This window comes from Mangifera indica, chromosome 4 (assembly GCF_011075055.1).
Source record: "Mangifera indica cultivar Alphonso chromosome 4, CATAS_Mindica_2.1, whole genome shotgun sequence".
Lineage (NCBI taxonomy): Eukaryota > Viridiplantae > Streptophyta > Magnoliopsida > Sapindales > Anacardiaceae > Mangifera > Mangifera indica.
Genome location: NC_058140.1, coordinates 11,063,672 through 11,200,122, shown reverse-complemented (window position 1 = coordinate 11,200,122; position 136,451 = coordinate 11,063,672). Strand labels below are relative to the sequence as shown.

General features: G+C 31.8%; 11 protein-coding genes and 1 non-coding gene across 16 annotated transcripts; 3 read left to right on the top strand and 9 right to left on the bottom strand.

Annotated features, from left to right (window-relative positions):
- The first annotated feature begins 18,895 nt into the window (after positions 1-18,895).
- Positions 18,896-25,814, top strand: LOC123214669 (RNA-binding protein 28). 3 transcript variants are annotated; one of them, XM_044634605.1, is made up of 18 exons: positions 18,896-19,024; positions 19,263-19,323; positions 19,767-19,803; positions 20,591-20,721; positions 20,848-20,928; positions 21,022-21,100; positions 21,387-21,520; positions 21,661-21,800; positions 21,986-22,036; positions 22,125-22,207; positions 22,304-22,358; positions 22,455-22,566; positions 23,039-23,516; positions 23,606-23,819; positions 23,954-24,024; positions 24,379-24,547; positions 24,644-24,773; positions 24,981-25,814. In XM_044634605.1, the coding sequence occupies exons 1-18, from the start codon at positions 18,923-18,925 to the stop codon at positions 25,658-25,660; spliced, it is 2,808 nt and encodes a 935-aa protein (XP_044490540.1). In that variant the 5' UTR covers positions 18,896-18,922; the 3' UTR covers positions 25,661-25,814. The 3 variants fall into 3 exon arrangements, with proteins under 3 accessions (XP_044490540.1, XP_044490538.1, XP_044490541.1); XM_044634603.1 differs by having other exon boundaries at positions 20,836-20,928; XM_044634606.1 differs by lacking the exon at positions 18,896-19,024 and having other exon boundaries at positions 20,844-20,928.
- Positions 25,815-36,374: 10,560 nt separating this feature from the next.
- Positions 36,375-40,225, top strand: LOC123212775 (chromatin remodeling protein SHL). Its single transcript, XM_044631966.1, has 5 exons — positions 36,375-36,539; positions 36,618-36,963; positions 37,389-37,457; positions 39,035-39,170; positions 39,860-40,225. The coding sequence occupies exons 1-5, from the start codon at positions 36,467-36,469 to the stop codon at positions 39,884-39,886; spliced, it is 651 nt and encodes a 216-aa protein (XP_044487901.1). The 5' UTR covers positions 36,375-36,466; the 3' UTR covers positions 39,887-40,225.
- Positions 40,226-40,701: 476 nt separating this feature from the next.
- On the bottom strand, positions 40,702-40,774 carry TRNAE-CUC. Its single transcript has one exon. It is a non-coding gene; the product is annotated as a tRNA-Glu (tRNA).
- A 141-nt stretch (positions 40,775-40,915) lies between these two features.
- LOC123212748 (WD repeat-containing protein 13) lies at positions 40,916-46,273 on the bottom strand. The gene is made up of 12 exons (XM_044631926.1): positions 45,699-46,273; positions 44,961-45,067; positions 44,325-44,394; positions 43,961-44,108; positions 43,723-43,860; positions 42,805-42,944; positions 42,527-42,571; positions 42,136-42,246; positions 41,866-42,047; positions 41,665-41,786; positions 41,346-41,422; positions 40,916-41,257 (listed from the first exon to the last, which is right to left on the bottom strand). The coding sequence occupies exons 1-12, from the start codon at positions 45,936-45,938 to the stop codon at positions 41,147-41,149; spliced, it is 1,491 nt and encodes a 496-aa protein (XP_044487861.1). The 5' UTR covers positions 45,939-46,273; the 3' UTR covers positions 40,916-41,146.
- Positions 46,274-49,833: 3,560 nt separating this feature from the next.
- On the bottom strand, positions 49,834-53,202 carry LOC123212737 (purple acid phosphatase-like). The gene is made up of 8 exons (XM_044631909.1): positions 52,634-53,202; positions 52,241-52,441; positions 51,955-52,066; positions 51,397-51,626; positions 51,132-51,270; positions 50,754-50,974; positions 50,396-50,517; positions 49,834-50,284 (listed from the first exon to the last, which is right to left on the bottom strand). The coding sequence occupies exons 1-8, from the start codon at positions 52,811-52,813 to the stop codon at positions 50,095-50,097; spliced, it is 1,395 nt and encodes a 464-aa protein (XP_044487844.1). The 5' UTR covers positions 52,814-53,202; the 3' UTR covers positions 49,834-50,094.
- Positions 53,203-60,362: 7,160 nt separating this feature from the next.
- Positions 60,363-62,972, top strand: LOC123213257 (cysteine protease RD19A-like). The gene is made up of 4 exons (XM_044632651.1): positions 60,363-60,851; positions 61,285-61,404; positions 62,065-62,311; positions 62,431-62,972. The coding sequence occupies exons 1-4, from the start codon at positions 60,405-60,407 to the stop codon at positions 62,709-62,711; spliced, it is 1,095 nt and encodes a 364-aa protein (XP_044488586.1). The 5' UTR covers positions 60,363-60,404; the 3' UTR covers positions 62,712-62,972.
- A 722-nt stretch (positions 62,973-63,694) lies between these two features.
- On the bottom strand, positions 63,695-71,792 carry LOC123213256 (V-type proton ATPase subunit a3-like). Its single transcript, XM_044632650.1, has 18 exons — positions 71,443-71,792; positions 71,096-71,140; positions 70,750-70,872; positions 70,551-70,658; positions 69,776-69,880; positions 69,508-69,669; positions 68,310-68,447; positions 67,824-67,931; positions 67,571-67,678; positions 67,289-67,437; positions 66,245-66,398; positions 65,968-66,128; positions 65,651-65,857; positions 65,345-65,528; positions 65,179-65,262; positions 64,884-65,080; positions 64,529-64,588; positions 63,695-64,201 (listed from the first exon to the last, which is right to left on the bottom strand). The coding sequence occupies exons 1-18, from the start codon at positions 71,593-71,595 to the stop codon at positions 63,997-63,999; spliced, it is 2,451 nt and encodes an 816-aa protein (XP_044488585.1). The 5' UTR covers positions 71,596-71,792; the 3' UTR covers positions 63,695-63,996.
- Positions 71,793-77,967: 6,175 nt separating this feature from the next.
- LOC123213113 (DNA replication licensing factor MCM4) lies at positions 77,968-83,263 on the bottom strand. Its single transcript, XM_044632474.1, has 18 exons — positions 83,124-83,263; positions 82,356-83,039; positions 82,141-82,269; positions 81,981-82,062; positions 81,529-81,661; positions 81,370-81,441; positions 81,160-81,282; positions 80,965-81,078; positions 80,601-80,813; positions 80,396-80,494; positions 79,871-80,031; positions 79,624-79,720; positions 79,372-79,533; positions 78,877-78,957; positions 78,712-78,790; positions 78,477-78,613; positions 78,340-78,393; positions 77,968-78,255 (listed from the first exon to the last, which is right to left on the bottom strand). The coding sequence occupies exons 1-18, from the start codon at positions 83,161-83,163 to the stop codon at positions 78,181-78,183; spliced, it is 2,535 nt and encodes an 844-aa protein (XP_044488409.1). The 5' UTR covers positions 83,164-83,263; the 3' UTR covers positions 77,968-78,180.
- Positions 83,264-91,779: 8,516 nt separating this feature from the next.
- LOC123215096 (protein SHI RELATED SEQUENCE 1-like) lies at positions 91,780-93,008 on the bottom strand. The gene is made up of 2 exons (XM_044635156.1): positions 92,623-93,008; positions 91,780-92,334 (listed from the first exon to the last, which is right to left on the bottom strand). Exons 1-2 carry the CDS (start codon positions 92,912-92,914, stop codon positions 91,967-91,969), a joined length of 660 nt encoding a protein of 219 aa, XP_044491091.1. The 5' UTR covers positions 92,915-93,008; the 3' UTR covers positions 91,780-91,966.
- A 12,208-nt stretch (positions 93,009-105,216) lies between these two features.
- LOC123213130 lies at positions 105,217-106,117 on the bottom strand. The gene has a single exon (XM_044632490.1). The coding sequence runs from the start codon at positions 106,046-106,048 to the stop codon at positions 105,440-105,442; it is 609 nt and encodes a 202-aa protein (XP_044488425.1). The 5' UTR covers positions 106,049-106,117; the 3' UTR covers positions 105,217-105,439.
- Positions 106,118-107,445: 1,328 nt separating this feature from the next.
- Positions 107,446-113,165, bottom strand: LOC123213317 (coatomer subunit alpha-1-like). Of its 2 annotated transcripts, XR_006501688.1 has the most exons (5): positions 112,938-113,165; positions 112,393-112,629; positions 111,116-111,610; positions 107,771-110,827; positions 107,446-107,600 (listed from the first exon to the last, which is right to left on the bottom strand). XR_006501688.1 is itself a non-coding variant. In XM_044632722.1 (4 exons), exons 2-4 carry the CDS (start codon positions 112,598-112,600, stop codon positions 107,874-107,876), a joined length of 3,657 nt encoding a protein of 1,218 aa, XP_044488657.1. In that variant the 5' UTR covers positions 112,601-112,629; positions 112,938-113,165; the 3' UTR covers positions 107,446-107,873. The 2 variants fall into 2 exon arrangements, 1 of the variants encoding a protein (XP_044488657.1); XM_044632722.1 differs by having other exon boundaries at positions 107,446-110,827.
- A 2,878-nt stretch (positions 113,166-116,043) lies between these two features.
- On the bottom strand, positions 116,044-120,091 carry LOC123213048. 2 transcript variants are annotated; one of them, XM_044632378.1, is made up of 11 exons: positions 119,956-120,091; positions 119,738-119,832; positions 119,523-119,631; positions 118,956-119,054; positions 118,777-118,842; positions 118,527-118,643; positions 117,922-117,996; positions 117,514-117,616; positions 117,022-117,069; positions 116,632-116,753; positions 116,044-116,529 (listed from the first exon to the last, which is right to left on the bottom strand). In XM_044632378.1, exons 1-11 carry the CDS (start codon positions 120,016-120,018, stop codon positions 116,428-116,430), a joined length of 999 nt encoding a protein of 332 aa, XP_044488313.1. In that variant the 5' UTR covers positions 120,019-120,091; the 3' UTR covers positions 116,044-116,427. The 2 variants fall into 2 exon arrangements, with proteins under 2 accessions (XP_044488313.1, XP_044488314.1); XM_044632379.1 differs by having other exon boundaries at positions 119,523-119,628.
- Positions 120,092-136,451: the final 16,360 nt, after the last annotated feature.

The window sequence follows — 136,451 nt, the reverse complement described above, 5'->3', positions numbered from 1 at the left end:
TTTCGTTATTTTATGGTATTAATTTATGCATCTGCACGACGGTCTCATATTTGTTTATTGTTAACTAGAAATATTGCATTTGTTAAACTGTTAATACAAATTATCAAATTAAAGACATATTTATCAGATTATCTGATTAAGTTAACATGACTATATAATAATGGTGAATTCACATCTAAGACATTTGATGACTATTGCATGTCTATAGGGATTGATGTTGAATATCGAGTCTCACATATTTACACTCAGAATAGATTAGTTGAATCTCTTATCAAACAACTTCAAGTAATTACACGAACTTTATTACTAAGAATTCAATTACCAACTTTTATATAGGGACATATTATATTACATATTGCGAAATTAATTTGCTTGTGACCTTTCTCTTATCATCAATATTCTTCACTACAATTGATTATTGGTTATCAACCTAATATATTTGGTTACGTTATATATATCTCTATTGCGTCTCCTCAATATACAAAAATGGGACCCTAACATCATTTAAGAATTTATGTTAGATATAATTTATCATTCATTATCAAGTATTTAAAACCATTAACAAATGATTTTTTTATTATATGATTTATAGATTGTGATAACATCATTAATTGTTATTATTTTGATTTCTAATTCTCTTATATTGTGTGGAAATTTAATTCAATCTAATAGAATTACTTATATTTTTGTATTTAAGAAGCTTTGAGTATTTTTGGAGTAAGTTGGGCCAAAAAGATGAAAAATTAGAGCAGGCCTGTGAATCTGCAAATTTCGTGATGCTAACTAGGCATAGGCACGTGAAATGACGAAAGCAGAATTTAGAAATTAAATCTGGACGTCCAGATCAGCAGCAAAGGTCTACAAAATATCAAGATTTGCTTCCTAAAAAATGGATAATTACTAGCTGGAAAAGAAGATTAATTGAGATTGATAAGGAAGGATATTTTAGGAGGAAGGATATACATTAAAATATATATCTTTTCCTTTCTTTTTGGGAAGATATGTATTACTTTTGTTTGGTTGGATTAAGAGATTAGGATTGACTTTTATTTTCCAGATTTTAGTAGAGAGAAAATATATATGCTTTTATTTTTATTTTGCTAAGGATTCATCATTGTAATTGGAGGATTAGAGAGCAAAATATGGTTTACAGTGGCTGAATATTTTCTCTTGGTTGGAGGGATCTGAAACCATAGAACTACAATGATTGTGAGATTTATTTTTGTTCTTTAATGCATTTTTTTAATTATTTGAGTATTGATTATCTTTCTGAATTATTTTTTATAATTGTGTTGGTTGATTTCTAAGGCGCGCGATTAGTTTATCAATTAATAGAATCTACTGCTAGTTTAGATGCTGAATCCATAATTGTTCAATTCATCTAATCAAAGTGGCGATTAGGTTTATCGTTTGCTGCGTTAGAAATTGTAAATCCTATGAAAGTAATCAATTGGATTAAATGCAACGTTATACGTTTGTGTTGTCTTGCTTCTTTGGTCTTTCTAATTGTAATGCTATTGTTTAATTAAATTCGAGATCATATCCGAATTTTAAATCAACAAAGGTTATTTGGAATACATGTTTTTGGTTAACTAATCATAAGAAATTACAGGTAAATTTAATACCACAATGAAAATTTGAATAATTAATTTGATATTTTTGGTTTCGATGATCAATCGTAGTTCCAGTGGTGGATGTGATCGTAGCCCAAAGTTTGTTTAATTGATTATTTGTTTTAGATTATTTCGCTGAATTTTTATTTATTATTTTTAATTAGAATTTGCATTCAATTCAAAACTCCTCTTATTTTCTTGTTTCGATTTATTTGTGACGATATACTAATCAAAGCTCTTCGAGTCAATGATCTTTACTTTCCTTTACTACATTTTTGTTGCAAAAATTTAAAATTTTAATTTGGGTGTCAACAACAGCACGTACCAGATTGTCACTTTAATGAGATGACATTCCCTCCTTTAGGGAAAAAGAAAATGTCTCTTGAAATTAGACATTAACTTATTGAGCACTTACCTATCATGTCTCATTTAAATTCTCGCATATTCAAAAATAAAATTGAAGTGCAAAGGATAGTACGTTTACAAATTATTGTCAACTAAATGTTGGATACATTTGTGGATACAACAAAAGTGACAAGATCACACATACCAACTGTCAACGTACCAGCGAGAATTGATATGACTGTTGAACAGTTTATTAGAGTCATAACTAATCAATCTACTGTATACCGGAAGCATAGTTGACCTATTTGATTGAAGGACATTGTTTGTTGAAACAGAAAAACAAAAAATCAAATAGATATAAATCATGATGATCCTAAAATAACTAAAGAGTCCACACTTGTTGACATTTCTCCAAAAGAGATTATTGTCCCTGAAGAGACTAAAACCCTTGAAGTAGAACAAACTCATCAAATACAAGAAAATAATAATACAAAAACCTCTATAAATTATATGCACACATGAGAGATATGAAATAGTGAAACAATTAAAATTGACGATGTATTCTTATTTATAATAGCTACTGAGATTATAAATGGTGATGATTTTGAACCACGTACTGTGACTAAATACGGACAAAGACATGATTAGCCTAAATAGGAAAAAAACTATTCAAACATAATGAGCTTCATTAGCAAAACGACAAATATTTGGGTTTGTAATCCCAACACCCAAAAACGTATAATCCGTTGGATATAAATAGGTATTTGTGAAAAAAATGAAATTATTAGATATAAAATAACGCTTATAGCCCAAGGTTTTTCCCAAATGTCAGGTATAGACTTTGATTATTATTAATTAATGTCTAAAATCCAATTAAATTTTAGGAAATTCATTGCTAATTATACATATATAGACAATTATATGTTTTTCTCATTCAGTCATTGCTAATTATACCTGACATATAATTGTTTTTAAATTATTAAATTATGATTTATGAATATTATTAATTAATATCTAAAATCAAATTAAATTTTGGAAATTGATTAAAATACAAAAATTAAGGGGTCTATGAGAAACCGATTAATACATGACACATAAATGAAAATACCTATATATAGACAAATTCATTTCCTTAATTGAAAACAAGTATAGTAAACCTGCGCGCTAAAAATAAATCATACATACTAAATTTCAATGAGATTTCTAATGATTTCAATCATTTTGTTGTGATAAAATTGAGGAAAATGTTAGTGTGTTGTTCCTTATCATGTTCTATTATTTATAATGAGATTTAGCAGTTTTTGTATAGATTTTATAGATTTCGAATAATAGTTTCTATGATTGCGTTTCTGCGTGAAATTACTTGAATTATTTGTAATTTTCATGAAATTTGTCAATGGTTTTGTGGGAAGGCTTTGGATTTTTTTCACCATGTGGCTCACACATGTTGGGGTTTTTTTCATACTTTTTTAGGCCAAAAGACTTGTTCCCACATAAGGTTTAGTCCATTTCTAAACTCTCATCCTTTAAGTTTTAAAATCTAATTACCCACTCATCATCTAACTTTTGTTAAAATTTTCTAGTATGATTAAGAGTAAAAACATTATTTAATTAATAATATTAAAAAATATAAAAATTTATATCATTTTCTCTTTTTGTTTTGAAATACTAACAATTTCTCCTTATGATTAAGTTTTAAAAAATTATATGTTCCCCTTAAGGTTCAAATTTTGTCGACGATTTTTCGACAAACGACGATCACTTTTTCCTTCTCGACAATGTCACTTCCTCTTTGATGCTTTCTCTCTCTCCGATGTTGTCTACCAATGAATGAATCATTCGTCTAGACAATGAAGACATCATCCAAATGATTTGTCTTCATCTGGACAATTTGTTGTTGTCTAGACGAAGACAAAAACTATTTTCAGATGAATCATTTTTGTTTGGACACCAATGAATCATCTAAACAAAGATGATTCATCTAGATGATTCATCTAGATGCAATAACCCACTTAGATTGGTAATTTCCAATCTAAGTGGGTTATTGCATTTTCTATTTGGGTGTATTTAGTCATTTTCATTTTAGGGTTTTTTTAATGTCTATTTTTCAAAGATGTGATACTTTTTTTTTTTTGCAATGAAATATGAAATTGTAAAGTACTATGAAAAAAATTTGATTATTTACCTTTTTGGTAAAGAATGTTGCTTTTGACCGTAAAACGAAACATGAAGCACCAATTAGGCATGAGAGACGTGTCCCAATGTATTCCATTTTATCACCATCTCTCCTCATTTATTCCCCACCATACCAAACTAAACCTATAACAAAACTACTTGTTGATCAACCTTATAATAATAATAATATATAATTTCATAACTAGATTAATTAAAAACTTCATAACTAAATATATAAATAAAATTTAAAAAATGTAATTATTGGAACAATTCCCATTTTTTATATTTGGCACGAATATTGAAAAATATTAATTTATTTTTCACATTAGAAAAATATTTAACCCCCACACATGTAAAATATCAATCTCAAACGTAAAAGATCGGTTACTCTTTAATGTTGTGATGTTGATTTATATAAAACATTATGGTTTATATAATAGGGGATGAGAGTATTTTAATATTAAAATTTGAATTATGATTATATTCGTGTATCCTTTAAATATCAGATCAATTTTGTCTAAACCCTCTTAATTTTGATAAATTTCATTAATTTCCCTTAAATTATAAATGCCTTTTTGACCCATGTATATTGTGATGAAATATAATAAAAAATAACTATAAATAATTAAATATAATATACATTTTTTGTTCTTAATAAAATTATAAGAATCAATTATACTGAATAATAAAATATATAAACTTTTAGAGAAAATCTTTCGGAGTAAAAGAATTGAAAGTCGTAAATTTTATTGCAAGAGTTATAAAAATGAAATTAATACCTTAGAAGTTATAAGATTTAAAACGTAAATAAATTTGTAATAAATTACCAAAATATGTTTAAAATTTTTAAATAATTCTACAGTTGGGCAAAAAGCTCGGGTCCTAGGGTGAGTCTACACCAATTTGGGCCCAAAAATGCGGGTGTTTGAGCCTAAAAATCGATTTCAAGGATCGGAATCGGGTCTAACGATCAAATGAATAAAAATTATAATTACAATTTTACTCTCAAATATCAAATATTATTAAAAACATATGTTTTATTTTTACTGTTAGTTTGACTATTAGACAACAATATACCTAATGTATGACAAATTACACGAAAAAAAAGTAGAAAAATTCATAGTTCTAAAGATTCTCTACTTTCTTTATCTGAATATGGTTTTTTTATTTTTTGGCTTACCCACAATATAAGCCTGATGGTAGAAATATAAGTATAAAAGGTATTATGAAACTTTATTGAAAATTATGTGTGAAACGGGAAAAAATCAAAAAATTTCCAAATATACCTATTACACTTTTCAATTGATAGGTATTAAATCACTGTATTCTAAAATAGTGCTGAAACTATTTACTTTATTGTTGTTGGAGTCCAACGATATTGTTTAGACCAAATGACTTACCCTTACCTAACCTCAATTATATTTTTAAATCAATATCTGTTCATTACAAAAAACTGAAACACTTAATCCGAACTATTAAAATTAACAAAACTAGTTAACATTATTTATTTTTCTCTTAAGTTTATAAGACTAATAATTTTTTTCAATGATTAAACTTTGAAATATTATATTTTTTCTCTTAAGGTTTTTTTTCTTTTTCTTTCTCTCTTTTTCGACATCATCATTGGTCGAATTCTTTCTCTCCCCTTTTTTGATATCAAAAATTGGATGAGAAGCTTCCTTGTCATTGGAGGAAGACATTGTCTTCAATAGAGACAAAGAGATGAAGACAATTTCTTCGTATATAGAGGAAGATGATTCGTTTTCCTCCAGTGACGAGGATACTTCTCATCTAGTTTTCGACATTGAAAAAGGAGAGAAAGAATTTAATTGGTGACGGTGTTGAAAAAGGGAGGGAGAAAAAGAAAGAAACTCTATATAGAAAATATAACATTTCAAAATTTAATCATAAAAAAAAAATTGTTATTATTTTTAATATATTAATAGTTAAATAATGATTTTACCTTTGAAACTTAAATAATTTTGTTAATTTTAATTGTTCATGGGTGGATGTTTGAGTTTTGAATAGTTAACAAATACCAATTTGGGAATGCAACAAACTCTGGGTGGGAATAAGTCCTTTGGCCTATTGTTTAATAAATGAGAGAGTTGTTGCACTAACGGTCGACAACACAATTGCTAACATAACAATAATTTATTATATTGAAAAGAATTGGATCCTAAAGACAAAACTTTCCATTGGAAATGTAGATGGTGCAAATGACTATCAAATTCATTGTCAGTAACAATGTAAGATAAGAGATGTATGTTGTTTATTGCAAACAAGATGATCGACCTATCAAACAATAAAAGCTATATTGCAACGTGCCCTTCCAATGGAATTGGAAAAAGGCTCTTTCAACTAATGTTGAGTTAATCTTGAGCTCAAGATTAAGAATGGTCATCTCAAGAGCTCATGAACTCAAGACTTACTTTGAGTAAGATATCAATAAGCTAAAAAAAAAGTTGTAAATATGACACTTGTATCTTTAAAATCTTATTTCTTTACTTTAAATATATTTGTGATAAATGACTACATTTTAAATTAAGTGGTTAAAATATAATTTTTGAGTCAAGCTTAAGTTGAGATCTCACAAGCTTGAAAAACCCGAGCTTAAGTGGAATCGAGCTTGAAAAACACATTGAAGATTGATAAAGATGTGCATTAAGTGGAATCGAGCATCATTTATGGAACTAAGTAGTGATAATAGATGTAGCAACTTCAATGTGTAAGGACATGGACCAATTAAGCTACCACGGTGTCTTTAAATAGACTTATTGTACAAGACCTAGAAGGAACAACAAGATATGGATGTGTTTTAATGGTAGAACGAAAGTGCAAGTTGATTCTCTATTGTAGCCTAAACAACATGCAACATTTTATTTATACTAGTTTCTATAATTGTGTCTGAATCAACATTTTCAATTAGTGACCACACTATGAAATATAGAAGATATTTAATAACTCATTAGATGGTTGAAGTTATTATGGGTTTACACAATTACCAACTTAAAGATTCTAAACTATTTAACTTCTTCATGAACACAAATTTAAAAGATATTATAGAGCGATCGGGTGATGATATATTGTTGGAATTTTATAAGAATTTCAATTATTATTTCATTTACTTATAGTTTGAAATTTGTGATTCGCACATTATATTTTTAATCATCTAACTCCAAATCAACAATACTTATATATTATTTAGTTACAACTTCTATTAATCATACTTATTATTTATAATTATTTTTAAAGTTTATATTATTGTTGATTTTTTATTTTAAAAAAAATGGTTAAATCAAAATATTAATAAATAAATTAATAAAAAAATATATGAATAAATTGAGGAAATAATATAAAATTTCATATCCAATGCCCTAGGCTTAGGCACGACTCGCTAAGCCCTTGTAAAAGGCTTCGTCCTAGGCCTGGTTTGGGTCTTGTATTTGGGGACAAGACCTAGGTCTGGTTATGATTGACTACCATTTGCCCAAATTTTAATAATACATTAAAAATACTCTAACTAGTCGTTAAAAGGGATTTACTCTCATTTAAAAGCAATCTAAAAGAGTTTCTTACAAGTTATACAATTCTATAACTTCTTGGTTATCTTTCCATAGCTGTGCTCATTAAAAAGAATAATTGAGAGCTTCTAGATTGAGTCTGACTTTTTGGTTTGAAGACAACTCATGTTTGTGAAATTGTCTCTAAACCCGTTTTTGTGTTCTTATTCATCATAATTTTAATTGATATAATATATATAATATTGTTTATAAATATTTGTTGAGTGAAAATTTGGTATTTTGATACTATTTTTTCAAAGAAATTCATTAATAATATTTGAATTTTTGACCATAATAATATGGTTTGTATGATTGAAAGAATGGTTAGTAAATATTCCAATAATTGGATTAGATTTGGGACACTATAGTCTAGAAGCTATACAATTCATACACATTTCATTTACTAAATTAATTAATTAATTAATTGTAGGGCATATAGTTGGTAACTAGCTTCCCTCCATCTCCATTTGAAATTCAATTATTTTAATCATCTTAAGTTGACAAAATCATGTCTAAAATTTGATTTTGTTACACATAAATCAATTATAAGATGAGGACTTCAACATTAGTCTTCTAAAAAAATTATTAAGACCTTAATCTAGAAGGTCAGATGCCATAATCTTGTAGGGTTTTCACACTAAGTTATATCTCAAGTTTCAACATATCAACATTAGTCAAAAATAATAATAATAAATAAAAATTATTTTCCCATCTAAAGAAAAAGATCTTCACAGAGAAATTTTTTTATACATCTTTAATTAACTTATAACATTTTACACCAAAAAAATTTACTCAAAAATACTAAAAATAAAATGCTAATATGGGTAAGATTATCCAAGTGAAATTGATCAAAGATCACTATATAAATATAAGTATTACATCGATTAATATCAACCTCGTTTTATTGTATGGTAAAAAAATTATACGTTATGTTAATTTTAAAATATTAAAATTTAATTCCCTTCTATGAGTTAGAGGGAAATTAAATCTTGAACCTAAATTACATGACTAAATTAGTGATAAATTTAGCTTTAAAACCCATGAACTTCTTTATAAACCAAAATTCTTGTACCATGATTCATGCCAGTAGATTTAATTGTCACCATATGATAAGTGTTATTATTGACTATTTGTTTTTCTTTTTTTAATATTCACAATTTATTATTTGATAGGGAGTGGAGCTTGGGTTGGTGGCTAAATAAAAAACAGTGGATTTTCATTGGTTGAGCCTTTTATACCAAACTCTAATTAATAAACAATATAAGCTAAGCCCGGGCCGGCACGTTGGACTTTTGATGCCAAAATAATAATATTAATAATAATTTTTTATTCAAAAAACCGATTATTAATTATTTATTATCAACTCTTCAAAATTAATGATTTTTATAAATTGGAATTTGCCAACTGTAATCTATTTATCTAGATGAGTTGGTATTGCATATTTAATTATTTGATTAATTTATTTCACAAATAAACTAACTTAAAAATTATTATTCTGTAATTTGTTTCACATGTAAACTAATTTATACATCGTAGCTCCATAAAAGCAGGATTTTCTAGATGACAAGTAAGCCGAATACTTTATAATAGCGTTGGTAGAACAATGGGATATCGACACGTTGCATTTGCAAATTACTGAAATAATTTGAATTTTAAATGTTTATTTATTCCGGTTAGCGAAGTGGGCCCTCTTCTAGTTTTATTTTTAAATGCAATAAATTCCCCAGTTCCAATTCCATGATTGATGATATAAGCGCTGACGTGTCTGGGTCCCATTGAATAATGTATGGGAGCCACAAGGGACTCATTAGTCTGGGAGAGCTTCTTGTTTTCCGTATGGTTGTGTAGAGAAGGGACGGTGGAGTGGGCCAGGTTGGGCTGGCTCTGGCCTAGTTTATCGGCCTATAGGTTAGGTTTGTTCAAGGTCTATAGAAAGTATCAGATTTACGGTTCGGTCCTATATATACAGGGACAAACTAAACCCTATAACACCGAACCGATCAGAAATTTTTTTAAAAAATTTTAATTATATTTTTAAACTATTTTTTAAATTATTAAAATTGAAAACAGTATTTTAAATATTTTATTGGTAATATTTTAGTTGTGACAGATGAATATCATGAATACATTATGGAAAATGTTATAACAAAATATAAATTAATTAATTTATATCTTGTACAATTATAAAAATAAATGCAATAATATATATACAATTTATTTACTCATCTTCAACATTAAGATTTTTGAATTCTTCAAAAATATTTTTAAAGACCTGATTTTATAATTTAAATTTAATTTTGACTCAATCTTTTATGTACATGATTATGTCAATCATATATATAATAATAGATATGGCAAAGGAATATTTCCCACCCAAACTATGCTAAATTCTTAAAGTTTCTCTCGTTAACTTTGAAAATCTCATTTACCCACCCATGACTGTTTAAATATATTAATGTTAAGGATAAAATCGTTATTTTATATTTAATATTAAAAATAAACTTAAATATAATTTCATTCCTCCCTTAAATTTAAAAAACTAACTTTTCTCCCCTACAACCAAGTTTGAAAAAATCACATTGGCCCCTTAGGGTTTTGTTTCAAAACGCGTTCAGTTTCTCCAGTGTCATCGCCGACCGTCTCTCCCTCCCGACAGTTTCCTTTCCTCCGACGACTCGTCTCAACTCTACCTCAACCCATCCGATGCCGAGAGACGTCGTCTAGGAAGAGAAATCATCTTTCTAGATAACGAAGACAAGATTGATTGATCTCGTCTTCCCAGATGAAGACAAGATAACTCGTCTCTCTCTGGGAAGACGATTGTCTTCTCAAACGATATCTCTCGGCATTAGATGAGTTGGGGTAGAGTTGAAGCGGGCCGTCGGAGGAAGGGAAACCATTGGGAGGGAGAGACGGCCAGTGATGGCTCTAGAGAAACTGAACGCGTTTTGAAACTAAACCTTATGGGGGAAATGTGATATTTTCAAACTTAGCTTAGGGGATAAAATGTTAGATTTTAAACTTTTAGGGGGGAAAAATGAGATTAAATTTTTAAGGATTAGAATTCCATTAAATTTAACCAATTATGAGTGGATAAATGATATTTTCAAAGTTAACAGGAAAAACTTTGAGAATTCAACATAGGTTGGGTGGGAGATAGTCCTTTGGCCTAATAGATAAATAGAAAAAAAATTAAATAAGCATTCTACTATGTGGCAGAGTTTTGCCTTTTCGCCACATATAGTTGACTTATGTCCTTAAATTTATTATTTTTTTAATATATAACTACGGTAATAGGTTGGATAAGGTTGGTCCACGGGCTTGCTATCTAAGCCCATGGCCCAAACCTCATAACCCATGGGTTGGGTCTAACTTGTTATAGTGTCGGGTCAAGCTTGGGTTGGCTCAGCTTATTTGACACCTCTAATTGTGTTCTGGTTTTTAGAATATTATTAACCTCCTAAGGTTTAACTAACTACAAATATTCCCCCAAAGGCAATGAGATAAATATTAGAGTTATTCAAAATTGGTTAGCCAAAATAAATTTTCGATTTAAAGAAGGCCATAAATTGAAATTGAACTAATTTAAAGATTAATTAATTTTGAATAGAACAAAAAATACAAATTAACTGAATCAAATTTTTTGTTAACCAGTTTTGAATCGAATTTCAAAGAACTGTTATATTTTATTATTATTTTTTAAAATATGTTTAATATGTTATTAATTTCTTATTCGATTTTTTAAAATTTGGTTCGACTTGATTTACTTAACCAGTTTAAAAAAATTAACAAACCAGTAACTAATTGAAAAACTAGTTTTTTTATATTATTGAACGGTATCCAAACTGATTTTTTAAATACCTTATTTTTTAGTTCAGTTTTTGGTTCAAAAATTGGTTCGATTTGGTTATGGATATTTTGTAACATCCTAGCGATAATTACTAACTCTTAAGGAGCATTTAGTTACGACAAATTTTATTATAAAAATAAAAAAATTATCATAATGATAATGATAGATAGATGAGTGAATTGGGCCAGATCGAATGAATGTTTGGCCTAAAACCTGGGAATAAGCCCCGACCCGTCATTGTAGCATATCAGGCCTGACCCATGGGCCTTCTAGGTCATGGGCCTAGGTGTTAGGCCCATGGGTTGACCAACCCGTTACTATTTATAATATTTTTAAAAATTGTAATATAATTAATTAATTAATAATTATAATATAAAATTATAAATATTTATAAGAAATAAAAATTTTAGACCTAAAAAAATAAGTTTGAGTTTTTTGATTCAATCTCAAATATATGAGATAATCAAAATTTTAGTTTGATTGGAACATGTTATTTAACCTTTATTTATAGTAGGTGAAAAAAGTGAGAGATTTTATTCTTTTAGATTTAGAACTTTTTGCAAAGTGCAAAAGTGTAAGTATAAAAATCTCACATCTAAAAGAATACAATCAGTCATTCATTTTATGCAGTATAAATAAAGGTTAAACAAAATAAAAGGTTCAACCAAACTCATATTTTAGATCCTACATTGATGTGATTGATCATGAGAACTCAACTTACCTATTATAAATAAATTTGTCTTCTTTTTAATCACAATTTAATTTTCTAACATATTTTCTATAATAGAAAACATAATTAAAAAAATTATTTAAGAAAAACATTTTATTAAAGTTAATGGGCTAGCTTGGTAGGGGCCCGTGGTCTGGCTCGTTATTTATAAGGTCGAGCTTCGGGCTTTAAAGTTATTATGGGCCTGCCCAGCCTGAAGGCTTGGCCCATGGGCTTGATCGGCTGAGTCAGAGTTGGTTTAGACTGACCCATCGTCATCTCTAAATAGATTATCTGGAAGGTTACTTGGTATAAATGATTAATATATTTGATAAAACTGATATTTATAAATAATTATTTTGTTTGATAATACTAAAAAAAATACTAAAATATTATTTTACTTAAATGTCCTTAAAAGATTAATGAGTTTAAATTAGTATTATGTTTAGTTAAATAAACATGTCTTATGTTGAATATATGTTTTGTGTATTTTCTAAAATATTTTTTATTATAATAATATATTAGTTGTTTTTATGTTATTAAATTGTGAAATTAATTAATTAAATTATTTTTTATATTGTTATCTTATTGTCAATATTCCGAAATATTATTCGTGTTATTTGTTATGTTGATTTAGAAAGAGAATATTTTTATCTTAAAATTAATAATTAAGGATCAAATTACAACAAAATTAAGATTATCTTAGACAATATTTTAATACTTAAGATAAAATTGGTAATTAGATTATTCTTATATGACCTATTACACCATATTTTATTATAAAAAATTATCAGAATGTTTTGTTACTTAACAATTATTAAAAATTATTGGAATATTTTATTACTTAACAAACTAAATAAAGTATTGTCAGTATTAAAAGATAAATTATCTCAAACCGAATGCCTCTTTACAAATATAAGTTTTAAAAATTAGTCAACAACAGAAAAGGCTTGTTCTTTTAGAAACCATCAAGGGATTTTTGCTATTACATCAAATCGCATGGGGTTGATGTTAATTCAAATTGAGTAATATTACATGTACAAACAAATCTTACTAACTTATTCATACAAAATGACATAATGGCATGTGACTGAGTAATTTGAAAGTGAGACAAAACATAAACAATCATATCACTCAATCATATATTATCATGCTAATTTGTATAGACGAGATAGTAAGATTTATTAGTACATATAGTTTTGTTCTTTCACATTATGAAGAGAATCATTTAACTATGAACACTTTTAACATAACCTTAATTTTGGGCTTTAATACTTTTACTTTAATGCATTAAAACCAAACATGATGCTCTTTTCTAAGAATCCGAAGTAATGGTGTGTTAATTTATATTAATGAGAAGCACAATGAATCTATAAGATTCGCATACAAGAATATGAAAACGTTGAGTATGAAAAGATGACATATGTGGTTTCACGTGATTTAACCATAAAGTTTTGTGGGGCCTATGTATATAGTGTTGTTATTGACTTGATTAAAATATATGATAATATAATGACAAAAGATGACTTATCTTTTTTTGATGTTATCTACATCTCTTTGATTCCTTACTCACTCACTACTTATATATATAGTGAGAGAGTTTGAGTAATTCATTGCTTATATATAGAGTGAAAGGATTACATTTGAGTAAATGTAGTAATTATGAGTAATAATATTGTAGTGGCTACCACAACAATATGTAGAATAAGTGTATTTCATCAGTTGTTGTTGAATTTAGAAAGTTGATTCGTGATAATAGGAATCTTCTCCTTAGTGTCAATTTATAATTGAGTTCGTGAAATACATTGCCTTGATTTTCTTAATGTGAGAATTCTAGAAGGTAAATAGTCTTCTTCAAGCATTGACCCTTGGATATATAGCTCGAAGTCGTTCTATACTAGTTACCATCTGCTAATAGCTATTTGTTAGATTGATTTTATAGGGTTAAATTCTAGTAGAGCTTTTTACTGCATTTTTATTGCCCCACAATTTTAGGAGTGCGCAAATAACAATGCTAAAACTCTTATGTTGCATAATTTGACTTTACATGGACGATTAAGATTTCAACTAGTTGAATGGTAATAATATAAGAGGTGGTGCTTTACAATCAATCTTCTTGATGATATAAATCCATGAAAAATCATAGTTGAATATCCAAGTGGCACTCTTTATTTGTAAGTGCATATGTTAACATGTATGCTTGAATAAATATCCTTAGGTTAGTATAACCATGACGAGAAGATCAACGAGTAGTTTGATTGTGAGAACCTTCTAAGCATGTATTGTAGTCAATCTAAAATCATCTATAACCTCAGAATTGTGATAACTAAGGGCACAAATAATATGGTAAAATTATCATAATGTTGAACAATTATACTAAAAGATAAAGAATTCTCATGTGTCGAGGTTTGTTGGTGTCAACTTGGCACAACAGATGGGTGTGGGTTGATGACATGTCTATTAGACTGATCTACTAAAAAGATTTTACATAGAGGGTAACCTTAGTTTTTGTGGAATAAATCCTCTAATGGAAGATGATGTATATGAATCTTAGACTTGATATCACCAAAACGTTTCATACACTAATTGACTTAGTTTGATGCTAATCTAACATAAAATTTTTTGAAAGGCTATGTTAAGAAGTGTAGCGAAACTATAGTGAATTAACAAATGATTCATCACTCTCAGGTATGAAAGTAGATATCTCAATGTGTTATTTAGTTATGACACAAACTAAAATTTATGGTCATAATAGGAATATGTTGGTGCCTTATTGAATGTTAACGTAGTCGTTTCTCGACTAATCAAATATTTATATCAAGTATAACATGAGATAAACACTATTTCTGTGTCTCAGTCTTGAAAAGATATTAATTGATAAAAGAATTTGAATGCATAATAGTTGTACCATTAAAAAGTTAACATTATTCTTCTGTTGATTATTTATCGGTTGAATAACTATGATATCTTGTTAGAGATTGCTCATGGTTTGTGAACAAGTTGACAATTAATGGTAGATTAATCACAAATTTATTCGCTGCTAATATGCTAGAGAACCTATGAGTCACACAAAATAGAAGATTTATAGGCAAGATTGAAAGATTAAGGATTTATCACATATAAAGTCAGTCACACCTTAACACGCTAAGTATGATGCGAAAGCATAATTCAAGCCATATAAGTATAGTAATATGGGCTTGAGCATGGTTAAGTAAAACATGAAAACATATTCAACTTGAAGCATGAGATTATTTAGTTGTGTGCATGTAACATGTTTCTCTAGAGCTTTTAGGCTGTTTCAATTTCATAAGAGACTTGTTCTTGTAGCCATGTGTCTAAGACTCAATCTCATGAGTTTTTGGTAGTTTGTACAAACACCTATGAAAACATGTTTTTCTCATGAGTAATTTATATGTTTTTATAATGGTTGTTTAGAGGAGACACTTGTGAGATTTGTTATGTACACATCTGTAGTAGGGCACATTTGTTATTGGGGTGTTATAATTAGCAATTCAATAATATTTGTGTGCATGGAAAAAGGGACTGGAACAACTTATGATATACTCACGTAGCCAGGGTGTCGAATCCCTGTCTCAACTTAGTCCAATCGACATAACAAGTAAAATAAAGCTTTTAGAAAATATTTTATAAATGCTCTCACAAGTTTTAAATGTTTTTTAACATTAATTGTATCTCATGTCATTGTAGTTAGAAATAACAACTTATATCCTAGATAAAAAAATGTATGAGGATACAATGTAAGTGATAAGATAAAGGAATGGTAAAGAAAGAAAGGTGAAGTGAAAAAGTTTAGTGATCATCTACTTACAAAGTGTCTAACACTCATTCATTTCCTTTCTTGTTTCTACAAGTAGATAGATGAACGATGACAATAGGAGGTGAGTCAGCTAAGCGGATGCATGAGTGAACACTTATTCTAATATGTTTTGCTATTTTTTTTATTACTGCACAATGCATTTTGAAACATGTTTTCTATGTTGTATTTTTGTAACAAACATCTTCTGTATTCTTTTACATATTTATGAATTTTGAACTTTTATTATTTCATAAATGTTAAACTCAAAATGCATACATGTTTAATATTAAGTCTATGCAGTGATAACTTCTTTCCAAATGCGCATTCTCCTTGGAGGGTAACCATCTGGAGAACAGTGTTGCACCTAAAGACGGTGAGGAGAATACAACTAGGTAGTTCAACTCCACAACATCTCCGAGATTACATTCTTATTCTATCTCAAGTTTGTATCGAAAAACTATCACTTCTTACTGAATCAAGATCATGCAATTATGTAATTATCTTATTTTTACATAGCTAAAATATGAATAAAATCTCTAAATTTATTGTTGTATCAATTATACTTCGATATCGTATTTATGTGCAACCTATCTTCTGTTATATAAATATAAAGATTGAACAAAGGTGACAGGTTCTCACTTTACATCTCTCTTCAAGAATCATTGTATCACTTATTGATACTTTGTTAGATTTTCTTGAAAACATAAATAACATAACTGTAAACGTATACCTCTATGCAAAGAGTCGAATCACATTGAAAATGTCTTATTTTCATTATCCACTCACTATCATTACTTTCATCACTCTTCACCCCATATAGTGGACATGAAATACATCACTAATTCTATCGCCATTATCATCTCATTCCACAAGGCCTAGGCTTCCATACCTCTCATTGGTGTATGCACTTTCACATTGACATCATTCATAAAATAAAAGATTTTTGTCATTCAAATTAACAGATATTGGCTGCGATAGATGAACATTAAGTTGTAAAGAAAGGCACGGGTGTATGGCAGGTTGCTAACATAAGCACATTTTTATTAGTTAGAATAACTGGACATATAATAAGTCAATAAGAATGTGCATGTATATCATATCCCATGACTTAACTTAATTGTTATAGTTATAATCTGATTATATAGGCATGCTCTGCATAAAAAATACCTTTTCATACATTCAAGATATATAAGAACTCCATACACTTGTAAGCACCATATGCAGAGTTCCTCAAAATGCCATCCCCTTTATTAATTTCTTTCACAAAGGACCATAGCACAGCACAATAAAAACTCATAATGATGGGCCTCGTATAAAGCTGCATTCACTCTACCCACCAACCATTTGACAAAACAAACAGGCCACAGAATTGAAGTCATTTCCCCAGTGTACTTAGAAACGCATAGACATTAGTTGATTCTTATCTTCTGTCAGTTCAAGGCTGACATTCATGCATTATCAATTTAACTTTGTACAAGTAAAACTATTTGTCACAGAATGTGATCATTTAAAAAAGGACATAATTTCAGCATTAACATGCTCAGCTTTCTCTTGGTGTATCAAATGATGTCCATCCTGAATTATGACTAGTTCATTATCAGGTACAAGGGCTTTAAATTCTTCTCCCTCTATGTAATCTTTTGTCCCAAATGATTGATCGCCCACATCTCTTTAGCCTTTCTTCTCCAAGACTGTAGTGGAGGCCTATCAAATCGCCAACTTGATGGAAAACTGCATAAGATTCAGGGTTCTGGGGACAATCTGAGTCGCCATAGCCTCGCATGTGTGGGGCAACAACATGAAAGCCATGTACAGGCAAATGATAAATCTGGTAATCCAGCAAGACCAGAGTTGAGGAAAGCCATGAATGAGAAGAACATGTGGTCCTTGCCCTTTCTCCGCTTTGTCAATCCATATTCCATTAATGTTGGATTAAAGTTTTCATTCAGTATTATTTTTCAATTATGAATGATTATCTTTTGTTCTTATGCCATGAAAATTCAACATATTTGAATTCATAGTCAAGAAGTTCATCTTATTTTGACCATGATTGTGAATTTATGAGCTTTCATTTTTTGGGATGCTGGATTTTCAAAGGTAAAAACTAGAATGGTTTTGCTTTTTCACAAGTTGGGACAATGCAAACATCAAGAAACAAAGTTATGATAATTTTGGACCACCTTTTTTGACAAATAAAGCATAAAGACTTCCCATTTTTCATAAGAATGTGTGTATAGTTGGTTGTTCATGCGCAAAACTACCGACTATAAGTGGCAAAAATTATGTTCAATAATGGATCAATGGTCCCCTTTAAGTTAACTTTTCTTTACACATTTTTTTTATTATATTCAAAAACTCCAACTATTTCTCTTTTAAAAATTTCCGTATTTTACTAGTTTAATAATATAACAACGTGACATGTATCCAGTTTTAAATATTTAATTGAATATTTAAAATGTCATTATATTATTAGATCTAAATTATTAAAGTATCTAATTAAATACTTAAAATTAGATGCACATATTTTATTGTTAATAATATTATCGTTTTAGTTTCAACAATATAATTTTATTTAAAATTTTTATGATATGTGGGCCTGTTTTAGATCATTTTTAGTGGGCCACAAACTAGCCCACTTATCAAAGATGATTGGTTATGTTTTAAGTTGAGAATCCCATGATAGTCTTGGACCAATTTAGTGGGCATGGGCTGAGGCACTTAGTAAGACAAATGGGCGGGTCGTTGATGGACCAAAACAAGCCCAGCTCGTAGCCCGAGTCCAACTTCGTATAAAATATGCGAGCTTTCTGAAATTTTAGGTTCTTCGCTTCTGGTTTTCCAAACTCAAGGATGGGAAAGAACAAGAAAAACAAAGAAGGAGGCGAAAAGAGCGAACACAGTGCTTCCACTGTGTTTGTGAACAACTTTCCTTATTCCTTTACCAATTCTCAGGTACTTTTTTTTTCAACATAATTATGGACCTGTTTGGTTCCCGAGAAAAAGCTCATAATAAGAAAACTCAAAGTTATCATCACTCTTATGTTACTCTTGTCTTAGTTAAGTTCATTTTGTTATACTTCAAAAACCTAAACATGGCATTGAATGTTGCGCATGAAGGAGCTCTGATAATTATTGTTTGTTATTATTATTTTTTTTTAACATTGTTGGTTTTGTTTATGTTGTTGTGTAGCTAGAAGAGACGTTCAGTGATGTTGGACCAATCAGGAGATGCTTTATGGTTACAAAGAAAGGTAAGCCGATGTAAAGCTGATAATTTTTTCGTGCTCTTATTATTTGGTTGTAATTTAGATCTGAAAGTGGGAGCTTAATGAGCTTGGATTTGCAAATATGAAGTGAAATATCTTGTTTTGGGAGCTTGCTAGTAGAGTATTTGAAATGATTGCGCTTTTGCACCATTAATTGTAGCCTTTTAGAGCTTCAGTTAGTTCAAAGTGTTACTTCTTTATATTTGTGTTTACATCAATGATAATTAAAGTTGCTTAGTAAATTTCAGTTATAAAATAAAAGGAGCTTTGTTGTTCTGGGGTGATTTTTTGAATCCTGCATTTGGCTTTATGATGGGGTGATAGATTTGGGGTTAAAAAGTGTTGTTTTCTAAAGTCTGTCAAATTCTTTTGGCCTTTGGTTGTTCGGCTGTTTAAATTAATCCATTTCTCCTTTTTGATGCTCACAGGGTCAAATGAACACCGAGGATTTGGTTATGTTCAATTGTGAGTTTATTGTACCTTTTCTTTTTGATTGAGATTAAGTGAATTTTTCTATTTGATACTCTTCTTTTAGATTAATCAGTAAATCCTATAAAGCTTCATAAATTGTTTTATCTAATTTATTTTTGGTTGTGAACCTTATTTTTCCTTTCTGAATTAGAAGCTTTAGTTTCATAATGATGTGTAGGGAGCAGTGTAGATTTTGTTAATTTTCTTTCATTAGAGTCTTCCATTGAGTACCTGATATCTATTTGGAGGAGATTTTTTTTTTTTTTAAAAAATTTATGAGTGCTTGGAGTGAGTTCATGATTTTTTATACCTTATGCAGTACACATATATATTGTACATGTGCAGTTTCTTGCTTCTGGTATTTACGTGAAAATTTACTTGGTTTCTATGGTACTGTTGCCTTGCCTGCATTTAGGGATTTTTTATTAAATAATGCAAACCTGATTTGATATTTCTGCTGTTGGATAAACAAATTTGACCACAAGGTGTTCACTTCTTTGTAAAGTGAGTAAAAGAACTGCTTATTTGTAAGGAACTTCTAGTCATTGACCTTTCAAACTTGATTGCAGATGAGCTTTAGTGAATATTAGTTTTATTCTGGATGGAAAATTAACAAGCCGTTTTCTGCCTGGGTGACATGGCATTTGTAGTTTTTAATGTTGTCAGTCATTCGTTTTTGCTATTAGTTGATGTGATTGGAAAATGTATGTATAAAGGTGATATCCTTTTAAGTCTTTCCCTTTAGCTTTTTTCTCACGTGTTGTAAATGATCCATTTGCAGTGCCGTTATGGAGGATGCTAACCGTGCCATTGAGATGAAGAATGGTTCATCTGTTGGAGGTCGTAAAATTGGAGTTAAACATGCCATGCATCGTGCTCCATTGGAGCAACGCCGCTCAAAGGCAGCTCAAGGTTGGTGTCATTTACGTTGGATTTGGACTTTCTTTGTTATATTTTATTTTTTCATATTTTACTAGGGGCAGTAAATTTGTTAGATTTATCCCACATTTTCCCTCAATGATTTAGTTATTCAGTCAGATGATATGGTGGATACAAAGACAGATAAGGATAGTTCAACCTCTGAGGCAGAGAAGCATTCTTCAAACTTGATGGATTCAGGTCTTAAGGCATTCACCTTTTATCATAGTATGTGGTTTGATTTTTCTGATTTAACTTTAACAATTTTATTTGATATTTTGAATGAAATTTCAGGCAAAAGCATGAGACCTAGAAAAGCAGCAAAACTTTCTATTGACCTAGCAGATAAGGAGAACTGTTCAGAGAAGCAGAGGTGATTGATTTTTTCTAAAAATTTTTTAATTCAAGGTCTGTGGCTTTATTGTTAGTAAATTGAATGATCATCAGTTCTGAAAAGTTTTAGTTGTTTCACCAATAGTTTTCTTCCAAAAAGTCATTTGCCATATAAACTTTTCTAAGAGGTAGGTTTTTTGTTTGGGGGTATGTCCAAAAGTTCTGCTCATGATGCAATTATATAAAGGAATGTCAAATAATTTTCAAGTTTTGAAAGATTGCTCCACAACTTATTTCCTTCTCGTCTTTCATGTGATTCTATGCAGGGTTGCTAGGACTGTTGTATTAGGGGGTCTTCTTAACAGTGATATGGCAGAGGCTGTCCACCATCTTGCCAGAAGTGTTGACACTGTTTGTTCTATAACTTATCCTCTTCCAAAGGAAGAACTTGAACAAAACGGTTGGCATTTCTTTATTTTTATGTTTGTTCTTAATTTGGGGGAACTTTTTCCTGTTTGAACATTACAAAATCAACTAGAATTTGTATGTTTTGTCTTTTTAGAATTCCTCTGATAAATGGGCTCCTTTGGACATTTCCAGGTCTTGCACAAGATGGATGCAGAATGGATGCTTCAGCAGTACTTTATATGAGTGTTAAATCAGCTTGTGCATCTGTTTCCAAGTTACACCAAAAAAAGATAGAGGGAGGAGTTGTTTGGGCACGTCAGCTTGGTGGAGAGGTAAAGAAATGAAATTTAGGTTGCTGCCAATGTAATATTGTTCTGATTCTCCAACTTTATTTCAATGGTGATTTTTAAAATTGCATTACCTTATATTTTGCCTAAGGTTTGGTTGATTTGCTATTCAATTATTTACATGAAAGAAAATTATAATAATTTTTGTTTTTCGTTTTGTTGTGGTTTAGGGCTCCAAGACTCAGAAGTGGAAAATTATTGTTAGAAATATCCCTTTTAAGGTTGTTCTTATTAATATTCTCTTTACTTTCTCAAATTTCTTACTAGATGTGCTTGGCTTCTTAGCTCATTTGCTGATAATCAATACAGGCTAAAGTGAATGAGATCAGAGAAAAGTTTTCATCAGTAGGGTTTGTCTGGGATGTTTTTATTCCTCAAAATCCTAAGACTGGGTATTCTACTTTTCCAGGATTTGTCTGCATATGTAAATAGCAGTGTCATATCATCTCACACTTTACATTTTTTTTTTTTTTTTTGCTTTTATACAGGTTATCTAAGGGTTTTGCATTTGTGAAATTCACATGTAAACAGGATGCCGAAAGTGTATGCTTCTGAACTATGCTTCATTTTTAGTATTGAAATATTAAGTTTATTGGAGTTTCAACATACCTCCAATCTTATTTCTGTTTGTGATATCAGGCCATTCAAAAGTTCAATGGGCAAATGTTTGGTAAAAGACCAATAGCTGTTGACTGGGCTGTTCCAAAGAAAATATACAGTAGTGGTGCAGTTACTGTTGCATCTGAAGATGGTAATTGTGGCCCTTGAATTCTTGGTTACTTTATTTTGCTTGTCTGCATCCATTAAACTTGAAGAATGGTTATTTTAAATTTATTTTTCATTTATGAAATGCTGAGTACTAGATAAAGGCCTTGAGTTGTCGTTTTGAAGGATGGAATAATGATGATAAGATTATTGGTTAAACCAGTAAGGTTTAGCTACCAGTGGCGTTTGCAATTAAATTCTGGATGAGAGATTCTGAGCCCAAAAAATAAAAAAAAATATCAAGAATGGAGTTTCATAACTGAAATAGATACACAAATATTGTCCTGATGATTTCATTAATATAGTTCTGTATTGGTTTCCATAACATGTGCATGAAATTGGGAATTGGGGAATTTGTTGATCTGTGTGATGAACTAGCAATGACTGGAAATTTTCAGCAATTTTGGCATTAATTGATAAGTTAGCAAATGACATGTAAGGTATCTATCCCCGCACAGGGCAACAGAATGGAGGAGTTGAGGATAGTGACACTGGTAGTGATGATGATTTGGAGGATGATGATTTGAATTCATCACAGAAAGAAGACAGGCCTTCTGAAGTTGATTTTGATGAGGAAGCAGATATTCTAAAGAAAGTACTTCAGAAGATCACTTCATCATCTGCAGTCTCTGTTCCTTCAGTTGGTGATGATTCTTCGCTACCTGAGGAAAATGAGGAGCCGGACTCTGATGAGCATATTCATGTGTCAAGTAAGTTATCAAATGAGTTGAAAAAGGTATCAGAGGTATCTGAACCTGAAAACTCGGGCAAAAGCGAATCAAAAACTGTTAAACAGACAGATGGGGAAGATGATTTACAGAGAACAATTTTCATAAGCAACCTTCCTTTTGATATTGAAAATGAAGAAGTGAAACAAAGGTTTTTGGCATTTGGGGAAGTGCAATCTTTTGTCCCAGTTCTTCATCAAGTCACTAAGTAAGGATTTAATTTTTAATTTGATGTGTTTCCATGTTTTATATGCTTTTAAGTTAAACCCTTGTGGTTTTTCCCTGGGCTTCCTGCAGGCGACCAAGGGGGACTGGTTTTCTCAAGTTTAAAACAATAGATGCTGCTACTGCTGCAGTTTCAGCAGCAAATGCCGATTCTGGCGTGGGAATTTTTCTTAAAGGCAGACAGCTGACTGTACTGAAAGCTTTAGATAAGAAATCAGCTCATGATAAACAGTTGGAGAAGACCAAAAGTGAGGATCATGACCACCGGAATCTTTACCTGGCAAAAGTTAGTATTCTTAATCCCTTTCCCTTTTAACCTGAATTACCAAATTCATGCTGCTTTTGCAGTATCAATCCTCTGATGCAGGGCTATCTCAACATTAAATGACTCTTTTTTAACCATTTTCCAAATTATAATAGGAAGGCTTAATCCTTGAGGGGACTCCAGCTGCTGAAGGTGTCTCAGCTAGTGATATGTCAAAACGGCAAAAGTAAGTCATTTCTCTGATAATTTAAAGCATGAGTTACATAAATTCAGTTAAATTTATTTGTTATATTTATATTTCCTTCTTCTCTTGTTTTGCTTTTGGTTTCTCTTAAAAGCAGTGTGTGTTTGTTTGAAGTCCTTTCCTATTGAAAATAAGTTTTTATCAAATCACTAAATTCTGAATAGAGAAAAATGTTACGGACGGTTGTTTATTTGGCAGACTTAGTTTTGCATTCTTAGTGCTGTGAAGCACAAAAACAAATCTATCATTCTTAGTCAACATTCCTGTCATTAAGTGGTGCTTATTATAATCAAATTCCCTCACAAAAATTGGAAATTATTTTTGTGAATGTTGTAGGTTGCACGAGAAAAAGATGACTAAGCTTCAATCTCCTAATTTTCATGCTTCAAGGACAAGACTGGTTATATACAATTTGCCAAAGTCAATGACTGAAAAAGTACTTAAAAAACTTTTTATTGAGGCTGTTATCTCACGAGCTACAAAGCAAAAACCTACAATTCAACAGGTTTGGTACATTCATCCCTTCCTGCCATACAGTTTATGCTTACTATTATATTTATGTACTACAAGATCTTTTTATCTTTTAAATACTGGCATGCAGCTTAAGTTCTTGAAAAATATGAAGAAGGGAATGGTCGATACAAAGAATTACTCACGAGGAGTTGCTTTTGTTGAGTTCACTGAGCATCAACATGCACTTGTGGCTTTGAGGGTTCTTAATAATAATCCAGGTAGTTTTTCATAATTATACTACATCCCAAATTCTTCTTATATATGATGACTGGTGGCCATTTTAACATATGCATTGTTCTATTTTCTGCTTGGTTTACCGTTCTTTTGGGGATGCTGTTACTGTGCGATTCAATGCTGGAAAGTGTTTATAGAAATGCAGGAATATCATTACATTTAATCTTAAAATGTTCTCTGGCAACATGTAGAAACTTTTGGTCCTGAACACCGTCCAATTGTGGAGTTTGCTGTTGATAATGTTCAAACATTGAAGCTACGGAAAGCTAAGATACTAGGTCAACAACAGCAAAATAATGAGTCATACTCTGTGGATGGCAACCCAAAAAAGATGGAGACATCTAGAAAACGGAAATCTAATTTTGACAATGGAGCAGTGAAGGATTCAAACCACGGTGAAGAGGATGAAGTGGCTAATTGCATTCCTCATGAATCTGCTACTGGAAAGCATAGAGCTCACAAGAATCGAAAACACAATCCAGGTAGTGGTAAGGCAGAAGTTCCTTTGAGAGAGAACTTGGGAGGGAAGACAACAGGCTCAAAAAGGAAACAAAATGATCGACATGATGGCAGAAAGCTTGATGCTGGAAATTCAGACAAAGGTCAAATGATAGGAAATGATCCTTCCGAGAAAGCAAATTTCCGCCAAGGTAAGAGGAAGCTGGAAGACCAAACTGAAAGACACAAAAGAGATAAATCAATGAAACAAAAAAGACCAAAAAAGAGTAAAGATCCGCCGGGGCGAGATGTAGTAGATAAACTTGACATGCTGATCGAACGATACAGGTCAAAGTTTTCACAGCAGAGTTCTAAAAAATCTGATGGTGATAAGCAAGGTTCAAAGCAACTTAGAAGATGGTTCCAGTCATAATTTCAAATAGGTTTTGTTGATTCGAATTTTGTTCTGAGTTTTGAATTGAAAATTTTTGAGAAGTTGAATCCTATAGCCTGTTGTATGTTGATTGTACTAATCTCTTGTTATCTAACATATATGGGATTTAAGGTCTTGCAAAGACATTTTATCATTGGCATTTATTATAATTTCAGATAGGCATTTATTCTTGTTTTTTAAAATAAGCAATATGAATTTTAAAGAATAGTGTAGCTTTTGAAAACAATAATTTAAAGTCCTTGCATGATTTTTTTTAATTTATAATTAGAAAACATTTTTGTTTGTTGTGATGATGAGTTATATGCCTACACTTGTCACCATTTCCCATGCGTTCTCTATCAAATCCATCACCCTGCGTTCTAGTTCTATTACACCCGGCATCCCCCCTAATGCTTTCTCTTCCTCTTTTACTCGAAATTCTCAATTTAAACTTAGCTACTTTTCTAGTCATGTTTCATAGACCGAATCATGCGTGGTCATAGGTTCCAAGCTAAGATAGCAACACTAAGAGTAAATATCGAACAACAGTAAAGAGTCAAAGGGTATTAACATGAGGTAATCCTCATAAAGTCTCACACAGTGAAGGAGTAAGGATTCATCCTTCCACTACTTTAACTGGTCGTCTTACTTATGCAGACATGGTATGAATCATGTGCTACAGTGTGTATTTTCTCAAATGTCATTTACAACACTGTACAGATCTTAGTTCAATCGCTACCTCGAACGCCTAACCTGAGTTCTTAATCATGTTCACACTTGCAGGTATTTATTTATATTAAGAACTCACATATGACATTCACAAGTTATTTGGACGTGGGGAATCCAAATCGATCATTTTCAAATGTAGGCCAAACGACTATTTCCCACCTAAGGTTTGATGTTTTCTCAAAAGTCCCCCCTTTAACTATAGAAACACCAAACACCCACCCATGGCCGGTTAGATTTAACCAAACCCTAACGTCTGAAAATTTTATCTCTTTTTGCCCCCCTAAACTTTAAAAACTAAAATTTTCCCCCAGCTTAAGTTTTAAAAAATGGCAGTTTCACCCTAGGGTTTGGTTTTGAAATCTCCTGCGATCGTTCCGGCTCCATTGCCGATGGCCTCTCCCTCCCGAAGCAACCTCTTCTTTCTGCGAATATTTTCCTCCCATTTGGAGGATCGATCGGCGTCGGCTTGGCCTTGGGAGACGAAAAACTTCGTCGGGGAAGACGAAGTTCTTCGTCTCCCCAGACGAAGCCGACGCCGTCGTCTTCGTCTGGGAAGACGAACGCAATGAAGCCGGAACGGTTGTCGGAGATTTCAAAACCAAACCCTAGGGTAAAACTGCCATTTTTTAAAACTTAAGCTGGGGGAAAATTTTAGTTTTTAAAGTTTAGGGGGGCAAAATTAGATTCTATTTTAGTTTATTTTTAATATTATAGCAAAAATGACGATTTTACCCCTACCACCGTTAGAGTTTGATTAAATCTAACCGGTCATGGGTGGGTGTTTGGTGTTTCCATAGTTAAAGGGGGGACTTTTGAGAGAACATCAAACCTTGGGTGGGAAATAGTCGTTTGGCCTCAAATGTATCTATTCATGACCTCATCTTGATCAATCATTAAGACGACATTTTTTTTTTATTTCAATAAATCTTTTCTTGAGAAATTTGTCCCTCATTGGTATAATCTCTCAGTATCACAATTCTCAAGAATAATGTCTCATCTTTACTCGCTCTTTCAGCGCCAAAGGCGATTGCTCGTGTGAGTGAGCCAATCTCTAACTTGTGTAACATTACAATCTTGTTGAGCTAAAAACGATGTGTATGCAGTGAAAACCCAAGAATTTCGAGACATAAGTTCAAAACATAAAATGAACTTAAATTCATGGTTTTTGACGTTGTGTCATCAGTACAATATATAAACTCAACACTCACCAATCATTGTCTACGCAATCCAAGAAATTAAACATATGCAAGATATACTTTTCTTAGAAGAATCTCAGTCAAAGGATCAGTGATTATATAATGCATAGAATTATATTGTACATTCATTTTCCTCTTGGAAATAAAGTCTCTTATTACGTTATGTCTAGTGTCGATATGTTTGGTTATCTTATAACAAATTCAGGATCTTTTATTTCAACAGACAACCATTGCTTCGACAATATCGTCTTGTTTACTTAGATTTACGAAGAATCTTCTTAACCAAACATTTTCTTGCACATTTACTAAATAGATTATATACTAGGCTTCCGATGTGGATACGGCTACGCATCTCTGTTTCTTATCACTCCAAGATATGAGCCCTTTTAAAGTAAGAAAACTTAGTCGTAATTTAATTTGCGTTGGTTTAAAAATGCTTCCCCAACTGGCACCTCAATAGCCAATCAAACGTAAGTTCGATCCTTAATCACATAATCAATCATCCACAAAGCCTTAAAAATATATCAAAATTCTACATACAGCCTTTCAGTTCTCTCTTTAATATTTACTTATATCGACTAACCAGCTCAATCAAAAATAAATATCTGGACATGTACGCACCATAACATACATAATACATTTGATGACATTTGAATAAGTAATCTTTGACATTTCTCTGCTTCTAGCTTAAGTTTTGGGACATTCTCTTTGGGCCCAATAATTAGTCATTTGACACAGGAATATCAACGGGTTCACAGTATACCATATTGGATTGTTCTAGAACCTTTTGAATATTACGTTCTTATGACAGAGTCAAAAGTTTCTTTAAGCAATTCCTCTAAATGTAAATTCACAATATGTATTCTGTTTTTCCATATCCTGCAAGTCAAAAATATGGACAACCATCCTTTGATGATTATCGCTTACTTCAAATCATTTCTAGCTATTTATGTATTATCATACACATTGATAGAATTCCAAATTTGTCATCAGACTTTGTCACATAGACATAATGGTCTTGATTAATCATTTCAAAGTTCAAGTACCATATCTAGATGACAGTTTTAGGTCATTCAATATCTTTGAAGCTCGCATACTCTGTGCTTCAGACCTATAACAACAAGATCTATATCTCATTTCATGCAGATTTCTTTGTCATGTTTTCCACTAAGAAAAATTATCTTGACATTCATCTGGTGTAATTCTAAATTCAAATATGTTATTACAACTAGAATCAAATATATTGAAGTAAATATCATAAATGACGAAAATATCTTTCTACACAATTTACACCTTCTCATTGGGTATAGTTTTTCGCTATTAAGCGAATTATATCTATTTATTAAGTCATCCGCCTTACAACTAATTCATGAAACTCATTCATTCCCAATGAATTTTCGATTTGGCGATAAGTCAACCAAAACCTAGAATTGGTTTGTTTTCTTAGTATTCTATCTCTTCTTCCAATGTATTTCAAAATTTTCTTATCAAAGGATGAGACATTTATTTCAAGTTCTTTATCATTTTGGGGAGTGGTTATGAAAACCTTGTTTTTACTTTAAAAACGTCACTTGAATACTTTTGGACGTCCACTCCAATGCAATTAAGAATTAATGCTCTCACTATCCAAAATAGATTAAAGCTTAATCTCAATGCTCCCACTAGGGTGAGATGAATGAAGCAAACAATTAAAGATCATTACTCTCACTATCTGAAATAGGCTGGAGCTCAATTACATTTGCTCTAATTAACCAGAACAAGTATAGGTCTTATATCTTAGGACTTAACCAATAGTTGTTAAGATATACCCATCTTCATTCTTTTCTCATCTCATTCAGATGAAACTTTTTATCAACATCATCCCTCTTAAGAAAAATATCCTCTATGAATGTAATATTTCTAATACAAGTTCAGTTAATCTTCCAACGAAATCCTCCCTAATGAACACATACCCTTTGGAGTGTTCAGCGTATCTGATAAAGATACATTCATTTCTTCTCAGTCCCAGTTATTTAAATTTATGGGAAAAGTTATAGATTGATATTGCTAACCACTAATGTTGCAATCAATTAACTCAGATTTTCTACCTGACCATAACTCATAGGAAGTGGAAGCAACTGAATTAGTAGGCAATCGGTTAAGTTCTCAAGCAATATTAAATATCATATCATCACAAAGTGACTTGACGTTTTGCTTGCGCTTTCATTGACTTAACCATTTCCAATAGAGTTTAATTACTCTTCTTCGCTACACTAGTTGTTGCAAAGTTTTGGAATTACTATTTACCATACTATTTCTTTCATTACTCAGTTCCTTGAACTTTTGGAACAAATGTTCAAGACTTTGGTGAGTTCATAAAACTCTTATCTATTTTGTCTAATTGATTCTCAACCTCAATTATATACAGTGTCTAAAGTAGTCCGATCTTTATGGATTTCGGCGCCATTGACGCCGGAATCCATCGAAATGGCGAGGAAGAAAAACAAGCCTTGGGTCTCAGATTTGGGTCTATTTCGATCGATTTCGACGTTAATTCGAGTCGTTTTTCAATTTAAAATATATAATATCATTCCTAGCATTCATCCAACATGTTTCCCAATACCAATTTCATGCAATTTCGATCTAATTAAATTCGTCCCCAAAAGCAAAATTTTAAACAAACTTTCATATACAGATTCTAATTGGCATAATATACACAATATCATTCACAGAAAACATAAAAAATATGTATCCTAGGCTCTGATACCAATGTTGGAAATAATTAAACATGTCAGGATCAAAATCTGTGAAATCTGTAAATACGAATTTGCATACCCGTTTCAATTTTCGATGAAGCGTCTTTGAATTCTACGCGACGTGTTGACGTTAGTCTGTTTCCACGATGCCATTTGCCCATGTACTGATTTCCATTTGGGAGACGAATTTATTGTGCATTAGTTTTGGCAAGAGGGGAGAGTTCATCTTCTGTAATGAGAAAAATAACATATCTTTCATAGGGAGGTTTGAACAATTTTATATATGTCCAACTGCCCTCAACTCCTTCTTATAACTAGCATTAGCAGTTATATTGAATCGGGCCGGGTCGACCCATCATAGGTGGATCTGGATCCAATATTACCACAATTCAATCAATTCATCGTGAATTATCATTTGCATGTGTCCCTAACAACTTCATCATTTTCATGAGGGTTTCTAGCACCTCCATATGGACAATTAAGAGTCTTATTGCCTTGTGAGGACTTGTGGAAGAATAGAATTCAAGTTCCTACATTGGCCAAGCTGTCAAACATTGGTAAGTCACAAAACTCATATCTTAATATGTATAAATTGATCCTGAGATTGCATTAGGATCTTGTTCTAAACTATTTTTGGCCTTTATATTCTGTTGCAAATTTATGATTTAGAGTTTATAGTTTAGGATTTATGGTTCACATTTTACGATTAATAGTTTAGGGTTTGTACTTTATGATTCATTTAAGGTTTAAGGTTTATGATGTAAAGGTTTGGGGTTCATAATTTAGGATTTATTGTTGGCCACAGGACTATTTCTCACCTAAAGTATGTTGTTTTCCCAAGTTTTCCCAAGTTTTCTCATCTTTAACTTTGAAAATCCTAAATGCCTACTTATGGGCAATTAAAATTAACGGAAGTCTAACCCCTTAAAATTTTATCTCTTTTTCTTTCCTTAAACTTTAAAAACTAAAAATCCCCCCTCTAACCGAAGTTTTAAAAAGTGATAGTTTTCCCCTAGGGTTTAGTTTCTAGATCTTCGATGTCATCTCTAGCACCATTGCTGACGGCTTCTCCCTCTCAAAGCTTTCCCTCCCTTTAGTGGTCTCTCTCCATCCGTTTGGACATTTGATCAATATCGAATAAGATTTGGGAGACGACGGAAGACGAAGAGCTTCATCGAGAAGACAAAGCTCTTCGTCTTCCAAGATAAAGACAAAGATCTTGTCTTCCCATACGAAGACAAGATCTTCGTCGTAGTCTCTCGTCATGATCTATTATTTATTGTTTACAATTTACAATTTAAACAATTTACAGTTTAGGGTTTGGGGGAGGGAATAAGTCTTTTGGCCTTTATTGTTTACAATTTACAGTTTAGGGTTTATGAATCACAATTTATTATTTATGATTTACAGTTAGGGGTTTAAGGTCCATGGTTTTCAATTTAGGGTTTAAAGTTTATCGTTTAGGTTTTACCACTTGGGTTTAAATATATGATTTTAGGGTTTTATGGTTTATAGTTTACAGTTTTTAGCTTAGGGTTTTTGCTTTTAGGGCATTAAGGCTAGGTTCATATTTTTTTGATTCAATGTTTCAATTTAGTGTTTATGATTTAGTGTTTTAGGGTTTATGATCTCTATAAAATTATTTATAATTTTATATACAAATAATAATGTATCACTATGTAATTGAGTGTTATTTTATCTCTAATTTAAGACTATTCAATTACATGATAACATGTCATTATTTATATATAAAATTATATATATTATTTGTGTACATGATACTACTCTTATAATTTCAAGTTTATGGTTTAGGATAACTCTATTGTATATTTTGTTTTGTATAACCTTAAAATAACATAATTTAACAATATTTGAGATAATTGACTATATTTATACCATTCAAGATGGATGAACAACAATGTTATGAACCTTAGCTAATTTAATTAGGGCCAAAAGAATTCTTCCCACCAAAGGTTTAATGCATCCCCAAATTCTTACCTGTTAAGTTTAAAAAATATAAATATTTACTCGTCTATTAATTTTTGTTATTACTATCATAAGTAAAATCATCACTTTGCGATTTTATTGAAAGAAAAAAAAAATTATCTCATTTATCTCATTTTAGTTTTGAAAACTAATAATTTTTTTTCTAACTTTTATTTTTCAGGTTTAAAAACTGAATTCTTCCCCCCCCCCCCCCCCTTTGCGCCCAAGTCTAAGTTTCAACCTCTCATATATTTTCCATTTACAATCATCCCCAATCTTCCAAAAAATTTTATTTACACCCCCCTTCAACTTCAGCTTCAGCTTCTAGATCGTCATTGACGTTCTTCTCCCTCCATCTACGACATCCAAGACCGAACTGTTGTGGTATCCCCTTCATCTTCTTCCTATTTCTCTCTAGTCCGATAGAAAATCCGACTAAATTGAGCGAGAGATCTCGCTCGATTTTGACTATATTCGAGCCAACATGAGTCATCAAGAAGGACAAGAACAAAATAGACAAAAGAACAGGCCCAAGGAGGATTCACGACATCCTTCTCCCTTGCGTCAACGTGAATCCAATAGAAATCGAGTGAGATCTCTCACTCAATTTCAATCAGATTTTGTGTCGGACAAGAGACAAATAAGAAGAAGATAAAGGGAATGCCAGAATAACTCGATCTCGGATGCAAGAGATGATGGGAGAGGAACGTCGAAGACGATTTGGAAACATAAGCTAAAAGGGGAAACTAAAATTTTTTAAAAGGGTAGGGGTGATTGTAAATGAAAAAAATATGAGAGGCTAAAACCCTAAATTTAAGGGAAAAGGAGAAATGTTAGTTTTTAAACTTGAAAAAAAAAATTAAAAAAAATTGTTAGTTTTTAAAACTAAGATGGGAAAAAAATATTTTTTTAAATAAAATTTTTAAATGATGACTTTACCTTTAACATAACATTAAAAATAAACAAACGAATGAGTATTAAAATTTTTAAAACTTAATAGATAAGACTTTGAGGGTTCATTAAACCTTAGGTGAGAATAAGTCTTTTGACCTTTAATTAATCATCTAAAATTAAATTTACGTCAACAATTAAATTAAAGATCTAACAATCTACAATAGCCTCTGCCTTGAGGGGCGTTTGGTTGGAGTTTTTTAAGATTACCTTGGTAATCTATCTTTTATTCCCTTGTTTGGTTTGTCAGTAATAAAATATTACAGTAATCGTCTATTACCAATGCTAACGTGACAGGTAATATAGGTGGTAATCTGATTACCACATTTACCTTAGGTATTTAAATATTACTTAAGTAATCTTGAGTTTTGACCTTTAATTAATCGTCTAAAATTAAATTTACGTCAACAATTAAATTAAAGATCTAACAATCTACAATAGCCCCTGCCTTGAGGGGCGTTTGGTTGGAGTTTTTTAAGATTATCTTGGTAATCTATCTTTTATTCTCTTGTTTGGTTTGTCAGTAATAAAATATTACAGTAATCGTCTATTACCAATGCTGACGTGACAGGTAATATAGGTAGTAATCTGATTACCACATTTACCTTAGGTATTTAAATATTACTTAAGTAATTTTGAGTTTATTATAATTATATTATTATTTATTAATTTTTTGAGATAAAAATAAATTTATTTTTAATTAATATGGCAAATAAAATAAAAAATATTTAAAAATAATTATATTCAAGAGCATTTAAGTAAAAAATTTACTAGTAATCTTTTATTACCTTTAACTAAACACAATAATTATTTATACCTACCAAATTTTATTAAACATAGTAATCATTTATATCCAGTAATCTTCTAAGTAATCTATTTTCAAGGTAATCTTTATATTTTGGTAATAAAATATTACTCAAGACAAACTCCCCCTAAAAGTAAAGTTTCAAAAGTCAACAATTCAAACCCATTGGATATGCTGACCTAATCCATGTAAGTTACAATATCTTACGTGTTTATTAGTAGAGAGATATTAATTAAAATAGGAAGAAAAATTTGCGCCTAAATCTTTTTAGATAAATTTTTTATGTGTTTGCTTTTATAAGCAAGCTAATTATTTATTTTAATAATACCTTTACTCTCATAGTTACTTTCCTTTAATCATGTTTTTTCTTTTGTAATATACTTCAACATCATCATATTGAAAGTAAGTTTGATAACTTATATCCATATGAATCGAAACTTTTATAAACTTATTTTGTAACAGGTTGATGTTTTGTTTGTTGTTGATATATCCATATTAGAACGAAAAGTAGAAACGGATGTAAATGAATGTGAATGCGAATGCAAAGTGTGAGTGTGTGTATGTGAGTATGCGTACATTTTTTTTGCTTCACATAAAAATATTTATATACATAAATGCGAGAATATGTGCATTTCTTTCACATGCATTCTCGTATGAACACACTTGCACTCGGATTCAATTTTTAGGAAATTATGTTCCTGTTTTTCATTTCGATTTGACATCAGAATTTGCTCTATTTTGACTAATACCCTAATTAGTAAATACGAGAACGATAAAAAATCGATACAAAAATTATACAAGTATAATATGATAAATAGTAAAAAATACGATTGAAAAAAACGTTTATAAAATTCACAAATGAAAAAAATACAAATCAAATGTAAAAATATGACAATATCAGTAATAATTTTAGCACTTTTCATGAATCTTCTAATGAAAATTAATATAACAAATCAAATATAAAATATTTAATTAATTGTTAAATCTAATATAATATAATACATAATCAAAATTCAAATTATTGTCTCAAGACTCTCAATAAAGACTATAGAGACCTAAACACAAGATACATATTCGTAATATTAAAAATATTACAAAACTAACATAAATTAATCTTAAATTAATGTCAAACAGGCCTATATGATAGATAAAATAGCCCAAAAAACACAATACTATACACTTTAGGTGTTTTAGTGTTTCCATGGAGTGTTAATTTTGGTACAAAGGAAGGGAAATAGGAAATTAGAGATTAAGAATAAACAAATTGATTTTTTTTAAATAGATGTAACATTATCATAAATAATTAAAAATGGAAGAAACAATTTTTTACTCTAAGCTTAGTTAAAAATTAAAAAAATACGACAAACTTAAAATATGACTAAATAATTCATGTTTAATATGAAAAAAAATGTAAAATACACTTTTAAAAAGTCAATGTGATAATGTACTGAAAAGAAGGTATACTAAAAAAAAAAAGGTATTATTGAAATAAATAATAAATTTACTCTGTATCAAAAATTTATCAAAAAAATGTTTAAATAAAAATTTTTTTAATCTATTTTAATTAATATCCCATTACTAAATATTTTGCCGTCCACTAAATTAAATTACAGTAACAAAATAAATTATTAAAAATCTAATTTATCCACTGAAAATCCATAAAGTATAAACGTTCGATATGTGAATTTAAAAAAAAAAATTTCTACATGTCCTGCCATGAAATCGCCGCGACATGCAACACTGCTTCTTTAAGTGATGACGTGGCGAAATTTCATGGCAACACCTCAGAAACGGAAAGTAAATCTGGTCGTACGGAATCATAATCCAAACCGGAACTTTCCAGAAAGTGAACAGAACGCTACTCCAGCTCTCCTCATCATCTCCTCTGGTCCAGCTAACTTTAATAAATCTACGTAGACGCTGACGTGGATCATCATTCACCTTTCCTTCTCTCTTCCCAAAATACCCTTCTCTTTCTTACTGATTTTCAGTCTTACCCTGTCTCCCCGTTTTACACACAACAAACGATGATCAAAAACCCTTCTACATCTTTCAACCTCTCCTCGCGGAACACCCAAGGGATAAAGAATCAGTCATATAAGGCCGTGTTTGCCTAACTTTTTTTTAATTCAGAAGCGTTTTTTTAAAATATTATTTAGGCATTTTAAAATTATAAAATTTATTTTATAATTATAATAAAATTAATTAAAGATAAACAGAATATTTATCCTATGAATATAATGGCAACTTTTTTGAGAAAGCAAAAGTCCTTAAGTAGTCAGATGTCAAACCAAACACGGCCTAGAAGTGAAATAAAAATTAAAAAAAAAAAGAAATTTGAATTTTTTACGATCTCTGTTTGTCTTGTGTATTCTCCATCGCTACTTGTGGTGATCACTGATCAATGGCCAAACCCAAAGCTCCTAAGCGAACTCTCGAGTCTTACACAGTCAAACACATCAACAAAACAATTAAACGTAAGTGAATACAAACTCACTTTCTGTCTTTTTTTTTTTTAATTGAAGTAAAATTAAAGGTTTTTTTTTTGCTTTCAGCCGGCGACTGCGTTTTAATGCGCCCGTCGGATCCGTCGAAGCCTTCGTACGTGGCGAAGATCGAGGGGATCGAATCCGACGCGCGTGGCACCAACGTGAAGGTGCGCGTGCGCTGGTACTACCGGCCGGAGGAATCGATCGGAGGCCGCCGGCAATTTCACGGCTCTAAGGAAGTCTTCCTCTCCGATCATTATGACCTTCAGAGCGCCGACACAGTCGAAGGAAAGTGTACGGTCCACAGTTTCAAGAGTTACACGAAGCTTGACGCCGTCGGAAACGACGATTTTTTCTGCCGTTTCGAGTATAACTCCTCCACGGGAGCTTTCAATCCCGATCGTGTCGCCGTGTATGTCGCGAGCTTGTTTGATTTTCATTTACTTATGAATATTTTTTCATGAATTGGTGCACTTTTTTTTTTTGTCCATGATAAAGGCCGTTTTAGTAACTTAGTGATAAATTGGGTTTAATGCAGCTTAAGTTTGCTACAAATTTGGAAAAAAAAAATGATCTTTTTGTTTATATAATTTTGTTCTAAATTAGAAAATTTAATTACCAATTATTTTTACTTCGTTTGATAGGTTTGGTAGGATTTTGTATCGTTAATAAAAGCTACGATGGTGAGATTTCCAGAAAGGAAAGTTCTTTTTAAGTGTTATGAAGAAGTTTTGAGTCGAGATTACCTTAGTTTTACTGTATTATTTTTTGGTTACTTCTGTAGTTTGATATTTTTTCTCTAGATAGTTCTAACTGGAAAAGTTATGAATGTTACAGGTATTGCAAATGTGAAATGCCATACAACCCTGACGATCTAATGGTTCAGTGTGAAGGATGCAGCGATTGGTAAGTTAGTTGTTTTTAGGCTGTTTAATTTGTTTAAACCTTTATGCCTTTCACATTAAGCGTGCGAATGAATTTTAATTAAACAACTGGTTTGCTTGTGAATATTTTGGAGATTTTCATGTCCATGAAACGAGTCCTCATTTCCCTTTTCCAGAATTAACAAGTACACAAGATTTAAACTTGACTACTGTTTCAGAATTATGTATGTTCATCTATTTAGTAACATTTATCTGATTTTGAGGAGTCTGGCAACTTTCTCTGCCACTGGCACTAATATGGTGGAAACTTAATTGAATGTTCAACTCTGAAGTCGTTAATTATTGAATTTGCTCGTCTTATTATTATTATTATTATTATTATTTTTGCAATTTTTCTGGTTGAGATAATTATCAATTTTCTAAATATGGATATGTTAAGGTTTCTGTAGGAAACATATGCAGTATCTTTTCTATCCCAAACTGAAAATGATTTATGTTTAATGGAAAAGAAACACGGAAGGGTGAACTTGCTGTCACAGTATAATTATACCTGTATAGGTGAAGACTGCTCAAAATAGTGGGTTTCAGAATTTACTGATTGATTTGTTGTATTTTGTCCTGTTCTACTTGAACTTAAGAGGGATTTGCAAGTTAGGTAGAGTGGAATTGTGCTTCAACAGTTCACCTACAGGGACCTATAAAGTATCACATTTTGATTATTAGGTTGCATTTAAGTAGATGCACAAATTTTTGGGGAATTTACATTGTCGAAAAGATTCTTAGAAGATACTTCATTACAAATTCACCGGTATTTCCTATTTATGCCGCTTTTAACTTGATTTTCCTTTGGATGACTGATTGGAATGGACTACCTAGGAAACAGTTGCCCTGCCTACCTGTTATTCTTTATATTGTTAGTTGTACTTTTGCATCACTAGCTAATTTGTTGCAATGTAAATACTTTGCCATTGTAATATGCTGAAACCTGCCCATATCAATGTGGCAGGTAATATTTGGAATGAGGAAGTCCAGTATCTTTGGAGATTAATGATTGTTTGGAAAGTGTGGAGGCTCTTCACGTCTTTTTGCAGTTGTATATAAAAAAACTGGACTTTTTTTTTATAACTACAGCACCTAGTTACTTATAACAGATAATTAGAGGCAAGATGATTGGAAATATGACCTTAAGAGTAGAATGGAATTGTAAATTTGATAATTTTAAATTAGTCAACTTTTAGAGATCATTGTATATTTAGTGAGCTTGTGATATGCAAATGTTAATAGGCACAACTTTCTCTGGGCAATACCTTGCAGGGTATAGCTTTTACTGGATAAGAACTGAGTTGCCATATGAAACATGTACTATTTGTTTGTTTAAAGGGGGGAGTCGTAGGGATCCTTCTTTATTTACAAGTGATTAGGTCTTTCAGTATCTAGCTCCGAATCTCTTATATAAATTTATTCAAATTTATGATTATTTTGTGGGTGTTGCTGTTAACAAACGGTAGCATGCTTCAAAAACATTAAAATGATAGGAAAAAAAATTATGAAATTTAGAGTTCAATCTTTTACAGTCTTCAACATGTTATTTTGATTCAGGTTCCATCCTACCTGTATAAACATGACTGCCGAGGAGGCTAAAAGACTTGACCACTTCTTCTGTGAAAATTGCTCTACTGAAGGCCAAAAGAAGTTACAGAATTCTCATACCACAGCCAGACACTCAGATACTAAGGTATTCCCACTTACCGAGGTTACATTCAAGTAGTTATACAAATTCTTGATGCATGTACAATAACCAATAGATTCTTATTGCAACATTAACTAGACTATCGACATGGAGACATGCATGGTTTGTTTTACTCAGTCTCTCTGCAGTTTTTCACTTATCAGAACACGGTGGTTACTTTATTATGTCTATTCCATGTCATTCATGGTATTCAATCTATTATTCCCAATTAGGAATGTGATGGAGACATGTAATGATAATTGCATCCTTGTATGTTTGTTTAGTCATGATTATTTTTCAATGTATTAAAGGTAGGATTGGATTTAAGTAGAGCTTGTTTAAGTTCAAAAACGAGTTCGGTTTGAACAAGTATTAAACGAGCTTGGTTTAAGCGAACTCAAGCCTGAGAGTTAAATATTTTCGAGCTCGAGTTTGAGGAGTGTCTGGCTCACCAAGATACGAATCAACTAAAATGATATTGTATTAATTAAATACGTATCAAAACAACGTTTTTTTTGCTCATCTCAGCTTAGCATTGTAGTTGAACTCGAGTTCGACCTCCATCAAGTGAGTCAAGCTCAAACAATTTTGAGGGGAGCTTGATAACTAACTTTAGTTTGGTTTGGCTCAAATCCAGCCCTAATTAAAAGTTGGCTCATTCATATATGTAATTTCCACTGATGGAGGCATTTCAGGTGGATACAAAACGGCGTCGGAGGTGATAGTAAGAACATAAACAAGTCAAGAATCATCCCCTGTAAATCTTTGCGTAGGCTTCGTGCAGACACCTTCCTGACAAAGTTTAGTTGTGATTTAGTGGAAGAGGGAAAGTGGTCTGAATAAGCTGTTTGTCTGACGGACAGACAGACAGACAGACAGACGGTGACCACGTTCTCCTTTGAAAGCTGATGATGTGTATGATTTTCTGTAATATGATGTAAATTCCCCCTCCTTTCTTTCCTCTTTCTGTCTTCTTTGTTTATATATGAAATAGGTTTGTGTATAATACAAAGTATTTAGACTTTGAAGAGCAATGGATAAAAAGGTCTTTTCATTTCTTATCTGATTTGTTAAAGTTATGGAATGGCGATGCCCATTTTGTTTTAAAATATGAATTTAAACTGTGAAAAATGTTGTTTCATATGTGACGAAATAGTCATGGCCTTTAAATGGAAATGGAAGCAGCCAAAATTTGTATTTTAACATTTAATCGTTAAATTATGTAGAATTTGATTTACACGTAGGTGTATGTATTGAGTTCTAGATTGTTGGGGGATTTAGGTAAACTTTTTTATTTGAAATTTGTTGGGGGCTGTAATAAGAATTTTTTTCGGAAAGTTTAATATGTTTGATTTGATAATTGTTGAGGGGTCTAAGTAAAAAATTATTCAGATTTCGAAATTGGTTAAGGGGGCTTAAAAAAAAAATGGGTTCAGTAAATGGTAATATTTGAAAATAGTTGAGGGATAAACAAGAGAAAATTTTGGTTTAAGGAATAATATTTTGAAAATTGTTGACGGCATAAAAGCATAACATTTTCCGTTGCCGGGACTTGAACCCGGGTCTTTCGGGTGAGAGCCGAATATCCTAACCACCTAGACTACAACGGATTGTTGAGGGTGCTTCCCTATATCATATATTTTAACAGTATCTTCATACAATTTCTGATTGACCACCTCTACCTTCACTGACGGCATAATGATGGCAGTGTAAATACCTCAGAGTGCAGCATAATAAAGAGAAATTACACATTCCATAATGGCCCTTTATAACAAGCTGGTAAACTGATAGCCGTACAAAATTTTGATTCGAACAAACAAATTACAGTTCAGTTTCCTTATCTTGTTTGATACAATGAATCAAGATCATACACTTTATGTGAATTAAACCCAGAGGGATCACCGTATTTTCAAAAAGAATGACGAAGCAGTGAAAAGAAACTTATCTAAGAAATTTCATCAGTGCACTATACAAAATTTGTTCTAACTTTTGTTTGCTCGCTTCCATACAATTACAACGCCGTAAAGATCAGATGATGCCAATAAGTTCTCTCCATGGTTCCAGGCAACGGCTACCACCGGAAAACGATGGCCCTGCAGTCATGAATCATTTGGTTACTTCCTCAGCAGATTGGTAAATAAATAAATATATATATATATATTAAAAGAGGTTGAGATAGACCTGTAGCTTGTTCACACAAGCATGCTTCGGCCGAGTCAAATCATAGAAGTAGACATTTGAATCCTCACTTCCGGCAACTTCATGTTACATGACATTATGACAGTAGAAAATTTTAATAAAAAATTATTATTTAAATAAATAGCACTAAGCAAAATGAATAGATTCCTATAAAGTTGTTCCCATTAATACCACTAATGACAGTAATTTTGAAAAAGGAAATCAAAATTCAACATCCTTATATGATGTATCTCTTTCTCCTATGTTTGATTTTAATTTGTTAATTTCAGAGAAATATTAAAGTTGAGATTGACAAACAAACCTATATATTCTCCTTGTTCGAGGGAAAGTAGTGGACAGAAGGATGCTCGAATGTTGTGAACTCGTGGAGCTAATTTGAGTGAGCACCGGAGAGTAAGATAACCTTGTACTTCCAAAGCAACACTGCAAGGTCAACATAACAGCCTTCTCTTAGTGCTACAGACTAAACTTAATAGCAGAAGGCATGTCCTCAATACTAGACCTGAAGAAAGTCAAGCTTCCATCTTGAGTGCATGTCAGCAACACAGGTCCCCGTGCCAACAGAGAGAAACTCCGGTACTGCACAGTTGTGACTGGAGATTTTCGCTTGCCAGTAGATCGATGACGATGAGAACGAGACAGCCCACCTGAGTGTGAGTTCATAGATACCGAGTGTATGCATCCCTGCATATATTAACAACCCATTTGACAATTTCCAAAAAGGAATATACGAGTTTCAACACTAAAGAGAGCAACCATATACAAGATATACCTGGCCATCCCCACAGAAAATGAGCTGACCAGTGTGATCATGATCCATAGAAGTAACCTCACTGTCAAAGACCAATTTATTAATAATTCTTCCAGTGCTGAAGTTGAATACCTGGTATAGATATAATCAAGTGTTACAAATCACCTAATGGAATGTGACTTGAAATAAAAAAATATGCCCACATTAAGGATGATATGTATAGGGAAGAACAGACACTCTCAATCCACATGTATCCTGGTTTTAAAATAGCATCTTTTGTTCCCTTAACAAAATCAATAAAAATAAAAGTTTGGATCTCAAAAAAAAAAAAAAAAAAACCCAAGGAGCCAATATCTTTAAGAAGATAATTTTCTTTCTTGGTATGCCGATAACAAAGGTAAGCAGAAATTACAGTGATTTCTTTTGCATTGCCAACAGAGAGGAAGTTGTTATTTACCTGCACAAAAGACAAAGAACAAAAAAATGAAAAGAGAATTTGACATGGCCAAGTGAACATTCAGTTACGATATGAAACATGTTGTATAGCAGACAGTGGGTGAGAGAGAAAGTGGAGAAGCAGTTGGTTGCAACACGAATCAATCTTACACATATGAACTACTAAACACAAGACATTCAGAATGAAATAAGTTCATATATTTTAACTGAATAAAGTTATCAGTCTGTACTTACAGGGTGAAAACGAATACATAATTGTGAAGAAACTCCATATATTACTCGAATGCAAATGCCTTTTGATAACTCCCACACTCGCACAGTTTTATCCAGTGATGATGATGCAATGTATTGATTGTTGGAGGTGAAGTCAAAGTCTGAAAATATATTAGCATTTTAGGAGCACAGTGAAAAAGTAAATATTGGACCTGAATTCAATTTAACTAAGTGTATATAAAACTCAATTCACTTTAAGAGCTGCTAATGAGGGAACAAACAAGAATGTAAATGCTTAGCAATCACATTCAACACTCATTAAATCAACTCTTAAAGAGGCATGTAAGATGACATCCACACTGTCAATGACAGAAACTAACAGATAAGGTATGGATGCAAACACTTAACTCTAAGGGGGCGTTTGGTTTGGGTAATGTTTGATTACTAAAATAGAAAGATTACCTTGAAGATAGATTACTTAGAAGATTACTGGGTATAAATGATTACTATGTTTGATAAAATTTGATAGGTATAAATAATTATTGTGCTTGGTTAAAGGTAATAAAAGATTACTAGTAAATTATTTTGCTTAAATGCCTTTAAATATAATTATTTTTAAATATTTTTTATATTATTTGTCATATTAATTAAAAATAAATTTATTTTTATCTCAAAAAATTAATAAATAATAATTTTTCTATAATAAACTCAAGATTACCTCAGTAATCTTTAAATACCTAAGGTGAAGGTGGTAATCAGATTACCACCTATATTACCTGTCACGTTAACATTGGTAATAGAAGATTACTGTAATCTTTTATTACTGATAAACCAAACAAGGGAATAAAAGATAGATTACCAAGATGAACTTAAAAACCGTCAACTAAACGCACCCTAACATTTACCAAAGACTACAGAAACAATACCAGTTAATCCAACCTGTGACATCTTTTGAATGTCCATTTAATTGTTTGATGATTGAAGGTGGTTCAGAGACAGTACACACTGTCAAGGTTCCATCTGATGCTCCATATGCAAGTAGATCAGAACTCATGTGCCCAAACTTCAAGACAGTAACTGCATATATAAAGCCAATCAAGCTACATCATAGAGAAAAATCAAAATCTACCACTCAAATTAATAACAGCAATGTGAAAGGTTTGAGGGGCAAAAATACCAGATGCCTTGCATTGATCAAAGATGCAATTCATTCCTACAAAAGAATATCCAGGTTCAGGCCCTCGACGACGTAACAGATCATTGTCACTTGCTGTTGAGCTAAAACTTGTTCTATGACTTGAAGCTACATTGACACTTCTCATGTCCTGTAAGAAAAGGAAAGGAGCAACTTACAATAATTACAATGAAAAAAAACAAAACTAGAATCTTTTTACATGACTATGTAAGCATAAAAAAAAATTGCTCAGTATTTTAAAAAAAAATCCTTCCATACTAGTACCTTTTATCATTTAATGATTCATTAAAGCATTAGATGCAATGACAAGCAAAAAATAATGAAGGTTCATTGAAATTACACGTACCCTGCTAGAACTACAACTTTCCACCTCAAACATTAAGGAGAGTGAATTTGAAGATTGAAGCCATCGCCCACTGATGCATCAACCAGTAAATTACCATCCTGATGTCAGAATTGTGTTGAAACATAAATTTAAAACAGCACCACAACCCAAAAATTTGCGTAGCCATAAGACTTCTTCAGAGGTCCGACTACAAAGCAAAGCAAAAAAACACAGGCCTAAAAAGGAAAAAATTAAAAATAAACAAAGTACTCTGTCATCACAGCTCTGCAAATTGTCCAAATAACAGACCTTTGTTTGACTGAAGTGCAAGTCAAATATTCTTTCTTTCTGTATGTGTTCAAGGAATTTTTTATACTTGTACACATGCTTATGCTTAAAGATTGGAGCCAACAATCACGGAAAATAACTCATCAACTTGCACATAAGCGTGTATTTCCTTGAAACAACAATGGTAGAATATGCTTTTATTCTATCGTGGTACCACAATATCACCTTCTGGAGCATTATAATACTCTTTTTGGTTAAATTTATCACAATCATGATATCCAATTAAAAATCAAAGTTTTCACTTCTCATGGCTAATTAGTATAAATAATCAACATACAATAATCCTACTCATAAGAAAATTTTGTCAACCTGTTTCCTGGAGTGCTAGTCAGGCTTGCTATTTGCAACTCCCAATTTCTTGGTCTGCGTATGTAATTACGGTAGGCTACATAGCCTTTTCCATTGCATCTCCAATCCTTTAAAGTGAAGAAATCAATTGCTCATCATTACAGAAATAATAATCATTTTGAAAAGATAAACAGAGTAAATCCAAGGCTCAAAACTGTAGTGTCCATAAATAAATTCAAGTACCTATTTCCATAATAGCAATTAATATAAAGATACTTATACATTAGTTTCCAGGTGCAAGGAACAAGATGTGTAACAACAAACAGAAGGTTTCCAGCCATCATTTAGGCGAACATTATGATTTCAAAATATCCTGAAACTCTTTCACAACATTTAATTAAATCCAAAATCACAGACCCTATTCAATAATGTAATGAGTAACATCAACTTAATTTATTAACATTTCTTAAAACCAAAACACTTCATCGCACTTCATATCGTCCAATCCACTAAGTTAATCTCATCAGTCTCCCGGCAAAAACATGAACAAATCAAACAATCATCCTCAAGCCATTGTAAACGCATTCGAAATCATTACACTGGTCCAGTCATTGTAAACGCTTGACTAAATTACATATCAACTAAATCAACTCAAACTCAGACAAGTTTAATTACTTCCTAAATTAGCTCAAATCACACACTGAACATCCAAAATTCCACATCAAACACAAACACAAGCAAGCCACGCGGAAACAATACCATTCGGCTACAGACACCGGACTCCGCTTTGCGGAAAAGAAGGAGACGGCGAATGCCGATATAGCCGGGATCCGAATCGGCACTCGCAGGTTGAAGCAAGCAACTGAATAATTCTGGATCCTTTAAGTTTACATTCTCTTTGTTATTGCGATCGCTATTTTTGTTGTTCTCTTCTGTAGTCGTTCTTGTTGTTGGTGTTGGATCCTCCTCCACCACTGTATCAGACTCGCCGCCATTCATTCTCAGAATAGAGATCGAAGAACCGTGTGATCCAAAATCAAAGGCGTTGATTGAACGATTCCGGCTAAGAGGATTTATTCATTTATTAAATTGGGTTGAAAATGAATGAAGAGTTGAATTCGCTTATTGTTTGGCACTTCGAAATGAAAATGTCAAAGCGAAGTTTGGTTGGTACTTTCGAAATGAAAATGCTTTTAATAAATTTTTCACCATCACACAATCTCACTCTTGTCAGCCTTACCACCCTCTCTTTTATCTTGTTATGAGTTATTTTTTATAATGATCGATTTTGGATTGTCATCGATAACAATATGAATTTGTTAAATTGAGGAAGAAGATAGGGTGAGAGGAATAGAATAAAGGAATGGAAGAAAAAGAGGAAATTAATGAAATTGACTGCGCTTTGAAAGTGGGAACAGAGGAAAAAGGGTGAGAGTGAAAACAGAGATAAACAAATGGGTTTTTATGAAATTTGGGTATTTAAAAGATTTTTTTAAGGCTAATTTAGAGTTAAATAACAACTTTGTAATATAAAAGAGAATTGATAAGACTGTAATTTTAGTTCTTTGGGTATTTAAGATTTTTTTTTTTTATGGTCTGGAAACTATTTCCCACCCAAGGTTTGTTGAAATGACAAAATTTTACTTTTAAATTTTAAAAAAGTCAAATTTTTACCCTTTATTTAATTTTGTTAGTGAATTTTATTAAATGGAAAGGTAGAAATGCTATTTTACATAGACTTTCTATTTTCTCTTTTTTTTAATCATTTCCCCTTATTTTTTGTATTTTTCACTTTTTTCTTTATTTTTTCTCTCCCTTTTTTTAAATTCAGGAGGTAAACCATAACTTTATAAAATGTTAGGGTGCTTAAAAATCTTAGAGGTTTTTAGAATTTTAAGGATATTTTTAAAAATTTAAAATTTGTATGCCCTTTTAAAGTGATAAATATTATATTGAATATTAATAATAGTCTTATTATTTTAATAAAAATATAAAAAAATTATTTTTAAAAATATTGAAAAAATTACTAAGAAATATATATGACAGATGATAATTTAACTATTTAAAATTTAAAAGGTTAAAATTTATTATTATATCAACCTTGAGTGCAAAATAGTCTTTGGCATTTTTTTAGGCCAAATGACTATTTCCCATCCAAGGTTTAGCGTTTTCTCAAATGCCCCCTCTTTAACTATGGAAACATCAAACACCCACCCATGACCGGTTAGATTTAACAGAATCATAACGCTTAAAAATTTTATCTCTTTTTGCCCCCTAAACTTTAAAAACTAACATTTTTCCCTAGTCTAAGTTTTAAAAAACCGCAGTTTTACCCTAGAGTTTGGTTTTGAAATCTCCGGTGACCTCTCCGGCTCCGTTGCCGACGGCCTCTCCCTACCGAAGCAATCTCTCCTTTCGACGATCTCTTTCCTCCCATTTAGAAGTCAGATCGACGCCCGAAGATGTCGTGGGAGACGAAGTTCTTCATCTCCCACGGCGTCTCCGAGCGTCGATCGGACCTCCAAATGGGAGGAAAGAAATCGCCAGAAGGAGAGGTTGCTTCAGGAGGGAGAGGCCATCGGCAACGGAGCCGGAGATGTCGTCGGAGATTTCAAAACCAAACCCTATGGTGAAACTGCGGTTTTTTAAAACTTAGGCTGGGGAAAAATGTTAGTTTTTAAAGTTTAGGGGGGCAAAATTATATTCTATTTTAGTTTATTTTTAATATTATAGTAAAAATGACGATTTTACCCTTACTACCGTTAGGGTTTTATTAAATCTAACCGACCATAAGTAGGTATTTGATGTTTCCATAGTTAAAAGGGGAACATTTGAGACAACGCTAAACCTTGGGTGGGACATAGTTGTTTGGCCATTTTTTAAAGCAAAGTTCAATTTTAGATTAAAAAATATTATTTATGTAACCCATGCGAGAAGAAAATCTTGGGTGGGAAAAAGATATGATTTACACACAAATAAAACATTAATCCCAGATATCGAGAATTGTCTCTCACGTCTCCCTTCAAATTAGGGGTTGATAGGAACAAAATTAACTTTAAATATCTTCTTAAATTTAGTTTAAATAAAAAATCATTTAATTTAAATTTATTAAGTCAATATTAAAAATAGATTAAATTAAATTTAAATAAAAATAATTTAGTTTAAACAAAAATAGTTTAATTTAAATTCGATTCGAGTTTAACTCGAATTTACTACTTAAATTCTTGGGTCAGACATATGATTCAAATTCATTACTTGAATTTGTGATTCATTAATAGAAAAATGTCGTTTAATAATTATTTAATATAATTTGAATCAAATTATAAATTAAATTTAAACTGAATCGAATTATCTATCTAGCTTATAAGCTAAACCTAATCAAACTTTTTATAACTCAAGTTTAATTTGATTTTAAAATAAATTAAATCTTTTAACTTAAATTTAATTTATATTCAAAATAAACAAATTCAAACTAAATCAAATAAAACTGAATTGATTTTGTGGACTTGAGTCAACTCAATTCGGTCCAACGCTATTGCAAATCTATGCGTGCCTATATCTAGATTGATTCCTTGAAAAATCGGTGCATACTTTTCAACTAAGTTACCCTCTGAAATTAGACACTAATATTTCAACTTCTTATTAAGAGTATAATCTTTAAACTTGAAATTACTAAAACTTTTTATACATCAGTTAACCTAATTTAACATTAATATAACATAACCTTCTTATTAAGAGTATCGACACAATAGTTATTGTTTATGTTGAGAAGTTTATCCGAGTTATAATAGATTTGCATAGGATTCATCATTTTTTGGAACGAGAGAAGATATCTCGTGGTGTTATTTGATAGATAATTACGATAAATTAAATTTGTAGTCATAATGAGATCAGGTTGTTGCCCAAGTCCAATAATATTTAATTTTTGCTTCAAAAGTCAAATTACAAAGTCAAGAGTGTTTAAGGTAAACATTACATTTATGTCTCAACCTTAATTAGATATCAATATAATAAAATGATTTGATTGCACGGTAATTATACTATTAAACAGTAAAATCATTTAACATTGTGATACAAATAGTGCATATTCAATTGTATCGCACAAGCAAAACAATATGACTTAAAGTATACATGGTTATAATAACACCAATTTGTGTAACCTAAATGATATGGTAAGATCTTTGTGTGACAAAAGATTTTCGAAATTCTCGAAATCATCTTCACACGCCAAAATTTGGTGGGGTTGTGATATAGTCAAAAAGTCATCCTTGAAGTTAAATCTCATATATGGATGGTTAGTGAACAATAAGTAGTACCACAACCCCCAAACCCTATTTTGAAGTATAAACTTCCTAATGAGCGGCTAGTAATCAGGCAACCTCGACTCATAGTCCATGAAGTGAATAAATCTCTTGAAGGTCTTACTTGCATCCTTACTGAAAAAAGAACCCATCCGAATTCTTTGACAAGACATCCTTATAATTCTCATCCAGTAAGAATTAACATCCCCTATATATATGATACCTAAATGCAAGATTTGCTTTCCTTTGAATTCAGATTACAAACATAATTTTGGCTAATCCTAATTCAATTGAATTAGAATGTACTTTTTCTTTCAAAAAATGTTGCACATAAATAAACAAACAAAACAAGAGCTATCGTGAGTTTTTTCAAATTCAAATTACTACCGCTTTAGTCTATTTTGCGCAAAACTTTGAGTTACGTATATTAGTTGGTGATAAAAAATCACATTAACATCCAGATTTTTTAGTCCTATGAATCAACCTTATATTAACTAGACCTTTAAAGAAAACATCTCCTTCATTTGGAATGTCCACAGTCTTTATTTACCTTTTTTCCTTTAAGCTAAAAGATTTACCCACTATTGAAGTGATTGTTCCAAAAGATGTCTTGAATTCATTTCCGTAATCACATGTTTTGAATACAGAACACACAGAATTTTGAAGGAAGCTAGCTTTAAACCGACACCTTTATTCCAAGAATTTATGTAAATTTTTGAGAGCTAAGGCAAGACAATGATGTGTCAAGCCTATAAAGATTATTGAAAAGTTTCTCACTGACTTGGATTTTTGGTTTTATTCCACAGAGTTCAGTAATTTTTGGTTTTATCCCAGAGAGTTGAGTAAAATAAAGTTTATGAAGGAGAATCATCAACTTGATGCCAATATCTGTTGAAAAACCACATCTTATCGGCTTCCACTGCATATCCATCTTGATTCCGGTGCCAACTATAGTAAGCATGAGTACGATTCTTAATGTCGAAAATGGCATGGCCAAAACTGGCTTCCCGATAAGCCGAGTATGTGGGCTGCCGTTCTGTCATGCTACAACACAGAAAAGAAAAAAAAAAAGAAGCTATTATATTTTAGCTAAATGTTAACGGATTGAAAACATGTCACAGAATAGAGGACTCATTCTATGTAATATAATCTTACTTTGTTGCTAAGCCTTCAAGATTGCCTCCGTCACCAATGGTTATGTATACAGGGGCAGATTGATCCTTTACAGGAGTGCAAATGCCGTTTACGACATTGTATGCAATGTTAGATACACGTTCCTGTAGTAGTCGGAAACAAGTTGTCAAGTACAAAAAGAATAAACAGAGATCTTTACTAATCTACAGGCAGAGATGAATTTCAACAGTATACCAGAAATCTCAAATTTCCATTTAACACACAGAATGAAAGCAGGAAATTTTGCATACATTTGAAGTAACGCATTTCCGGCAGAAACTTTCCACCATAAAACAAAAGTTTTGTTTCAGAAGTTATAACCTATAGAAGGAGCACTCACAGATCGTTCATAGGCATGGACGTGACCGGCAAATACTACATCAACTTTGTACTGCACAAACCAACTCTCGTACATTACCCTCATGGTTTCTCCTTCCATGTAATGATAGTTGTAACTGTTATACCATGGGGAATGCATAAGAATGATTAACCATGGTGTCTCACTTCTGTTAACTTTTGGTAGCTCCTTTTCCAGCCATTTATACTGAGGAGTGTATTTACCTAGAGAAGAATGAAAAAGGGCAAAGTGAAAGAAGTAAATCGCATAGTTTCCAGAGTTAGAGCTTAGTAGATAAGAAATCACATTTTATAGCATACATGCATTATGCACAATTTAATCTTGACAAGTCTGATAATAAATACTGTAAATTATCTATACCATAGGCTGAGTACGAAGCCAGGACTATGATGTATGCTGAAGCTCTCTTTATTGAGTACCAAAAGGGCTTCGTACTTTGTGATGCTTTATAAGGCACATGATAACGGTGAGTGTAAGGCTTAAAAGGTTCCGTTTCGCCCTGCACAAAGATACAACCTTTCTGTTGTTAATTTCGCCCACTAGTAACTCTGAGAAAATTCCAAGCGTATATATAGTAGACATAGCAAGCAATGAGAGTTCCCACAAATGTATTAAGAGATATTACAATTTCTGGGGCAAAGTCAATTTCGTGATTCCCTGCTGTCCATATCCATGGTTGATAAGCAACACTTCTCTCAACAAATATGCCCCATGTATCCCATCTAACATTGTCATGATTCAAATAGTTATCAGCATAAGAGAGATCCCCAACATACAACACAGTTTTCCCTTTCAGTGGATTCATCTCATAATGAGTAAGTGTTATGTTGGAATCAAAACTCTGACCAAGATCCCCTGCAAAACAGGCCCAACAGGTTGTCACAAATAAAAGTAACTGCAACAACTGAGCAAAAAATTTAGAAGAACATCTACTGAAGAGACTATCAGGCCATTCAAAGGGAAGTTTGGATCAGTACAAGCCACTGAAAATAAGAAATTAGCAAGTTAATAAACAATTTCTGTCAAATTGACTACCACAAATCATAACATGTAGCTATTCTAGCTAAACCACTTTAGGCTCTGTGTAACCAATAGCATTCCTACTTTATGTTTATGTTTACAGTTCACTAGATACATAAAGTGGACTAAAACAATTGTGGATTTTCAACTAGCTTTTACTTACCAATGAGACCAAATGTATAAGGGACATCAGGGCCAACTTCTGGAGGTGTTATAAACCAGAACCGCCGTTCGGTTTGTCCAATTCCAACCACATAGTAGTATTTAGTGTTGAACTGCCCAGAAGTCACACAAACACAAGCAAACAGACTATATAAGTAAAATTTTCAAGTAATACTCAATTAACAAATTAAACTCCCCGCCAAATTAATACAAAGATAGAGACAATGCATATACAGAACCTAAGCAATGCAGACAGAACAATTTACGATTATTAAAATAAAATTCACCTTCAAATGTTTGATGGGGCAGTGATGAATGTAACCAGAAGTGTAATTGTAGAATTTATAGGTATAGACTTTGCCCTCAGCTGTCGTATTTTCCTTGCTATTTTCACTCCAATAAACCACTGAGTTAGAACCCGGCTCGTCCTGAGTTACCCATGACACTATCACACCCTTCCCCTCATGATCACCTTGTGTTATATGAACCTAAATTTGGACCAAGCCGATGTAAAAGTTTATCAAAGATTTACAATTAAAACTTTCCCATTGTATCATTCAAGAAGATAAGCAAAAACATGAGCACAAAATCCCTTTATATGAGAGACTAGATAACCCCATCTGCAGAAACATAATTAATAAAGGTTTTTAAAAAATAGAGCGAAAGAAAGAAACATTAACCTGTTGAGGAGCATTATAACCAGGCGGCACTTGAAAGACATCGCTATCAAGAGGCATATCAACAGCCCTTTCGACTTTCCTGATAAAACTGCTCGTTCTTCCACCAGTACACACCACTGCCGCATTCAAAACCAAGCACAGAAATACAACAAAAGAAGAGAAAAATCCATGCACACCCATTTTTGAGTTTAAGCTGCTGGCCTAGAATTCAGGCGGGCAGGCGACGCACTGAACAAATTTTAGTCTTCTTCACAGTGTAACACTATAATATAGAGAGAAGTCCATGGGTTTACCATGAAAAAAGGGGAATATACAGTGATGAACCCGGTAGATTAGTCGCCAACCGTTTTGAATGCTAGCAAGATTCGTTTCTACACGACTTAGAAGTAAGCGATAAGATATCATTCTCTATCATAAAGTGGAAAACTATGGATGGAATAAGAAAATTTTGAGTTGACCTGAAGTCGCCGAAACCGTGTTATGACAGTGATGAATATTGGAAAACAATGCATGAAATCTAATTCAGACAGGAAGAGACTCAGATTATGACAAGTCAAAGAAACAAGCTAGTCCGTGAGGCTAAGTTAAGATCTATACTTGAAGAGAAGGAGTCATTGCATTGCAGTTTGGAATGACTTGACCTATAGGTAGGAGCCAAGTGGTGGTCCAGATTTACCGGGCCATTGATGGTCCATGATCCAATTATAGTGATAGAAAATGGGCCCAAGCACACCCACCGTCATGGATGGCCCATTGGGATTCTCTTCTCTTCAATTTTAATTGGCTTTCCGCCACTCTACTTTTCGTGTTTGTAATCATTCTTGCAATCTTCTTTCTCAACGAATCTTATAATTATACCATATTTTCAACCGAATCTATAAACCAATAATAAAATTATTTTATATGTTAAGAAATATGTTTTGTTAATAATGAGATTTGTAGAAAGAGAAAATCGATAGTAGAAAGTTTTTGACGTAATTTAACATGCCCGACAAACCTATATTCAAAATTATGTTTGAAAAATTTTGATAAGATTATATAATATGTTATCTTTGAATATTAAGATTTCTATTTGAATGTTAAAATTATAGTAATTATCAAATCTTACATTTCATATTATCTTTTAATGTTAAGATTTCTATTTGTACCAATTCAACTTAACAAGATTATAGAGAAAGACTAAAACAAAAACTCATGGAACTTCTAAACCTCAGTTAATGGACAAGATGTTGGTGGATGAATGGGTTTGGTGGATCATGCAATAATTTTAGAAAATTCAAATTATAAGCAACTTTAACTCTTCGAAGGCCGTAATCATAGTCGAGATTGGGTGGTTCAATTTCTTTAAACAATAATAATTAGATCTGCATTCAAATCTTAAAATCAATTGTAATTGGCTCTTTTGAAGATATGGGTGGATGCGTTTTTCCAACTTGCACATCACAATTTCGTCCATTACATTAAATATATGTATATATATTTGTCCCACATTATAAAAGTAATCATCTACACCTCTTTTCATTCAACATTTGAGAGAGCATTACTTGTTATGGTAACAAACCAGACCAGACCCGTGGTGGTATTTCAAACTGTATAGGAAGCCTGCACATTAGGCTTCAAAGCTGACCTGCCCCAATCTATCGCTGTTCATATAATAAATTGAAAAAAAAAAAATTTGTATCAAGGCTGCAGCCTACAGCCTGCAAGAGTGCCTGCAGTTGTAGTATTACAGGTTGCAGCTACAGCCAACAGCCTCCAACTGTCTAAGTACTGGCCATTGGCATTATATACCCTAATTTGGGTTTATATATACATTTACATCATATTATTTATACTTTAAATATTTTTATCATTTTATAAGTTAGAATGTTTAAATTGTCTTTATCTTCAACTTTGAGAAACCAAAACAAAGGCAACACTATTACTTCTTTCTTTTTATGCACTACAAAAAAAGAATACGTCTAGATATTTAGTATCAATATTTGAAATAAAATTTATATATATGTATTAATAAGATCAAGTGAATTTAAATTTTTTAGATTAAATCTACAAAAATTATAAACTCACTTGATTTTATCTCCTTAAATTTTGGTTGGCGTCAGTCTTATATTAAAGCAGCACATGAATAAATACTCCAAGAAGCCACCGATGAAGAGCATGCACTGAAGGACTTGACGTTGAATATGTAAAGAATACATCATATAATATATATACAATATCCCAAAAAGCAAAGCGAATATGACAGAGAATATTTGTGCAAGGAATATTGCAGTGAATTTTGCAGGGAATACTTTCAAATGTTTGGTTCCTTCATTCACGTGAATATACAATAAGTCTACACAAACAGAAAAAAGGAATTTAGTAGAATGGAAGAAACATAGAAAAAAATAAATTCAGGGGGTTGGCGATGCCCGCCAAGCAGTTGGTGTCGCCAACCTGTTCCTTGTTTGAAAATTTTTTAGAGTTGAATTTTTATATTTTATAACCATCAATATAATATTATAACAACTTTAAATAATAAAAACAACATGAAATAATAGCATTAAACAACATGAAATTGAGTGGAATGTAAAAAAATAGGAAAAAAAGGTCAAGGTCTTCATCCGAAAATTTTTCAGACCTGAATTTTCGTATTTTATAACTATCAATACAACATTAAACAATATTATAACAACTTTAAACAGTAAAAATAACATGAAATAACAACATTAAACAATCTAACAACATGAAATCACAACAAAATTAAATTTCACATGAAGTCATGAATATGAATCTACCAAACATTATTTTATTTTCAATTGTTCATAAAAAAAACACATAACATACGGGCTTGAATCAAGACTGACCTGAATATGGATGAGTTTGCTGTGAAATCTTTATAACGAATGTTAATTCTCTAAATAAATTTAGCAATTTTTATCTCTCCCTCCCTTGTGTCCAATTTGAATCCTTTATAATGGTTTTCTCATAAGTTTTATTATTAAATCACATGTCTTCTCTATTGAATAAATGTTTTTCGTATACTGCAGAAATTTCTTTCTCATTGGAAGGTTGAGAAAAAAGAGAGATATGATATTCTCTCTTTCTGTATACATGAATTATATCAACGAGAGTATTTTGGAAAAATAAAATACTATTGTGGTATTTTTGTTTAGGTTTTGAAATGAGTGACATATATATATACACGGTTAAAAAAAGGGGAAAAAATACAGTTTCCCCTATATATAAGGGTATTTTAGTGATTTAGATTTGTCTAATGTTTAAATTTTGAAACTATTTCCCTTAGAACCTTAATGTTTAGAGCAATTAGTTTAATATCTCTTATTGTAATTTTTTATGTTTTTTCTTACCATGAAACCCACCCTCCCGGTAACCCTACTAATCAACCAAAAATCACCCATAAAATGTCAAGTTCAAAGGTGATTGAAAAATGAAATTAAAAAATTATACAGCAAACTTCAAAATTGTATATAAGATGTTTTAGTGGTCGGTCAATAATAATGGCAATAAAAAAATGTGATTTTATAAGAAAAATGAAACAAGAGATCAGGAAAAAAACTAACTGAATTTTATACGTGGTCATAAAACCTGATCTCTTCTACTCAACAATCGAACAAATCAAGGGAAAATAGAGAAAGAAAAATGGAAACTGAATTTTATGGTGATATGATTACCATTGCCGTAAACTACATCAACTATTAGAGCAATCCCCGAATGATATTTATGAGCCCTACTTCTTCCTCAACCTTTCATTTTCTTTCAAACCAACCCATTTCTTAGTGAATAGTATAAGTACCCTTTTGAGACCATTACTCGCATACGCCATCTATGATCCCTTCATCCCCAACTTTGGATTTGTAGAACACTTGATCTCACATAACATTATGTGTAGCAACCTCTGCTTTCCTTTGCAACTATAAATGTGGATTTACGTATACTGACAAGAAGCACAAGAGGCTAAACCAAACATAAGAAAATAACAATGAGAATCGGAATTAGTTAAATATTTTTATACCACTATGGATGCTTTTTGTTTAGGAATTTTTTATTATCAAAAATAAGATATTTTCACAAAGATATATTATTTTGAAGATCGTTAGATATAATTTATCAGATAAAAATTGATATATATAAATAATTATTGTATTTGATTAGATGTAATAAAAAAATACTAAAATATTATTTTACTTAAAATAATTATTCAAAAATATTTTTGATATTCCTTGAAAGTAAAAGTATTTTAATCGTAAAAAATTAATAAGTAATGATATAATTGTAACAAAATTAAAATTACATTGATAATCTTTTAATATATATAAATATATTATATGTTATATCACTACTAGTAAAAAAAAATTATTAAAATTTTTTTACCTATAAATCAAACAAAATAATATAAATAATAAAAGATAAATTATTAAACTGTCTTAATGTATTATAATGAATGGACCCAAGTACAGATGAGTGAAATTGTGTAAGAAAATTGTAAAGACACGATATTGTTAACATGATTTGGTTTATTTTTCAAAAATCTATGTCAATGATTATATATATGAAGAATTTGAAAAAAGTATTGTTGATTAGTACATAAGAGTTATGTTGAGTCTCCTTTTACTTAGACCAAAAGTTAAGTCTTATCTTATACGTTAAATTCAAATTTAATTTTAAATTTAATTTTTTTTGTTTTATATTATTATATGAAACCGATTGTACTCTAATAGGTTATTGTCCTTAGATGAGAGATTTTTACTTGCATATCTTATTAATTAGCATGTAGAAAATATGTTTGATTGTTGTCCCTATGACTTATTGCTTATAATGGTTTACATTCTTGTGGAAATAGGGCAACGAAACCAATTAAACCCCAAAATATCAATTTGATATTATCCTCTTCAAATAGGTTCAATATAAGACAATAAGCCCGCTAAAACATCACACACAAGACAACCGAGTGTTAATACGATATTTGAGAGCATAAAAGGGTATGTATAATTTGGTTTAAATAGTAAAATCAAACTGAAACATTCAAAAATTATGATTTGGTTTAATTTCTAAAAAAAGTTGATTTTATTATTAAATTTTGAAAAACTATTTACATTCTGGGTTATAGTTTGGATGGTTTCCAAATTAAACTAAACCTTAAACCATATTTTTTAAAATTATATATAAGTTAAATAATTATTTTTCATCTAAGGTTTGATGAAATGACATATTTTCATTCTTAAATTTAAAAAAGTCATTTTCTCACCCATATGTCAATTTGATTAGAAAATTTGTTAAATTTTTATAACATTATTGAAAAGAAAAAAATTTCAAGTTAAATAAAATTTTATCCCTAAAATGTTATTAAAATTATTTTTTGTATCCTTTATATTAATTTCAATTAAAAATATAAAAAAAATTGTAAATATAGATAGAAGTGTCAATGATGTATAATCATATATTTGGAAGTGTATTTTAATTTTTTTTTTTTAATTTTAGGGGTCTTAATAATTTTTCAAAGGTTCTAAAAATTTAAAAAAAGTTTGAAGGTGCTTTTAAAATTTTTTAAATTTAATATATCTATTAATAGTTTCAAAAGTGATAGTTATTCTCTAAAATATAATAAATTAGAGGTTAATATTATATTTTTTATATTTATTTTTATTTTATTTACATTTTTATTATATATGTATTTTATATTTATTTTATATCATAGATAATTATAATTTCATATTATTTATTAAGTAGAAAATATTTGAAAATAAATTATTTTTAATAGGTTTAAACCATATTTTTTTAATTTGATTTAAGCTAATTTTTTCAGTTTAAATTAAAATAATTTTTAATTTTTGAATCGTATTAAATCAAACTTGGCACAGCCTAAGAGCATAATCACCACAGTAAAATTGTGGATCTTCTACTCAATGTGCACACAAGCAACGAAGTTGGGTGGTGGTTTGCTTTGGTAAGGCTCCAAACACAATGGGCTATGTGCGATCGAGCAAAAGATATAAGTGTAGCGCGTTGAGCAAAGCAGTCTTGGCTTGTTTAGGACGAGCTTGTAGGGAAAGATTCAAATTAAATTAGTTCAGCCTCGAGAATAAGTTTAATTCAATTTGATTTAGTTTAAATTAGAAAAGTTAGATTCTTTTTAAAATTGAATCGAACTAAAATTAGAAAAAGTTTGATTCCGTTTTACTTATTAGTCAAAAATAATTTAATTTGATTTGAACTTAATTCTTAATTCAATTCGAATTACATCAAACAATTATCGAAACAATATTATTTTATTCGTTATTAGTTAAATCACAAATTTAAAGCAAGAATCTGAATAACAAATTCAAATTATAAATTTAAATCAAATTATTTTTTATTTAAATTAAGTTTAAACTATCATTAATTTGATTTATCAAAATTAATTCAAATCAATCCAACCTTACTTTGATTCAAACTCAAATTAGGAATGTAAAGACTCAACTTCAGATTCGAAATGCGTGGCACGGCAGACGCCTTGCTGAAAGTAAATAAATTTATGGTATTGAGAAGGCCCGTTAGCCTTGGCCCAATGTATTATTTTTGTGTCTTCGTCCAAGAGAAGCAAAACGTTAATTCCACACTAACCCATGCGACAATGCCTATGACTTGTACACGTACAAAACAAACAATCTTTTTACCTGTCTTTCCAAAGAAGGTAATTAATAAAATTTTAATTTTGACTTTGCTTCGGAGAAAGCTCCAAGAAATTCACCAATCTCGTCAACAATTCCCCCCTTGAGCCTTTTTAAAATTAAATTCTCACCCAAAATCTAATTTAGTTAATAATTAAAAACACTGCCACTATATTAAAAATAAAATTGTTACAATCATTTTAAACTATTTACTTTTATAAAATTATCATATTAACTCTTGTTAACAATTATTAATTAACAGTTTAATCATTGAAATCACATAAAAATAGATACAATCTTATCAAATTACAATTAAAAGGTGATGTGAGAGATAGTATCATACCTCTTTAGTGTCATCGCTATTGAGTTACATTTTTCTCAGTATGATCCTAAGGATGGCATAAGTAATATTTTTTCCTTATTTATTTTTTCAAATTTTAGGCAAAAAATTGATAATTATAAATTTTTTTATGAGTAATATTATATATATCTATTTTAGATATAAAATTATATATATATTTTTATATATGTTATTATTTAATTTTAATTTAAAATAATCTAATTATATAATAAAATCAATAAAACTATATGTATCTAATTTGGGTACATAAATATATACACATTTATATGTGTCATCATGTGATTGGATAATTTTGAATTAAGAAAAAAACAATAATCAATCATATGAAGACACATATGAGTGTGTATATATTTATGTATCTAAAATAGGTATACATAATATTACTCTAATAAAATATATATTAAAATAAATATATATAATTTTTTTGTTTTTTTCACCGTAAATTTTAAAGATGAAAAAAAGGAAAGGATGACAAAATTGCGTTCCCGATTCAAATCCAACCAACATTCAAACCGAAAGTCGTCCCCTCTTTTCCTGGAGTCCCAAAACTCCACGAGCCAAGCGATCCACCACTCCCACTCTTCCACGTGTTCTCCTCCTATTCGTTCATTTCTTTCCCTCATGCCTAAGAAACCGCCGACCGCTGGACGCCTGGACTGTTAGTTTTCATCCCTTTATTATTATTATTATTTTTAATATAAATATCTTACCAGTTACAACAACGGCTCTGTCCATCTTCATTATTTGTTTTCTGTAAAACATGGATGTCAAAGCGGTGTCGTTTTTGGTCCTCTTTTCTCTCCTCTTTGTCTCCGCAATTTCGGCCGACACTTTCTCCGACGATCAGTTGATCAAGCAAGTTACGGACGGTTCCGATGAGCTCTTGGGAGCAGAGCATCACTTCACGCTCTTCAAGAGAAAATTCGGGAAATCTTATGCTTCTCAGGAGGAACACGATTACAGGTTCAGCGTGTTTAAGAGAAACTTGAGACGTGCCGCGCGTCACCAGAAGCTCGATCCGACCGCGACTCACGGGGTGACTCAGTTCTCCGATTTGACCCCGGCCGAGTTCCGAAGGACTTTTCTCGGTTTGAGGAAGTTGAGGCTGCCTAAGGACGCGAATCAAGCACCGATCTTGCCTACTAGTGATTTGCCTGAGGATTTTGATTGGAGAGAAAAAGGAGCTGTGACGCCTGTCAAAAATCAGGTTTTTATCTTTTTTTTTTCTCTGTTTCACCGCAATATTCAATATATTTTATTTTGTTTATATTACTGGATTGGTGTTAATAAGGATTTTTTTAAAGTAAATAAATAGAGAGCAGTAGTTTGACTTTTTTGATCTGGTTATGTTCTTGATTTCGGATTTGGTAATTTTAAATGCTCTTTATTATTGTAAATTTTATTATATATATTATTGAATACAGAGTTTTCATGTTTCATTTTGTCCGGAGAGGTGAGTTATCAATTATGCTTTATTCTGTATTATTATTATTTTTTTCAAATTAAGCTGTTGTATGATAGGTTGACTTTCATATTCTTTCAACTATTCTTTTATTGGAGATTATTTCTTAGTAATGCTTATTTTACAAGAAAATGTGATGAATTATGTATTAATGATGACTGTTTGGAGGATTGATTAGGGTTCATGTGGATCATGCTGGAGTTTCAGTACCACCGGAGCTTTGGAAGGTGCTAATTTCCTTGAAACAGGAAAGCTTGTTAGCCTTAGTGAGCAACAGCTTGTGGATTGCGATCATGAGGTTTGATTATCGATGCTTTTCTTTTTATTGCTTTATTTGCATTTTGTCAGGAAGATTTGTATTATATGGCTATGATAGGTATTGTTGTGCATATGGCATATTTGAATTTTTATTACATCGGCTTGTTCTTCAGCCCCCTTGAACCTGCTTCTGTTTTTGCTTGATGTTGGGTGTGATTGTGATTCCTCATGGTTTTTTGTGTGTTAGAATTTGCAACTTATTGTAAGATATCAAACTTCTCCTGGAACTAATCCTTAAAGAAGGGAACACCTGTTCTGGTAAAAAAACCTGGTTGAGTGTGATTGTGAATGTCTTTTGCAATAATGGTTTTTTTTTAACCAGGTTAGGAGCACTGCTGAACATGCTCTTTGTTTCCTGCAGTACCTTGTCTAATGCCCCTTTTGGATTCTGCCGTGTGATTTTATGGAGTATCTTTTCTTGAATCCTCTGCTTTAACCCCTTTGTGTTTCCATTGTATTATGTATACAGTTAGATAAGTTCATCTGATGCCCATTTATTGTTTAAATTGGTGCAGTTTAGTGCGTCCATCAACTTTTGCACACTTACATGTTTAGAATCCAATAAGCTTGTATATGTAAAGTGACTTATTAACCTCAGATTATTTTGACTCTTCTAATTGATCGTGTATACTATCTGCAGTGTGATCCAGAGGAGGAAGGTGCTTGTGACTCTGGATGCAATGGTGGGCTCATGAATAGTGCCTTTGAATACACACTCAAAGCTGGTGGACTCATGCGAGAAGAAGACTATCCTTACACTGGTACTGACCGTGACACCTGCAAATTTGATAAGACTAAGATTGCTGCCAAAGTGGCCAACTTCAGTGTTGTCTCCCTTGATGAGGATCAGATTGCCGCCAATCTTGTGAAAAATGGTCCTCTTGCAGGTCATTAACTATTACGGCTTATTGTTATGTGCTGCACGGAATATTTTTTTGTTGCCTATTGTTTTATGGTAATGGTTAATAGCTGTAATTCTCTTAACTTTTCCTTTGTGTGAATGCAGTGGCCATTAATGCTGTGTTCATGCAAACATACATTGGAGGTGTTTCGTGCCCGTACATATGTTCAAAGCGGTTGGATCACGGGGTTTTGCTTGTGGGGTACGGTTCAGCTGGCTATGCTCCAATCAGGATGAAGGAGAAGCCATACTGGATCATTAAGAATTCATGGGGAGAAAACTGGGGAGAGAATGGTTTCTACAAAATCTGCAGGGGTCGCAACATCTGTGGAGTCGACTCTATGGTATCTACTGTTGCTGCTGCTGTTCGTTCTGACTCTGAGTAGGCCATAAACATTGCTGATTTGTATATAAGTTGTTTTAGTTTGATGTTGGAAAAACTTGATTCAGACTTTTAGCTTGTCATATTCCCCATCAAAGCGTAAGATTGAAATTTCTTATGCGCTTGGGTTGCTCAAACTATTTAAAGCGTTTTATTTATGATTTGTATTGCCATCTTCATCTGTCTTTATTGTGAGAATGCTGTATTATATGGTTCATATAAATCTATGAAATACAGGATGGCAAGTCCCCACTTTGTTTTTAAATAAAATAGAATTTTATATGTATGCCATGTTCTGAATGCTCAAAGTGTGGTAGGTGGCTTGTGCAAATAACCATAATTATAATTCATAGCTGTTATTAAGTTTTATAATTTGTTTATAATGAGGTTTAATTTTGGTACTAAAGATGATACGTGACCGCATGATTTGGATGTGTTCGTGCAGGATATACCTAAATTAATGCTAATAGCTTTTTCAATATAATTATGTATGCTTACCTTAGGTATACAAAATATGCTTATATATTTTGTGATTTTAAATTAAAGATAAATTAACAATCAATTATATGATGACACATATATATACATAATTGTATACCTAAAGTGAATACGTACTGCTCATATAATCTTACATGCCAGATTTTTATACCTATATTGGAAAGATTCTGACCAATATTGTCTCCGGATGAATATAGTCCCCTGATAACATTCGAAACTTTACGTTAAGCAGATTTTGGGGTCCCCAATCGGTTCCAGCTTCCAAATTGAAGAGATAATTTAAGAGAAGAGGGTAGCTTTTATGCATAAAGTACCACTTTATTCTTCATTCAAGCCCACTGGAATCAAACCGAAAGTGCACAAGCATCTTCTTATCTTTATTTTTATTGTTCACTTTAAGCCACAAGATTCCCCTGTAAATCTATCATATATTGGCACATAAAATGAAATTTATATTACCAAAATTCAATATAAACCACACCAAAAGACTAAGTTTTATGATTTTTTTTTAATTTTATATAAATAAATGGCTGAATAAATCAAATATGCAATTATTACACATGGCACTAACCGGGCAACCACATACATGCCACTGGCCTAGTATGGCAACTGTTTATTCCTCCCAATAACAAATAAAAAACCGTTAGAAGCTCCCTCCAATTCCTTGTACATGATTTCATGTTGATCAACCTTTCTATCATGTTTAAATGAAAAAATGAATGCAGATCCATAAATATGCACACTAAACTCCCTAAAACTCAACAGAAACAATCATTATTTGATGGAGCAGATCATTCATCTTCATCACTGAGCAAAGTGAATGAAAATGGATAGAATTTGTAACCATCTCCCTCGTAGAACTTGTTCTGGAATTCCACCCAGTGAAGACGCAAAGCATGTAGGAAAGCACTAAGAGTTTCCATCACTAGTAACACACCAACAGTTGCACAGATAAAGATGATAATGCCAACAATACGAATAATTACATTGTTGAACCTGCACAAAAAATTAACATAATATTATCAAACCATATATATTCTATATCATAATAATCCAGAGAGGTAAATGAAAACATTAAGAAAATTATAGATCTCAAGATGAATTTCAGAAAGTTATGATTTTCCAAGACAAGACACTTAACTAGGTTGATTTTTCCAACTTTTTAAGTATTATCTTAAATGGAACTACTGTTATTGTTGTCTATTGATGTCATTACAATAAAAGTAATGTTTAATCATTGTCATAAACTGCTGCTATTTTGAACGCCACCACCCCCCAAAAAATAAAAAATAAAAACCAGTATTAAAAAATGAATTAACTCACCCCCAAGCAAGCATGAGGACCTTCTCATAGAATACACTAGACAGTTCTGAGTGGGCAAGACTGCAGAGAGAGTAAATAAGAACATGGAAAACAAGCATTATTAGCGTCCATTAAAAAATCAGTATAATTACACTAACAAAGTCACGATATTGAATTAAGTGACCATAGTCTATCAAGTGGAATATATGGTAGAAGTTATTAGTGCTATATCATAAGGGCACTTAAGATAAGGGTATCTGCACATAAACATAAAAGGTTGAACTGATTTCTACTGTATTCAATCTTCAGTTAGGATACAGAAATATTATTCTAATTTAACAAAGACAATTGACAAATCAATCTTACAATTACATACCTCAAAGCCCATAAACGAAGGTATGAAGCTGTGTTTGAAACTGCTCCAAGTACAAACTCAATGGTGTGGATGAGTTGATGTACAAAAACTTCGCTAAACTCAAATTCTTCATGACCATGGGAATTATGGTTAGCTTCTGGTTGAAGAGAATCGTCAGTAGTCTGAATTAGTAATGGATATGATTCGCCTTGGTGCCTCTGAAAAAACATGATATCAGAAGTGGAGGAAAAAGAAGAGAAAAGAAATCTCTACAACATATAAAAGGGCATCAGGATGCGGAAATCCTCCTGCGTACCTCTTCATGTTGCTTCTTCAAAAGAAAAGGCTTTGGAAGCAGCATCCATGGTACAGAAACAAGAGCCAGCAATAGCAACACTAACTGAAAATAAAATTGGACTAGATCGATAAATGAGATTCCAAATATGCATGGGAAAAATCTTGAAAAGGGAGGAAAAGCCTACCTGAGCTGTTTTTTGTCCAGGAAAAAGCTGGTTTTCCCCCAACTCGTCAGTGGGACTCAGGAACATGTATATCATAATGTGATATAAATCAGCTCGTGAACCAGTGCACCACTTCACAATGATAAGGAGCGATAAATAGCCAAACAGGCTGTTTAGAAATATCACCTGTGGAATAAACTGAAACCTGGAATAATGCACGAAAATATACCATCTTTTAGTTCTATACTACAAACCACTCTGACAACTCAAGAAGAACATAGAAGCCACTGAGCCAAGCTGAGCACCAGATTACCATATCAAACTTACCAGATGTTCAGGCTGTTTCTGAAGAAGTTTGCATTGAAATAACTCAATATGATCCCAAGGTTCATCTGGGCCACCCCAAGAAGAATTGACATTTTCATCTTCAGAGAGTTGAGAAAGGGAAGCTCACTGCGTGTACCATGCCATACAGGATCCACACCAAATGGGTAAGTTTCACGTACTTTAATTAAACCAGCAGTAGTAGCATCCCTGCCAAAGAAGTTTGCAAAATACACCCACTATCAGCACAAGAATATATAGCATACAATTTAGAGGGAAAGTTTTACAACATTAAGCACCAAAAGGTGCTTGTCAGATACCTGCAAGACAGATCTCTGCACACATATGCTGAGGGACCAAATAATTTAAATGGGACTGAGAAGAACTCATTATAGACCAGGCCAGTGTAAATTGAAAACAGCGCCATCATTAGAATGACATAACGGCCACCAAATGTCATTTCTGTGATGTCTCCAAGCTTCTGTAGTTTATAAAATTGTAATTTAATTACAAAGCATAAATATAACAGCATACTGGAAAGATAAAACAAAAAAACTGCCCAGTAAAGATGAAAAAACAGTTAAGCACTGAGATTACCTGGCCTGAAAGTTTCTTCTCCCTGAATATAAAAACTAATGTTGCAAGTAACAAACATATTCCATGTCCCCAATCACCAAACATGACAGCGAAAAGAAAAGGGAATGTGACAATAGTGTATACACCGGGATTTGCTTCCTGATACTTGGCCACCCTGTGATTGCAAGTCATCATGGAATTTAATCCCAATTAATTTGATCTCATTTGCAAATAAATATACAAAAAACATAAATATACATTACAAACACAATACCCAGAAAGAAATCGACAGGATAATTATCTCCAGAAAAAGATTGAGCTGAGAGTAGTAGGACGAGAAAGCATATAAGAGTCTACTAGAGTACACTAAATATCCTATACATTCCAGATAGATCACTCATTGTAGTTAAATATGCAACCATACAATGAAGACTGTCCCCTTAGACGTCAGCATAGACCAAAAACTATTTTTCAGGAGCTTACTATAGATGTACCGACAATTCTACAGCTTAACCTTAACTGTTGTATAACACGTACTCCCACAATAATGTTATAGAATAAAAATAGGAGCTCCAATTGCTACATTTCACAATATGCCTGAGATGAGAAATATATGTAGCTTTGAAGATCAAAGGTATTTATTTGTTGTTTTTCATCTTTTTCAGGAGTTGATGGCTAGTTTGGACAAAGCTTAAGAAGAATGTGCTGGACCTGACATGAGGATAAAGTCTCAACTCCTTATCCAGCAGAAGCTCACAAGAGACCTATGGCTTCATGGTTGGAACTTTTTGGGTATCTTTTTCAATTTCCTAAGCAGACAATTTATCAAGAAATGATATCAGAAGGTGATATAGATTCCTTCATTTGGGGCGAGGTAGGAGTTTATATATTATGGTTGGGCACTTACCTATCAACTTAAGTTTTGTATTAATGTAATAACAGAACCAGATGACCTAAGTTCGAATCTTCCTATTGCATGATCAAATTTAGAACAAAAATTTTACTTCTTTTTATGAGTTCAGCTCACATGAAATGTAAGTGAAATAATCTTAAAGTTAAACCCACCCGTATGCATCAACAATCTCCTGAAAAGCGGAAGTGAATTTGTTTGTACGAAAATAGGTAGGTGGTGCTTCCCTTGTGTGCAAAATCTGGAAAATGGCACCAACTTGTGAGTTGGAGTCAAATGCAGCCCGATTCAGTGCTTCCTGAATCTGCCCAGATGAGATCAATTTTAGTTTGTAAGTAATCAACTTAGTATCTCTCAAGCAGATCGATGTTATAATTTAAACTGAACCACTATGATCTCTCTTGAGAGCTTGCAGAAACAAAAGGGAAAGCATTTACCTCCTTTGTGGCAAAGACAGGACTCCAGCCCTCAGCCACAAGACACTTTTTAGTCACATCAAGGCTAAGCATATTCAAAGTGTGATAGATGGATTTCTCCTTCTTTACCTTCATGAGTTCAAAATAAATTATCAATAAATGATTGAACAAAATATCAATCACTCAAATTTAGCACGCTATACACATTAAATTGGTCAAATCTAATGTAGAGAACAGAAAGATGAAACAGGTTCACAAAGCTTTTTTGACAGACCAAAAGGTTCCACTGCTCAAAATTGTCTCCAATTGTTTGCAACAAATTGCCACGGTGAAGCAGTCCGGCATCTATAGTAGTCTTCAGTTCTGAGAGTCTTTCTGAAACCTAAAATATGAACAAGTGAAAAGTAAAGTTCTCTGCCCAAAGGATCGGAATGCAATTATCATGCTTGGAACATATTTTATAATTCTCTAAAGAGATAGAATACTTGGTAAGCACATCACAACCTGGTTTCCTGCCAGTTCTTCAGTTCCAAGTCCCAACATGATTCTTATTCAAGAACATCAAGAAAAGATATAGACTCATCTTATTCTAAGCACTCGCTCATAAATAACAAGTCTCAATTTTAGAAGCAAAAGACAATGTAGAATTTAATGCCCGATATATAAGAAAAAGAAACACTAAAACAATCAAGAAGCAATCCTGATCAAGGACAGCATAAAGGAAAAAAATGCCAGTGTCAAACTAGAGAGGGTTGCATACCTCTGCGATTCCCTGAGCTTGTTTCTCCATATCTTCACAGAAAGGATATCGATTTGCCCCAAAAGCTTCACAAATTTTCAAGATTTTGTTCTTTGCTATTTCACCAGAATAGAAAATCACAAATACATTTTTCTCTACCTGCTTATTAGCATTAACAAATCAAAGAAGAGGCACAAAACGCAGTAAAAGAGATAAAAGGATATAAGTGAATCAAATTCTTGGAGAACCTAATAAATCCTAAAAATTTCATGCATCAAAAACTAAAAATAACCAGAATGCTAATGATCATATCCTCATGCATAAACTGGAAACTACACTACATTATTTAAGACCTAAACCTAAACTAGAAAACTAGAATAAGTTCAAAACAATATTGTGTACATAAATACACAAAACCATAGCATCTTACATTTGAGAAGATTAGCTAGAAAAGACTCTGTTATGAAACCATTTTCTACTCAGAATGAGCATAGCCCAAAAAGGTCGATGACAACTAATCTTAGATTGAGGCAATTATAAATGCAGGCCAAAGCAATTACATGAATTTGGGCGGCTTGGACTGTGTAGCAACCACAGGATTGAAAAGGCAAGAATCAATTAATTGTGATTCTGGTGAAAGAAGCCTATGTGAACCTGTGTGCATTTTGCACACTTTTTTTTTTTTTTTACAATAGCAAAGAAAGTATATTATTAGCAAAAGAGGTCAAAAGTATACACTTAAGCAGACTAGTCGTTACAAAGGGTTTGATGAGGAAACGTATAACTTATCTAAGATAATAGGTGCAGAAAGGAATAACTAGATGTTTGAAAACAATTAAAAGAGCAGCCCTGAAGACCAGTTCCCAAAAAAATATACTAGAAGGATAGGAGATTGCTGCTTCATGATTCATTTGAATGAAACAAAAAGACAATACCCAGGTATATAATAAAAGAGTAGTGTTATGTGTACAAACAATGACATATCACTATGTGATTGGGTGTTGTTTTATCTCTAATTTAAAACTATCCAATCACATGGTGACATGTTATTGTTTATGCACATAATTTTATTGATAATAAAAACAAAACAAAAACAATATTATAATTACACTCATTCATCTTGTAGAAGTTTGTTTAATTAGAAAAAATAATAACTTGCTTTATCATATATAATAAAAATAAAAACAAAAACACATACAAAATATTTGCAGGGACTCACCTTCTCTCCAGAAGCAGGATCAGTCACAGGGTCCTCAACAGCAACCTGCTTTAAAAACACATTACCCCTAGTAGCACGAAAAAGAATCCTTTCAAATGCCATAGATTTTTCTCTAGGTACAAGACCAGCAAGAAAACCCAATTTTATTTGCTTCAATGGATCCTACAAAACAGACAGAAAAATTGTTATGATGAAATATAACAGCATACAGATCGCACTAGAAATCAGAAGAGAGAGGAAAAGAGAGAGAGGGAGTCAGTGTCTGTACTTTCTCTTGTAATAAAGGTGTTTCAATGGACTCTTCAGCAGTTTGATGTGATTCCATTTCTCTCTGTGAGGCAATGTGTAGAGCTGAAGAAAAAAACTCACCAGCCTACAAGTTTGTAAAAGATGAACAATGAAAAAATGAGACTATGGTGAAAAATTTATTCAGCTTAATTAAGAAATTTAAGAAAACATCGTCATGGTACAATATAGCAAATGGATTATTTACGTTTAACCCAAAAAGGCAAGGCAAAAAGAGTTGTTTCTGAGAAATATCCAAATTTTAATAGCTCAATAATGATTGTTGAGAATTCAATATATGCCTCAACTTTCTAGTGCTTCACTCATAGGCACAAGAGTCCATGGGATGCTATTGCACAGCTCTTTCCCAAATTGTTTCAACAAGGAGCACTGAGGGCTGAAACAGAGCCATAACAAGTATATCTATTTCTCTACAGGCATGTAACTTAATTGAAGTTGCCTGAACTTAAATTAAGCATTAGAAATTATCATACTCCAAAGCCCATAATGCAATTATTGTAATATTTTTAGGAACTCACTAACAAATTTTACCTTACTGATTTCTCTAAAGTGTTAACAAGGGAACGTTCTAGTCTTTTTTCCATGCCCCATGATGAATTTTGTTGCTTACATTAAATATCATAAATCTATCAAACCAATTGTATTATAATAGATGTAAGTGATCTCTTGTCATATGTAACACGAGATTTTAGAACCACTACAATCACCCATGACTATAGCAACAAACAAAGCTGTACCTTATGCAATACAAGCTTATATTCTACAAGTTCACTATATGAGTGTTGCAGTGTTTCTCCATTTGCATTAATTTCAATCAGCTCTGCCTCAACTTCTCCAAGTTTTACCTAGCATATCAAAAACCAAAAAAGGGCTCACGTATAACTGATTAATATACAGTTTCATTTCTAGTAAAAATAAATAAAGATCATAACACACCTCCAGGTCATCTATGTCGTTGTCAACTGTTCTTGTAGACTTTATTGGAGGTGTCAAACCTGCTTTCAGCATTTGATCCTTGAAAAAACGAAGTTTACGCGCCATCTCCCCACATTTTTTTATCTTCAGGAAAAAGTTAAATCAATAACAGATGACAACATATCAAAAAAATATTAAATTTCTATCCAATGTCAAGACAACTAAAAGTAAGATCATTAACCACTTATTGATTTAAGAATATTTTCTTTTTGTTAAATCAATATGACGTAGAATAGCTAGAAGCATATAAGATGAGAACTACGACATCAGCCACATTGAACAAATAATTAAAAAAATAAGCACACACCTGAGCAGCATAAGTTCGTTGAAATGGACTCTTCTCCGCATTAAGCTGAAAGAATAAATACATTGAACATACGACATCAGCCACATTCCAATATTCAAATCACAATTTCCCAAGTATAATTTAACTTCATGATTGATCTCATCAACAACAAATGCAAAACCACCAACAATTCTAGATTATTACTCATTAGTGCTATTAATTATAAAGAGGCAGAACATTCAATTTAACTCTCACAATCAATTACACCTAACAAAAACCTAGTAAAGAACACCAAATTATTCAATTACTACGAGAACACGAAATTAGAAAAAGACAAAGTAAAATTCATAATCAGAAAGCGGACGTACATCTTTGAACTGAACAAGGCCGAGTTCACCAAGATAAGAGACAGTGACGTGAGCGGATTCGATAGGGATGATGATTTGAACCAATTGCATCGGCTCAGACCGGAATAGATCCATCGGCGGACAGCATCCGCCTCCTCCGTGCCTCTCAGCCATTACCTCTAGAGTCCTATTAGATTCGTTCAGGCTCTCTCAAATTGTGGCCGTATATGCGCTCAGTGAAACTCACAGGCGAAATGCAGAGAATAGAGGTTACTGACAATGAGAGACAGAAAAAATAAAGATGAATGATTAATTGACAAGCACGCAAGAGAGAGGAAGCTGCTCAAAGGAATGTCGTTTTGTTTTTCCCCCCGCAACCGTCCCCGTATTTGTTTTGATTTTTGGGATTTACTGTATTTATTTAAATGGTAATTAATTAAAATGCTCAAAATTTACCAAATCCTTATTGGTGATATAGATTTAGTAAATTCTTTATTGGTGATATCAGGGTGGGACAAAATTATTTCATATATATTTTTGTCAATATTTGCTTTCATCATTTATTACTATATCTATATACATAATCTTGCTTAAAATAAAGAAAAATGTTAATAAATTGTTCATTTTCATCATTTATTACTTAAAATATTATGATTTATTTATTTATTTATGCAAAGAATTTTGAGATTCTATGGATGTCAAGTCCATTGATTTTTAATTCTTGAGTTTTGTATGGAATAGTTTGAATTAATTATAATTATATTGATTTTTGTTAATGTTTTAGTGATTATATAGTTGTTAGAATACGTTTTTAGGTGAAATGGGGCATGAAAATGGGCATTTCAATTAAATATAATAGTTCGTGTCATTAGATCATATTTGTGTCATATCAGTTTAAGTTTTATATCAAAACCTTCAACTTTGATCTGATTCGAATTAGAATAATATCAAAAAAATTTAACTTTAATCAAACTTTTGAATATTTAAGTTGATCTGATCCGACCCAAATTGATCCAAAATTATTTATTATTTCACTCTCTAAAATATTTTTACTGTTTTAATTTCTTCACCAAATTATCTATTGGATATCAAAATCACATAATGTAATTATCCAATATTATTTGTCTTAAGCCCTATTCGGATTCACTTGTATACTTGTGACTTGAATATTATTATTCTTTTAAATTTATTTATAATAAAAAAATGGTTATAAATTTTGCTAGTAAAATAAATTAAAGATTTGACAATTAAATATTAATTTTCAAAGTTTTATTATCTCAATCAAAAGAAAACAAATTAACTACTATGTCATGGACGTAAAAACAATAAGAATGGTGGAAATAATTTATCAATGTAAAAAAATAATATAATTAAGGTAAGTGATATATAATAATTCTAAGAAGAATGTAAAAAACAAGATGGGCCAATCCGAAGCCTGAGCCCTTGGGCCCATCTTGTTTATATTAATTTTTTTACAAATTTAAAATTATAAATTTTACCATATTTTTACACTTTAATGTTATTAATTTTATTACACCCTAAAAACTTTAATTCAATTTTTAATTGTAAAAATTGAAACAATACAATAAACTTTAAATTTATCTACAATTAATAAGTATGATTAATATAAGTTATAACTAAGTAATAGATGAGTATTATTGATTTAGAGTTCAATTTAGGGTTTACAGTTTGAGATTAAGAGTTTATGATTCACTATTTAAGGTTTACGGCTTAAGGTTTGGGTTTATGGTTTACAATTTTTGATTTACAGTTTATGGGCTTAGGGTTTTGATATTTAGGGTATAAAATGTTTGGTGGTTTACATTTTAGGATTTATCATTTGCAGTTTATGGTTTATGATTTTTAATTTAGGATTTAAGGTTTATGGTTTTAGGGTTTCAAATGATTTAGGGTTTTGCATTTATGGTTTATAGTTAGGGCGTACAATTAGGGTTAGGGTTCAAGATTTGGGATTAAGGGTTATGTGATGTCTTATCATGCTGCAAATCCATTTCCATGCAAGCATGAAAATTTTATGGATTTGAGCATGTAATGTCTTTTGATAGGTTTTGTGTTTTTGATAAAAATCACAGATCTAAGTGTTAGTTTGGGTTACATTACATGAAATGTTTCTTCCCTTGTGGATCTAGAATGAGCAAAGTATGGTTTCAAGTGTTATTAGTGTAACACCCTCAAATACATTATATGGGCATTGATATCATTTCTTGGATTTTATTTTGATTCAAGTTAGATTCGAATTGAATCTAGGTCAAAAGTAGAAATAGAATTTCAATTAAGCTGAAAACAAGGATGAGACCTTGTTTGGGCTTGATGGTTGATTCATGTGGATTAAAGAAAGAAAAACAAAAGAACAAAAAGGAATCCTAAATTAGATGAGATTACCACCTATTTTAGTCGATTGCCACAAGGATCTTCTTCCACAAAAATAGCCAAAGAGAGAGTTGTGGGAGAAGGAACAATCGATAAGGAAGAGGAGTAAAGTCAATAACCTTGGAGGAGAGAATCAATAGCACAAAAGGAGGGAGAAATCAACCCTACTGCCAACCTCACTAGAGAAAATTGCAGGTAAGTAAGGATGACTTCTTTTTCTTTTGATTTGCATGAATCTTGGCCTAGTTTTTGTGCATGCTTAGGGTTGATTCTTGTTGGCTTTATGCATTAGATTTTGGTGCAACCATTGCAAGAAAACAATCCCTGAATCTTGAATATGTGTGGATGAAATCTTTATGTGTTTTACGTGTTGCATGTTGTGATGATTTGCTACCTGAACCTTGTTTATGGTCTAATTCATTTAAAGAAAAGAGACAAGTCTTGAGTTTTTATTTTTCTTGTGTTGCTTGTGAATTTCGTTGCTAGAGTGTTCCTCTTGCATGTGTTAGCATTTTTTTTGCATGTTGTGAAAGATGCAAGGGGCCTAGAATGCTTCCATGGGCACTGTAAGAGAAGGATTTATGGAAAAAAGAAAAAACTATTGCATGTTTAAAGAAGTTGTTGGGCTAGATGATAGGCCATGTTTGAGCCAAAAAATATGTCTATTGGGATGTCAATGAGTTTATGAAAGGTACCATGCGAGACCATCGCATATACTCTTGAATGTGATGATTTGGGTTATGAGTTTGGATTGATTTCTAATTGAAAAATTAGACCACAAGTACCCCAAGAATCAATCTATAAAGAGAAATTAGTACACTATGTGATGATGTTGGTTGGATAACATACCATGTTTTGGTTAGCAAATCTACCTATCTAGGACCTCGATGAACTTTTAAAAGGTACCTTGTATAAGTACTACATGCGGTCTTGAACGTGATGCTTTCGAGTTGTGAGTTTGAATTGGATTTCTAATTGAAAATTCGGCCACAAGTTGCTTCGTGAATCAACCTATAAATTTCTTTTTGATAGTTGCCGATTTTAATTTTGTTGAAAATCTTTTTTCGCTGTCATAAATAGGTTTTGAAATAAAGTTCTGCGTATGATAAAAGAAAACATGTTGAACTTTAATCAATTTTGGTGATGTACACCCAGATTCTAATTAGGTTGAATTGTATGTCAATCTATCAATTCGTACATTTGAGTATGATCGAAGATATATCATATTTCGAAGGAAAAAAATATATGGAAGTAAACTAATTATGAGTAAGCTAAATATGATTTAGGATTTAATAAAAATTGTAATTAATGTAATTTAGATTTAAGGTCAAGAGTTGTCGAGAGATACCTAAAGGGTAAGATACCCGAGAGAAAGATTCAGTATAAAAATAAGAAAAATACTCAAGAGGAGAGTCTATATGATCAAAGAGAGAGAAAATCCTAGATAGAGAATGAATTGGATTGAGATAAGTCTAAGAGTGTTTTAAGAGATTTGGTATCAATAAGGATTAGATATCCCACTGAAATTCGTGATTATTCAATACCTATAGGACATAGAGATTGAGATTATTAGGCTAGTAAATGAGTACTCGTGACTTAGACATACTTGTAAATAGAGTAAAGTTCGATAATTAATATCTTCATATTAAGAGATATATCATTGCCAAAACTATGGGTCTGTCAATTGACTACGACTTTTTAAGACATAGATAATTCGTTGATTGGGGGAGGTCTAGGACTTACTTAGACATAAAAAGTCTATTGATTAAGGGTCCATTGATTGATTTAGCCAAGACCATGAGTTCGTTGAATGGCGATAAGTGATTAGACAATTTAGACTAGAAAGAGATTGCCTAGAGAGTAGTCACTAGAGTAGGTTAGTTGATTCCTTGATATTCAGGTTAAATACTGACAACGTAAGATCAAGATTAAGATAACTTAGGTAGTAAAAAAAAGGGGACAAATTGAGACTTTGTAGGAGATCATCTTTACTTACTAAATTTTATATTCACTTTATTCCTTTACATTTTACAGGCGATAGAATTAAAGGTGACGATAGCGATGAGGCAGTGTGATAAACCAAAAAGGTCAACTCGAGTGCCTATCAAGAACTCAAGGTATGAGGATTGAGGCAGAGGTAATTTGCGTGGGACAAACAAGGCGGCGTACGACGTATGACGTGGACTGTGTTGTATACAGATTATGGCTTAAGAATAGGTCAATAGGAGAATATTTTCATTCAATAATTGTTGGCTATTTTATTGTCAACTAGTCGTTCCTTTTGTTTAAAGAAGTAGTTGAGTCCTGGGATGTATTTAAACTCTATTGAATAGCAATAAAGCAGAACAGAAATTTCAATAACATTGCAAGGTTCATTCTCACCTTAAGCAGAGTACTTTCTTTCAAAATTCTAATTAGTTGTGACTGGGGCCAATCATTTGGTATCAGAGCTATACAATATGGCTACCAACAAGGAAAGAATTGAGAATTTAGAAGTAGGTTTTGGGGGACTTCAGGATAAATTGAGTAGAATGGAGTTCGGTGTTACTGACAAACTACATCATCTAGAAACTGCCATTAGCAAAATCTCTGAAGTCTTGCTTACAAGGCAAGACCCTCTCTCTAGCAATATTAACGAAGGCAGCAGGCAGACCTCCAATGGGTGTTCTCGTGAAAACACAGAAGGCAGACGACCAATGTTTTCCTCCAAGTTGGCTAAGCTGGAATTTCCCACGTATTCTGGCGATGATCCAACTGAATGGTTCAATCGTGTCAACCAATTCTTTGAATACCAGGGCACTTTGGAGACACAAAAGGTGGCCTTGGCTTCTTTTCATCTAGAAGGAGAAGCAAATCAATGGTGGCAATGGATCCGTCGGGCTTATCAGGAGGAAGGGAAGAAGGTCTCATGGGGCATTTTTGTAGAAGAATTATGGTCTCGTTTTGGTCCTATGGATTGTGAGGATTTTGATGAGTGCTCATCAAAAATAAGACAAACAGGATCCTTACGTGACTATCAGAAGGAATTTGAGAGATTGGGAAATATAGTGCAAGCTTGGACCCAAAAGCATTGGTAGGTGCCTTTATAGGAGGTCTTAAAATTGAAATAGCAGATGGAATTCGGATATTTAAGCCAAAATCCTTGAAGGAAGCTATCAGTTTAGCCAGGATGAGAGACGAGCAGTTGAACCAGCAAAAGAAGGCTACACGTCCATTCAATAGGACTACTTTTGACTCTTCGCTGACGAAATTGAAATCTACTTCACTAATGAAACGACTCACTTGGGATGAGATGCAAAAGAGGCGAGCTCAAGACCTTTGTTATAATTATGATGAGAATTAGATAGCCTAAGGAAGACTCCATGGTTGTTTGGGTGGCCCTTTTGAGCCAACATGAGTTATGGATAAAGAAAAAATCACTTATGTTGTTTTATAAAGACAAGAGGTGACTAGTATTACAAATCTAAGGGAGTGTAATACCCCACAAGTAGAGACATCTAAGGTATTGGAGACCTCAGTTTTGAGTGTAGATATAAGTAATCGATCTCAATTGAAAAGAAAAAATTATAGTACTTTGACCATAATATTGGTGACTCAGAATGACAAAGAGACTACTTTAACAAGAATGAATCTGGGTCTTTGTGAGGGTATACCCATACTCACCCTCAAATTAAATAGTTTTAAGGATGTATGATTAGAACCACCATTAATTTAAAACAAAAAAATATTTCCATTTCTTACCTCATTATATCCCACCTCCATTGACAATATAAGTGGACTCACTTTTCATCTCAGTAATTATTCTTAGACTTACTTTATGATACTATTATAACTTTATTTTTTGATCATTATGCACATCAAGTTCTTTCAATTTTTTTTTTTTTTTTTTGCTCCTAGATTAGTATGAATCATATTTTTGCCTTTACATTCCGATGGTTCTTGGTGGTAACCTACACTTTAAAATATCGTGAATGGAAAAACTTTATATGCCAGCGGTATTTTCAAGTTTTCTTTTCCTACTGTAAGTTGCATTCTGTATCAAAATAGAATAATCAGTTAATTTTTGAAATATTTGCACATTATTAAACATTATTGCAAAAGCAGGAACAAAAAATTGATTAATCACGTTAAAAAATACTTAACTTTAGTTTTAACTCCAGTTAAAAACCACCACAGGGTTATGAGAAATTTATAACATAATGGTAAATATTCTAGTTCCATTAAATTAATCATGGTAGCTAAACTGCAGAAAGAAACATATACAATCATGTGATATAATTGTAACCCACATGCCGTAACCAAGCTTATAGTTCTCTTATAGTACAAGTACAATTATAAACTGGTAAGAGTTATATTAAGGAATTCCGATCATATTCTTTTCACACTGTCACCGTGGACGACTACAAATCCCTCGCTTGCAAGTGTTGTAAGTGCACCTCTCAGCTGAATTACACAACAAGAATAACCATCAGTCAGTTCATTCGCTTCAACTCAGCTCCAGAGTGAGAAAGACTGGTATATACTTACATCTTGAAGGTGAGGTTCACTTCCAGAACTCAGCTTCTTCAGCTCTTCCAGTAACTACAATATTTAAGGTTTTGAAAACAATGTTATATATGCCTTTCATCAAATGTAATGAGGTTAATTCAAGTAATTTGGCACACCTCCATCAAGCGCATTGAGGGCCCTCCAAGTTGCATCTTCTCCATAATTATGTTGCGTGTTGTGGATACCAAATTATCACGTCTCATCCGTTCACTTGCCGAAACTCCAGTAGTTATGAGATCCATGTCAATAGTTCCTTTAAGGGAAGTTAAAAATAACATTTTAAGACCCTGTTTATCTAGGTGGTAAAAAAGATCAAGCAAAATGGTGATTGAAGTGCTTTTAACTAAGTACCAGTAGAATGATCGGTAGCTGACTGTTGCATTGCAACTTCCAGGAGCCGAAATGCCTCCATTACATCAAGCTTTTCAACCTACTTGCAGGATAACAAACATATATATATTACATTCATGTTGAACCACTTTCACTGTCAAGCAACATAAGGGCAATAACACTAACCCACTCTGAGAATCGAATGCGAGCTAGGGCCTCGCTAAGGCGTATCAAACTCTCAATTTGCCTAGGTGTTGCTGTTATCACCTGTTAAATTACCAGTCCAAGACAAATGCATATATGAGGCATTTTTACATATTTAAAAACCAGAAAGTATATGACTCAAAACTTCGCATTCAGAGCTCTGATAAGACACTATATCTGAAGCTCTTGAGTATGAGTAATAAAATTGAATTAGATACTTGCCAATACATCAGGAAAATATCAAGGGTGAAACCACCTTGAGAGTAAAGTCGTGTGGGGAAAAAAATACAAATTCAGTTTACAGATTATTCTTAGTGCCCTTAAAGTTACTTGATTGAGTGTCATAACCTTAGTTGTATATTAATTAATAAAATGAGAAACTCTTATGAGTCTAAAAGATTCGTTATCAATTCTGTCAAACAATCATGGATGAGAACTGAAGGAGGAAATGTCATAAATAAATTATTAGCTCCAAACCTTTTTGCTGCTGCCAGGGAAATTCCCTCTTCTCCTCATCTCAACATATCCTCGAGTTAACTCTTCGGCAGCTTCATCAGATAACTGTGGATGAATATGCTTTCTGGCATAGCTCAAATATTCAGTTAATGTAGCAACATCTAGGACACCCTGCTCTGCACTCTGCAAGTGAATACAAGTAATCTACTGATCAGCAAAAAAATTTCCCAATATAGGTCCCTCTAAAAAGAGAGTTGTGATAGTAAACCAGACCTCAGGATTCTCAAAGTGTAAGGCAACAATATGCTTAGCAAGTCGTCTATCTGTCTGTTCATCAGCTTTGTCAAGAATCAAGTAGATCAAATCAAACCTGCAAAGGATCAGCAATTGAAGTAGCTCTAGTTAGCAATGGCCATCTAGTATTTTTAATGAATAGTCTTGCATTAGTATGTATTGACTGTTTAAACAAAAGCACATGTCAATTTATGGATTGCATGGGATACAAATGGCATCTTCTTACCTGGACAACAAGGTAGGAGGAAGGTGTATGTTGTCAATCACAGACAAGCGAGGGTTATAGCGTGAGCCACTTGGATTTGCACAAGCTAATACAGAAGTCCTGGCATTTAGGGAAGCAATTATTCCAGCCTTTGCTATTGAAACAGTTTGCTGCTCCATCACCTGGGAGATATTGAAGTAAAATTTAACACATCCTTCAGAAGAAATACAGGAAGTAAAGATTTCATTTATGAATATATCAAGAAAATCAGAAACAAGTTAAATGATTTCCTTTTCTGATCTTTTTAAATAAAAAATAAATTAAAATAAAATAAACTGAGCGCTTTATACAATGGTCAACTGAAATTTGTGTGTAAGTGGACCAAATGTGAAGAGTTAGGAAGACAGGCTGAATCTTGTGTGGCAATGTAAAAGCAAGCACATCTCAATGTTATAATCTACAAAAACATTTGTGTAAGGGAAAATAGTTCGTGTAAAATCTTTCCTAGATCACAAGACTCAATTTAGTTGGGGAAAGACAACCAACCTCATGCAACATGCTCCTTGCATTCTCAGACATTTTGTCAAATTCATCAATGCAGCAGATACCTCTATCACTCAGAACCAAAGCTCCACTCTCCAGGACCTACAAATTAGGTCATTAATATCAAAAACCTTCACAAATGCACAATTTATAGGTGAGAGAAGGATGAAAAGAGTATAGAAAGATCGCACAAAAGATGTTATCATACAGTTTCCCCGGTTTCAGGATCTTTTGTGACATAAGCTGTCAAACCAACAGCAGAGCTTCCCCTTCCACTGGTGTAAATGCCTCGTGGAGACAGTTTGTGTATATATTGGAGCAATTGGGACTTGCTAGTTCCAGGATCACCAACAAGAAGGATATTGATATCACCACGGAAGCTAGCACCTGATGGCAACTTCAAGGCATTCCCGCCAAAAAGCTACATTAAGGTTGACAAACTGGACATCATCATTTAAGTGCAAAATTATATGATATTAACTTACATATCAGAATCTCAAGATTATATGATATTAAATAACATATTGGAATCTCGATAAAGCAGTCATTACATTCAGGGGCCAAACTAATACCTGACAAAGAAGACCTTTCTTCACATCATCTAACTCCCAGATATTTGGTGCCAAAGACCTGGTCAATGTTTCATATATATCAGGTCTTTTTGACAGCTCTTTCAATTGCTCCACCTGTGATGTTATAAAAAAAAGGCATGAGCATATTATATACAATATAAATTGAACATTTCCCTAAGGAGAAGAGAGATATACTTTTGACTCATCAAATTGGATTTCTTCCTCAATTCTAGGTTGGCTATTATCAACTTCCATATGATCCTCAACAAGCATTCTTGATTTGTTCGTTTTCTTTATATGAAGACAGTCAATATAGGTCTGCAATAAAAAGAAGGAACTCCTTACATTCAGACCATATCAATATTAAAGAGAATCAAATAAGTGGATAGCAGATCAAATACATGCCTTAAATAATGATTTCACAGTTCTCTGTGTTGGCCCAACTCGGACACTCATAGCCCTGTAAATCCCAGTGACCTGTTAAAAAAAGGGAAAAAAGATCAGACATTAATAATGATCTGGAACCATTTTGAGATCATACAACAAGATATATTGGGGTTTTACCTCAACTCTGTCACCTGGCTTTCCGGCATCCACCAGCTTGTCATGCATCAACAAGCTCACAGTATGAGGTGTTCCACCCTCAGGGATCTCATCAGGTGTCTCCTGCAGCCTCACAATTTGCTTATCAGCGAACCTGAGTTTTGAAGCAGTAAGAGTTGTTATATTCTCATAGTTATCCGGCACACCATGAACTTCCAATTCAAAGTTTATATTTCCATTTCTTGGAACAACTACGCCAATCAATTTAGCTTTTACTAAATTGTACACTCCCAACTCTCATAGTATTACAAAGTTTGTATGCTATATAATGAAAGGAATAGCCAGAATAAACTCACCAAAATATGAAAATCATTTAATAGAACACATTGATAAACTAGCTTAGTTCAAAGATCACCACAATTTGCTCAACATTGAGTCAATCAGCTTAGCTAAAAACAAAAGCTTTGAGTTACCTGCATCGATTGTGCACCATTGTCATAGAATTTTTAGCCACACACTCTTGCTTCGAGCATTGAGTAGGCTCGTTTATTCGTCCTGATGACACACAATAGTCAAGCAAACAACATATTCTACAACATTAAAACAATAAACAGAACAGTCAAAAGAATATACCTCTATCCACCACAACAGGGTCTGAATAGTATCCACATACAAGACACCTAAATACCGCCTCCCTAATCTCTGGTATTATTGAACTACACCGAATTATCATCCCCTTCAATGAGACCATCTTCTCAATATCTAAACAAATAAAATCACACTAAAATCAGCCAAAATTATCATTGCACAAATTTCAATCAAAAACACTAGAAAATAAAAAACCAAACCAGATGGGTTGAGACTTCGCATCGAAGTAGAGCTCTTGAGATTAAAAATCCTAACTTGCACATGCTTGTCAAACAAAGGATTAATCAAGCTAACAATATCCATCAACACAATATCAAAAATGGCCAAAACCTCGAGAGGGTACCTAACCATTTTGTTATACAAATCAGAATCATAATCAAACACATCATGTGCATCAACATCAATCCACTCTCCTTCCATTTCAAGAACCCTATTTATAGCCCTCATATACTTCCCTTCTCTAAAAACTTCACTTTCACTACCACTTAACAACTCTGCACTCTCTCTAAAGTGCTTCAGAAACATCTGAATTGCCCCCTTCACATCTTGAACACTAATATTAGTGCCCCAAACAAAGGTAGGGGTAGTTTCGTCCATGTCGTCCCCCGCTTCTGAACTTGGTGGAGCGTCATCGGTCGAAGACGGTGACATTGCGGATTTTCGGCCGCCAGTTCTGCGATTGGAACGAGATGGAGTAGTGGTTGGGGTCTCCGCTGACGAGGCGAAGCGGGAGTGATTAGCAGGTGGAGTAGTTGCATAGGCTGAGGGTGTTGAGGAACGGCGCCGTCCATTACCCCGACCACGACGAGGGCGCGAATTGTTGGCGGGTGACGACAACGTGTTGTCGATTGGAGTCGAAAACGAGTCATCTGGAGAAGACGGACCTGAAAATATGAAAAAATAAATCAAAATAAATGCTAAGAGTGACAGTCATAAAATGAATAAAGATGAAATATAGAAGTATTCACCGCCATTGTTGAAGTTGGCGTAATCGGAATCGGAGGCCATGGCGACAAAGAGCGAGCGGGAGAGAGAGGGATTCGGAGTTGGAGGACAGAGATACGGGCACAAAGTGTTTGTTAAGGCGATTTGGCGGGAAATGACTATACGTTTGGCGCCGTGTTAGTATGTGATGGAACAGGCTGGGCCGTGTGGTAGAAATGGCCAGCCGAGCCCATCGTAAATTATTCTTATTTGTTAAATATTTATATAATTTTTGTGCTTTATTGTGATTTTCTGATCTTGATCAAAAGTATTTGATGACAAAACTTTGATGAAGTTACAATCGCACAAAATACCATAAATCTTGGACTGGGTGATATGACGCATGAGGTGGTCAAACATTGTGAGGTTACTTTATTACCAGTAGAACAAAGTAAACCACCCCAAAGTATACATGAGTTATATAAATATGGAAAAGTACGTCATGAACATGAAAAATATGATTTTCTTGTAACTTGACAAAATGATGTATTGATCATCCAAGATGATGAGCCTATGACCTAAGAAGACGCTAAACATGTCCAAATTGTATCAAATAACTAAAAATTGTAAAATTTGAAATGAATTTTATGTATTAGTATTAAATATAGACTTAGGTAGATTCACACAAAGGGATAATACCTATAGGGTGTAATTAAGTATTCAAAAAGAAACTAACATGGAATGTAACATGTATAAGTATAAAACATGATTGGTTGTTAACTGTTTCAAACAAAAATATGAGATTGATTATGATAAAATCTTTTCATCAATTGCGATACTTAAGTCAATTAAGATTTTGCTTGTGATTGTTGTATACCATGAACAACTTTTCTAAGTGGAAACCTTATAGAGGATGTGTTTATGGCCAACCTAATGGTTTTGTTCTTAAGGGACAAGCTAATAAGGTGTACAAGTTGTAAAGACCCACCTATGTACTAGAGCAAACTTATAGGAGTTGGAATATTTGTTTTAACGAAGTTGTAGTAGATTTTCGTTTCATAAAAAATGAAGATAAGTTATATGTATACAAGAAGTGAGTGGGAGCATAGTGGTATTTCTAGTATTATTTGTCAATAACATATTCATTATAAAAAAAGATGTACCAAACTTGAAGTCGATGAAAGCTTCATTATCTAAGTGCTTCTCCATGAAGAACCTATGAGAAACAGTTTGCATCCTCAGAACAAAGATTTATGGTGATAGATTATGTAAACTGTTTGACCTAAATAAAAGCACATACTTGGACAATGTGTTAAAGAGATTTAACATGAAAGAATTCAAGAGAGAATTTCTACCAATGTCATATGGCATTGAAGTCTTTAAAGAGATGTATCCTTAGACCAAAAAAGAAAGAAAGAAGATTAGTAAGATCTCATATGCATTTACAATTAGATTCATCATGTATGCCTAGAGATGTCAAATGGGTTGGGCTAGCTAAGACTCAACCTAAAGCCTAGCATAAAAGCTCGATACGATAAGGCTCAACCCGACTTGTTACTGTATATATATATTAAAAAAATTAATTTGAGGGTAGAAGCCTTGCTTTTGTTGTGTGATAGAATTCTACCACACAATAGAAGCCTTATTTAAAATATTTATTTATTTATTTATTTATTATTATACACATGATTGAGACAATCATGTGTATAAAAAATTGGATTAAAACTGAATTCAAATTACAAAATTTCTATTGCTAAAGCTATATTTGAAGAATTCACAAATTTTGATGTTGAAGATGAGTAAATAGATGATATATATATTATTATATTCATTTTTGTAATTATACAATATGTAAATTAATATATTTATACTATGTTATAACATTTTTCATGATGTAACCATGATATTCTTTTGTTACAAGTGAGAGCTTATCAATAAAATATTTGGAATACTATCATCAATTTTAATAATTGAAAAATAGTTTAGAAAAACATAATTTTAAAAAATTAATTAATTTTAAGCTAATCTAGTATTGTAGGGTTTGACTATATATATATAAGGTTGAGTCGTTGGTCTTATATTTACCATAGGCTGCTTAGCCTAGCCCATGGGTCAACCCACCCCACCATCTCCATGTATGTCACATTATGCACTTAGGTTATTGTCTCATATACTTTGAATATGTATTAGATATCAATTGAATCCAAATGAGTGTCACTAGACAACTATTAATAATATCTTCAAGTTTCTGAAAGTGATTTAAAAATATTTTCTTAGTTTACAAAGGAGAGGAATAACTCAATGAAAGAGGATACAATGTATCAATAATAATATTTGATAAAAAATATGCATTGCATATGATATCATCATATCCAGATATAATAATTTATATCATAAATGACGAAGTTATAAGATAAAACATGTAAAAGCTAAAAGAAACATGGAAGGTCAAGAAAGTGAAGTGAAATGGAGGTGCCTAGACGTTAGCTTACTTAACTAAGTGAGAAAACCCACATTTTTTTTTTTTTTTAATGTTTTGTAGGTAAGCAATTGCCATGAGATGCAAGTTGACGATTAGTAGTGCATGAGGGGAATGTTGGCTTATGTGATATGTCATTTTTATTATTATTGTTATTCTCACAATAATACAATTGGACTTCTTGTTATATTTGATTTTTTATAAATATTTCTTCCATGTTTTATCTGTAAAATTTTCATATTGGTTTTATGAATGTTGTTAAGTATTGAGATTTCAACCTTTACTTTATTTCCGCTTATATTAAAATATGATCGTGTGCATGTTTGAAGTTAAATCTAAATAGTAACACATTTTTTGAATACACATTCTCTCTAGAAGATCGAGTAATTTTAAATTAAAAATAAAATAATATTTAATCATATGATAATATTTATTTATAATATTACCCAATTTCAATTATATCTTCATTTGCAACCCCACTTATGATATATGTATCTTTTCTCAACTAAATCAGATTGCCTTTGTATGCTTTCTGGCTAGCTTGCAAAGGCTCATGGTAAAAGTGGGATTGACAATGACGCGTTGACATGAAAATGGTGAAGCCAAGGTGACCAGTCCGAAACTCCAAGTAAGTAAAATAATGAGCCAAAGGGAGGTACAAAAGCCAAATGATTGTCGTGTCATAGAAAGCTTCTCCACATATAAGAGCAATGTTGTGCAAAATTAACTTTTAAGAGAGGGTTATATTTGAATCAAATCGAATTTGAATTCAGGTTTGTCAAGCTTGTATAAATGAGCTCAAGCTTTAACTAACTCGTTATTAAAATGATATCGTTTTAGTATATATTGATATAAACGATGTCATTTTATATCAAAATTTTTAATTTGAGAGTTTAACAAATAGCTCGAATTCGAGCTCGAAGTTACAAGCTTGAGCTCGCTTAAATTCATTTAGGGTTGGCTCGTTTCTGATTTATTTAAACTGAACTTAAACTCGAGTTCGATTCTAATCTAACCCTAATATATCATAATATAGTTAAATATTATTTGATTTTTAATTCAAAATTATTTAATTATTTAATGATATATATCAAATATGTATCTATTTGTATGCTAAAAATATGTATATATAGTTTTATTATAAAGAGAAGTATGAGTAGAGTAAATTACATTTTGCCACTGAAGCTCAGGCCAAAACAGTATGCATCAATAAAATTTTCACTTAAAATTAAATTTAGTTTTAAAAAATAATTTTATTATTCTTATAAATACTTAAATATAATAGTTTCACTCTTTAAAAAATTTGAAAAATAGCAATTCAACTCATGAAATTATTTAAAATCCCTAATTGTTGATACCCTCAATAGAAGATTGTTCGGGTCTCATCGCCTAAACCCTAAACCATTGCCACAATATTTTTCTCTGTAATGTGAGATCATATTTGTAATTTCTTAACACATTTGAGTCATCAATGGAATATTTTTGTGGCTTTTTATGTTTCATTAAAAAAATAACAAAAATCAAAACTTTAATTTTCTTATATTTTTTATGTGACGGTATAAAGTTTATTTAATTTGATTTAATAATTCTTTTAATTATCTCCACAGAGTAATTTAAGTGATAAAAGAGGATCTTTTATATATAAAACTTGTTTATAAAGTGTTTTTTTAATTTTCTTTTTTCTTTTCCATTTCCTTCAAAATCAGTTATCAAAGTGAGATCAGAGATTCTAAAGCAGGGACTGAACTCCTGGATTTTAATTTTCGCAAAGGTATTTTTCTTCCATTGTTGATTTTCCTTTGTAACACTTTTCCTTGACTCCTAATTGCTGCAGGAGATTTGAGTTAAAAATTTCTTCTTTTTCATGTTAACCTGAAAGTAGATTAGAGTATGAAACTTTAAAGAAATTGGATCAAACACTTCCATTCACAATTTTTTTTTTTTTTTTGGTTGGTAATCGGGCGGCTTTATCGCCGCAACCATTTTTCATCGGATCTCCACCTACTAGAACTTCAAGTCCTCAATACCAGTTGGCACAGTTTGGGAATGAGAAGTTCACTCCCCGTTCGGCATTACCAGCACCTTCTTCTTCATAGCCGTCAATGAGAGGTGGATATGTGAGGATGAAGTTCGGCCACAAACTCGCTGCTTTGAGGTTGAAGAGCCAAGATCGTCATAATCACAATATCTCAGCTATGACAAGATATTGTTTCACTGATGATTGGATCAAATGGAGAAGAGAGAGTGGATGGATTGAAAGGTTGACAGTGTGGGATAGATAGTCGGAAAAAAGAGGATAATAAAAGAAAAATAGGTAAAAATGAAAAGAAATGATATCTAATTTTTTTATTTTATTAATTTTAAAAATAAAATAATAAAAAATAATATGATAATTTAATATATTTTACTAAAATTCTTTAACATTAATAGACAATATCAGATAAAAAATTAGTAATATTATACGTATTTATTTTGAGTATATAAATGAATATATATATATAATTAAATATTATTTTATCTCTCTATCTAACTTGAGATACAATGATCAGACTCATAACTATTACATCAGATAAGTCAAGATTTCACAAACGTGACAGAAACTCGAACCTAAACTTTTATTTTTAAAATTCTAATATTCTATTAATTTTACTAACCATTAAAGTTTATATATTAAATATAAAACTATTTATATACTGACTTTTGTGGAATAGTTGATCAAACATATAAACAATAAATTTAATTTAGAATACTAAACAAATGAATAGATTTAATTTAAAATACTCAACAAATTATTAATAACAAATTAGAAAAAATTAGAGTCTCTTACAACAATAAAAGACAATCACAATATCAATAATTTCTTATCTCTTACTACCTCTCCACCTAAAAAACAATCTGAATCTATTAATGAAAATGAAATTATTACATAAGTTCCAATATATATTTATAGTTCTATAATTCTAAGACCTTTACAATCAAAAGTTCTCAATGAATAAAAAGTACAAATAAATGTGTATTTATAAAAGATATAAATATGATAATGGTATACCATAAGCAATAAAACTATACATATCTATGAACAATATTATATATATATTTATTTTAAATATATAAATATATATATATATATATACATGTTATCACATAATTATGTGTTATTTTATTTTTAATTATATATATCATCATATGATTGAATATTATTTGATTCTTAATTCAAAGTCATTCAATCATGTGATAACATCGAGTTTAGCCACAGCGAACACAATTTAGAAATTGAACTACCAAAAGTTGTTTATTAGTACTTGAATCAGCGGCTAAATTAATATTTAGAAGGCCAAAGGACAATTTCTCACTTAAGTTTATGTGTGTTCTCAAAGTTATACCCATGAGATTTAAAAAGCCAAAAGTTTCATCTATCTGTTAAAAATCTCAGTTAGAGTTAAGGGTAAACCTATTATTTAACAAAAAAACTAAAGTTTTATTTTGTACGCCCCTCAGTTTGAAAATATCATAATTCCCCCTCACCTGAAGTTTGAAAAATTAAAATTTTTCCTCTAAAGTATGCAAACTGTCATCGAAGATGATGAACTTTGTCATCTTTGGTCACGTTGGCTCTCTTCCTGACTTAACTCTCTTTTTCGATCACATTTCAACCATCGACAAAGCCTATTTCCTCTGAAGAAGATGAAATCATCTTCCTCAAAGGAAATAGGCTTCATTGGTGGCTAAGATGTGATCGACATGGAAATTTAAGCTAGGAGGAAGAGCTAATGCAACCAAAAACGACAGTCTTCGATGACGATTTGCAAACTCTAAAGGGAAAATTTTGATTTTTCAAACTTAAAGTGGGAGAATTATGAGATTTTTAAACTAAGGAGGCAAACATAATAAAATTTTAGTTTTTAAATTTTTTTTATTAAACAATGATTTTATTCCTAACTATAACTGAAATTTTAAACAAATGAGTGAGATTTTTGGTTTTTCAAATCTTACAGGTATAACTTTGAGTACAGACTTAAACTTGGGTGGGAAATAGGCCTTTGGCCTATTTAGAATAGTGGGTTAGGTTTATGTCAAATCTGTTAGGTGAAAAATGCAAAAGTCTCCGGCAAAGCATCAACCAAAATGATTAACTCTTTAGCTTTGGTATATAATAGTTCACAAGTTTCACGGCATAAGTATTAAATTTTGTTATGGTGTTGCTTTATAACAAACCCATTTGTTCTAAAAATTTATGGATTCATACTTGAAGTCGAACTCGAAACTAAAACCTAACTTAGCTGACCATTTCCCAGAAACCGGAAAGTTTAATGGCATCCTTTACTTTCACTGTGTAAGCAACTCATTTCCCATATTAAATTTTTAAATGATGGAAGTGATTCTGTATATGATTCCATCCACTAGTAGATTCTATATATAACTAAGAGCTCATCTACATTTATGGTAGTTTTGTACATTTTTTGCCAATGATCAACGACTTTCATTACCATACTTTAATTTTAATAATCAAGATTATAAGCTAAGATTAAAAAAATTAAATTAAATTAATGACAAAGAATCAAAGCATACTTTTTCCAAGGACTTTCTCAATATGCAACACAAAGAGTTACATCATGAACACAAAGTAGAACTTTTTAAGTTAATTTATTCCAATGCAATATGCACAGGAACAGCTGATTAGAGTAATTAATAAATCATAGGGTAACACCTAAACTTTGTTTATAATGTAATCTACATTTATCAATCGACCAACCTTTTAAGATAAAGTTCTTTTTATACACCTTCTTGCCATATAGCTAGATAATGAAAGTATATTTCATAAAAGCAAATGAAATAAATTAAGTGAATACTGTTTAGGGTTTTGAGATAAAGCATCTATAACATTCTCCTTCACTAATTTACTAAAGCTAAAACAAAAAGGGCTAAAGAACAACATTCTTCTTTAAGTTGAGTTGCATAGTTTATTTATTGATTGAACCCTTATGCTACTTAATTATATGGTGTTATATTCTAATCTAACCTAAAAAACCCATCACTAAGAAGTTTACTTTTGGGCTACTTTATATTTTATATATCAATTCTCTCGGCATCGTAGCTAATTGCAGGATCTCTTCCTACACAAGTTAAGGAGTTTGTTTTTCAAGACTAAATAGTGAAAGCCATTTCGAAGCTCAATCTGGGAGATGAGAAGAATCAACAGTGTATTCAAGACTGAAAAACAAAGACTTCTGTGTATAAAATTAACCTGCAGCAGCAGCTGGTTCTTTTTTCGAGTACTGAAGAGGATATATTCATATTTTTTTTTATGGTAAGCGGATATATTCATATTCCAGTGGGTATCAATTATCTTTTGCCATGGTTAGTGTGATTATGAAAGGTCGCAACTTTGTTATAAAATATTAAGCATGGCGCTTACGCAGTGGTTTCCAATTAAAGTTATTATCACGATCTAAAAATTCACAAGATGCCTAACTAGTCTTTTTCTCTCTAAACCCTTAAACAATTCAACCTTGAGAGGCTTAGCTCTCATAGCCCCTACGGCCGATTCTCCTCCAGGTTTAAGTTTTCAACCATTAAACTATATATATTTATAAATGCTGTACTAGTAGAAAAAAGAATTTGTTCAGATGTTTATGCATGCATTGAATCAACTTAAAATAATCCCATCACTCTACCAGCTGCCACAAAACAAAAAGCAAATTAATAAAGCTACCAAATAGTTGCCTACTGATAATTATAATCAAACAGGTGATTAACTGTTTGAAAGTTAAGTAAACAAGATTGCAGGTGGCTGCATATCTTTGCATCAACACATTTACGTTAATAATATATAAGTACTGAAGAGTTCAATATCGGGCTGTATGCATGATTTTGTGCTGTGTATTGTGTGTATTCTTGATGAATATTTTGGGTTTGATGTCCATGTGCATTGGTGAAACAACCCTCAAATATAAATAGTTAAAAATTTCTGTGGAAATCTTTATGGTTTGTCCCTCCAAAATATATAAGAAGATGATAAATAGCCAGGGTTCAACCCAGCAAGGGAACGGGAATTCGGGGAAAAAGTTGCTTTGAAGTTGATAAACAACAATTAAGTTAAATAATCCTATACTTAGAAGAGAATAACGATAAAGAATTCAACAAGAAGACAAACTGCAAAATCTATCAGCACCATATATATATATATATATATCACAAAGAAGATCATATAGTTAGGGCCTCGAAGTTTCATAAATAGTCAATTAAGTTCTCTAGTCTTCTTCTCTCCACTCTTGTAACATACTTTCTAGTTTAATATTGGAGACCAAATATGTCATACTAGCTAGAGCAACAACAATAACAAGAATAAGAAATTAATACCACGATGATGTTCTTATTGCGTTTCATTAATCAAAGATACAAGGAAGCTTAAGATTTTGGGTGCGGGAAAAGTTGCGTACCGGGCATGAAAGGGCTAAATGGGAATGTGTATGGAGGAGGATAAACAGCTGCTGTAGGAGCGGAAGTGGTGGTGTTTAGATCGGTAGCAACAACACTGAATGGATTATTAGATCGTTGATGATGATGGGGCTCACTGGAAGAGCTCTCACCCACAGTGTAATTGCAGCTTTGATCAGGGCCTTGATCATAGAGAATTCCCTTGAAGATACGCCCTCCAATACTCACAGTTGTCTGATAAGCATACTGATCAATCGCATCATCAATGGAGCTCACTCTAACACAATGAAATGTAGCGTTCGAGCACATTTCTGCCGGAAAATTCCCCACTTGTAACCCTAAAATTAAAAAAAAAAACAAAAAACCTAGCACTAAATCTAAGTAAAACCAAATCAAACTACACAGAAAAGCTAAGAAAGTTAGCAATTTACAGACTAATAACTAACTTCACCTTACTGTTGGGCTCTTCAATTTTATGAACTGGGTTTTGTCTACATAACTCACATTTTAGTTAACAGTAGAACCAAAAAACATATTTTGCAGCTAGAAATATTGATTTAAGTCACTATTGATGGCGCATACTAAAGATACGCAAATGATATACATAGATCTAAGTGACTGCATACCTGATGATGGAGAGAGATTTTCTCTAAGCCTTTTAGGGTTATGTTCCTGATGAAGTAGTAGCTGATGTTGATGCTGTTCATGAATAGTAAGAAGCTGTTGATGACTCCTCTGGCGCCTTCTATAAGCAGGAATCCAAGTGCTCTTGATGTGCGTTTGGCATTGAAACCCTCTCTTCTTGCAGCATGTCCTGCACCTCATGTACACACAGTTCTTCTTCGCTTGGTTTCCACAGTCTTGACATCTTGTACTCCCTTCTGATTCTTCTCCTTGTCTCCTCATCATCATCATCATCACAACTACAACCACCACCACCAATATTCATTACATTCACCACCCTTCACCACTCATTTTCTTCAACTTTGCAATCTGGAGAGTGTTTTTTTGGTTCAGCAGCTCATATATATATTTATATGGTGGTGGTTATTTATATATATATATATGTATAAATATATCATGTACTATATATTATAGTTTTATTTCGTTCTGATCAGATTATCATCATGGCTCATGTGACTTTTACAGACGAAAACTGATGATAATCTCTATATATATTATAACCTAAGACTGGAAGGAATTTTTTTGGTGTAATGCACAAATTAAAGCACTAAAAGAGTACGAAATAATAGAATAAAAACGGCACAACGCCGCCAAACCAACATCAAACTACAATAATTTACCCAGCTTCTACACAAAACATAAACAAATTAACCAGAGAAACATTGAAAAAGACAAATACAAACACACAAATGAATCTCTCTCTCTCTCTCTCTCTCTCTCTCTCTCTCTTTCTTTCTTTCTTTCTTTCTTATTTTTATTAAATAAGACTTTTTAACAGATCACATGGGCAAGGAGGCAGAGATTTGAGTACTATTTTGGTGGTATGTTTATGTTAGTGTGGGGAAGTGGAAAGTGTAAACAACAGGGAAAAGAAAATTAACAAGAAACCGCCATGAGAGTACTAAAGGGTAGCTAGGAATAGCATGTAAAGATTTAAAGAGTGTGACAGTGAAAGAATTTACTGTAGTTTAAATTAGAGATGGTGAGGGTTGGGTTCACTTATTGGGAGTGCATTTCATTTCAGATATCACATTCACCGTCGGTCAAATTGACAGCCTTTTTACTATTCTCTTTTCAATTTTTTAATTTCCCAGGCCTTCTTTCTTATAGGGGTTGTGGCTAGATCCTCTCCTCAATTGTACCTTCTCTGTACAATTTCTCATAAATTATAACAAGGCCAAAGGAGTATTTCTCACATAAGGATGGGTGAAAAAAAAGAAGTTTGTATTGGTAAAATTTTAAAAATTTAAATATTTATCAAAAATTTAATCTTTTTTTATTTATTCAAAGATTTTTTTATTAAGGTTAAATTTTTTTATTAATAATATTAAAATAAATAAAATTATATTTTATTTTTATCTTAATTTAAAAAATTAATAATTTTTTTCTAAAGTAAAATCATAAAAAATTTGTATTTTTTTTTTAAGATTTTTTATTCTTTCTTTGATGACTGAAATCCATTCTCATCATTGACCAGTCTTTCTATCATTTCTTCTCCTATTCTCAACCTTCCAACTATAATAGTTTCATCGAATAAAGTTTGTCTTCATTCAGTTGATTAATAACGACACAAATGATGCTCGATTATTCTTCATCACGAATCAACAAAGGAACGACGATGAATCAAAGAATCATGAGATCTATCAGCTTTCCTTCTTTGATTTGTCACATGTCGGCCACTGATAGTGTCTCTAAAGAGGTCGTATTTGGAATATTGGTGAAAAGGGCCAACCATTGGTCGGAATGGTGGTAGTTGGAGAACCAAAATAAACCTAAAGATAAAATGTTAACTTTTCAAACTTTACATGGGATAAAATTGTTAGTTTTTAAAATTTGATTAGAAAATAAGATAAAATTATATATTTTTTAAAATTATTGTTAAAATAATAATTTTACCCTTATATTTAACGATAATTTTAATAAAAGTTTAGAAATAGATAAATGTTTAAAATTTTAAAACCTTGTAGATATGTGTTGAAAATGAGTTAAACCTTGTGTGGGAAATGGTTCTTTGGCCTTATAATAAATAATTCCTACCGTAACATTTGCTGTTAACATTGGTAAGAATGTGTCAGGTGCTCAGGGACAAAGCCACATATAGGCCTATATGTGTAGGGTGCAGGGTGAGGGAAGAGAAGGTGGATTATGGAGTTAAGAGTGTAGGGTGCAGGGACAAAGCCACATATAGGCCAAGGAGTGCATTAGACTCTCCTAGATAATACCTGTTCCCCTGAATTTTAATTTTATTTATTAAGTCTTTAAGATAATTTTTTATTTCTCTGGCCCCCTATCTTTTACTAAAGATTTTGTTAAAAATAATTGTCATAAACCCAAACACCAAGAAATTTATTTTCATTTACAATTCCTTATCTCATTTAAATGCATCTTCTAAATTATTTTATGTCGAAACGATATCACGTTTCTTCTCTTTGTCTCCTCCAAAATTATAATTATTCTTAGACAATTTTGCCTTTTGATCACAAGTAACAATCTTGGACCATCTCTTTTCAATTTCATTATTATTTTTCTGTTTTAATTTTCAGATTTGGTTTTGTAGATAAAACTATGAATTTAGAGTTTAATGAAAAAAAAATATTTTCCTTTGGTTGTATATTTACTGTTCATTTAATCGATGAGTTTTTCTTGCAGCTTTCGTTTTAGTATATTACTGAGTTATGAATTAGTTGTTACATAGTCTTATGGAAGAATTGTATGTATATGTGAAATTATTATATAACACCCCTTTTCAGAATTCCTATCCTTGGGAGAGAAATTGCTTTTTTCACTTCACTTCCTAGGTAATTTCTTCAACTGTTTGATTTCTCTAGATGTTCTTCACTAATAATATATGTTTGTTTTGGAGTTCTTTAACCTTTCTAACCGGAATCTAAACTAGCTACTCCTTATATACAAAATTATTTGATAATCTCCTTAGTTTTCAACACGTGGGAAAAATCTCCCATATACTTATGAAACAATGAAACATGGAATATTATGGATGCGATCCTATAGCACCCTTAGGTATGCTTTAAGCGCATTTCTATCCTTCCCTTAGACTTAGTATTGAATTTAGAATGAGTAAGGCTAAAATCTGAATTTGATCTGATATTTTGGCCTAAGGTATGATCGTGTGTGGTGAATGCACATCCGTACGTGGATAACCATGCAAATAGCTCACATGGGGTACCACATTGGCAAAAGTGAGAAGATCTATGCTCATATATCCTTAGGATGTCTAGTCATACATTGTGTTTTAAGTAGAGTTATATATAAAGCCTGATTTTGGGTGAGAGAGGAATTAGTTTTGATAAAAACTTTATATTGACTTCACCCTTATAAAACCCTAGAACACAAAGAACTTGGGAGAGAGTGGAATTGCTTGGAGGCGTTAGGAAAGAATTGCGTTGTGACTGAGACAATTGGTGATCAAGAAAAAAGGAAAAGATTGACTCCAAATTTTGTTAGCTCAGAAACCAGGTAAGTAGGAGTTTGATCTTGTAACTTATTTTGTATATCTTATTGTTTTCTTTAGAACAATCTTATTAGCAAAATGTGATTATTTGAGAATTTTAGGCATTGAGTCGGTTAATGTTTTATGTTAGGTGATTTAGCTTTCTAACAATTAGCTAGTACTGCCTAACTTCTTACTATACTAAACATAATAAGGTAATATTATAGCGATAACTTAGACAAGATTTCTTGGTGTGGAATGTAATGGTTTCTTGATGATTTGACAATGAATGTATAAGGAAAACATAACCAAGAATGGCTTGAAACCGAATTTCTAGGATGCCATGTACAACCATGCATCATTGATCACGATCATGGATAGGCATAGGAAATCCTAAGAAAAAAAAAAGATGTATGCATGTTTACCTTTGCGTGTACGTATAATCACTCGTTTTCCAAAAACTTGATTTGTTGACGAACAAACATATGGTGAGAACATACGATCATCCACAGGTTGAAATAATTCCATTGATGTCATGTATACTTGTAGACATGTACAACCATACAAGACAAGAAATTTAAGGTATAGACTAAAGATTTCTAAAGAAGAAGAATTACCCTTAGGACACACGAACGTATGCTCAAAAGAGTCACACTTGTACATGAATGAATATAGCCTCTACGCCTATGAAAGCCTTGATTATGAGCGTACATGCATTATATGGGGTACGCCAATGCATAGTTGAACCTACAACCATACATGGACAAAATTGTGCACACTCGTGACTTGGTTATGTACAATCGTACTTCAATTGATTTCAAATGATTTTTATTAAAAATTAAGGCTCAATAAGGTGCAGAGAAGTGTTCAAATGATAAAGATAAGAATTGGGCGCATAGAGATGATTGATAAACCCAAGTAGAGATAAAGTGAACTAGAGTGATATTTGAAAGAGCTTTGAGTGATTAGGTATCAATAGGGATTGAAATAGCCTAAGAGATTTGAGATAATTCAATACCTACGAGACGCAGATGTAACACCTATAGGTAAGTCCAAAGGTATTTTGATCTTTTTTATCTGAATTTAATTGTAATTAATGATGAAATTTCACTAAGGTGTACACTCGTGTATGTTAGGACACACAATTGTACATGGTTAGTAGAATTCAAATTTGTGGATAAGATAATGATCATGACAAAATTAGAAACTGTGTTAGTTGTATAACGTCATACACGCTTATGTATTGTGTTTGGCAAACAAAATAAAAAATAGTGTTTAATCTAATGGTTGCATTATTTTTTCATTCACAACTGTCAAGTACCAAAAAAGAGGAGAAAGTTGAGTGCCTTGAGGCACTAGAGAGGAGTTCTCAACCCCAAAAATCTAGTAACCACGTGAAGAATCATCGGTTCATTGGAGGAGAAGTAAGTAGGTGTTCTCTTTGGTTTTAAGTTGATCACCAGTAAATATATAACCTATATCTATGAATCTACGACTATCTAACTATATTTTGGTGATTGCAATGATAGTATTGATAATTTTTATGCCTATAGAATGTTGGATTATGTTTGATCATGCAAATGTTTTGATTGATGGTTCATGTAAGGATTTATGTTGAGTAAATAACCATGATTGGAGAGTTAAACATATTTAATAACACATGTATAAGGATATTAGGGTGTTTAAAGACTGATTCGTATGTGTAGAATAAGGTATATGCCATGGAATTATCAAAATTCACCGAAAACATAAGATCAGAAAGTTATAAGTCACGATACACATTCATGTAAGACATTCTACACACCTCTATATCTTTATTATGACAAACAAAACTTACCACATCAGTACATTCATTCTAAGGAGAAGCCTACATAGTCGTATGGTATGAGACACATATTTATGTATGGTTTCCCTAAAAGTGAACAGTTGTGTTAGCATTAGGAAGCAAGTTGTGTATAAAGTTAAACATAAGGATGTGAGATCACAACATGTCTATGTGCAATTAATATAAAGAACACGGGGGTGTAAGAAGCGTAACACGCTTGTGTGTATACAATTAAAGGGACACGGGGGTGCAAGGCAAAGACATACCCATATATATCAAGAAATAGAAAAATATTGTTTTACCCCTAGACTATATGTAAGGAAAGGAAGAGAAAAGAAAGAGAATATAAAGGCCTTAACAAGGCAAGATAAGATAGTAAGTTATAGAAAAGTGCCCGATTGTGTGGAAGAAGGCATAAACCCTGACTGAATTGAATCTAGGTTAAAGATAGGAAAAGTTAAGAAAAGTAGAGTACATCTATATTGCCACCAACTATATATATAAGTGGTGAGATATATGAAAGCAATAGGGTTATATAAGAGATAAATATCCATGAGATGCATTATTCACTCGGCGTCAAGACGTATTAGCCACATAATTTAATTCAGTTTAGGTGTGCATGGTAAAGGATAGTGACACTTCGATTAGTTTCTTACGTGGTCAGCGGAATGCATCACAAATGTGCTCATGGTAAAAGTCATATAAGGATGGTTTTATAGTAGTTGTCCCGTAGTTATGCGTATATGGTTAGGGAGGGGCTATGACTAGTTTTCCTATATGACTAGAGTATCATAGTTAGTTAGCTCAATAGTTTGACTAACATGTGTGTAAGGTATAATAGTTAGTAGACACGCAGAGTGTCAAGTACTTTCACTAAGGCATTAGACATGTCGAGATTAACTAGGCCTTAATAGTCTTTGTGAATAACCTATGTTTAGGGCACAAAGGTGTTAAGTTATGACCACATCGAGATTCACTAGTGGAGTGCCAATTTTAGTTTTATGTTTTATGTAAAGTGCAAGAGGTCACCTATTTACTGAGTATTTTTTTCACTCACGTATTCTTTTTCTATAGTTTTATAGGTAAAGTTAAGTAGTAGGACATGCAGGGGAGCTAGTGGTCTAATCGAGGAATTGCATGAAAGTGAGGGGCAAAACCATCATTTTTTATTTTATGGCATTTATGTATATTCGTTATTTTTATAAAGATTTTATGGATGTTTCATATATTAATTTTATGAAAATTGGATTTTCAAAAACACAGTTTATTAGATTTTAATAAATTGAGGTATTTTGGTTATTTTTTAGTTACACATTTTTGCGCACATTTAAATTAAGTATTTAATGTCATGTTATATTTTCGTTGTATGAGTTAAGAAAACAAGTAGTACACATCTTTTCAAGATATATTCCATGGAGGGGTATATTTCTAGATATAAGTGTTACATTTATAGTATCAAAGTAAGATTTTAGAACCCAAAAAAGTGTTAAGTCTTAAAGTGTCTGAAATAATGCATAAGTAAGTTAAGTAAGGAAAATAGCCCCTCATGCAATATTGAACGCTCTTACACATCTATCATTATAAATATTTTAAAACTTGTATTAAGTTAAGTGGTATATCTGTCTAAGTTATGATTCTGTTAAAGAGATCTATGAGGCTAATCGAAGATGTTTCAAAGAACTTAACCAAGAGATGAGTCAAGTAAAGACTTAAGGACAAGCCCTTAGTATGTTAGTAACAACATCAGTGGATAGTGCAGTCATTAGGTAGATCATAGAAGAGGTTCTCAAAAAGAATATAAAAGCATTTGAGAGTGTTGGGCATCCAGTTTAAACCCCACTACTGTCAGAGTAGCCTCCAATAATTAAGTTGTCATCCCAGCAGGATAGAGTGGGTAAGGAAACACCAAGAGTTACAGTAACGAGTAGTAGCAAAGAGCAACTTCACCTTATCTATAGTCTAGCAAGCAAACATTAGCCTCTCAAGTTCAAAGGTAACTCAATTTTAGGAGGAATTCCAAATGAGGAGTGGCTGAAAGTAGTAAAGGATGTCATAAGGCTTTATTATGATACCATACATAAAAAAGATTTAGTATGTCAGTCTTTTATTGAAGGGAGGTGCTAAGATTTGGTGATAGATGCAATGTGAAACTCGTCAAGCTACAAAGATGAGATGAGTTGAGCTGATTTCAAGTACGTATTTGAAAAGGAATATTTGTCAACAGACATCTTATATGTGAGAGCTTAGTAGTTCATCAACCTAAAGTAGAATGATATGTCAATTAAAAAGTTCTCCACCAGGTTGTATGCATTAGCCAAGTACACTTTAGGATTGGTGAGCATAAATATGGGCAAGATAAAGGTCTTCCTTAGAGGACTTAGGTCAGATGTTGCCAAGGATGTCATGATATGAGATCATGGCCCTAGTTCTATTTAGAGGTCGTGAGCAAAGCACTAAGGTTAGAAGCCATAAAGCAAAAGATGACCAAAAAGAAAGAAGTATTAGATCAACCTGTACTAGTAATCCTAGCCCAAAGACATGATCAAGTAATGTTATGAGGCAACCGAAAAGGTGGCACTTGTGATGGTGGCAACAGGGAATTTAAAGGCAAAGGGACATTTCAGTCCAAGAGTAATAAAAAGGACCTTTTAAGTAATAAAAGGCAAAAAGACCTTTCAAGTATGTATTTGAAAAGGAGTACTTGTCAGCAAACATCTTATATGTGAGAACTCAGTATTTCATCAACCTAAAGTAGAATGATATGTCAATTAAAAAGTTCTCCACCAAGTTGTATGTATTAGCCAAGTACACTCTAGGAGTGGTAAGCACAAATATGGGTAAGATAGAGGTCTTTCTTAGAAGACTTAGGTCAAATGTTGCCAAGGATGTAATGATATAAGATCATGGCCCCAATCTTATTTAGAGGCATTGAGCAAGGCATTGAGGTTAGAAGCCATGAAACAGAAGATGGCCAAAAAGAAAAGAGCATTAGATTAACCTGTACAAATAACCCTAGCCTAAAGACATGATTAAGTAGTGTCATGAGGCAACCGAAAATGTGGCACTTGTGATGGTGGCAACAGGGAATTTAAAGGCAAAAGGATCTTTCAGTCCAAGAGTAATAAAAAGAATTGGAGGGGTAAGAAATAGAGGAGAGAGGATTAGCCAAAGCATGATGATCCATCTACTTGCCATATATGTGGGCAAAAACATGTTGGTGATTGTTTAGTTGGTCAGAATGTGTGATACAAATGCAAACAACCCGACTACTTTACCAAAGAATGCACAACAACAATAGTGTCAACCCTTACAAATTAGACAATTAGGGGAGGATAGGTTAAAGTATTTGTATCTCATATTAAATACTTGATCATTTCCCACTCATATATGATTTTTTTAATTTTTATCCAAATTTGAATTTTCTAGGGTCTGTGTCATCATTCACACATTCGGAAACCTACATCTTACTACTCAACTTAAATTGTCTCTATTAAGGTTATCTCATTCAATATTATCTTTTAACATATAATATAAGGATAAAATTATAATATTAGTATTATGTATGATTGTGACTATCCTTCATGCATAATTGTCCATCATTCATGCTCATGTATAGACGTGCATACTTCTTAGTCACGATTATGCATCCTTTCTGTTTGACAATTGTGCATCTGCAACGCATAATAGTTGTGAATCCTTCCTCTGTTACAACCATGCACCCTTATTGTCAATAGTCATTCATCTACTAACGACATGCATAATTATACATATTTTCATGCATGACCGTGTGTCTGAACATAATATTCACGATCGTGCATCCTATGCACGACTATTATAGATCATCTTCAATCTATCGTGTGTACAATACTTCACCACCAAATACATGATTGTGCACCGTCATCTATAATTCAATTTCTAGCATTTTCGATGACTATCTCTATGCCCTAATGCATCAAGGTTAAATCTATTCCCTAGGTTAAACATAACATCTCATTTCCTTACATTTTTGCATGCTAAAAATCAACATATCATCATCACAAAATACATACAAAAAACATAGCATGCAAGCATATAATGATAGATCTAAAAATCAAGATGTTATTGTGTATTTACTTGTATTCTTGAATGAAATGAAAACGCATTATATCTTGACCAACATGCCTAAACTCTTTATATTTTTTTCATCAAATAACGTCGGACACGGTCGTGCAACTCCTATGTATGATCGTTCAAACAGTTTCAATTGTCGTTATCATGTCCCTTGATCTTCAAAGGCATGATTTATCTTATAATCGTTCACATGCACGATTTTGCACTAGTTCATACATAATTATACATGGTGACCAATACAAAGATATCCTTTCCAATGTATGTATGATATACACTCCTACCATACATGGTTGTACATCATCTCAACAATAATTTTAAATACAATCCATAATGAAGAAGGCCAAAATACCCTTGCAACCGATGTACAAGTATGCATTCCTATCATTCCAAACAAGCCTTAGCTTGGCACGACTTGTGAGGCCCATAAGTTGTAACAAATAAGAAACGATGCGACACAACCTAGCTCGATCCATGAGCATCTAGAAATGAAATATAAAGGGTCAAGATTAGAAAAAAGTTATTTAAAATATATTTTTGTGAAATTTTCTAAAACTTGAGGACCAAGTGGGTTGACCTTCCTCCCTCCACCCCTAAATAAATCCATCATTTTTCATTTTTAGGAGTAGTTTGTGTTATTTTTGAAACTACTAGGATTTATTGAATTTCTTTTTACAATTTAATAAATTTGTTTTTACATTGGTGTGCAGTATATTTCATTTTTTCCACCCATCGGTAACAAATTTCAGTCTCTATAAATTAAGCTAATTTCTAATATATAGAAATTTCAATTGACAAATTAAGTAAAGTAGTTCATTAGATGAGAAAACCTTTAACTTTTTTTTTCCCTCTTTCACTTTAACAAAGTAATTGGAAAATAAAAAATCAGTGTGAAAGACATAAAAGAAGAATAAAATTTAAAAATAAAATAGTTGTAGATATCGAAAAAAATATTCAATTAAAATACTTTTGAATTTTGGTGAAGTTATAATAATATTAATATTAAAATTGGATTTAAATTAAATATGTAAATTGGCAAAATGGATGTAATGAATTAAATTATGCATTCAAATGAGAGCTATCTCGTGGAATTTTTATTTATAGGATTCCCCCTCGACAAACATTATCTAATACCTTATCTGTTTTCCCATTATAAATTGAAAAAAAAAATTATAAATATCTAAGAAATGTGAAATAAGCTTTAATTTTAAGTGTTGGTTTGGATTCAATTTGAGCTAAGTATAAACAATGACTAATTTTAGATCAAATTGAATCCAAAAACCTAGAAAAAGATTGATTTGAGATTGATAAACTGAATAAATTAAGACTCAAATTTGGCTCAATTTGTAAAATTGAGATTTAAACTCAACTCAAAGGTAATTCAACTTTGGACTTAATATGAATCTAACTGAAATTTGAAAATTCAAATTGACTCAAACTTAGCTAGTTTATGAAACAAGTCAAATCATTGACTTGAACTTAAACTCAACTCGTTCAACCTGTGTTGCAATTTAAATCCAAACAACTCAGATTAAATACAATCTTAATGAAACATATAACATGTGAAGTTAGATTTAGATTTGCTTTTGTTTTTGTATAAGTGTTCTTTGCACAAAATGCATTTACTCAGTTCAATGTGAACACTTTCGAACATATATTATTTATAAGAAAACCTTATTTTACTAAAAATATTTGATTTTTGAATGAGTAAACTATATATACACAGATGATGTATCATTATGTAATTAAGTAATTTTAAATTAAAGATAAAGTAAAACTTAATTACATAATAACACATCATCTATATATCTAAATTATGTACAAAAAAAAAAAAAAAATGTATAGACAACATTGCTTTGGTTGAATTCAGCTTTTTACGTATTTATCAATCTTGTTTTGTTTGTTGGAGTGAAGAAGGCAAGATTGATGTTGACAGAAGCTCTTTATTGGGGCTTTATAATGGAATGGATTAATCGTGGTGGGGCTGAATTGTTGGAAGTATTGTGTGTTTTTCTATCCACACCACAGCCACATGCACAATTGTTCTTTCTTTGCTTAGCTATAAGGTTTGGCATATGCTTTTCTCCTACTTTTACTCCCTGCCTTCACTTCACTTGAAAGGTGATTAGATAAAGAGATGACAAATCAACTATTTCTTCTCTAGCTCTCTAGCTTTTGACCATGACTTTATCCTTACAAAGTAAATATTCTGCGCTGTTGACATAGTTTACTGTCTCAACTTAAACATCTAATTGAAAATGGTTTAGTGGGCATAAAGCAATTCTTTTGATAAGGCATTCCAATTCACACTGGCATGGCTAGTTTAATGTTTACATCTTATTATTGGGTTTACATTTATGAATAAGTTAGTAAATTTTGTCTGCTCTTATACTTTTATTCTTACTAGTTTCTCATAAGAAAACCAGGGAAGGAACATACAGAAATGGAGTAGGTTCTCTAGGGTCATATAGCAGATGGCTGTGTATAATTATTGGCCTCAAGCTATCATTTGTCAGATTCATGAGCAAGAGCCTGAGTTACAAGTCTATACTAGGATACAAGGATAGTGCAATTTGGATTCGAGAGCTTTGATCAAAACAATGCAGATCAGCAAGCAGATGGATGTAGAGGAAATGAAAATGTAATCGGTAATAACAGTGGAAAAGTAAACGTTATCACAGAAGTTTGAGATTATGTGCTTTGCAGAAAAACAAAGAATCAATAAACACTAGTAGTAAAATGAACTTCATTCCTAAAATTTTCACCCACTCAACCAAACTTTACTAAAAAGATAATTGCTAAACAATTAAGCTCCTCACATCAATTTCTTCTTCACTGACTTTCAATTAACAACGAGTTACGCTAAAACAAACTTACCAAGATCAGATCAAACAAAACTCATCTCCAAGATCAGATCTTTCCATATAATTTAACTCAATCAACCATCTCCTAAGTTAATTTCATCTCTGGAAATAGAAATGAAAGTTTACCCAGTGCCAACAATTAAATCCATTATGAGAAAAATGGTATCATTTTAGTCTTGTACATCTCCACTACCCAGAATGAAATTATGCAGAAGCATAAATTGATTATGAAATATGATATAGCCAAACGAATTCAACCAAGAATGACTGAAAAACAAGCCATAAGAGATTACATAACTAAACATTTATAAACTTCAAGATTTGAGAGAACAAGTCGAAGACATCCACATAATAAGTTCAATTAGCATAACCTAATACATCATCTAAGCAATTCTAAACAAACTACAGCAATTATTTACAAAGTGCCCATATGGAATTCCTAAGAAATAAAATGCCCACATCAAAGTTGACACCTTTATGATAAATTTCTCCACAAATTCCCTAACATTACCTTAAACATTGTGCTTCATTCCCAGTCCATGCTTGCCATGAACACAACCAGGCTTCATGTACAAGAAAGGTGACTTCTTTGAATAGTGCATCTTTGCAAAAGCCCTCTTCCCCAATTTCCTCATCCTCTGCCTTCCAAGCTTCGCACTCACAGACCACGGTACAAGCTCATCGTCCACGTCATCGCCACCATCATAATCAGATTCATCACCATACTTATCATCAGCATACTTACACTCTTTTTCTTCTTCTTCTTCTTCTACTTCTTCTTCATACTCATGATATGAGACTTGCTTTTCGAGATACCCAACAAGCTGATCTCCAACAATCACATCAAGATCGGATTTTTCCGTTTGATTCTCTCCTGGGGTTGATCTTGATGAAGACAGCGAAGAATGCCAAGAAACAAACAACCCATTTCGAAAACTATCTAAAGAAAGATTATCAAAATCATCTGAATCAGCATCAGAAGGGTTAACAAATTCCCAGTAAGAGAGATCATTATTCTCTTCCAAGGAATCTTCAGATGACAAACAGAAAAACCCATCAATTTCATGATGCAAGATGTCATCTTTCTGAGATTGCTTCACCATTTCCATTTCCATTGCCATCGCTCACTGGTTTGGTTTTTTATTATAAAAAGGGAGATAATTCGTGAAGTAAAACTAGCGATGCCAAACAATGGCGTTTGGCAACTTGCTTATATACGAGCAGACGACGTGGACGATCGTTTGTTGACGTGCGTAAGAATAGTTAATCGTCCACGTATAACAACCAATCATTCTCGGACACGTGTAAAGAGCAGTGGGTTTTTTAATTTCATAAATAGTATTATTTATTAAAAAAGAGAAAAATTTTCCCTCACGTTTTGATAAAATAACAAATATATATTTACAAATATCTACTCAAGTTTTAATTTGTTAGAATACACCCATAAATTTTATATTAGGGTTAAGAGGTAGAATTGTTATTTTATTGATAATTTTAAAATAATTAAAATTATATATCATTTCTCTTTCTTGGTTTAGAAAAATAATACTTTTACCTTTGATCAAATTTTAAAAAATTTATTTTTCTTCTCTAAGATATCAAACTTGAAATTTGGTTACTTTTTCCGATGAATAATAGACCAATGATGGAGAAACAAGACAATGTCATACAAAGGATGACTTTTAGATTATGTTCGTCGTTTAACAATGTGTCATGCCAATTGTCGGTCACAAAAGGGAGAGGTAAAGAAAAATTTTAAAAATTTAGAGGTGAAGAAAATCACTTTTTAAAGTTTCAGTATAAAGATTAAATATTAATTTTTAAAATATAGATGAAAAAATAAAATAAAATAATATATTTTTTAATATTATTATTAAATAACGATTTTAATCTTATATTTAATAAAAAATTCAACAATAATTTAGAGAAAAATAAATGTTTAAATTTTTTAATTATCACAGATATATTATTAAAATTAAACTAAAACTTGAGTGAAAAATATTTTTTTGTCCTTCATTTTAAATTCATTCCTTACAAGGCACTTGTAAGAAAAATTAACTCTTTATCCAATAAATAATAAAATGAAATTATATGATTATGTTTTTAATTTAATATATCTCAAGCAAATCCAAATTAATATTAATTATAATAATTTATAATTAATTAATCAAAGTATACATTATAAATCCACATAATTTTATTGAAAATAAAATTTTACCAGACATAATCCAGATTATCCACAATTAGATTTAAGTTTTGTACTAATTGTATACAATATCAGATCCATGGCATTTACTCCATTTAAAAATTATACCTAATTTAATGTAAAATAGAATCTTGGGTGCACACAAGCCTTTTTATGGGCTTTTGGGATAGTAGAAGATATCTTCCATTTCACATATTTTTCATCAGAATCCAGCTAGATCAGAATCCAGCTAGCTTATCGTTTGAAGGAAACAAATCACTAATTATTTCTGCCATACAAATTTAACAAAACATGCAACAAAAATAGGAATTATTAAATGGAACAAATTACTTTTCACTTCCAACCCACGGAAATAAGCAAATTCGCCAAAGGCGTCCGGCATACATTGACATATAAAAAGTGTTCTCCTGCCTATGGCCATCATCTAATGTAACAAAAGCCCTTCAACTATTCTTGTCTATGAACACCTAACAAGAATAGCGCAAGTCAAAATTCTCAAATTGTTATTACATTGAAAATCATAATGAACTAAATAAAGAAGATTAAAAAAGAAAGAAAATAAGGCACAAAGCCAAGATAAGAAAAGTAGCCACCACACACAATGAACTCGAAACTTAGCTTTTCTTTAGTATCTTACCTTTTACCTGCAGATATTGAATCTATCAAATGAAACCCCCCTCTGCTGTCAAAAAGGTTGAGCTGAAAAATGGTTGAAATTTTCTCCTGCTTCAACAGCTAAATCATCGAATTTGAGTGGGAGAACAAAGCAACCCTGAAGCATCTGCCCCTACCACTGCAAGATCACAAACCGTGCAAAGCTGCCCTTCCTGGCTAGGTACAAACCTGGTAGTACAGTATGGGCAGGAGACATCCTTCTGTCCTCGGTAAATTGGCACATATGTTGCTCCACATGTGACAAAAGGGTTTCGGAAATCATAATTCAGCTGATGGGCATCTGTCATATTCCTCTCTGCAGCCTGTAGCACTTGTCTAGCTGTCTTTGCTTGGGTCTCAATTGTGGGATTTGTCTCTAACAGCCGCCTTGCAAAGTTAGCTGCTGTGGCAAGGTTCCTTGCCTTGTAGCAGACAGTCATTGCATTTAACAAGGCCAGCCGTAAGTGAGGCATTTGAAGGTTGCAGTGGGTGAAGTAGGCAGCAAGCTCCTGCTGACGCACTGGATTATCTTTCAGTTCTCTCCTCTTAAGCTCCATTTGCAGACCAAGGGCATACTCTTTCACTATGATTATTAACTCCTTGACTTCATCAACTTCCCTCCTTGACTCAACCACAATCAAAGGAATAGTGTGCAGAATGCTAAGAAAGAGTCGAAGAGCCTCAGTAAATTTCCCAGTTGTTGTGGCCTTGTAACCAGCCTTAAGCTTCTCTTCCAACTGAGAGAAATTAAACACGAGTGCTGGTGGTCCCCTAACATTTGGGCTGGCAGACTCATTCCAACCTCTTTCAACTGCAAGTGATATTATTGGAGCAGATGAAAATGCCCGTAGATAGGTATGGCTCCCAGAGTGAAGATCAAGGAACATTGACTTCAATGGTTGGAAATTCCTAATTCCTAGTTGCCTGTTCAGCAACCGCATAGCAGTATCAAAATTGCCAGCTGCCGCATGCTCTGCAGCAAGGGAGGACCTCTGTGTCCATATCTGGCTCACAGGCATACCTGGAGTTGGTGCCACAAAAACTGAAGACCGGGCATTGGCAGGAGCCTTGGGTGTGTCTGCCTCAGGTGGAAGCTCCAAATCTTCAAGATCCCATCCTCCCTCTTCATCATTTTCTTCAGGCACTTCCCCATCTTCCAAAATTGGTGGAACATCCCCGTTTTGTAATCCATCATCATCTAACATATCCAGTTCCTCACCCCAATCAGCATCAGCAGCCTCTTCATCTTCTTCCACAGCACCCCTTCCAACATTATCCAGCCCACCTTCAAAGATCCCCTTCATTACTCTCAGAAGAGGCCAATCACCACTACAGATAACAGGGGATGGAGGCATCAGAAGAGAGGGTACTTTTCCCTCTGGCAAAGGTGGAACATTATTCCCTAACTTAGCTGCCAGTTGGTCGGCAACATCCTGTAACCCATGTACAGAAGCAGTAATGTAAGCAAGGGGCAAATGGTCAGCATCCACCAGAATCTTAATGCGTTCTTGGACATCACCCAAATAAAGGGCATTATGGAATTGACCCATGACATCATTCTTAACTTCAGCTATTTTAAGCATCTTGGACAACTTTTCCATGTTTCCAGTAATGAGATACAGAAAAGATAACCTCTCAAAATTTTTTGTTCTCTGGTAAGCATATTCCACAATCCCTGCATTACCCTGCCGAAGAGCTTCCACACCCAATCTATACCAGTGATCTTTCTCATCTATCTCCTTCGCTGATGCAACAGCAATTTGAATGTTCCCACTCTCCAAAGCCAAGTTAAAACGAGTCCTTTCATCTTTAACAAAATGGAGAGCAACTTCAGGGAAGCCCTTCTGCTGCAGATAAGCAATCATTGCCTGACCACAAAGTTGGGAGTTCCTTATCATGCTCATTACATGGTCATATCTCTTCTTCAGTAAAGACAGCTTGAAAATATATTCTGTTGCATCAATAACTATAGCCCTGTTCTTGCCATCCCGATCCAAGCAAAAGATCATATTACCGGACACCTTTGTGATGTAGATTGGAACATCAAGGGTCCTAATAATACCACTATCTCCATTGGGGAGGCAATATTTAATATGATTCAAGGTCGTGTAAATGAAAACACCATTATCATCCCAGGCTCCACTCTTTACGCGAATTGTCTCATGAAGAGTGCACTGGTGCACCAGCTTCTTGTTAGCGATGATAATGGCATGTTTGCTGAGTAAAGCCACACTCTCCATATCGTTAGACCAAACAACATACTTGACAAAAGGAGTTTGCAGATCACCAAGAACAAGCCTCTGCTGGAGATCAAATATTACCACTCTATCCTCAGCCCTACACAACAAGTTACCAGTTCCAGCATAGAAGATTGCATCTGCAGCGATTGGAAGGATACTCTTCTTAACCACCTCATTTTTTAGGTTCTTGACTAATACTTGGTTGCTACTTTTGTCAAGAACAGCAAACCTATTCCGAGCAATAAAAATGGCCGAACCTCCAAGACCTTTCTTTGCCTCTTGCACGCTATCACCCCTACCAATGCTGTCTTTGGGTATGACATAAAGCTCATAAGATCCCCCATCCACATCTGAGCAGATGAGAACAGCATTTTCTGTAGGACTGTAAGAAAGGGTCCTTGGACTCTGATTCAGGCTTGTAGAGCCAGGCCGTCGAATTGGAATGACTTGTGTATCCTTTTGAGATGAAAATTCATAATACCGCAAAAAGCGATCTTTGGCATAAAACAGAGAATCACCACTCACAGCAAAAGCAGGTCGTTCTCTCTCCAACTTAAAGACGATCATGCCACTATCATGTCCTGCTGCCAAAAGGTTCATTTCAGGATGAGAAGCGAGGATCCAGAACCTATCATGCTCCCGGCGGAAGGTTTGAACTCCAGTCCGCTTTGTTACATCCCAGACACGAATACTTTTATCCTCAGAATTGGATACAATTATGTCCTGTTTGGCATGGAACATGACACATGACACATTATTCATGTGCCCTCTCAAAGTGTCCACTTCCCAAGCCTTAGTTTCTGCAGAATACAAAAACTGTTCACTTCAATAATCAAGTTTTCAGAAGTAAATAAAAACTACTAAGGTAATTGTCAAAACATTCCTCATTTTGGTCATATTAAGAAAGAAAAAGAAGTATTACGATTGCTCAACATCAACAAACAAAATTCAAACTAACCAAAACAAAGTTTTTGACAAACACTATATAACCTGCGTACTTACAACCACCATAAGAATTGGCCAACAGAACTAAATGCCAAAGCAACCCCAACAATAATGTTTAGACAAGCAAAGATAGATGCATTTACCATTCATACGCCACAATTTCACTTGGCGATCATCAGCTCCAGAAACAATTAAAGGGAGGGTGGGATGGAATGCTGCCCAGTTAACTCCTCTGTCATGACCTTCCAAGACATATTTAACAACAGCATCAACACCACCAAAAAGATCTGTGTTCATCTGACTCAACCGAAGAATGTCATCTGCAGGAGACACTGTCTTCTTTCTCAATGCACCTATATCCCACACACGAACAGTCTGATCCAGCGAGGCTGACACAACAAGGTCCTCTTTAGGATGGAATGAAGCACACATGACATAATGATTGTGGCCGGTTAAAACAGAGATACAAGTACGTGACTGCCAATTCCATATGCGGATGGTCTGATCATCACTGGCACTCACGATCCACGGATACTCATAATGAAACTGCACGGTGCGAATGTAATCAAGGTGTCCAAGAAGAGTAAATAGACACCTATGCATCTTGTAATTCCATACTTTGATTTTGTAATCATCCCCTGCAAAAATCAGCACGTTAAATGAACTGGTACTGCACAATAAAACCTCAAGCAGATAAATATCACAAATAGATGATAGCAAAAAGGAAACTCGATCTCAAGAAGATTTACAAACCCAAACATACCTATTCAGAGTTTAGCTGCTTTAAATTACTTGACAAATGAAAATTCCAACACTACAAGAAAGTTTCATCTAAAAGTTTACTTAACAGTCAAAAATCAATTGAAATTGGAGATCCAGCTAACTTTGATTGGATCAACCAACCATAAACACGAGACTTGATTTTTCTTTCATACAAGTTGCCAATTTAAAAGGGATGAGGAAGTATCAGTCCTATTCTAGAATTGATGAGCCTAATTACCCTTCTAAATGGACCATAATTTTCTCTATCCCCCATTTTTTTAACCAAAATGAAGAGAAACAGAGAACAATCTATTCACTTCAAATTAGGTACTCAAGTCAGATCAAAAGGATCTAGCAACACATGCAAACTATACAGCTGAGTTACAAAATAAGATACAAGAATAACCCAGACTTTGAATCCCAATTTTTTCATGATTTAGAAAACTTAAAAGTAAAAACTTCAGTCTGTTGAGCTGATCCCTGCCAGCATTATTCAAACCCCAGTTCAATTATCATCCCAACAGATGTAATTCCATAGATCTATCAAAATTCAACAATAGCCCCCAGCAGAAATGCTAGCTAAACAAAAATACAATGGATAGATCAACCAGACTATAACCAAAAAGACATTACATTGTAAATATAAAATCAACCATACCTCCAGAGACGAATAAAGGCTGAGACTTGTGGAAATGGACACCACGAACTGGGCCATCGTGCTCGTCAAACCTATCAATCAGAGTCCCCATCCGATAGTCCCATAGCTGGATCACACCACTGTGAAGACTTGCAAGGATCCACGGTCTCTTACTGTGGAAACTCAGTCCCTTAACTCTATTACTCTTTGTCTCAAACTTGGTCAACATTTTCTTCAATCAAATCACCCAAATCTAATCTGTACGCACAAACAAACCAATTCAATCAAAATAGTCAACAAGAATGTCCACTGACTACACTCATCACATATCCAACACAACAATCGATACACCTCGAAATTATCAATGACAACAAACGTAAAAAAGGCAAACAATCATTGTTCAAAAACAAAATCGGAACACGACACCGTATAGTTACGAAGATAAGCAGGAAATTAAACAATACTGAAGAGATTACGAATTAGCAGTAACCAAACAGAGGAATTGAATTAGGGTTAGATCTAACGAGATCAAGAGCCACTAATAACAAAAACTGATAAACGAATACCTCAGATCTAATCAGAACATGAACGTTAAATGATCAATCGAACAACGTAGGAGGAAGGCCGTTACTGCATCAGAAGAAACCCAGAATCGAAGGCTTGCGACAGAATAATTATAAGAAATGAAGAGATCGATAGGGAGAAAAGAGCGAGGGTTTTTTTTTTTATAATTCCGGTTGTTTTTCGCTCTTAGATCTGAGTCGCGTCGAGTGTGTGAGTAATGTCTGTATTGTGCGTTAATTTTAGAGGGCGGGGATAGGGAGGGTATTTTTGTTATTTATGAGGCTACAGTGGAGTAAACAATCTGAAATCTTTTTTTTTTTTGCTTTTCAATTAGGACTCTCAGGTTTAAGTAAATAACATGAAGCCCCCTAGGTGTAAAAATTACTAATCTCCAAAAAGGTTTGAAAATTTATCAAAAATATCCTATTTTGCAGATTTCCTAAATGCAGAGAACGGTCGAAATATTTTGGCCAATGGTAAAGCCAGCTGATTGTAAGCTTTATAGACACAAATAAATCTATTAGCAAATTGGTGATGATGTTGTACTTTAAATTGTCATTGTTCTTATAGCATTAGTTTTGGAATAATTGGTAGTGTTTCTCAATGGTGACGAGGCATTTTGAATTGTCATGGCACTGGTATCCAACTAATTTCATTGTCTTTGTTAAAAAAAAAAAAACCACAATTTGGGTTTACTTATACATTTTTATCATATTTTTTATACACATAACAAATATATCAAAAAAAATATACAGTTTCAAAAATACTCTTGTTATGAAAAAAGTTTGATTAACTGTATGATTATATTGTTTACGAATGAAAAGAAGTCTACATGCGATTCCTTTCTGTAATGCAGAAGAATCCTAACAAAGCAAAAAAAAAAGTTATGTTTTAAATATAAAACCCCAAGGCTAATCGTTTTCCCTAAATTAATCAAAAAAGTCTTCTCGCTTTTCAAGTCTTCATCAAGTCACTTTCCCCAAATTAAAGAAGTCTTCTCCCTTTCGAAGCCTCTAGGGTGAAGAAGAAGAAGCCACCGCATGAGGAAAAAGAAACATCTAATGCAGACGCTTATGTTGACGAGAATGAGAACCGATGCCAACAACGAATGCTTTATCCACTGATGTCAACTAAATTGAACGCTCCATCCACGAACACTGTTGTCTGAATCTGAGTGATTTGGGAAGAATGACATGCAAAGTTTTATGGGTGAGTGTTTTCTACTTAGATTTGTTTGTTTAAATTTTATTAATGTGTTTTATAAATTTTGGTATTTGGTGTTGGTGTATGAATAGATCTATTAAAAAGGGGATTTTTGTTGTGTTGATGATGTAGTTTGGGTGTGTGACAATTAATTGTTGATTTGGTTTTCACTAATTTGAGTAGTTGATTGTGATTTGGTTGGATTTGAGAAATTTAAAGAACAAGGCAATATCGCCTATTGAGCGAAATCGCCTGATCGCCTACTAGGCAATCTCACCCAATAGGTGATATGAGCGATATTGCCCTTTTTTCTAATAAATCAATCCTATGACTAATAAGATTCAACTGGATTGTAATTACAATCGAAACTACTAAAAAGGATATACTCTAATGTGAGAGGATTGAATATTTTACCCACAAATCCTTCAAAATCAACATTTTATGTTAATACAAATCGATCTTTCCTTTTCACTGACATATTTCACTACATTATCATCATCTGTAATTTAATTCTCTTTAAAACGAACAATGAATCTAGTTTTTTCCAGTTTTACTTATAAATCTGCATTGACACGCAAAATTAAAATTGGATACATTCAAAGTTTTGTCGAAAAGGAGCAAACGAGACCTATAGCTTATAGGCGATCTCACCTACTAGAGGGGATCTAGCCTATACCCTAGATCCCATCATTTATGTTCTTTCTAGAATACAAAAAAGCAAATTATAAACACCGTTTTTAGTGAATATCCATGTCCCATTTGACCTATCAATCAATACTCTGACTCCTTTAACATATACATATAACAACATTCAACGAACAAAATACAGAATAAATGTTATTGATTTTAGAAAATTTTTAACTACATTACTAAATTTTGTGGTAAATCAACTACTTTAGTATACAATCTTTGGTTTACAACTATTAAACAAACTAATACAAAAAAAAAAAGATATAGATTAACATTAACCTTAATTAGAATGAATTATCTGCAAGATCTCTGAAAATATATTTTGTTTTTTAGTGTTGAAGAGAACTTTTGTTGCTTATGTCTATATATATGAAGATAATGATAATTTTGATATTTAACTAACAAAGTAATATAATTATTTAATGAAAAAATGTGTAATAAAAAAGTATAAACAGGCTCAAAAAGAAGTATTTTTTTTTATAAGTATCTCTTTTTTTATTGTTATTGTTTAGCAATTGCACCTAACTTCTTTTAACTTTTCCTTGTTTCGGTAATGCATTAAGCTTCTCAAGATTGATAGTACAAGGTCAACAATGAACTTAATTAATTATCAATGATCATATTCACCATCATTCCTCCAATATCATGCTTATACATATTAAACATGCTCAAGAGGGGCCTTTGATAACACTTGGAAACCTCAGGGGCGTAGAGGATTTGAGTTTTTTCTCTTCCCAGGGTGTGATAAGAGCAATAAAACTATGTACATTTATGTAAAAATAATTATACATCATATTATCATATGATTAAATAATTATTTACGTATACACATAATAATCATGATAATTTGTGATCAAATGTTGTCTTACAGGCAGTCAATTAATGATAATATTGAGCGTTAGATTGTAAATTGAGGGTTGTGATGTTTTAGGTGATGTAGACTTGGATCTTAAGCAAGTTGTGTTGAGAGTCAATCAACGGTCAAGATCTGTTGTTAGATGCTGTCAGTCATATCTAAACATGACCATGAGGGGCCCCTTTTTATAGACGATGACGATTTGTCCCATCTTCAAAAGGTCTGCTGAGGACTTTTTGGGAAATGAAATTGTGCGTAGACAGTGTTTGGTTTTACAAACAATATTTACAGTTGGTCCCTTCATTACCTTCATGAAATATTACAGATCTCAGAACCATGAAACTGACTGATAAGTATTCTGGGACAAAATTTATAGCTTTATTGCCATGAAAATATGACTGACTGCAAACAAATAACTGACAGATGAAATGTACAAAGAGTCCAGCCAAAGCCTCTGCAAAGAAACCCTCAGTCGTTTCACATGATGAGAAGGTTTCTGCAAACTTAGCTGCTGTCATGAGATCCTATATATCACACAACATTTGCAATATCTGTTGAGAAAAAGATTACTACAAAAGGCTCCGTAAACACATTTCACAGTCTGTTTTATCAAAAATTATCGATTCTCATGTTTGTGAAGTTGTTCTTTCCTTTGATTTTTCATTCGAAGAAGAAACTTCAATCTGCATTTGCATATCCAGAAAAATGTCACTGCATGGAACCTATCTTTGATAATCTATAGATTATTGTGACTTTCCCTGAAGTATTTGTACAAGCTCCTCGGATCTTGATTGGATGCCTTTCAGATATTCGGTAAGAATGCGCTGCTGGTACGAACCTCCCTCCTACGAGAAAGAAAGAATAAAATATAGAGAAGGATTATCAGCAGTGGATGGTAAAAATTTAAGCTTCTATCAGGAGAGATTCAAGGGTAAGGTCTGTCTTACTGTCCGGATAAGAGTTCGCTCAATTCTTTTCTTAATGACAGCATAAAATTCCTCTGGTGAAACTTCCCCTTTACCAACTGTCAACCCTTCAATCAAAAGCTTGTTCCATTCTTCCTCGGGAGCTGAACCACCGAAAATAATCCAGAGGACTCATCAACAATATGAAAAGTCATAAGAAATGATTCAAATATCATAACCATCTTTAACTCCTTTTGAATAATCCAGCCACTTGATCAAAATGAAAAAATAAAGTTAGCATATCTAAGAACCTTGATAATGGTTCCATCAGGTGAAATATATTCACTTTCTACAAGATCTACTAGTTCATTCATTAAAATGATAGATATAACTTTCTCCCCTGAAACTAATTGATTCTGAGATGGCAGACACCTTTGATTACAGTCTCAAGAAACATTTCAGCCTTCAAAACGTCGTTCCCTGCACCACCATAGATAGAAATTCACATCAGTATTAAAGAACTCAAACAAATGACTTAGTTCATTTAAAATCCACATCAGTATACTATCTCTACCATTGAGAAGAACCTTATCGCTTATTGTTACCAACTTTAGAGCACCACCAGAACCTTTTTTATTTTAGTTTTCTACTTATCTACTCAAGTCAATGTACAAATTACATATATTAGACCCTGAAATAAACACTACCATGCGCACACAAACACTTTTCAGTCTAAGTATATAAGCATTATGAATACAATTTGATGAAGATTCAAGCACCGATAACCTAACCTCAATCAACACCTTTTGAATACATGGATGAATTAACAAATAGAAAAGTTTTTTACGCTTTAAACCATACTTTGTTTAAACAAAAATATCCATTAAAAGTAACATATGTGAACAGAAAAGGGTAAAATATTACCTTTCTTAGCATAACTACGTTTGGAAAGAACACTTGCAGCATAAAGTTGCAAAACTTTTTGCAACATAGCCTCTAGTCCTGGCTTATCCCCATCTTCTTTTGACTGTAAAAGATCAATAGATTAATCAGACACTAAGTCGCAAAAGTATCATCAAGACTCAACAAAAGTAGCACCTAACTTTATTCATGATTGCACTATGCTTTGAGCAAACTATGATACCAAGTTCAACATTCAAAAACAGATGAAACAAGAAACACCGAGACTTCTTTTTCCAACAAATATCTTTTAGTATAGAATAAAAACCCATTCAAAGGCACTTTGAGGATGATAACCTCTGCTACTAGTATTTAAAAACAAAAAAATGTGGTTCTAATCCAGAAGCGATAAGAAAGAATAAACAAACTCACCTGTCGAAGTTGAGCATTAACTTCTGCAAGAAATCCTTCATCTAGTTGCCCTGCTTTCTCTCTTTGGATTATTTCCTAATTATCAAAGGCAAAAGAAAGTTACATAGTTCTTATACATTAATGATCTCTATAATTTAATTCCTGGAGTAGATAGATAAAAACAGTGCATGCATACTAATATTAGACTCCACCTAATTCTACAAAAGAATATCTAAAAAACCATTCATCAATTATTTTTAGAAAGATTACAGGAGGACAAACCAATTGTGATAAAGTTGTATAGGAAAAAATTACCATCTCCATACATTTCTCTATATTTTTTCTAAGCAAAACTAGATGGCACGATTTAGTGTTTAAATTAGGGGAGGTGATCAAAAAAAGCTTTTATAATTGAAGTAGCGTAACAAGTGGATAAATCACCTATAAGTGAAAGGTAGAGGAAAGCCAGCAGTTAATAGTATTTCCTATTTGGTATGGATAGAAAAATCATGTACGAGATCACATGGAAAGGGAAATGGATGTTGGGATTATTATATATGAACCCCATTAAGTTTTTTTAACAGAAGGAAGCGAATTAATTAAACCAAAATGGAACAGGTACTCACTTTCTCCATTAATTTAAGAGCCTCAGGATCTCTTGGAGGCCAGGTAATCTCTTCTTTATCATCAACTACAGGGGTTAAAATCCCCTTGAGAACATCAGTAGCTGATTCTATTTTTTCCTGCAAGAGCAAAAATTAATATCAAAAGTAATTTTTTTTTATAAGAGAGAGGGGAGGTGTTTGTTGTGGATGAACATCTAGAAGGATTAAACTATAGACGCATTGATTTTTCCAAATAAAGAGAGAGGGTTACATGAGTCTTATGGACTAGGAGATCCACTATGCTCATTACAGATGCTGCCAATTCCTCATAATCTTTCTACAGGACAAAAATTTATGTCAAAGGTATTATTGCAAAAAGCAGGGACTGGAACAAGGTCAATTTCAGGAACAACATCCAAAAATTAGAATTAACCAAGTCAAAAACCGTGCTTTATCATCCTCTGATCCGCAGGTGTCAGTTCTTGCTGCCAGCCGTATCCAGAAACCCTCATTGAAAGCAAGGACATTTTCAACAACGAGCTGTTGAAGCTGTATACCAGAAACAGGAAAAACAAATTAATGTAAACAAATTTATAGTAGAGCTCAGTTCTAGGCAAGATTTTGTTTCAAGTGATAAAATCCACTATCCACATTTATTCAGACAACATATAGATCCACTATCTGCATCAGGGGAAATTACAACCCTTTGCAAAGAATTCCATGGAAACCAAACAGTTAAATGATTCAAATCATATGTAAGGGTCAATTTTTTAGGCATCTTCAACATGAAATTGATCTACTGTTAGTAGTCTGGCTTCAGTGCTCCCCCAAAATAAGCATCGGTCAAACAATAGTGCAACAAGGATGCCACTATTAAATATAATAAATATTCCTGCCATATTGGAGAACATCAAATAATTAAAGCACACTTTGAATATTACTAATAGAGAAAAAAAATGTTAGGGTTTGATTATCTGAAAGAACTAGAGATAAATTTGCTAGGAACTATAAGCTTACTTCTTTAGGATCTGCATCTCTGAGCATATCAATCAGCCTGTCCAAATCTACAGTCTTTCTGAATGCTTCCTCAGCATCTCTACTGACTTCACATATCAAAGTTCTCCTGCTTTATTAGATCCAAACACGCCATTTTACCATCAATTGCTCCATCCATTACAAAAAAAAAAACCAACAAAAAGTATAATTATGCAAATTTTAATTTGCACAATTACTTCCTCTTCCCCTTGATTAACGCAGTTGAAGAAAGCAGGCTAATCCTCGTCATTCGAAAAATCCTAATACTCCATCTCCGTTGAAGCATTAAACTCTGTATTACAAAACGCATGTTCACCAATCAAACGATAAGTAAACAAATATACCAGCAAACAAAAAATAAAGATAGATAAAAACATGACCAATTGTGAAAATTAGGGTTTGTATAGAACAACACCTGATGTTTTAGAGGCACAGTAATGGACGGCAGGGCAGAGAAGAGTGTCGCCATTGTTATCATGAACGTGTACGGACAATGGCGGGAGAGAGGCCGGTAATGACCGTTCAATTTTGATATCCAAACCAAAAAGCTTGAAGCTAAATAGCAACTGTAGTGATAACAGAAAATGGCAGATTTTTGTTGGGCTTCTGAAGAGATTTGGCCCACACTTGGTGTTAATAATTCTGCCTTGACGGATTAAATGGGCCATGAGCCCATGATCGACAACGAAGCCATTCGATTGGATTTTTAAGATTTCTGTTGAGTGGTTTTTGTATTTAAATATATGATTTGTTGATTAACCTTTTTAAGTGTATTTGGTTTATCTAAGAGTTTGACCCTACCATTTGTAGTATGAGGGTAATTTTTGGGGCTAACTACAATGATAATTAGCAAAATAATCAACTAGATTCGACTTCAATTCGAAAGGTTGAAATACTAAAACTAAAGTTAATGAAACTAAGGAAAATTAAGGAAAGTGAGATCCTCAAAAGAGAACTTCTTTCATAATAAGAAAGTTATAGAATTGGTGAATTAATTTCATTTTTTGAGTCATTAATTCAACATTTTGTGTCTGTAATTAAAGCACCGGATGTCTAGATTTAGTTATATCTTTACTATATACACACCATTATACAATGTGAATATGAGATGTAGCCTCAACTCTATCACCAAAGTGTAAATGGAGAGATTGATTGCCTTTATGTACAGTGTTTATTACTTTTGGTAGAGTTCATAAATATTTTTTCTTGGATGTATGAAATAATTGTCAACCTCTTCAAAATCTTTGTCTGGTAAGACATGTCAAAATTAGAGGAAGAAAACAAAGATAGTTACTATTATTGTTATTAAGAAACTAATGATATTAAAATTAGAACAAAAAGATTTGAATTCATCATTTTAATTAAATCTGATTTGAATATACAAGGGTTAACTTGGTTGATTTAAGTTGTGAATAAAAGAAATATGAAAAAATTAGAGTTTTATGAGAAAGGAGATTGTGAATGGGAGTTTGGTGGTCCAACCATCCGCGTTAATTGGCAACTCTATCAGAGAAAAGAGATTGTGAATGGGAGTTTGATGGTCAAATAACCTATCCTCCCACCCATCTTTTCTCATCAAGCTCTCTTCTTCTCAATTTCAACCTTTTATTTCTCGCTCTAGGCTCTTATTTGCTCTCTTCTTCCTTTTTTAGTGAAGGATGCATTCTTAGGAAGTTTTATCTCAATTCTTGGCTTATTCTTGAAGGGAGCCTTTTTGACTATGCGCTTCTTCTTTGTACAATTAGAGATATCATGGATTTTAGGATTTAACTATGGATTTTATTATGTACTTATTGTAGGATGACACATTTTTTTCACGTTGTTATATGTTTTCATGCTCATATTGTTATTTATATTCCGTTGCATTGTAAAGAAAATGTTTGTTAAGTAGACACATATCTACAAGTCTATATTCCCCTTGATAGTATGTATCTGGACATATGTGTTATAAAGTCTTTTTATCCTAAATACAACAAGAATTCATTTAGAATTATAATAGTTTGTAGCTGATTTTGATTTGGAGCTTCACCAAATAGGTGTAAAAACTGTTTTTCTAAATGACTATCTATATGAGAAAGTCTACATGAAACAATTAAAAGGTTTGTAGTTGAAGGAAATAACATATTGTTTGTAAATTGAAAAAGTTCATATATAGTTTAAAACATGCCTCTTAGTAGTGATATGTCCAGTTTGACAAAATGGTGACATCAATGGTTTCATTGACAAAGTGAGGAGATTCATTATTTTGGTCTTTTATGTTGATAATATCTTAATGGTAAGTAGTGATGCTACTTTGCTTTTTTAGACTAAGCAATTCTTATCTAAGGATTTTGATATGAAAGATATTGGAGAAACATCTTTATTCTTGGTTTTGAGATTTAGCATGATAGAACTCACAGGTTACTTGGACTATTGCAAAAGGTTTATATCAAATGAGTGCTTAAGAGGTTTAATATACAAAATTATAAGGTTAAAGATGTACCTATAGTGAAAGGAGATAAGATCATTATCAAATAGTATCCTCAAAATGATATAGAAAAAGCATCTATGCTACATGTTCCATATGCTAGTGCAATTGGAAATATGATATATGCACAAATTTGCACTAGGACAGACATAACATTTGTTGTGAACGTTCTCAATTGTTATTTGTCCAATTTGAGTTGTAAACATTGAGTTGCAGCGAAGAAAGTCATGAGGTACTTACAGAGGACCAAAATCTTCAAGCTTATACACAAAAAAGTGAAGAATCTTGAACTAGTAGGATATTCAGATTATTTTATTGTTAGGTATTTGGATGACTATAAAACTACTTCAAGACACATTTTTAGCTTGAAAGTAGGGTCATATCATGGAAGAGTGTCAAACAGACTTTAATAGCATTTTCAATAATATAAGTAGAGTTTGTTTCATATTATGGAGCAACCACCCAAGTAGACCTGGCCACGGGCCGATTTGGCCAGTGAACCAAACCGAAACCAACCCGGATGAAACCGAAACCGAAACCAGTAAACTCGGAACCGGACTGAACCGGAACCGAAATCGAATTTTGATAGTTTGGTTCTGGTTTACCTAAATTAGAACCGTGAAACTGTCGGTTCACACCAGTTTATGAACCGATATATAAACCGGTTGTTTACTGTACTGAACCGAAAATTTTTGAATTTTTAGAATTTTTTTAAAATTTATATAAATAGCCAACGGTTCCCTGCGCAGGGAACCGTTGGCTTACAGCAGAAGAAGAAATTGCAGGGGACTTTCAGCGAAATTGGTCCCCTGCAAATTTTTCACAGTTCAGAGAAATTGCAATTTTTTAAATTACAATTTACCCCCCTATTTTTTAATTTTTTTCAAAAAAATTTTTTTCTATATATATACCAATTCAAATTTCATTCTCTCAAATTTCAATCTCTCTACTCTCACTCTCAATCCTTCAAACTCTCATTCTCATTCTTTCAACTCTTAATACTCTCTCAATTTTTCAATTCAATTAAATTCTCTTAAATTTAATTAAATTCTTTCTTAATTTTTTATTAATTCTAATTTCTATTTTTATTACACAATTCATAATTAATTATAGAATTTATTTCTATAATTAATTTTATTTATTATTTATTTATTATCTTTCCTAATTAATTATATAATTTATTTATATAATTAATTGAAAAATACGTAGGAAGCTTAATTGAAAAATTAAGTCCAAGTCTTTCTTTTAATTTTTAATTATTGTAATTAATAATTTAAAAATTAAATCAAGATCATATATTAGAATTGACGGTTCAATATCGGTTTCAAACCGAAACCGTCGATTCCAAACCGGGGCCATAAACCAGAATCGTCGATTCCGAACCATCGACGAACCGTTCTATTACGGTTTCGGTTCAAAGTCCTTATGTTTTTGAACTGTGAACCGGCGGTTTCGAACCGAAACTGACGGTTCATGAACCGTGGCCAAGTCTACACCCAAGTAATATGGTTGAAGAATTTTATTATCAAACTTCATATGGTTGATTTCATCTCTAAACCAGTGATGATCTACTATGAAAACAATGTAGTTGTGTTCTTTTCCAGGAATAATAAAATCAATAGTAAATGAAAACACATGGAGATAAAGTATCTTATAGGTAAGGGTTTGGTAAAGAAGAGTTTTATTATTATAGGATACATTAGTATGAACTCCATGTTGACATATCCTCTAACCAAAGAACTTAGATCCTATTGTTTTCAAAAAGACATTTAGAAAACATGGGTATTTTGGAATCCTTAATACTCTGGGTTAGTGTTGTGACAGAGTTGACATATGTTTTGATCATATTCACTTTTCATGTTTTCGTTTATACACACAAACACACACACACACACATATATGAATGTTTGAGTATATGAATTATCGAAATACAACATCATGACTCAACAAAAAAGTTTTTTTTTTTAAATGACAATTGAGTGAGTATGTGTTTTTTGTATCTCAAAATTATAAGTGAAATATCTTAGCTTGATTAGAAGCTGTGAGAATTCTTTAGCTAGCATAAAAGTTATAAAGAAATCATGATGAAGACTAATGGGTAATAGCATTTTTTATAATCATATTTGAATATTATTCCTATTACACTCAATGGCAGAAACATGATACTTTTTATATGGGAGTTTCGCGACTCTATCATTATTCCCTAATCAACACATAACTTATCTAGTAACACTCAATCATATACTAAACTCTATGCCACAAATGGTGATTTTCTAATTGCAATGGAAAAGACAAGCAAACCAATATGACAAATACAAACTTATATATAAATCATCATATGAACTTAGATAAATAAAAACAAACAAATATAAATATCATTTTCATCAAACTTGAAAACTTGTTTTCAACAAAGCATTACATAACCAATTGCATTTGCCTAAAGTAAATTCTTGGCCACATAATTGAAATAAAACACATAAAATTCAGCCGTACGAACATTATAAATTAGAGATACACTTATCTATAACACAATTTTCCTTTTTGTTAACGCTTGAACTAGTTTAATGACATCTCCATCATCAATTATAGCAAAAAAGTTTCTTTCAATGTAAAGTATTAAATATTTATTCATCCAATCATCACTCATTCAATAGTGCAAACTGGTCTCCACAAAATTCATCATGGAGAAACATTTTCAACAGTTACAGAAGCCACGAACAAAACCAATGTTAACTTAATAAGTAAGAAAATTTTGTCATATGCAACATTCTTCTTTAACTCTATCACTTTTTTAGTAAGGGTGACAATCCCTTCAACATAATTGAAATTATCATCGATTCTAACATCCTTATAATAGTTTTTAAGTTGATTATCAAATAACTAAATATTATGTTTGGGAAAATCAAAAAAATAGAACTTTACAGATTCAAGTAATCTATTTTTGCTAAATGTAACAAAAGAATTATCTAGATTAAGAGATTACATACATTGGAGTAACCTCACATTTACTTTATCAAAAAAATATTTAATTCTTCTTGAATGTTTTCTAATATTGTATATATCAATTCAACCTTAAAATGATATTCACTCGTAATTGGTGAAATCTCTCATTTTGTCTTCCTAAAATTATCTTTGATGTTCTCTAAAAATGATACGTTTTTATCTTTGCATATATCATAAGCTTCTTTCGATAAGATGTCGAAACAAATTCCCTCATTTCTCATTTTATACAATTGGCCCGTTGAAATTTTTATAAACCACATAATATTATTAAGATAATGATCATTTCTTTTTGTTTGTGAAAATTCATTTGTGATTTCCAATATTTTCCGTTAAAAACAGAAAAAATGAATTCAAAATTTTTCATAATACATAATAAAATCTTTATTTGACTTTTACTTTGTCAATCTCAATCACTTTTAGCACATCAACAACACAAGAAAATAAATGTATCACACTATCAATTATACCTAGATGTGAACTCCAACTGTATCCCTTGATCGTTTAATAGTGCATTCTTGATTCAAATTTCATCTCATCTAAAGATCACTAGTAGAAATCAAAGATATCACATGTTCATATTGTTTTCCACGTAAAAAATCTTTATGCTTATAAGATGCCCCTATCATATTTGATAACATAGAGAAATTGAAAAAATTCACCCAATGTCAACTATCTAATTACAACTTTGATTAGCGCCAATTGAAATTAATGAGAGAAATAATGAATATAGAAAGTTGACTTATTTTCTCTCAGTATTAAAGTCTTCAAATCATTACAATGACACCTCATATTGCTTTCTTCATCGTAACCTTGCCGCTTGTAATCTTGTTAAATTCAATCTATATTTTACAAAAACAGACATCTACTACAATTTCCAAAGACTTTATAAAAATATTTTTAACATGCATAATGCCAATAAAATGTTCATAATACAATTTGTTTTGTCTAAATAACGAAAACAGTAGTCATTTGTTTTTTCACTATCACATCACAAAACTCATTGACTCGTAAAGAGAATGATTGTTTATCTCTTAAAAATTCTATAATAATTGCTTTGGTCATTAAATAAAAACTAATTTTATAATTTTGGGTGAAATCATTTTATGATTTTCAAAGTTTTGGTAAGTGCAACTTTTTTTATGTTGTCATTATGGTTGAATAAAAAAAATAGGAGTTTAAAAAAGTTACATTGATTTTCATATTCATCCAACTCACCATGATCGCAAATTATCAATCATTGGTGTAAAACGAATCTAATGTAATATATTGATGCATTCAAGCGAATACAATATTTTAATTTGACCCTTTTTAACATGTAAGCAAAATTGACATCAATGTGTTGTTTTTTGTTTATAAAAAAAATACACTTGACATAACACTTGTTATGACAGCTAGAATAATCTCAAATATATTTTTTTGTATTTGAAGGAAATAACATATTGTTTGTAAATTGAAAAAGTCCATATACAGTTTAAAACATGTCTCTCAGTTGTGATATGTCCAGTTTGACAAAGTGGTGACATCAATGGTTTCATTGACAAAGTGAGGAGATTAATTATTTTGGTCTTTTATGTTGATAATATCTTAATGGTAAGTAGTGATGCTACTTTGCTTTTTTAGACTAAGCAATTCTTATCTAAGGATTTTGATATGAAAGATATTGGAGAAACATCTTTATTCTTGGTTTTGAGATTTAGCATGATAGAACTCACAGGTTACTTGAACTATTGCTAAAGGTTTATATCAAACGAGTGTTTAAGAGGTTTAATATACAAAATTATAAGGTTAAAAATGTATCTATAGTGAAAGGAGATAAGATCATTATCAAATAGTATCCTCAAAATGATATAGAAAAAGCATCTATGCTACATGTTCCATATGCTAGTGCAATTGGAAATATGATATATGCACAAATTTGCACTAGGACAAACAAAACATTTGTTGTGAATGTTCTCAATTGTTATTTGTCCAATTTGAGTTGTAAACATTGAGTTGCAGCGAAGAAAGTCATGAGGTACTAACAGAGGACCAAAATCTTCAAGCTTATATACAAAAAAGTGAAGAATCTTGAACTAGTAGGATATTCAGATTATTTTATTGTTAGGTATTTGGATGACTATAAAACTACTTCAAGACACATTTTTAGCTTGAAAGTAGGGTCATATCATGGAAGAGTGTCAAACAGACTTTAATAGCATTTTCAATAATATAAGTAGAGTTTGTTTCATATTATGGAGCAACCACCCAAGTAGACTTGGCCACAGGCCGGTTTGGCCTGTGAACCAGACCGAAACTAGCCCAGATGAAACCGAAACCAAAACTGAAACCGATAAACTCGAAACTAGACTGAACCGAAACCGAAACCAGATTTTGGTGGTTCGATTCCGGTTTACCTAAATTGGAACCGTGAAACCGTCGGTTCACACCGGTTTATAAAACGATATATAAACTAGTAGTTTACTATGCTGAACCGAAAATTTTTGAATTTTTAGAATTTTTTAAAAATTTATTTAAATAGCCAACGGTTCCCTGCACAGGGAACCGTTGGCTTGCAGCAGAAGAAGAAATTGTAGGGGACTTTCAGCGAAATTGGTCCCTTGCAAATTTTTCATAGTTTAGAGAAATTGCAATTTTTTAAATTACAATTTACCCCCCTATTTTTTAATTTTTTTCAAAAAATTTTTTCTATATATATACCAATTCAAATTTCATTATCTCAAATTTCAATCTCTCTACTCTCACTCTCAATCCTTCAAACTCTCATTCTCATTCTTTCAACTCTTAAACTCTCTCAATTTTTCAATTAAATCAAATTCTCTTAAATTTAATTAAATTCTTTCCTAATTTTTTATTAATTTTAATTTCTATTTTTATTACACAATTCATAATTTATTTCTTTAATTAATTTTATTTATTATTTATTATTATCTTTCCTAATTAATTATATAATTTATTTATATAATTAATTGAAAAATACGTAGGAAGCTTAATTGAAAAATTAAGTCCAAGTTTTTCTTTTAATTTTCAATTATTATAATTAATAATTTAAAAATTAAATCAAGATCATATATTAGAATTAACGGTTGAATATCGGTTTCAAACCGAAACCGTTGGTTCCGAACTGGGGCCATGAACCAGAACCGTCGACGAACCGTTCTATTACGGTTTCAGTTCAGGGTCCTTATGTTTTCGAATAAAAAAAATAGTAGTTTAAAAAAGTTACATTGATTTTCATATTCATCCAACTCACCATGATCGCAAAATATCAATCATTGGTGTAAAACGAATCTAATGTAATATATTGATGCATTCAAGCGAATACAATATTTTAATTTGACTTTTTTTTTTAACATGCAAGCAAAATTGACATTAATGTGTTGTTTTTTGTTTATAAAAAAAATACACTTGACATAACACTTGTTATGACAGCTAGAATAATCTCAAATATATTTTTTTATTTTGTTTTATCATTCTAATTATTAAATCTCTTATTCACAAAAGTTTCATCACTTGCTCTATCATCATAATTGGCTACTTAAAATTTTAAAAGAAAATTATTCAAAAAAAAAAAAGTTACATCTTTTGCCACAATATATCCCATCCAAGTTAGTCTTTTTGGTACCACTTTGATGTAAATCCAAGTTTTTTATTTTTAAAAATAGTGAAAAAAAAAGGTTATGATCTTTTTTTCAATAAAGACCATTCAACGGGTATGTTTATCAAACTTCTTCTTTTTACTTCTCAGTTTAAGAAAGCTCATTAATTGGTATTCTCAACCTTGGATTTGCTTAAAGTTTATCTAACTTAAATACCTAATTTGAAGGTTAAGCTTCTTTTACTTGATGTTGTCATTGTGGGGTTTCCTCTTAGTCAAATTCATCTACTTGTTATGAAACTTCTTCTTCTAATTGGATTTGATTAACCTCAATTTTAATAATGAAGTCTAACTAGTGACGTTTTCTTTGATATTTTATAATAATTGAATATCATAGTTATCCAAATAAAAAAGTAATCTTAAATATAATCTTAGACATATTATTTTTCATTTAACTCTAGTTCAAAACTTAATAAGTGTAAATCTATAATTCCCAATTCTATTTAGGGCTTACTCAGAAATTTTTTAGTTTACAACATTACTTCTATTTTGAATTAGTGAATAATTAATCTTATCATTAACTTTATAACAATATAGATTATATGGAAGAAGATAATATATAGTAATAATGAATTTTAAAAAATGTAGTAATTGGAACTTCAAAACCTAAACCCTCATATAAAATACTTGAAAATTGGCATAGAATATTAATTTTAGTTTAACAACAAATTGTGAATATTAAATATTACCTTTTCCGTGTTAGTGAAATGTTATTTAAATCGTTCAATAATTTTTTTAAACTATAATCCCTTATCTTTTTAATAAAAATTTTACAACTATCATCGAATACTTATGATCTTAAAATTGACGTTGAAATGAAATTATAATAAAATTTGTTTTTAGTTTTTGGTCAATGTATTGGAACGAAGAAATGAGTTACATAGAGACATTCCATCAAATATATTATTAACATCCAATAGGCATACACTTATACATTAATTATCGAGCATTTCATTGTTTTTAGTTTTCATCTACTTAAGTTACTAATTGAATAAATAAAAAAAATTAAATTAATTTACAAATCTTAACTGAAAAGTAGGATGAAAATTTTTCTCACAATGCAGTAACTTCGTATGTCTAAAAGGAGGAAGGCACAATTCTCACATTTCATAATTATTCAAGGCTGAATAAAACTTATTTAAAAAATTCAAGCAATTAAAGTGAGCCAATTAAGTGGGTAGAAAGCTTGAAACAAAGGTCGGTCTAACCTAAATTTTTCAAATTTTTTTTATATTTAAGAATATGTCTAGGCTAACCATTGTTTTCTTTTCTTAAAATAAATAAAAGTAATTTATGTTTGCTCAAATAGAAAAATGTTAGAAAATTTTATGACTATGGGTTAGACATGTTAATTAGGACAGGGCAAATAGAGACCTAACTTGAAGCACAAAATTTAAGCTCAGCCTATGAGCCTTTTGAGCAAGATTATAGGTTTTAATATTAAGCTTATAAATTGATCCAATATAGTTGAAAAAAATAAATAAATAAATAAATGACAATTGACTTTTGCAGCAAGCAGAAGCCAACTGCCTCAATTGCTTCTGCCAAGCAATTGATGCTTCTACCATTGTGGCAGAAGCTAGAACGGCTTTTGCCACACAAATAAAAGCCTTCAATGACTATTGGGCTCTAGCCAGTAGTCATTGTTTAATTTTTTTTAATTTTTAATTTTTTTCTTTTACATATACCAATCCAAATTTTCTCTATTTTCAATTTTATTTACAAATTTTTCAATCTCAATTCTTTTGTTATATTATCAATCTCATTTTTTCTCATCAACTCTTTTTTGAAAACTTTCTGAATTCATAAATAATAATTTTTTGTATTTATAATTTTATTTTTATTTCAATTTTATCATTATAAAATATTACAAATAAATCCAATATCAAATTAATTCAATCTATTTGAATATTATTAGGCTGACGTTGATGATATTATTGATAATGCACAAAGTGCAATAGGTGGAACACCAATAGATGAAAGTGGTATAGGTACAGGTTCGCATTCGACAAAAAGAAAAAAAAAACAAATGTCAATAATATGGGAACATTTCGATTGAATAAAGGAAATGATCGAAGGAAAATTAATTTGCTGAGCAATGTGTAAACATTGTGATTCTTGTTTGACATGTGTAAATATGAGTGACATGAGACATCTTTATCGACACATTATTGATTATTGTAAAAAAATTTCATATAAGCTCAGAGGACAAAAACAAATTGTATTCGCCTGATCGCGCTCCATTGGTCCCGATGCTAATTCAACAGAGCTTTGAACAATTCCGAACACATGGGAGAAAAGTCAATTTTCACATACAATCAAATGAAGATGTAGGACTACATGGTCATGTATGTAGTTGCTTTTGATCAACTTTTTATTTATGCAGAAGATGAAATTTTAAAATAGATGATGCACAATAGTGTTCAACTAGTATTTAGAAAAATTTTTAGGTCAACTCTTAGGTCAAACATCATAAGAAATTTTAAATTAATGAAATTATAAATTATTAGAGATTTAAATAATTTTAATAGTATTTTTCAATAATTTTTTATTTATAAACTGTTACAAAAAGAGATATAGGATATTTATGTGCAACTGTCCATTATATTAATTCTGATTGACAGTTATATACAAAAATATATTATATTTAAAAATTTAGAATATATCAATGATGATTTTACAATTTATCGTGTATTAGCAAATATTTTTTAGAAATATAAAATTAATAATTCTATTTTTTAATTACTTTTGATAATATCAAAGATAATGATAAAGTTATTGAATATATTTATAATCATTTATCTCTTGCATTTAATGAAAAATTATTTCATATTAGATGTGCATGTCATGCTATTAATTTAATAGCTCAAGAAGGTTTGAGCTCAGCTAAAAAAAATATATAAGTAATTAGACATGTCATTGTATATATTTTATCATCCCTATCACGGGTACAAATATATCATCAATTATGTAAATTAATGTGGTTGAAAAGAATAAAATTAAAAATAAATATTAAAACTAGGTATAATTCAACATACTTCATATTGAAAGCATATAAAGGGCATGAAATTTCTATAATACGATACTTCAATACCCAACCAAAAGATTCAAAAAATCTTTTTTTTTTTTATAGATAAAGATTGAGAGATAGTTATGACTCTAATGAACATGTTAGAGCCATTGAAGATGGTTACAAACCATTGCACAAGCATTTATTATCCAACTACTTATTCAATAATATATAGTTTAGTAAAATAAGTGATTTTTTAAAGAACACGGGTTTCATGACTCTCATAATACTTTCCAAAATATATCTAGACAAATGAAACAAAAATTGAAAAATGTTAGAGTTAAATTTTTTTACTTTATTCTGCGACTATTGTTTTAAATCCTAAGACAAAAACTAATGAATTACAAAATTTATTTAATATTATTAATAAAAATTTGTTAATTAATAGCAATGTTAATTTTGTTAAATATGTTCAAGATTTTTTACTTAAAATGTATAGTATTTATAAACAAAATTGTGAAAAGACCAAATAAAGTTCTACACCAGAGATAAGTTCCGATAGTTTAGACAAAAAATAGTTACGCATGTAGTCTCTTTTGTGCAAAGATAAATAGTCTACTAATCAAAGTAAAAATTATGGTCAATTTTATAATTATATCAATATTGACCATTATCCAAAAATTATTCAAAAATATAATATTGAAAAACTAGATGTTTTGGCATAGTGGAAAGAGAAGGTAAAAACTTTTCTTGCACTTGTTGCTATGACTTGAGATCTACTAACATTTTTAGTGTCAATTGTAGCATTAAAATCTGTATTTAGTGTAAGTGGATATGTGTTGGATGATAAACGATCTAATTTATACCCAAACATAGTCGATATGATAATGTGTATAAAGGATTAGATTAAAGCTGACTTCAAATTATAAAATCGAGTGTCAAAAGTTATCTTTGAAGAATTTAGAAATTTGGACATTAAGGATGAGTAGATAAATGGTATGGTATAATATGGTATATATATTTTATTTATATTTGTAATTATGTAGTATGTAAATTAATTTATTCGTACTATGTTATAAACTTATAATATTTTTCTTCATGTATCCATGATGTTCTTCTGCCACAAATGAGATATTATAAATAAAATATTCAAGATATTATTCTCAATTTCAATAACTGAAAAATAATTTATATTTAATTTTAAAAAAATTTTTTGTTTAAATGGACAGACCCAATTAAGGTCTAGCACTATAAATATAGAGACAAGCCTTGGGTTTTCAAAATTTCATAGATCAATCTAGCTTGAAGACCCATTACTATGTAGGCTTAAGGTTTGGCCAGGCCCATGGGCCCAATAGGTGAGTTGGAGCTACCCTGACCCAATCCATGGATATGTCTACCATGGGCAAACATCAGTCATGTATTAATTTAATAAAATTTGGATAAATATATACTCTAGTAAGTTTTTTTATAAGTATAATGTGATCAATTTTTTTAATAGCCAATATGATTCATATAACAAATTTGGATTACGAAAATGCCAATATGAGCTATTAAATTTATTGTATTTATAATAGAAGGGTCCAATAAATTATTATAAGAAAGAGATAGAGCCTCTTTCTAAATACGTATATAATTAAAATTCTTACTCCAAAATATCGTCATTTCGCTCATTTATAGAAAGAAGATTAGTTTCGTTTTTCATTGATAATCGACTGAATTTAGAAATGGTGGATAGAATAATCAAGTTTGTCTAATATTTTATATTATTAGGAGCAATATTATTTATATATATATATAATTTTGATATATAATTTAAATATATAAATAATGTATTATTGTATAATTGAATATTATTTTATTTTTATTTTAAAATTATTAAATTTTATGGTGATGCATTATTTATATATAAAGTGTATAATATATATATATAATTTTATTATTATTTTATTGTATTATTAATTTTAGGACTCTGATTCAATGAAACCCAACATAATCACGTGGACTAGTTTTCAGTTTGAGCTCAGGTCAGGTGCAAGACACGCTGAAGTGGTCAGTTGGGCACTAAAGCCCACGTGAATAGACGATATGGGCCAATGGGGGCATATCATGTGTCACCCAAATCAACGAATGAAATGTTCAACAAGTAGTTGGGTAGCAAAAAATTTTAATGCTGATGGCTACCGCCTATTTCATGACACCCACCTGTTCTTTATGCGCCCTTTGCCAAAATTTATGACTCAGTCACCACCACTCCACCTTGGGATGTACACGATTCGGTTTAGTGTTGGTTTAAGAATTTTTTAAATTAAATTAAAAAATAGTTTGTAAAAATTATAAACCAAATTAAATATAAAAAAATAATTTGATTTATTTTGAAATACAATTTAAATGGATTGAAAATCACTTATTCTAAAAAAAATTTTATTTAATAAATAATATTGAATTATGATTATCTACAATATGAAATAAATATGTAAAATAAATATGAAATTTAAATACAACAAATATGTAAAAAAAAAAATGATAAGATAAATAAAAAAAAAAGTTATGTAAACCCCGAATTTTTTGTATTATGTTTAATTTTGTGGAGGGCGTAAATGTCATTTTTGAAACTATTGGAAGACATATTATCATTTTAAAATTTTAAAAAACACTTTCAAACTTTTTTAGAATTTTCAAAAACCCCTTGAAAAACATCAACACCTCTGAAATTGTTAAAAATTGCAAAACACTTTCAAACATATGATTGTATATTATTGACACTTTATCTATCCTTGTATTTGTAAATTTTTTATATTTTTAATTAAAATTAATATAAATTAGAGATCCAAAAAAATATTTAATAAAAATTTAGGGATAATGTGTTATATAGCTTGAGGGTTTTTTTGTTTTTTAATAATTTTATAAAAAAAATTAATTATTTTTAAATAAATTTAAAATGAGTGAGAAAATGATTTTTTTTTCAAACCTAATTAATGAACATCTATCATTTGATCAAATCTTATGTGGGAAATAATCATTTGACATTTATATATTTAAAAAATATATAATTTATGATTTTGTTCGGTTTGAAAAATAACCCAAACTATAAACTCTTTTTTCAAAATATATGAATCCAAACTAAATTATAAACGTAATCAAATTAGATAACAATATTAAATCAATTTAGTTTAATTTTATAATTTGAATCAAATTATATATAACTTTATAACCGGTAGCCTCATGAATTTATATAGTAATTTTGAATAGTCCTATCTGTCTTGGAGGTTTCTTGTGGGTGGATTAGTTGTGCCAGTGGTATCCATAGCTTCCTTTCTCACCCAACTCGCTTTTCTCAAGTCCACAAAAAAAAAAAAACACATGGATGATCCATGCTTTCCTCACCACACCAATCGTGTTTGAAACTTGAAAGGATAGGTTTGGAAAGTTCCTCCACGTGGTTCTTGAGTATTGATTGGTAAACAATCCTTCTCTCTCTCTCTCTCTCTCTCCAATTTATGGATCATTTCCTACCCAAATTTTAGTTTAATTTAAAAATTATATTTATAACAAACAAAAAATTTAAATATTTCTTTATAAATTAATTATTATCTTGATTTTTAATTAGATATACAAGTAAAATTATTATTTTATCTATAAACTATAAAATTTTAAAATTTATATCTTTTTTCTCTCAAGTTTTAAAAATCGATCTTTACTCTTATTCTCAAAGTTTGAAAAGTTTAGATTTCATTTTTAGGGTTTGTTTTCTTTCTCCGACCACCACTATTTTTATTGACGCTTTTCACCTATCTTTCAGATCCAACCACAAAACACAACGAAGAATAACCACCCAGGACAACAAAACGTCATATAGAAGACGTGATGACGAAGTGTCGTTCTTTGTCATGTCATCTAAACGATGAAGAAAGACACTTCTTCTCGATCTAGACAACGTTTGAACGACGAAAGGTCGTCCTTCATCGAAAAAACCATCGCTTCTTCCTGATCACCGACCGACCCTAAGCAATTGCAAATGAAACCTAGAAAGGGAAGAAAGGGAAGAAATTGAATTTTTTAAAGTTTAATCATAAGGATAAATGTTAGTTTTATAAACTAAAGAGGGAGAAATGATATAAATTTTAAAATTTTAGAGTTTATAGATAAAATAATAATTTTATTTTTATCTTTAACTAAAAATTTGAATAATAATTAACCTAAGGATGAATGTTTAAATTTTTATTAGTCATAGCTATAATTTTGGTCATAGAGTAAAATTTGGGTGGGAAACCATATTTTTCCCTTTTCATTAATATATTTGTGATATTTGATTGTCTTAAAGATTATGCATATCCACCACTAAAAAGTGCTATTTGTCCTCTTGTGTTACATTTTGTCAATAGTTGATGTGAGCCTTGACCACCTCCCCTTGTGGTAGTTGAGAATGAGATACTTTTATTACAAGAAGTTTAATTAATTTTAAAAAAAATCCCCCTGAACCAACATAGAAATTTGGGTTTAACCCTATGATAGGGTTAGCTTCTTTGATAGGTAGGCTTTAATGCATTCATGCATTCAAACTGTCACATCAAAGACTACATGGCTATTCATAAAACGACTTCCACCCACGCGTGTTGTGTTTGCTTTTATTCTGTTTCTTAAGTTGGCCCTTGCAAGTAAGTGCCAACGCCACCGTCGGCTATCATTAGTATTTATTTTCAAAATTATTTTTTTTTTAATAAAAAAAGTGATTATATATAAAAATATATTCATTCACTTTGGGTTTCTCTTTTG

Bases quoted from the DNA above. Each gene is read 5' to 3' on its own strand.
- LOC123213130 (XM_044632490.1), bottom strand. From the start codon at position 106,048: ATGGCAATGGAAATGGAAATGGTGAAGCAATCTCAGAAAGATGACATC.
- LOC123212775 (XM_044631966.1), top strand. From the start codon at position 36,467: ATGGCCAAACCCAAAGCTCCTAAGCGAACTCTCGAGTCTTACACAGTC. The intron at 36,540-36,617 runs GTAAGTGAATAC...TTTTGCTTTCAG, and splicing joins CATCAACAAAACAATTAAAC to CCGGCGACTGCGTTTTAATG. The intron at 37,458-39,034 runs GTAAGTTAGTTG...ATTTTGATTCAG, and splicing joins TGTGAAGGATGCAGCGATTG to GTTCCATCCTACCTGTATAA.
- LOC123213113 (XM_044632474.1), bottom strand. From the start codon at position 83,163: ATGGCCTCCGATTCCGATTACGCCAACTTCAACAATGGCG. The intron at 81,662-81,980 runs GTAACTCAAAGC...TTCAAAACTCAG, and splicing joins ATGGTGCACAATCGATGCAG to GTTCGCTGATAAGCAAATTG. The intron at 78,958-79,371 runs GTTTGGAGCTAA...GTAATTTAACAG, and splicing joins TCCCTGGCAGCAGCAAAAAG to GTGATAACAGCAACACCTAG.
- LOC123213048 (XM_044632378.1), bottom strand. From the start codon at position 120,018: ATGATAACAATGGCGACACTCTTCTCTGCCCTGCCGTCCATTACTGTG. The intron at 119,632-119,737 runs GTAATTGTGCAA...GATCTAATAAAG, and splicing joins TTAATCAAGGGGAAGAGGAA to CAGGAGAACTTTGATATGTG. The intron at 116,754-117,021 runs GTGTCTGCCATC...TCGGTGGTTCAG, and splicing joins TCTTGAGACTGTAATCAAAG to CTCCCGAGGAAGAATGGAAC.
- LOC123214669 (XM_044634603.1), top strand. From the start codon at position 18,923: ATGGGAAAGAACAAGAAAAACAAAGAAGGAGGCGAAAAGAGCGAACAC. The intron at 22,359-22,454 runs GTATGCTTCTGA...TTGTGATATCAG, and splicing joins GTAAACAGGATGCCGAAAGT to GCCATTCAAAAGTTCAATGG. The intron at 24,025-24,378 runs GTAAGTCATTTC...TGAATGTTGTAG, and splicing joins GATATGTCAAAACGGCAAAA to GTTGCACGAGAAAAAGATGA.
- LOC123213256 (XM_044632650.1), bottom strand. From the start codon at position 71,595: ATGGCTGAGAGGCACGGAGGAGGCGGATGCTGTCCGCCGATGGATCTA. The intron at 67,932-68,309 runs GTATGCAACCCT...TTCATATTTTAG, and splicing joins AAGCTCAGGGAATCGCAGAG to GTTTCAGAAAGACTCTCAGA. The intron at 64,589-64,883 runs GTATGTAATTGT...CTCTCTCTGCAG, and splicing joins CTTCGTTTATGGGCTTTGAG to TCTTGCCCACTCAGAACTGT.
- LOC123215096 (XM_044635156.1), bottom strand. From the start codon at position 92,914: ATGATGATGATGATGAGGAGACAAGGAGAAGAATCAGAAGGGAGTACA. The intron at 92,335-92,622 runs GTATGCAGTCAC...TTTTAATTTTAG, and splicing joins AAATCTCTCTCCATCATCAG to GGTTACAAGTGGGGAATTTT.
- LOC123212748 (XM_044631926.1), bottom strand. From the start codon at position 45,938: ATGAATGGCGGCGAGTCTGATACAGTGGTGGAGGAGGATCCAACACCA. The intron at 44,109-44,324 runs GTACGTGTAATT...CTTTTCTTACAG, and splicing joins AAAGTTGTAGTTCTAGCAGG to GACATGAGAAGTGTCAATGT. The intron at 41,258-41,345 runs GTCTATCTCAAC...TCATGACTGCAG, and splicing joins CTTGTGTGAACAAGCTACAG to GGCCATCGTTTTCCGGTGGT.
- LOC123212737 (XM_044631909.1), bottom strand. From the start codon at position 52,813: ATGGGTGTGCATGGATTTTTCTCTTCTTTTGTTGTATTTCTGTGCTTG. The intron at 52,442-52,633 runs GTTAATGTTTCT...GTCCAAATTTAG, and splicing joins GTTATAATGCTCCTCAACAG to GTTCATATAACACAAGGTGA. The intron at 50,285-50,395 runs GTAAGATTATAT...TCTGTGTTGTAG, and splicing joins CTTGAAGGCTTAGCAACAAA to CATGACAGAACGGCAGCCCA.
- LOC123213257 (XM_044632651.1), top strand. From the start codon at position 60,405: ATGGATGTCAAAGCGGTGTCGTTTTTGGTCCTCTTTTCTCTCCTCTTT. The intron at 60,852-61,284 runs GTTTTTATCTTT...AGGATTGATTAG, and splicing joins TGACGCCTGTCAAAAATCAG to GGTTCATGTGGATCATGCTG. The intron at 61,405-62,064 runs GTTTGATTATCG...TACTATCTGCAG, and splicing joins TTGTGGATTGCGATCATGAG to TGTGATCCAGAGGAGGAAGG.
- LOC123213317 (XM_044632722.1), bottom strand. From the start codon at position 112,600: ATGTTGACCAAGTTTGAGACAAAGAGTAATAGAGTTAAGGGACTGAGT. The intron at 111,611-112,392 runs GTATGGTTGATT...TGATTTTTGCAG, and splicing joins GCCTTTATTCGTCTCTGGAG to GGGATGATTACAAAATCAAA. The intron at 110,828-111,115 runs GTAAATGCATCT...TGTATTCTGCAG, and splicing joins GAAATTGTGGCGTATGAATG to AAACTAAGGCTTGGGAAGTG.